Source organism: Thamnophis elegans, chromosome 10, assembly GCF_009769535.1.
Source record: "Thamnophis elegans isolate rThaEle1 chromosome 10, rThaEle1.pri, whole genome shotgun sequence".
Classification (NCBI taxonomy): domain Eukaryota; kingdom Metazoa; phylum Chordata; class Lepidosauria; order Squamata; family Colubridae; genus Thamnophis; species Thamnophis elegans.
In genome coordinates, this window is record NC_045550.1 from 52205706 (window position 1) to 52340117 (window position 134412).

Below are 134412 nucleotides of genomic sequence, written 5' to 3' on the forward strand. Positions count from 1 at the left end.
TAATCCATCTCTAACCTCCTTTATTATTTAGACTCTTGGTTTGCTTCTGATATGAAATTGTCATTTTCAATCTGCCTCGTTCGACATTGTTTAATAAATATAGAACATGCTTTGTGTTTAGGGGTTGATCTCTAACAGTCAACTTTAATTTAGACAATATTTTGGGTTCTATTTTTGACTCGGCTTTCTTCAATTTCCTTTTATTCCTTTTTTATTCTCTTAGCAACAAATATCCTTATGATATTTACAAGAGAAGTAATATTTGAATAGTTCTCTTGCTTGGTATTTCTCCTGAAAATATCACAAGAGTCAGATTCCCATGCTATTTCTATTGACATTACTAACACAGCAGAGAGAAGACTTTAGGGACAATAGCAACCAAGGTCTTGTGAAATTCCCATTTTGAAATTCCAATTTTACTGGTTGATTGAGAAAGCCTGAAAAGAAAATGAAGGGAATATAAAAAAGCAAACTGCTATTTTTCTCAGAGTAAGACATTAGGACTATTTCATATATTTTTTTATTACTAGAAAATATATATTACTATATATTTCAATTTGGTCCTTAAAGTCAGAATCTGTAGCAATCTTCATTTCATTCTGCCTTCAAAATCTTCCAAGGATATCTGACTTTGATACAAAGTTTGAAAGTTCAGCCTATTGGAATTTGCAGTGCAATGAATTAGCTAGGATCTTTTTTTAAAAACGATCTTTGTTTGTTTGCATAGCAGAAAAGGCAAAAAGAGGATGTATCAAACAATTTTTTAGGAGTCAGGGGAAGGGAGGGACGGAGGGAGGGAGGGAGGGAGAGCAAAATTCCCATTCTCCTCATTCCTTTCTCTCCCTCCTTTCACACCTTAATATACACTATTCCAATTTGTTCCAACTTTGCCCATTCTTCAGTCACATTGCTTTTTTAATCACTCCTCCTTTCCAATGTATGTATTCATTCCTTAAACAATGCAATACAATAGCAGAGTTGGAAGGGACCTTGGAGGTCTTCTAGTCCAACCCCCTGCCTAGGCAGGAAACTCTATACCGTTTCAGACAAATGGCTATCCAACATCTTCTTAAAGACTTCCAGTATTTTGGGCATTCACAACTTCTGGAGGCAAGCTGTTCCACTGATTAATTATTCTAACTGTCAGGAAATTTCTCCTCAGTTCTAAGTTGCTTCACTCCTTGATTAGTTTCCACTCATTGCTTCTTGTTCTACACTCAGGTGCCTTGGAGAATAGTTTGACTCCCTCTTTTTTGTGGCAACCCTTGAGATATTGGAACACTGCTATCATGTCTCCCCTAGTCCTTCTTTCTATTAAACTAGACATACCCAATTCCTGCAACCGTTCTTCATATGTTTTAGCCTCCAGTCCCCTAAGCATTCATTAAATTGAATCAGTTTGTTATACATTGCACTAATGTAATTTAACATAACAATATATTGATCTTGTGTTTTCTTTTCCCCATATAAGTAATCTCTCTCTCCTTTTTCCCATTCTATTTTAGCTCTAAGCAGCTTGCAGCAGTAGGGAAAATGTGTGTTTTATTCAATATGGGGCTGAGTCAAGTTGTACTAATATAAGATTACTGAGACTTTATGTTGCAGCAATGGTATAAGCCCATGATGGTGAACCTATGGCACGCGTGCCTGAAGTGGCACGTGAAGCCATGCCACCTGGCACGAGTGGCATCACCTGTTCCTCTTCTGGGTTTCTGGCATGCATGCGCACGTGATGATTAGCTGCCGGAAACAGGAAGAGATGGTCTTACGTTTTCCGGTGTGAGCATCTGAGCCGGGCACATATGCAGCAGTAACCAGAAGACTTGGTGGCCAGAAATCGGAACAGGGGTGGGTTTCAACGGGTTCGCGGCGGTCCCTGCGAACCGGTTGGTCGCCGAACCCGGAAGTAAGTAACTTCCGGGAATGGCGAAGGGCGCGCCCGCCCGCCCGCAGTCCTTACCCAGTTTTGACGAGTTCTGCACTTCCACGCATGCGCAGGACGCATACAGCGCCTGCGCGATCGTCCAGGAGCAGCTGGAGCGTCGCGCAGATGCTAGTACGCATGCGAACCGGTTGAAATGGGGCGAGAAACCCACCCCTGAATCGGAAGTACATTTTCTGGCACGTGCATGCCCCCTGGGCAGCTCCTCTTCCTAGTTGAGGCCCAGATGAGCAAGCGCATGCCAGTGTGCAAACTCTGCTCTCTTTCTGCACTCTTAATTTCAAAGGATTACACACAGAGACACTTCTTTCCTTTAATTTTTACATCCTTAGCTCAGAAAAAAAAAATATGGGAGCAACGGCTGTTAAATATTGTGTGGAATCATTATAAGCCTCTGGCAGCTAAGAAAGCCATATTATTAAACCCGTTTGATATGCAGAACTGTATATCCTGTCGTTCATGCTCGTGTTCCAAACTTTAATTCTATAATAACATTCTCAATCACTTAATAATGAATTTTCACCGTGTCTCCTGAAATTTCAAGTGAGGGTTTTAGGTATTATAGATTAGATTCTAAAGATTTTCCTCCTTTGCCAAACTCTTAGCCCAGATGCTGCATAAATAAAAGAAATACACTGCATAACAGTATTAATTTAAGACTTTTGCTGTGATTAATAGTGTGGAATATTTCCATGCATACCGAAGGTTCCTATGCCCTCTCAGCCCCCACTTCATACAATTAAAGCTCTCATGTTCCACAATTCTGCATGATAGATAATTTACATAAGCTACTTTTCTGTTCTGTCGGCCTTTATTAATTCTCTGCTAAAGGTTATTAGTATCTTTGTTTTCGCATAACTTGCGTTTGGATCTTTCTCTAAAGGAATATTCATTATCATGACATGCTTGTTTAATAGACTCCACTATCAGTTTCCCCATTCTCACTCCATATAAAAGAAAGACTAAAATATTAAGTTCTACAGGAAATCTTTCTTAATTATAAATGTAGAAGCATGCATAATTATTTTATTGTCCACAGTTTATGTTGGTTTTTTTAGACACTAGTATCTGTTGTGGGAGCTCTTTTTTTTTTTTAAGAATTGCACAGATATATTTGCAAACTCTATACTTAGTTTGCCAATCAGTGGGTCTTGTTCATTTGCTCAAAATCGTTGTCCAATTGTTTTTTTTACCCATGTGAAATATTTCATCATTTGTCTATTTTTCATGGACTTTTAAGGGGGGAAAATAGCAAAAATCAAGACATTCTCTTAAACGTGTGTTGATGGTATTCCAGTAAACCTATATACGAACACTTCTAATAATTATTGTGTAAATTCCCTGCCCATAGGTAGCCATTCAATATATTAAGAGATATTTTTATTTTGATTTGTCAATCATTTACAAGACAATAGTTATAAGACTAAACATGAGTATGAATGAAATGGGTACGAATAAATGGGGACAGTAGGACAGGGACAGTAGGCATGGTTGTGCACTTATGCATGCCCCTTACAGACCTCTTAGGAATGGGGTGAGGTCAATAGTAGACAGTCTAAGGTTAAAGTTTTGGGGGTTTGGGGAAGAAACCACAGAGTCAGGTAGTGCATTCCAGGCATTGACAACTCTGTTGCTGAAGCCGTATTTTCTGCAATCATGTTTGGCATAGTTTACATTGAATTTGTATCTGTTGTGTGCTCTTGTATTATTGTGGTTGAAGCTGAAGTAGTCATTGACCGGTAAGACATTGTAGTGGATAATTTTGTGTACTATGTTTAAGTCCAACTGTAGGCAGCATAGTTCTAGGTTGTCCAAGGCCAAAATTTAAAGCCTGGTGGTGTAGGGTATTCTGTTGCAAGCCAAGGAGTGTGGCAAGAGCACCTATTCATTCTTGGATTGTAAAGTTGGAAAATGATCAATGTAGCATTTTTGATAGGAGATAAACGACATTATTTTTAGGAAAATTTGTTTCCCGTCTATTACTTTTTCATTAACATATTTTAGACATAGTGTATATTTAGAAGCAGACACGATTACTGATATTGTGGTTATTATGGCTATTAATTTTTGGCCCCATTCTTCATCTTCTTTATTATTTCAAATGTTGTAGTAATTTGTATAATTTGATGTCATCCCAATTCTAAAGTGGTTTTTTTACCCTTTTTGTAAAGAAATTTATCCCCTCTAGTGTCTAATTTAAATTATAAGGCCTCTTATATGTCTCTTTCTTAATTCTCTCGTTGGTTTTTCACAATAATCTACATTTACATACAAAGAAAAAATAAGTTTAATATAAGGGAGAAGGGAAGGATGGAATAAACTGTTCTGGGGTTTAACATGTTAGACTCATTCAATTAGCCTTTCTATCAACCAATGAAAATTTTACAAATATTATACACTTTCTGCCTGTGAAGCTTTTCTGAATTCTAGGAAGCAAAACAGGGTAACTGCCACAATACAGTCTGTTCATGAAGGTAAGGAAATATTTATTGAGCTGATGGCAATATGTTCTTAGGAATATAATGTTTTTTGGTTTAAATTTCATAAGCTGAGTGCAAAAATCAATAACATATTTATTCTATACGAATCCTCCAGATTATGTTTAAAAAAAACAAAACACTTTGTTTCTAGCTATGAAAGACTATCTAGATGATTCCTATTATAATTTCAGTCCATGCCTATAAATCAATGGTGGGTTCCGGACTACGTTGCAACTGGTACGCTGCAACAGGGCCGAGAGTCCACCACATGCATGCACACAGCACGCACATGTGTACCCAGGCCTGCGATGCTCCAGCTGCTTGGCGGAGCATCACGCAGGCAGTGTATGCTCCATGCACGTGTGCAAATGGCCCACTTGGGTCAAATACAGGTAAGGAGAGCAGGCGGGTGGGTGGGCCCTCTGGAGCACCGTACCGGAACAGTATCTGGTGCTCCCAGCAGGCACCGATACGCCCACCCGTCCTGGGGCATACCAGTCGTAATCCACCATTGCTATAAATGCTTTATTGGTTCAGGAGTATGAATTGCTTCTTTCTAAAAATGCATATCTCCAAAATTAATTCCCGATTTACAAAAAGAAGCATCAATGAGAGTGCGTTTAGATACAACTACTTGAGATTCCATTGAGCTTCTTTCCTAAGCGTGACTAACTAAAGTTTCAATCACTCTAATGCTTCCCCCCCCCAAAGATATGTTAATATATAATTTCAAGATGAGTTGATTGAGAAACAAGCAAACAAATAAATAAACGTTTAAAACATTTCTGCATTCTGCACAGAGAGCAGAAATATCTGAATCAGGTCCAATTAATCTGAGAAATGTTTGCACCTAGGAACATTATCTTTTATCAAGTTACTACTGTTCTTTATCAGGTCAATTTATCTTCTAGTCCAGGGGCCAACCTGTGGCTCTGGAGCCACATGTGGCTCTTTCATCCCTCTGCTGCAGCTCCCTGTCACTCAAAATACACTATATTGCCAAAAGTATTCACTCACCTGCCTTTACTCGCATATGAACTTACTGTAAATAACACCCCATTCCAATCCATAGGATTCAATATGACATTGCTCCACCCTTTGCAGCTATAACAGCTTCAACTCTTCTTGCAAAGGCTGTCCATAAGGTTCAGGAGTGTGTTTATGGGAATTTTTGACCATTCTTCCAGAAGCGTAATTGTGAGGTCACACACTGATGTTGGACAAGTTTACATGGCCTACCACTTTGTGGCTGAGTTGCTGTCGTTCCCAAACACTTCCACGTTCTTATAATACAGCTGACAGTTGACTGTGGCATATTTAGGAGCGAGGAAATTTCGCGACTGGATTTGTTTCACAAGTGGCATCCTATCACAGTTCCATGCTGGAATTCACTGAGCTCCTGAGAGAGGCCCATTCTTTCGCAAATGTTTGTAAAAACAGTCTGCATGCCTAGGTACTTGATTTTATACACCTGTGGCCATGGAAGTGATTTGAACACCTGGTTCTGATTATTTGGATGGGTGAGCAAATACTTTTGGCAATATAGTGCATGTATCACAACCGTCAATGTGTGACACCCACCCACATGCAATTTATTGAGCTTTTCGGCCTCCGGTAGGCCAACCATGAATAAATCCAAGAAAAGAAAAGTTTCAGAAGAAAACATAACATTTAATTCAACTACATATGCTAGTTTTGTGGCCGCTCAGGAAATAGTCAGGCACGAGAAGGATTTTGTGGCTCCCAATGTTTTCTTTTCTGTGGGAAATGGATCCAAATGGCTGTTTGAGTGTTTAAGGTTACTGACTCCTGTTCTAGTTCTTCCTGCCTTTGATGTTCTTCATCCAGCTGCCACTCTTTTTGAAGACTAAAGATGTTCCTGGCTTGGGTCAAAGTGTTCTGGATCTAGGACAGGAACAGTGAAGCCACTTCCACATTCTGAATTCCATTGGGGTCTAGCCTCAAAAGGATCTGTTACTTCACATGCCTCCTCCTGTTCTTTTTTTTTAGAGGGGAGAGAGAGAGACTCTTGGAGATCAGGTCATGAACTCACAAAGAAAGATGCCCAAATGCAAAAAGGCTCCAACAAAGAAGTTGGATATTGCCATTGACTCCCACTGACTCCCATCAGTGATTAATGATGGTGATGAATAAATTGGAGATTGCTGATCCCCAATTGTCAGAGCTCCAAGTAACAAGCCCAAAGCAATCAAAACTCTGAGGCCTGGAGTTTCCTCAAAACATAATTTCATTAGGAATGTCATATTGGCACAGCTGATGAAAACCTAACTCTGAAGGAGCCAAGGTTTTCCTACCCATGGAAAAACCCAAAATTCTTGCCCCCAGTTCACACATCCATCACATTGTCCAATCAGGTTGCAGTCCCAATTTTGACTGGCTTTTGTCCATGGCCTTCCAATGCCTGGTAGAGCGTCCTTGGCTCCCATGGGAAAGAATGCTATTTTGGCTACACATCCACCAACAACCTCTCCCCCCCCCCCACATACACACATACCCACAGCTCCACCTGGTTTTGCTGTGGCAACCCTGAAGATGCTACCAAAATGACTTCAGGGCTGACAACTATATTGGCATATCTAGCCTTGCTTCTGAGCAAATTTCATTCAAGTAAGTCAACTTTTCATTGAAATGGAACAATATATGTATTCTAAATTATTTGAGCCAAAGACACAATTCTGTTCTGCTATGGCCCGTAATTGGCATCAAACAATCATACTGTCAATCTGAAATATGAAACTATGCACCAAGTCTGGCTTTTGATGAGATGGATGGTTGTGAGCTAAGTCATAAACTTCCCTTCACTGGATAGCTTACATCTCTCCCATATTTATGACTGAGTTCAGGCATTCCATATATAATCCTGTCTGCTATTCCAATACTTTCAAGTTTAAGTTCTTCGAAGTTTGCAGTGTGCTGAGCAGAGAGATCAATAATATTGCCATATCATAGTGAATGAAACCAAATTTCTGAATGATATAGCTGTTTGGAAAAATAAATAAATAAATGGAACAGGCTAAAGCATGTTGAAATAACAAGGCCATTCCTGCAATGTGGAACATCTTCTGGCCTTATTCCTCATATCCAAACATTGGTTTGAGATATTTAGCAGTAGCTATAGCACTTAGGCTTATATACCATCAACCTCAGAATGATAGAAGGCTGAGTCAGCCTTGAGCCTAGCAGGATTGAAATCCAGGCTGTGGGCAGAGTTACCTTGCAATACTGCATTCTAACCACTGCACCACCACGGTTCCATATTTTCCATATTTGGTATCGTAAAGTATCTATTGAAATGAATGTACCAGAATTTCCCTGTATTCTGAAAAATGTTCCCTCTGGGTGATAGAAAGTAAAGGAGTCTCAATAGGTAACTATGTAAAGTGTTCCTTGCCCCATATTCCAGGACTAGATTGGGGCAAGATTTTATGAGAGCCCCAAAAGCCCTTCCTTCCTTCCTTCCTTCCTTCCTTCCTTCCTTCCTTCCTTCCTTCCTTCCTTCCTTCCTTCCTTCCTTCCATCCATCCATTCATCCATCCATCCATCCATCCTTCCTCCCTCCTCCCTCCCACCTCTCTCTCTTTCCTTCCTTCTTTCATTGTCAGCCTCACCAGGGTAAACCAGATAGTAATAACAACCGGATGAGCTTATTATAACAATAGCAACTTAGACTTACATAGTACTCCATAGTGCTTAAAGCTACAATGATAGGATCTTGCAAGTCTGAAAGTACAATTCTCCACCCACTCCAAGAAACAAGGGAGGCTTACTTCTGAACCTTTTGCCCCACACATTATTCAACTGTGGGCTATGCTGTCTCATGACTGTTTCCTTTGGAATGTCTCTTTATCTTTATTCCCCAAGGACTTTTTTTCATATCATTGCATTCATTCAGTCAAGTACCCTTGTATGTACCTTAACAGCTGTTTAACATCTTACACATCAAAATGAAGGTTAGTTCTACAAAGTATATTATTATTTCCTCCTTAAATATTGAGAATGTATTTCAGTTCAAATTAACAATACTCAGTGTTCATCTATATAACATTCCTGTCCAGGGAGATGGAGCCCTTGCAACATGAACTCCTATTTTCACCACAGGGATGCTATAGGTCATGAAATTGAACTTGCTGCTTGCATATGTCATCTAATGCTTTGACATTCCTATTTTAGGCAAGTTAAAGACTGCTGTCTCAGATGCCAATACAGAGGTCCATGGAATGGCAGATTAATTTAGTTTCTTGCAGTTCCCAAGAAATCAAAGATATTTAAGATGTGACTCACTTGTCCAATAAATTTCCATGGTTTTAAATGCAGTTGGGTGCAATTTTAGGTTTCCAAGACTCAATAGTGAGATGGGCAGCTTTGCTGTTTTTAGTTAGTTGCAAAGTTGTGCCTGACCCATTGCGACCCCATGGACGATATTCCTCCAGGCCTTCCTATTCTCTACTATCCCCTGGAGTCCATTTAAGCTTATGCCTACTGCTTTAGTGACTCCATCCTGCCACCTCATTCTCTGTTGTCCCCTTCTTCTTTTGCCCTCAATCTTTCCCAGCATCGGGCTCTTCTCCAGTGAGTCCTTCCTTCTCATTAGGTGACCAAAGTATTTGAGTTTCATCTCAGGATCTGGCCTTCTAAAGAGCGGTCAGGCTTGATCTCCTCTAGGACTGACTGGTTTGATCATCTTGCAGTCCTAGGGACTCGCTGGAGTCTTCTCCAGCACCATAGTTCAAGGGCCTCAATTCTTTGGCATTCAGCCTTTCTTATGGTCCAACTTTCACAGCCATATATTGCAACTGAGAAAACCATAGCCTTGACTATACACACTTTTGTTGGTCAGATGATGTCTCTGCATTTTAGTTTGCTGTCTAGATTTGCCATAGCTTGGGCAGCCTAAACATCTCAATTATAAACAAACAAACAAATATACACATAGGATGTTCAAAATGGATGTATTGATGCAAGTAATCTTGTCTGAATTCAAAATAATGTATTTAAAATACAAAGGAACAATCAAAATCTTTTGTAAAATGACTTCATTTGATCTGGCAGTGAAACATCAAGCCCATGCAGGACACGCAAGGAACACAGGAGAATATGGAGTACTGAGACATTCACATTGTTTCTCTGATATTTATATGTGATGCCAAGTGCAATAATTCTGAATCCAGAAAAAGTTGTCAAAACAGGCAGATATTAGACCATCTAGATTTTCTACTCTTGTCATTGTGAGACATAATTCCATCAATAAAATGGTGTAGGGGATGCAGATGTTGACATGCCTCTTCTGAGTTCCTAAATTAGCTTTTCTTGGGCTAATAATGTCTAGACTTGTGAAGACTTCAATTTCTAGACACCAAATTATATGGTGATTTCAATTCTGGAGTTCTTTGGCGCTCAACCTTTCTTATGGTCCAACTTTCACAACCATACATTGCAACTGAGAAAACCATAGCCTTGACTATACGCACTTTGATGGAGTTGCATACACTTGAAGGGCATTGGTTTGGGGTTGTTTAGTTTAGATATTTCTGTTTTAGATATTTCATTTGTCTCCAATCTATTTAAAGGACTTTGAATATGTTTTAGATAAAGCAGAAAAAAATAGTAAGCCATGTTCAAATTGGAGATCAAGGCTGAAATTCACACCCACCAGGGAATTCTATCGGAGACTTGGAGTTAGTCATTATAAGTCCCAGAATTGCATTGAAGATAAAATGCATATCTTTACCCTATTTGCCAAAGTAAGATGGCCATGACATACTAAATATAAACATTTGCACAATTACCTGTTACAACAATACAATCATTATTTTTTCCAGTTCTGATTGAGTTCTCCAACACATATAAAACTACCTTAAACACAGATATATCAACAAAGACATAACACTCTTGCAGAACCAGAAGAAAAAAAAGGAAGAGGAACATCCTTAATCTAGAACAGGCCTTGAAGACAAAACTGATATACTGTAGATAACAGTGGTGGAATTCAAAATTTTTATTACTGGCTCAGTGGGCATGGCTTGGTAGGTGTGACTTGGTGGGTGTGGCAGAGGAAGGATCCTGTAAAATCTCCATTCCCTCCCCACTCTAGGGGAAGGTTACTGCAAAATTTCCATGTTCTCCCAATGAACTGGGACTCGGGAGGCAGAGAATAGATGGGGGCAGGGCCAGTCAGAGGTGGTGTTTACCGGTCCTCCGAACTACTTAAAATTTCCACTACCAGTTCTCCAGAACTGGCAAGAACCTGCTGAATACCACCTCTGGTAGATACCATATCTCAGCATGTACTATCTGTCAAGTGTGCCTAGGTTACAGCAAATTACTGTAAATGCTTAACTGAGCTGACCAACACTGCTGCAACATATTTAATGTACCTTCTCAGAATGTGTGAATTAATAACCACCTGTATAGTGTCATTTCCTCATCACTGAGCAATTGCACACTGGAACATACCAAGGAACAGAACAAAAATCACCAGAACATATTAATAATTTGCCCTCCATTCTGCATAATTTGATGAACATTCATGAAAGAGACCTAAAACAAGATGGATCTATGACATTCATCGGCATTTCTGACACAATTGGAAGGAATGTATTGGTTGGAAACATGTAGAAGAGGCCTTCATACTTTAGTGGATAGGCAATAGTTAGAATGATGATGGTGAATATTAGCTGCACAATCTTGACAATATAAATCCAAACAATTATAGTGCACTGAACAAAGATGAAAATGTGTTTTATATTAATATGTTTGATGTAAATGATAATTGAAGGAAAACTTTTGATGCACACTCCTTCATACGGTCTTGACAAATGAGATGCCTAGATTAGAGAAATGCTTTATAGTGTGAAATTTTAAATTGTTTTCTTTGTAAACATATTGTATACGGAGGCTTTGCAAATAATTCAAAAAATATTTCGCACCGTCATTCTGCTATTATTGAGGACAGGCATTTTTTTTTCAGGCATTTGAAATGGATATAAAATTATAAAATGCTGCTTTAATGAATCAAATCACTAAACTATCTTTAATACAACCCTGAAAGGCATCACTTCAATTCAGGTTCACAAATGCCTGAAAAATAGTTTTCATGAATGAAATGAATATTGGAGAAGTGCTTTATTTGCTTTGGTAATACCCAAAGTGCTTATTCCAAATCATTTTCAAAGAATGCCCAGGCACCATATATCTCTTCACCTCCTGAATCTAAAATAAATACAGTAATCAAACAACAGCAAATAGCAAATGTTCTGTATGTACCTTAAAAAAATGGAAAATTTGTCAACATTAAATTTTCTTTCATGTTAGTGTTCAAATAAGATGAGTGATCATGAATGAAGCCTCTAATTGTTTTAATTTTTTTGCTACATTAAAAACATATACGTGAACATATAGAAAATGATAGCATAAATTAGAGATCCAGAGAGACTGGAGCTGTGTTATCTTTCTTTGGAACCTGTATTCCATTTTTCCCCTTGAATATGCTTTCATGTATAATTTTGATTACATTTAGAAATAAAACCTTTAACACCACGGGTGTTTGGACATTGTGGTGTCCGATAATGGGGTCCAACTAACAGCTACCCCTTTCCAGATGTTCTTGGCTGGGCATGGCATATGTCACACCCTGGTGGCACCTTGCCATCCCACAAGTAATGGTATGGCGAAGCGAATGGTATGATCCGTTAAGGAATCCCTAGTGAGATTAGGCCCAGATGATTGACAAGCCCGGATGAATAAATACCTTTTAGTACAGCACACTGTACCCTGCCCATTGACTAACCATAGCCCCACAGAGTTGTTAACGGGTTGCCACCTCCGAACCAACCTTGATTGGCTTCATCCAAGTTACTGCGTGGAAAAATCACTGGACATCGCCAACTGCGCCCAGTCATTTCAAGTGGGCGACCTAATATTCACATGCAACTACTGGGGTGAGCCGAATTGGATACCGGGACATATTTTGAACTAACTGGCCCCTGCTGTTACAGGGTCGGTTTGAGCGACAGGCGCATTTGGCGCCGCCACATTGATCATCTGCGAGGGCAGCAGGCCTCGATACAGATGCAAGCTGATCCATCACCAGTTGACCCCATTGAATCTCTGGGTATTCCAGTTGGCCCCGCAACCAAGTCATGTCCTCCTTCCAGTCGTCCTGCTGTTCCGGTGCCATGTTTACCTGTCAGAGCAGGTTCTGCATCGGGGTTGTCAAATGAGGGATCGGCGCAGTCTCCAGTAGTTCCTTGGGAGAATCAGCCTCCAGCAGCTGCTACGGAAGTAAGAAGATCTTGCCGGGTTGCAGGATTATGCATGCGCCTGGCTGGCGGAAAGGAGTGTTATGTACGTGCCACAAGGACATGGCCACGCACACTCCAGCCAAGTAGGAGTGGTGCTGGCCAGGGTGGGACATTAGGTGGCCATTGATTGGCTGCCCCGCTTGACAACATGCATATAAATAGCTGTCAAGCGGGGAACTGTCATTTTGCCTTGGTTCTGAAGTTGTTGTCAGTGGAAATAAACGTTTGTTTTAAGGTGCCTCGCCTCAGTCAATACCGCTCTAAGGATTTAATAAGCCCAATAGCAAGTTGGTGAATGAAGAAGAAGAGTATCTCAAGATAAGGAAGACACATGGACACATGGAGCAGAAAGATGACTTTTTAAAAAAAAACTGGAAAGAGGACTGGGGGGAATGAAAGAATAAAAAACTGCTTTCAGACTAGATACAGAGATTAGGAAATATTATCCTTCAGGCAGTGGTGGGTTCTGGATCCCGTTGCAACTGGTATGGTGCAACGGGGCCAGGCATTCACCACATGACTGTGTGCAGCATGCACGCACACGCGCACTGTACGTGCATTTGTACTTACCACCTGTGATGCTCCGCAACATCTCCATAGCGCCTCCACAACACCTCTGCAATGCTCCAGGTGCTCAGTGGAGCATCACGCAGACGCCATATGCTCCATGCACATGTGCGAAAGCCCCGAACACCTCAAATACCAGTAAGGAGCGCAGGCGGGCGCATGGGTCCTCCGGAGCACCGTACCGGCAGGCACCGGTACATCTGTACCAGGTTGTACCGGTCATAACCCACCACTGCCTTCAGGTCAAACAAACAGCATAACAGCACTCTTAACTTGACCTATTTGTCATTATAATTTGTCAATATAAATTGAGTAGTTTTCAAATTGCTGTAAATTTGTTACTTGAGAATCATGGCTGATATTTGACAATTACAGTATCATTTAGGTACAAGTACAATAATTAACTTTTCTTTAAAAGTTCTTGGCATTCTAAGAGTGGCATCCTTGACATATTGGTTAAGGAAGGCTACTTAAAGCATGGAAAAGGAATAGAGAAATATATTAAATATGATTATATTTTAGTTCCCCCCTCCTTCATATAAACAATGCTGGTTGTTATTTCCACCAATATTCTACAATGGAATACTTAATAACTTACAACATTTTTGTTGCAAAATTATATTGAAAAATTTTCAGAACTTCTTCCCTTTTTTTTTTCCTCCTCCTGTTCTATTGGGATCCAAGACAATGAATCAGAACCTGGCATTCATAACCCAAAGACGCTGTTTTAAACCAGAAGGAAAAAAGTAAAAGCTATCTCAAAGCTCATCTTGTTTTCTTTTGATTCATTTAATGAAACAGGTGGTACATGTACCAGCTTCTATGCACTTTAAATGCATGATGCATCCTGTTTAGATTCAGTATTACTCTTCTCTGTGGGGCTACAATTAAACCTGCAGTAAAGTGAGTATCTGGTATTCTCTAATCAAATGTAGTTTATTCATGAATTCCTCTGACTACACTAATTCACATTTTGCAGAGCTTGTGAAGTTTGTCAAATCTGCTTAACACTTTACTTCATTTATGGTACGTTGGTAATTTTTGTTCTTTGTGCTTTGCTAAGATACATCCATATTTGAAAATCCCCAAGGAACTACATTCTACAACATTTTATTGATAGCTTGTTGCTTTTATGAACTCCTCATATAATTAGGAGTTGATCTATAGCAGTAAGGTTTAAAAATACTCCGTGTTTATCTTCATGAAATGGAGAGTGCAGATGTGTGAATATTTCCCAAGAGGTAGCATTGGCCTCACTGAATTTTGTTTGAGTTTCCTTGAAATTTCTCAGTTTTTTTTTTATCTTTTGAGGGAAAGTTAACTCTTACTTGCCCAATATATTTTAGTTAAAATTTGCAGATCTAGTAAAAAAATATTTCAAAGTTTTTTTAGAGTGAGGGAAGGAAAGAGAGAGAGAAAGAGAGAGACCTGAACTTACAACAGTTCACTTAGTGACCATTCAAAGTTACAAAGGCACAGAAAAAAGTGACTTATGACCATTATCACAATTGCAATATCCTCATAACGATGTGATAAAAATTCAGATGCTTGGCAACTGGTTTATATTTATGATAGTTGCAGTGTCCTGGGGTCATGGGATCACCTTTTGCAACCACAACCAAAATCAATGGACAAAACAGATTCACTTAACAACCAGGTTACTAACTAATCAACTGCAGTGATTCATTGAGCAACTATGTTTTACGACAAGAAAGGTCGTAAAATGGGATAAAACTCACAGAGGAAATGTCTCACTTAACAACATAAATGTTTGGCTCAATTGTGGTCGTATGTTGAGGACTACCTATATACACACTTCAATTTTTCAGATATTATACCAAAAAAATTTTTAAACCAGAAACAAATCCTTCATAATATGTCATTCAATTTCATCAGATTAACAAACGCACCCAGAATTGAGAAATAGTTAAAGTTACAATTTAGTATTTGGTATGTTGGCTTGACAGTCTCAGATAGAAAGATGTTACAGAGGGTGGTGAGCACAGCGCAAAACATTGTGGGGTTTTCCCTGATACCATTAGACGACATCACGAGGGCTCACTGACTTAGAAGAGCGAGGAAAATCCTCAGGGACGACTCACACCCTGCTCAAACTTTCTTTACTCACCTACTGTCAGACTTTGCTTTGCTGCTTGCTTTCGGCTGCCATTGAAACGGGGAGGGGGGGCATGGTATTTGGGTGGGAAGTATTCAGTACAGGAGGGATTGTAAAAAGGGAGTTGTTCTCACCATCTACTGCGTATGCTGCAGATAGAGGATTTGCCGCCAAGGCCAACTGTCCAGCATACCAACCTGATGATGCTTTTTGAAGATGTCTCCCACATGACACCCGAGGGATGTGCAGATTGGACCATGGTATGGGGTTACCAGGGGGAGGGGGTTGGGTCACATATTGATATCTATGATTATGCACGCTTTTGCCTTAGATCTTGCTTTGCTTAGCTGCTATCTACCCTAACCAGTAATAGTACTCTTAATTCTGCAAAATGGAGTTGAGTGGTTTCTTTCTTGGTTACTGAGGGAGGCCGCCTTGACACCAACCATCTGGAAGGCGATAAAGAAGCATAAGGTACCAGGGTTCCATCTACCTGCTCAAACCGAATGGGATGGGCTAGAGGTCTTGTGCGTATGCCTAGTTGCTTTACAATCGACATGCTGATTAAGCATCGGGTGCAGCTGGTGTCCACGACTGCTTCAACTTCCCCTTACACCCCCGTTTTGGGTACTTCGAGCTTGGCTTGGATGGTGAAAAGAATAGCCGGGTGCACTCACCATCGGGTCGTCTATACTATTCTCTTCCTCTGAGGTTTCCCCATTGGTTGGACTTTTCATCACCTTAGGTTGGGGATCAGCTTTCTGAGGTTGTTGACCCAAATGATTCTTGGTTCCAGGGCCTTCTCTTTACCACCCTGGGTTCCAGGGCCTTCTCTTTACCACGCTGGTGGTTGGTGCACACATTTGTGAGATTCGGGTTACTGTCAGGGTTCCATCTACCTGCTCAAACCAAATGGGATGGGCTAGAGGTTTTCTGCATATGCCTAGTTGCTTTACAATCGACAATTAATCATTGGGTGCAGCCAGTGTCCACAACTGCTTCAATTTCCCCTTAAAGCCCCGTTTTGGGTACTTGGAGCTTGGCTTGAATGGTGAAGGGACAGACAGGTGTACTCACCACTGGGTCGTCTATTCACTTCCTCTGAGGTTTCCCAATTGGTTGGACTTTTCATCACCTTAGGTTGGGGATCAGCTTTCTGGGGTTTTTCCCAGATTTTCCCCACGTGACTTTCTTAATAAATTGGAACTTTGAGCAATACTTTGCCTTGGACTCGGATTTAATTTTGTATGTTATTTGGAACCCTGACATAGGCAGCCACACAAACAGGCTGCAACATAGTACGACTGACTTGCGAGGCCTGTGCGATGTGCAATAAGTTCACATGATGCAATACGACTGGGTGTTTATTAGTAGGATTCACTGGGCTAGGGATTTTTTGCTCTCTCACTGTGAGTTGTATTATGTTTGGGGGGGGAGGGTGCATCAAGGGAGGCTCAGCCAATCTCATTGTACACATGTTGTATGACAATAAAGGTTTGAATTGAATTGAAGATCAGACATTCCCTGTTCCAGTATTTTAAAAAAGAAAAAAAAAGGAAGCTGTTTTTATTTTGGTAGTTGCTCCTGAAAGGAAGAAGTTAGCTGCTTTATTTTGGTGGAACCTCATAGTTCTTTTTATTAGAATAAATTCAGCAGTTACTCAATTACAAGATAACACATCAGGCAAAAGAATTATAGATAAAGTCAAGCTTCTGCTTTATCTTCTCCCTGTTTACAAATTTTCACGCCTGGGTTTTTCTGAAGGAAAAGTTAGATTCTGTTTCATTAGTGTGAAGTGTGGGAATGCTAGCAGACAAGGAAAATCTCTTATATAATGCAGGGAGATTTCAGCTGAGCTCTTGAAATGGTGATGTGTCTTCCTGGAATACTTTGAAATGTCTAGAATGGCTACTTGCCAGTATTTTTTGAGAGGCGAATCAAGCCATGTATGAATTAATGAGAAGACCACAAAGAGGGAAATCAATTTTCTTGAAAGTAGGACATAGAAAGAAGTCTGGGCAGGCACAAAGGGAATGTGCTTAGCCTTCCCTATTATGACATAATAACATTTCTATATGAATACTTAGATATCTGTATCTATGGCTTATGCCCAGGGATGGGATTCTACCGATTCAGACCGGTTCAGCTGACCCAGTAGTTCCGGAAAGCATCAGAGAGCGAACTGGTTCAGTGCCACCCTCCCACCTCTGCTCCACACCTGTTTTTATTGAGAAACAGCAAACTGTGCATGGGTATTCAACCTGCACATGTTTGCGCAACCCACACATGTGTGATTGCTGCCGCTGCTGCTGTGTAATCAGCTGTTCATTGGAGCAATGGGTAACTGCACATGCGCACACAGCGAGCGTCAGGCCTGTGAAGCGAACCGGTTGTTACACCCCTGCTTATGCCAATTTAATTCAAACCAATAACTTATATATTCTCTCCTCCATTGGAGGGGTGCATAAATTGACAGGCAAGAAATACATGGACGACACAGAAAGATACCAACTCACAAGTGGTGTGCTACAAATAATCAAAGAATTTCCTGGCTTTTATTTCTGCTCAACAAAGTGCTGATTATACCCACAGATGCTGATTATTTAAAACAAGTCAGTTGAAATATGCCTTGCTATAGCAATTGCCTATTAGTCATACTTTGATGCTTCAGTAAATATTCAAATTGTGTATTTTCATGTGATTGAGAGATGGTGTTCATTTCCCCATTATCTTTAATATCTCATCCTTTGAGAAATTGCATGGTGTTTTTTCCCCCCCAACTTTTACTTTCTAAGATGTTTTCATTCAATCTGAACAGTTTAATGTTTGCTGGTATTCTGATATTATTCTGGTAATGTTGGCTGGTATTATTTTGTTAGGTATGTTTGATGCCATTATTTTATTTATTATTTATGACTTAAAATGTTTAAAAGCACATCCACTCTCCTAAAGATTTTCTTGTTTACTAAGCTACCATTGGAATTTCATGATAAGATATTATGGAATAACATAGTTATCTTTAGTTTTCAATATGTATTACTATATTTTTCAGAGTATAAGACCCACCAAGATTTTTTAAAAAAGTTTTTGCATTCTGAAGGCCTCCCAAACCCTCTTCATGCCTCATTTTTTGTGAAAAACGGCATGCAGAGAGTTTGAGAGGCCTGCAAAGTGCTCCTGGGGGGCTGGAGGGGTCAAAAACAAGCAAAAAATGGCCCCATTTTTTGCCAAAACAGGACATGTATAGCCTTTAGAAGGCTCATAGAGTGGTCCTGGGGATGGGGGGGGGGCGAATGAGCAAAAAAAGGCCCATTTTTCTCTCATTTTTGTACTCCCCAGCCCACAGGAGCACTTTGCAGACCTCCCAAAACCTCTGCATGTCCATTTTTGTGAAAGGGGCGGGGTTTCGGAATGCTGTATTCAGATGCACCCGGATTTTCTCCCTCCTTTTTGGGTAAGTACTTTTTAATTTACTGAATTACTATCTCTGAACTAAAACTCCTTCAATGTATGAAGTAAGGAGTCTGAATCAAATACATAAAGGATTTATACATACTTTTGGTAGGTGGGCTGCTGCCGGTTCAGACCAGTTCAGATGTAGTTCCAACCATAGTTTGGGCCCATCCATCTGCCCCGGTGCCAGACTGTCCTATTTATCTCATTCTCTGGCTTTGTTCCCCACCCATGAATCCCAACTGATTGCCAAGCCTTACCTTGTCTACTCACCGCGGCTGCTTGAGAAGATTTGCTATGTGTTTGAAGCCCTGCGAAAGTGAGGTAGGTGCGTCAGTGAGCGAAGCGAGGGTGCATGCACGCACTCTCACATTTCTGGCGAACCAGTTGTTAAGCTATCTGCAGCCCACCTCTGGATTTATAGATAAATAGATGGAAATATCAAGCATATGTTTAAAATCCTAAAACACTCCCCAGATTATCTTCCCCTGGGAGAATTAAGAAAATAAAAATAGGTCTCATTTAGTGCCCCAATTATGACCAGCAATTTGATCATTAAAAAGGGGACTCACTAAATGAAATGCACTTTAGCTTTCCTGTGCCACAAGACCAGCAAAGATCATAAGTACAAGGACCAGTCACAAAATTACTTTTTCATCAATATTGTAATTGCAAATAGTCATTAAATAAAGCAGTTAATAAACAAATACTAACTGAAGTAGTCACTAAGCAGTTAAAAATCCCAAGTGTTAGTTTATAAACCTGTGGATTATTTGAAGGAGTCTTTCCAATAGGTCAGTGCAGTGGGTGCAGGTCAAATGCCTTGTTTTCTACCAACCCTCCCACACATAGAATAGAATAGAATAGAATAGAATAGAATAGAATAGAATAGAATAGAATAGAATAGAATAGAATAGAATAGAATAGAATAGAATAGAATAGAATAGAATAGAATAGAATAACAGAGTTGGAATGGACCTTGAAGGTTTTCCAGTCCAACCCCCTACTTAGGCAGGAAACCCTATGCCATTTCAGATAAATGATTGTCTAATCTCTTCTTAAAAACTTCCAGTGTTGGAACATTCACAACTTCTGGAGGCAATTTGTTCCACTGAATAATTGTTCTAACTCTCAGGTAGTTTCTCCTTAGTTCTAAGTTGCTTCTCTCCAGTGACGTGCAGTCAGGGGAGGCAGGGGTGGCAGGGCCTCACCACTGTCATGATGAAAAGAAAAACAAAATTAAAAGGAAAAAGGCAGAGGTAGTTGCTGCCAGAGTCACAGTGGATGACTCTGCTTAGTGATTAACTGCAGGGGGAGGCGAGAGAATCCCGGGCCTCCTTTACTCTAGCTTTATGATTACTTGAGCAGAGTTAAGCAAGGGTTAAAAGGTGAAAAATCCCTTATGCAAAGGAGGCACATGATTCTCTCACCTCCTCCTGCAGAGGGCACTTTGTTTAGAGGCTTTTTTTAAACAGTTAAGTAGAGATCCACGTGGTGACTCTAGCAGCAACTATCCCAGCCTGGCTAGCCTAGAGTAGCTCTTGCCTTTTTCTTTTTACATTTTCATCGTGGTGGACAAGAGGAGAGTTGAAATCCTCTAAAACAGCTGGAAAAGGTATGAGTCGGAGGGAGGAGGCAGGGGGGAGGAATTCAAAATTATTTGTAAGTAATTGTAATTTGTTTTATTATAAGTAATTTGTGTTTGTGTGTGTGTGTTGTGTTGTGTTTTTACCTGCCTCTGCTGGCGCGCGAGCTGGCACTTCTTTATTTTTTATTTTTTAAAGCCATGCCGCCGCGTAGAGCGGTACACGCCAGCTTCCAGCCATTCAGCAGGTCCTGCTGAATGGCCAGAAGGCACGCCGGCACTTTAAAGTGCATGCTGCCTCACCCCGCCATAGAGCAAAACATGTCCTGCTTTATGGCCGGGAGGCACGCTGGCATGCCGCCGCCCTGGGTCCAGCCATACTCATGAGCGCGGCTCAGAACGGCGAGCTCTCTGGTGGTGGTGGTGCCGGCGGTGGCAGCAGCAGCGATGGCAAGAGCCCCTCCGCCCAGCCGGATTCACCAAAAGCGGTGCCAGCAGCAACGGGACATGCTCAGGGGAGGGAGAGCCAGAGCCGGCTGCTCGGATTTGCACTCCAACCGCCGCCGCTGCTTCTGCTGCTGCTGCAGCCACCAGAGACTCCTTCCCCTCCGCCACCCGCATGGGATGGGGAGTGAGCACGCAAAAGGAGGAAAAGGAAAGGGCGACGGCTCCAGGACCCAGCGACTCACGGGAGCGCTGGAGGAACCGGCCGGAGGTTGGGGTGGAAAGGATTTCTTCGCCTCCGTCCCACCCTCCGGCAGCTTAAAGGGGCAGGACCTGGTTACTAGGCAGCCGGCACTGCGGTGAATTGTTTTTAGCCTACTTACCTCCCCAATATGCAAAAGATCACTTGGAGTTAAGTAAGACCTTTAAATGATATTTGCTTCAAAACGCTTAAGAAACTTGGTTTCCCTACCTTTCAAGGAAGGCTTGGCGTTTAACTAGTTCTAATCCATCTCAGTAACAGATGATATTTCTTCAGGCAACCGGCAAACTATGATTTAGGTTTAAGGATTGGATTCTGAAACGTTTTGCTAAGATGGCATATCTGCCAAATCAAGGAACAAAATCATGCCCCTTCCCCCAAACAATTTTGTCCTGTTTAGTTTTGTTCTGTTCTTGGTTATTTTCTGTGAGTTTGTATTTTATCCCTTGAATTAAAAAAATGGAAAAAATATGTGAAGTTACTTAGCCTAATATACTAGTGTAACACATCTTGTTTACACATCATGATCAGTTCTAAACTATGGATTTATAGATCACAATTGCTGTGTTCATACAATAGGTTAAGCCAAAAACAAATAATAGATTAGTTGATTGAGCCAAACCAATATGTCCCTTGATTTATACTTTATAACAAAATGAAGCCCCTTTGCCTTAGTACATGTTCATACATCTTATTCAGCCCTAGGCAAATGAAAGATTATTTCACTACTTGATATATGGAAAAGAGGAAGTTGCCATGATGTTTTAAGACACATTAACTTGCTGTCAGGAATCTTTCCAATATCCCACAAAGAAGACATGATTTTTTTGTTAATTTGTTTAAGCAAACAGTTGAAGTTCCTTCAAGTGTTTTGGAATAGAGTCTTCTATATATAGCTCACATTTCTTATTTAGCTGATGATACTTATGTTAACATTAACCCATTGTAAAAATAACAGCAATTGAATGTTTTACCACAATCAACGCATTACATGACTGGAGTAAAGTTAGCGACAGGGCGGCTTTTGCCTCTTCAAAGCAGGCAAAAGCCACCCTGCCACCCTGGCGCTATGTCTGACATAGAGGCAGGATGCCTCTATGTCGGACATGGCATCCCGCCTCTATGTCGGACATAGTGCCGGGGCGGCAGGGTGGCTTTTGCCCGCTTGCCTCACCAGCCATAAACCTCACCGCACGTCACTGTTTCTCTCCTTGATTAGAAACTTGATTAGTTTCTACCCATTGCTTCTTGTCTTGCCCTCAAGTGCTTTGGAGAATAGCTTTACTCCCTCTTCTTTGTGGCAGCCCCTGAGATATTGGAACACAGCTAACATGTCACCCCTAGATCAAAGATCATCATTATCAATCAAGGATGAGTCTGAAAAGAACATCCCACAAGGGAGAAGTTCCATGAGGTCTTCAATGTCCAGCCAAATATACGGAAAACAAACCTTGAGATACTAAGGTTTTTTTTAAAGGTAAAGAACAGTACTTTTAACTTTGGTCAAAGATGGTGTGGAAACATAATAGAATTGTGTAAGCAATACACACAAAGAGACACAGACACAAAAACACAGACACAGACACATTTGTTGTTCCTTCAAGTCCATGTTGACTCCTGGAGACAGCTTGGACAAGCAAACCCCTGCAGTTTCCTTGGCAGGTTTTTAAAAAGTGTCTATGGAGAACCTCAATCATTCAAGGCATGATTGTCCCAAAGGTGCTTTTTCCAAAAGGCAACTCAACTTTTTTTTTTCTTTGAAAACATTTAGCTTCTCATCTCAGAAGCTTCTTCAGTTCTTTTTAAGAAGTTGTTTGCCATTTTGTTTTTGATGTGAGTTATAGCTACACTCATAGCTGACTCACTTTCTGTCAAGTAAACAAAACCAGTCTTTCAAATATCTCCAGAGGAGAGAATGGAAAATTGCCCCAATGTGCTCTTATTGGCACCTCATTTACAGTATATTGTAAAACAGCAGTTTCCTGTTATGTTGAAAGATAGGAACTAAGGAAAATGACATATTTCCTCTCAAAAGTGGTAAAGGACACTAAGCCAGCGGAACTCAGTTTTTAATCAAATTTGGAAATGTTCAATTGAATTTAATGCCCATAAAGTGGTTCAATATTAAAAACCTTCAAATTGGTGAGTTTGACACTTGGTGAGTTTTACCTTTGGATTTAAGAAGTTCTAGACAGAAACAAATATTTAGTCTCTTACCTCATCTAAGTCAATGTCCCCATTCTTGGGGCTCAAACCAATATTACATCTTTTATTTCAATATATAAATATCTTTTTAATGCCAGGCCAAAAGCTGCTTTCTCATCTCTTAAGAGTTTTTTGTTGCTATGAAAATGGTTTCCATTTCTTTCCCTGTACTCAAGTTACTTAAGAAGTTCTGTAATTATACTTGGTGACTTTTTTTTTGTCCTCTGTTATTGTGATGGTGGATGTTATTATTGTGTGTTAGTAGGGTTTTCTTCTATTTTTATCATTTTGAAGGATCCTGGCTGTTTACTTTTCCCATATTCAAAAAGCCCAATGGGCTTTTTATGTATTCACATGGGATCCATCAGAAGCAAAGTATGCCAGGGATGTGACAAACCATGAAAAGATATAGTATTTTAATAATATATGTAAGAATATTCTACATTCTTTTTGTGAAAATTTCGGTCATGTTTACTTTTAAAGCAAATACTTAAACCAAACGCTTTCATCAAACTGAACACAATTTATAGAAAAAATTGTTGTATATAATTTTTATTCATTTTCTTTTTAAAAATGAAGCTTGTATAATTAGTCTGTTCATTATTTTATGAAAGCTGAAGTACCATCATTGTCCTACAAAGCGAATATTCTACCTTCATTTTTAATATGGAAAACCTAATTCCCCCAGCTCTTTGTAAAGCTAACCAGGGTATTCACAAAATAATTAGCTGGCTTACTTGTTTTGCCATCAAGTATGTATGTATGTATGTATGCATGCATGCATGTACAGTATGTACGTACGTACATATGTATATATACATATACAATATATATTGTATACATATTAACAGAAGCACAAACCTGATTGCTTTTTGTTCTTGTACATTTTAGAAAAATTGCTTTACTTTAGTAAATTACTTTGACACAAGGCCAGAAAAGAGCTATTTTTAACCAGTTTCTTCTTTTAAATCTTCAGTTGATGTGCCACTGAAATTTTCAACTTTAGAATATCCCTGAAGAATCTATAAAAGGAAGGATCAAATGAATTCTAATAATGGGCAAACTCTAGACAGTTTATTAAGGAAAAAAGCTACATTTGCCTTCACTTTTTGGGGAGAATGTTTTAAAAACAACCTTGAGATTATTGAAAAAACATAAATTTTTGCCCTCAAAAATTTCAAAAACAAATACTTCCTGGGGTGAAAAGAGTAGCAAGGGAAATAGCAGATGTAAACAGAAACAAAAGAACAAGCTAAAGAATGGAGAAACTCTTATCGGTATTACTTGTACACATATATCCTTACTTTCATGGAACTCCTCTTTTCCCCTATTTTATAACTTTAAAAGGTTGGCCTATAAGCAGCTGATTTTCATCAGTCTTACAAGGTAGAAGTTTAGCAAGGCAGAGGCTTACTCCAGTGGTGGGATTCAAATTTTTTTACTACTGGTTCTGTGGGTGTGGCTTGGTGGGTGTGGCATGGCTTAGTGGGCGTGGCAGGGAAAGGCTACTGCAAAATCCCAATTTCCTCCTGATCAGCTGGGACTCGGAAAGCAGAGAATAGATGGGGGTGGGGGCCAGTCAGAGGTGCTATTTAATAGTTCTCTGAACCACTCAAAATTTCTGCTACGGGTTCTCTAGAACTGCTCCGAACCTGCTGAATACTACCTCTGGCTTCCTCGTCCTTAGGCAATTCTTCTTTAGGTCCTGACTTTTAATACTTTTATCTATAGTGTCCATCATGTAGCACCACCACAGACATTTCATTATCTAATCTAATCCTTCAGAAATCACAGATTAACGTTACATTAAGAATGTATTTATGCCTCCAGCATTTCTTGTCTCATCTAACCCAAACCTCCTTCAGAAATCTTAGATTAACATTATATTAAGACTGTATATAGTCTTCTCTTCCAAGAAATGTTACAAATATACAAAAAGTAAAATTTCATTTCAGAAATTTCACAGACACTTTCCATCAAAGTATTTGGCTTGGCAGCCTATTGGGAAGATGCTTGTGGCTAAGACGCTGAGCATGTCAATCAAAAAGGTCAGCAGTTCAGTGGTTCGAATCCCTAGCACCGCATAACAGAGAGAGCTCCCATTACTTGTCCCAGCTTCTGCCAACCTAGCTGTTCGAAAGCATGTAAAAATGCAAGTAGAAAAACAGGAACCACCTTTGGTGGGAAGGTAACAGTGTTCTGTGCACCTTTGGTGTTTAGTCATGCCGGCCACATGACCACAGAGACGTCTTCAGACAGTGCTGGCTCTTTGAAACGGAGATGAGCATCACCCCCTAGAATCAGGAACAACTAGCACATATGTGCAAGGGGAACCTTTACCTTTACCTTTATTAAATCGATAGTCCAATTTATTTATTTTCTAAAGAAGAGTGTAATGTGGCATTGCAAAGATAAAAGTTAAAAGTTAAGAATGCCCTTTTCAGAAATGAAAGTAAAATAATTTTTCATCCAATCTTTTAAATTGGGACAGAATTGGGCAATGTAGCTAGGGTGTCTTCTCTTTGAAAAGGATTCCCCAGCAGCCCAAAGGATTAATAGACTTATATTATCTTATGATAACAGCCCCTATTAACATAAGCCAGAATAAGTCCCTATGTTTAAAAAAAGAGTACTTGCATGTCCACAGTTTACAAATGGAAATAAAAATGAATCCAGTGTATGCTATCGGGATGATAGAATGAAATGCATAAGCTTGCTTGCATGCTTTCAGAAACCCATTACAATTAATGTTACTTAAATTACTCATTTACATCTCACTGATTTCAACAAATGAATTCTAAGCATGATATAATTAAGACCCATCCCTCTGTATATTATATCATTTATGATGATGAGCACAGAATCTATTTCTGTTCGCATCTTAAACTCCAGGTAGGTAGTTATCTTCTATTTTGGTCGTTTCCACCCTTATGACTTTTAGTGTCTTCATAACATCACCCATCCACTGCTGAAGTAATTTAAAGCCTGCCTGCATTATAGTTATGATGGCACAATGATGTTTGGATGACTCGAGAAGATGCTATAAATCACTTGTTCAGAAATAACCTTTGTCAAGCATGAGCATCTGCATACAATATACTTCTGTGTCATTGGCTGTATAGGAAAATAGAGAAATTTTACCTAGGCACCAATTTCTTTTTTTTAAAAATTGTCACTTGGTACAGCTCTACATCATTTGAATGCCTTTAATATAATGATCTTCTATTAAAGTTTCTGTGATGTATTGCTCAAACATGCCATATAATGTTATGTAAATTTTTGGAATTGAGATGGTTCAGAGAATTGGAGAACATTTGAGTGGGAAGAAAGGAAGAGAAAGTCACATTGTATAAAGCTTAATGTTTGTCAAGGTGATGATGATGTATGTTTTTTAAATAAATAGCATTGGGAAAAGATAGTAACTTTCATCTAAATATGTATGTAATTCAGGAGTGAAATTCAGCAGGTTCTCACAGGTTCTGGAGAACTAGTAGAGGGAAATTTTGAGTAGTTAAGATAACCAGCAAATACCACCTCTAGCTGGTTCCAGAGTGGGGTGGGAATGGAGATTTTGCAATATCCTTCCCTTGGAGTGAGAAGGGAATGGGGATTTTGCAGTATCCTTCCCCTGGAATGGGATGGGAATGGGGATTTTGCAGTATCCTTCCCCTGTCATGCCCAGCAAGCCATACCCACAGAACCGGTAGTAAAAAAAATGAATTTCACCACTGATGTAATGTCTTTATTTTGTCTTTTGTCCAAGCATCCCAATGACCCATAGACACCACCCTAAATTTTTTCAATGATTAGTTAAAATTCATATTGTGAGAAAAATCTTGTTACCTTGCAGCTAAGCTTTCTCCTCCAAAGGTCAATGAAATATTTAAAAACAAATGTAATTATGTATATATTGATTTCTATTCAGCTTAAAATAAGAACTAAGGAGTTAATTTGAAATTTCTCCAAGAACTTTTACTATTAATTATATTATATGAAAAATATCCATATCAAGCTTCAAGTATCTCTGATGATCTGGTAGACACCAAGGTGACTAATATGTTAAGCCACATATTCCTGAGATAAATGGACACGTTTTCGTGGTATAAAGCAATTGTTGAAGTTACTAAGAATTTGTGGCAAAATATTTTTGCAATGTTCTGAAGATGCACTGCAGACAGAGATGATATTCAGCTGGTTCGGACTGGTTTGGCCGAATTGGTAGTGGCAACCTGCCCCGCTCCGGTTCTATGACATCCTATTTAGCCACGTTTTCAAAGCCGTGCACATGCGTGCAAGCCAGAAAAGTAGTAGGAGACTTCTGTGAAACCCACCTCTGACATACTTAGGGTTGCAAAAGCCACATTGTGAGTTTTTGAAGATTTTAGAACATAGAATAATAGAGCTGGAAGGGATCTTGGAGATCTTCTAGTCCAACCCCATACTCAAGCAGGAGACCTTATACTGTTTCAGACAAATTTTCAGATATTACATTTTCAGCAGTGGTGGGTTTCACAATTTTTTAGAATCTCTTCTGTAAGTGTGGCCTGCTTTGTGGGAGTGGCTTGTCGGCCATGTGACTGGGTGGGAGTGGCTTGTTAGCCATGTGACTGGGTGGGTGTGGCCAACTTGTAAAATGTGGTGAAACTCACTTAACAATGCTCTTGCTTAGCAACCAAAATGTTGGCTCAGAAACTCTGGCATTTGAAGCACGCAAGTCTTAAAGCTGTCAAGTTACAAGACCCTTGCACCCCTAACCCTTTAGAAAAAAAAACCAGGGGTGTTCAAACTTGACAGCTTTAAGACTTGTAGACTTCAACTCCCAGAATTCCTCCTCTCGCTCTTCATCTTGATGATGTGCAGACGGGCAGGGGGAGGAAGCTGGAACCGGTTCTAAACGGCACTGTAGATTTGTGGAACCTCTCTATAGAAGAGACTAGAACTGGAAGGAACCCACCCCTGATTTTCAGATATCTATTTTCAGATTGCTCAGAATGATAGAACCAAAATTTAGAAGCTGATAAGTTCATGTCAAGCATTTTTTCTTCTTCATAGTAACATTTAAAGGTTTAACATTGAATGTAGGAGTCAAAAGAAAGCATACAGGCATATAAGTATACTTCAGAGGTGGGCTCCTACCAGTTTGTACCTATTCGGTAGAACCGGTTCATCATATCTACCAAACCGGTTAGAAGAGGTTCCACCAGTGGTCCCAGAAACCAGGCCACACCTACAGAAGAGGTTCCAAAAAATTTTGAACCCACCACTGGCAAGGATCTTGTAACTTGACAGCTTTAAGACTTGCATACTTCAATGCCAGAGTTTCTGAATAGCTACTTGGACTGACCTAAGTACTAATTCATAATTTCATATCCGGTCACCTGGGTGGCAAGCAACTCCCATTCAGTCACATGGGTGGCAAGCCACTCCCACAAAGGAGGCCACACCCACAGAGTAGGTTCCAACAATTTTTGAAACCCACCACTGGTATACTTCTAATCTCTATTTTCTCTTTTACACAAAGCAGAAAAGGGGCTCTGTTTGCCCTTGAACTAAGTGAAGGGGATGAAAGAGATAAGGTACAGTATTCCTGTCCCACAGAGCTATCTGTTCCCCTGTTTCTACTGCCAGGCTGCAGGTCATAAGACACCCAGTCTTCTTTGCTCTGTTCATTGCTTCTCCTTATGCACAGGTAAGCAAAATGGGGAAGGACAAAAGAAAGGCAGGTAGTCTTCTCCTAATTCTTCAAACCCACAGAAGACAGAAAAGTTCTTTAGCACCACTCTGGAGGTGGGGAGACACATGTCTATTTGGTGTTGGAAAAATAGGCGCAAAAATATATTCTGCCCTTCCTTTTCACTCCACTTCACTAACTATCCATGGAGTGGAGAGAGGAAACAGAAGGAATTGGTTGTCCTTGGATTACAAAGATCCACAGGAAGACAGTTTTAACACATGCCGATTATGGGAAGGGAGGGAAACATATGGGGTGGAGCAGCTTAGGAAGAAATGGCACCAAAACCCATCTTATCTTAATACTCCTGAATGCTTGTTCTCCAACATCCCAGAGTGAGAATTCTGCTGCATGAAAGGATTGACAGCAAACGGTCAGCTTTCCTTTCTTCCTACAACTAATTCTTGTACCAATGGATTAGGCATTAATCTTCCAGATTTAAGCCTGGTGGACACTTGTTAAAAATGCTTAAGCTACAGAACATTGATGATTTGATGCTGCTGTGCTGTTCTGCCAATTTTATACTAGGGAGCATGGATAAAGAGCTTTTTCAAGAGCTAGTTCACTTAACATATACTGTACAGCCATCCCTTTAAGACCTGTGGCAGCCTAAGGAACTGCTGCCAAATCTACCGTGTTTCCCAAAAAATAAGACAGGGTCTTATTTTCCTTTGACCCCCCAATAAACGTTTGGCCTTATTTTCAGGGTGGTCTTATTATTTTTGAGGTGCAGAAGGTGGCCTCATGGCTGCTGTTGTATTGCAATATTTTCAGGGAGGGCTTATTTTTCAGGGAGGGCTTATTTTGAGGAAAACAGGGTAGTAGGGGTGGAGTAGGGGTAGTAGAGAAGAGAGAAAGACCAGGATTGTTTCTCTGCCAAACAACTTTGGGCCCTGAAAACTGTGTCTATTTTATTCTCAGGTGGCAAAGAGCAACACGGCAAGCTCCCATCCCTAATCTTACCTGGATTTAAGATGTCAAAGAAATTTTCATGTTTTGGAGAAGCTTAAAAAAAGCCCCTTTAAATGTGAGCAGGAACAGACACATTCAGGCCACCTTGATGATGGATAGGAATAAAAAATACATAATGATACAGTTTGCGGTCTTCTAGTTCAATCGCCTGACCAAGCAGGATATCCTATATCAGGACTCAAGGACCTTGGGCCACATCTGGCCTGCGGGGTACTTAGATCTGGCCCATGGAATATTCCAGGATATCCAGCCTGTAAACAGTAAAAGACTGGCCCATGGTGCCTCTGCCAGGAAAAATGGAGCTTGAGGGGGACAAGCTTGAGGGTGGCCCCTGTGCAATCCATTTTCAGTTGCAATGGCCTCCTGCAGCCCACTGCCAGCAAAAACACAGTGCAGGGGGGGGGCATGCACGGTCCACACACACACTGTTTTTCCTGCCAGAGGGCTAGCAAACCAAACTAAAAGCAAAACAAAAGGAGAACTGTTTCCTCTTTTGTATTTGGGCATGCAGGAAGGGATGTGAAAGAAGAAAGGGAAAGAAGAAAGAAAAAGAAAAAGAAAGAAGGATGGGAAGAGAGCAAGGAAGAAAAATAAGGAAAGAGGGGAAGGAAGAAGAAAGGAGAAGGAAGAGGGGAGGAAAAAGAAGGGAAGGAAGGAAGGAAGGAAGGAAGGAAGGAAGGAAGGAAGGAAGGAAGGAAGGAAGGAAGGAAGATTATAATGAGAATGAAGGGGGGTCTCAAGGAAGTCCTGCCTTAGCACTTGGACACCACAGGTGCCCCTGACATGAGCAACTTCAAGCTGGCCACACCCATCATGGCTATGCCCCTGGCTCCTCCCTCCAGCCCTCTGGTCTTCTGAAGTCAAACACAATCCTGATATGGCCTTCAATGAAATCAAGTTTGACACCCCTGCCCTACATCATTCCAGACATATGGCTATCCAATCTCTTGTAAAAAAAGCTAGAACACCCACAAATTTTGAAAGCAATCTGAAATGACATTGTCCACTCATAACCTCTAAATATATTCACTGAAGTATCATTGTGGGTCATGCAATGGAGCAGCTCTTGAAGATTATTGCAAGGTTCTCAAAAGCATACATATAATTCACTTTTTTCACATGTACTTAGTCAATGAAATATCTATAAGCTGTACAAGACAGGGAATGTATGAAATGCATAGAGTGAGCATTTCAAGTACCATCAAATATAAGTATCTTCAGCTACTATGTCAGGTCTAAAACAGATTTACATTTATTAAAGAGAGGACTCTTTTTTAAGTCAAACTTCTTAAGAATTGAAATATCAGGAAGTTGATGACTGAGCTATTTGTGACTAAGAAATATGTGCTATTTCACAGTAGAACTTTATTTTTCTCTTTCTAAAGCTTTTAAGAAAATAAAAATGGGGCTATATTTGATTTTTTTTAATGATCATTTGCATGTGTTCTAGTTTCATCTTGAGCAAGAAAATTGTAAAATTTCTATGACAGGCCATTTTAATGAGTTAAAGAAAAGTGTTTTCTTATAAATTATTCATCCTTTAGCCCATCTATTTTCAAGTTTCTTCCTTTTGCTATTTGTCATGAGTGCAATATTTTTTAAAGACAGAGGCAGATAGAGATGGAAATGGAGAAATTGAGATGGAGGTAGAGGTCAAGGCAAAAATATATGGATCTAAAGTAGAAAAGATAGGGACGCAGTGACTCAGTGGCTAAGTCGCTGAGCTTTTCGATCAGAAAGGTTGGCAATTTGTTGGTTTGAATCCCTAGTGCTGCATAACGGAGTGAGCTCCTGTTATTTGTCCAACCTAGCAGTTCGAAAGCATGTAAAAATACAAGTAGAAAAATAGGGACCACCTTTGATAGGAATGTAATAGCATTCCGTGCACCTTTGGTGTTTAGTCATGGCAGCCACATGACCACGGAGGCATCTTCGGACAGCGCTGGCTCTTTGGCTTTGGAACGGAGATGAGTCGGGAACGACTAGCACATATGTGCGAGGGGAACTTTCCCCTTTAGTTTTAAAGTAGAAAGGATAAATTCTGGTTGAACTTAAGAGAAACTTTTTAGAAAAGATCCAGACAAACAACTTAACCTCCCAAAGCTAGGCTCAAGCTAGGCTCAGTAGTAGAGTGAACCTACTTATGTAGAGGAAATTATTGGAAAGCCAACCAGATGTGTTGCTATCAGGCCTCCTTAGTGAGAATAACAATGGAATATCTGTGCATGATGAAGTTATCCATTCAGTCGTGTTTAACTTTTGACAATTCTATGGGCCAGGCTTCTCAACATCTTCCAACATCTGCACTGAGTTTTTCTATGCTCTGGCTGATGTCAGCTTTGATGGTGTCCACCCATCAAATATTTTGATGGTCTGGTTTCCTTTTACCACTAACTCTTCCCAACATAATTGCTTTCTCCAGTGAATTCCCCTGCGTGACATGGCCAAAATAAGTGAGGCAAAAGTTTGTGAAATTTTCCTCCTTTTAGTGACATATCTGGTGTTATATATGTGTTCTGACCCCCCTCTTCCTACATAAAAGCACACTGAAACAAAGATACTTTAAGTATTTACTAACACACAGACTAGACCTTGGCAGCAATCCAGCACAGATTAGATGTTGGCAGCAATCCAGGACAGACTAACCTTGGCAGCAATCCAGTCTGCCAAGCTAGCCACGATAGCTTCTCCAGCTCTAGTAAACACGTTGACTCCTGCAATGAACGTGTAGAAAGTCATTCCTTTTATAGTCTTGAGAGGAGCCTAATTACCACCAGCTGAGTTCAATTATCTCCTGTAACTGCGTAACTGTTCTTTACGCCTATTAGCCCTTCGTTGCTGGGCATCCAGGACCAACTCCCTTGTCTCCTCCCCACTGCTCCAATGCATGATGTCAGGATCACACTCCCTTGTCTCCTCCCCACTGCTCCAAGGCTCAGGCGCCTCCTGGTGGCCAACCAGCCTCTCTGCACCCTGCTCGGAGTCAGAACCCTGTCCAGGATCCTCCACATCTTCCAGAGCTGACTCATAGGGCCCCTCGCTGTCGGAGTCTGGTGGCAGCTCCAACGGCTCCTGCTGGGCCACAACAGTATGTGTTCTAGGATTTGCTTGTTGGTCAAAACACACACCAGGCCCTAGTACTTCCCTAAAAAGAGTGTTCCAAACTGAAGCATTGTGTGAGATGTCCATACATTTTGCTTGATTGCAGCAAATAGGCCGAAACTGCAACTTCCGATCTACAAATATTCACTTGGACACATCACATGTGATTCTTGGATTCTTCTTTCAGAAGTACTAACTAGAGCAATGGAAGGGCATCCTTTGTTAGAGATCTTGAGTTAGAGGTTGGGCTGTTATCAGCTAAGGACCTGTCTTCATAAAGACCTGAGAGCAATAATGTTCTGCAAGGCCCTTTCCAATTCAACGTTTTTCTTTTCTATATTTGAAAAGCAAGGAATTGGATATGTATTCATGAGATTTATCTAGAATATTTAATACACGCATTTGAATGCCAAGTTTTACCAAATGTTGGACACCCACTGTCACATTCACATTTAACAGTTTACTGGAGGAGTCACATTTTAGCATTAAGATACATCTTCGATACTACGCACAATAAGGACTTGTCATAAAAAATGTATATCACAAAATGTCCTAGACCTGATTCAGCAAGCATATTTTATTTGCTGCAACCTGTCTTTTAATCCATTTCATTATCTAGTTTCTGATAATGAATTTTAAAAATTGGCTAAATAGCCTTGAACTAGTGAAGTGGAATACTAATATCCAGGCTCAGAAAAGTCTCATGAAGTTTTACAGAAAGGGGTTACAGCTTCTTCCATATCATAGATATAAGTCATGGATAATTTAGATCAGAGGTCTCCAAACTCAGTAACTTTAAGTCTTGTGGACTTTAACGGCTAGAATTCTGGGAGTTGAAGTCCACAAGAACTTAAAATTGCTGAGTTTGAAGTCTCTTGATTTAGGCAAACGACTAATGAGACAAAACCAGAGATGGTTTTAGCCAGTTCTGACAGGTTCTGAAGAACCAGTAGTGGAAATTTTGAGTAGTTTGGAGAACCAGCAAATAGGCTGCCCCTCCCCTGCTGCCTCCCAGCCTCCCAGCTGATCTTCTTTTGTTGCCCTGAACAGGAGAACAAAATTGGAAAGCAGGTTAGTGGGGTGGAGAAGGAATGGGGATTTTGCAGTAACCTTCCCCTGCCACATCCACAAAGCCATGTCCACAAAGCCAGGTCCACAAAGACACACCACACCCACAAAGCCACACCCACAGAACTGGTAGTAAAAAAATTGAATCCCAGCACTGGACAAAACCCAGAAAAAGTCAGAACACTGATTAACTTGACTTATGCTAATTTCTGAAATTGGATTGAAACGAGAAAAAGGATCATCTTGGGGTACACAAGACATTAGTAAGAGCACTTACATGTGTATAAATTAATATTTGTACTCCTTTAGGAAGCCAAACAGTGTCAGCTGGCAGGCCCTCGGAGGAGAGCCTTCTCTGTGGCGGCTCCAACTCTCTGGAACCAGCTCCCCCCAGAAATCCGGACCATACCCGCTCTCATGGCCTTCAGGAAAGCTGTAAAAACTTGGCTGTTCCGGCAGGCCTGGGGCTGTTGACCTCACTGTTGAGGTCCAGCCCCAACTAGAATGAATGTATGAGGGTGTTTGTTGTTTTTAAATTGTTTTCTTTTATCGCTATGTGTTTTTTCTTATATTTTTTGTAAGCCGCCCGGAGTCCTTCGGGAGTGGGCAGCATATAAATATATTAAATAAATAAATAAATAAATAAATAAATAAATAAATAAATAAATAAATAAATAAATAAATAAATAAATTCTTCACAAAAGCACGTCAGAATTCTATACAGCCTGCCTCTTAGAAAAGAAAGGAACAGTCCCATTGAATTTTCATCTAAACTACACTATCTGAGTTTTCTCTTATCTTGGACAAATGTCTACACACTCCAACATAATAGGATTGTCTCTTAAGTTTAGTATTAAACTTAAACTGAAGAGCAAATAATGTCTTTCATCTTTTTCTGTTACTGACAATTAATAAAAAGTTACCTAGAGTGACAATTCAAACTTATTAAGATTTTTTTTTCTGTACCTAACTTATTGAAAGTTTATGGAAAGGCAAGGAACAATTCAAAATGGAGCTAAGCTTATTAACAAAGCTAAAATTCAGAACAATTTGGGTTCAAAACATACTATTATCATCATTTATAATCAGTTAAAATTCATTAATGGGGCTCTCCTAAAGTAGTTACACTTTAATTTGATGCAGAGAAGATGCTAGAGGTGGGAAGAGGAGGAAGAAGGCACAAGGCAATGTTATTTCAGACGTACTTTGATTGGTGTAGTAGTGTAGTGTAATATAGTGTAGTGTAGTTTAGTATAGCATAATACAGTACAGTATAGGGGTTATTGTTGCTCTCTGAGCTTAGTTGTTTTCTTGCAGGCATTTCATTACTTAAACTAGGTAACACCATCAGTGCTATACAGTGTAGTACATTACAGTCAGTGGTGGGTTCCTACTGGTTCGGACCAGTTGAGCTGAACTGGCAGTGGTTTGGCAGCCTGGGTTGCTGGAACTGGCAGAGACACAGGCCTGCCACTAGTTCTCATCTTGGTTTTTGCTTCTGTGCATGTGTAGAACAATTTTACTGCACTGTGCATGTACGCGGAGCACACATCAAATGTATCCACGAGCAAACGCCAGTAGTGCCTGCCGGAATCCACCCCTGAGTACAGTATAGTACAGTAGAGCACGACACAGTATAGTACAGCATAATATGGTACAGCCTGAGGTATAGGAAATGATACCAAAAATGTCACAGACAAGATTGGCCATATTTTAATTTATTTGTAATGTCTGCATGGAAGAATTTTAAGGATAACACATTAAAATGCTGTTTATTCAGCCAATGACCAGCAAAATATGCAGCACAAAACTAACATCAAATGGATGATATAAAATACTAGCATAACAAAAATTTTCTATTATAAAAATACAGTACTACAATGGCGTATTTATTGAGGACCCGGATTGTTGTTGGGGGCAATATGCTGACTCTGTAAACCACTTAGAGAGGGCTGAAATCCCTATGAAGCGGTATATAAGTCTAACTGCTATTGCTATTGCTATTGCTATTGCTACCTGCTACCTGTAAATCTAAAATATTGCAATTATAAAGTAAAAATACGTATCATCTAAAACAAGATAGCTAACACATAAGGGACTGATGAATAAAACACAATTGATTAATTTGGTGGCTAGTTATGCTTAATTGCCCAAATGAGTTATCAGGCACTGAAAGAATTACTCAAGTGCCAATAATGCATTAAATTGTGCCAATTGATTCACTCATTCATTCATTCATCCACTCACTCATTCACTCATTCATTCATTTTTCCTCTTTTTCCAGATCAATCAAGGAATAGTCTAATCGAAACTACCTTGGAACACTCTGTTAGACCCTCCCTCTCAATTATCTCCTTTAACGATGGATCTTGTGTACATTACCTTTCAGCAAAATTGACCTTACCTACATACAACTTTTTAAACATAATGTCCACTGGCTTTAATGGAACTTTAAAAAACAAAAGTAAAAGTTACCTATGGAGGAAGAAATGGATTTTATTAAACACAGGGGAGTCAATTAGTTTTCTCCACATGCATTGCAATGCTAATCCAAATACTTTCCTTAGACTATGATAAAGTTATTTGGGGTAGGAGAGATATTTACATCCAACTGTTTTAAAATGTAGGCTGGTCTGGCTCTGATAAGCCATTCCTAACAGCCATCCTCAGTTTTCTAAAAAAAAAAAAAAAAGAAGGTAAGTAAAACAGAGTGGCTAATTAATATTTAAAATTCTGGTACAGCGTTCCAGAGATGATGGAATCATTTTTTTATATTAAAAAAGTATTTCAGAGCAATCCAACTACTTTTGCAAGCAAGACAGAATGCTACATTAATTAACCAAAGGTTTTAATCATTTGGACAAATTGATTATTTTAGCTGGAAAGAGTTTAACTCATGAAATTTAGTTCTATCAGTAATGGTGAATAGAATCAAGCTCAAGCAACCAGATCCACTCATGATTCAAGTCCAACTCCTTTATTGCATTTTACTATATTACAAGAATCTCCCCAGTCTGCTTGACTTCCCTTGAGAACAAATAGATAATCTCCCATGGAACTTAGTGGATGTCAGATTTATGCCGCTTGCAAATGCACAAAAACACAAAGCTACTTCCCTACTTGATTCCTCCTCCTTGCCTGGCTGGAAACTTTCCAACCATTATTAGCTAGCATATTACATAGATCAGAGGTATCAAACTTGTGTCATTACAGCAGCATCACATGATGTATTGTGACTTTTTCCCCCTTCTCTAAAGTCAGCATGGGCGTGGGCAATGCGTGATGCATCCAGCCCACGGGCCACGTGTTTGACAGCCCTAACATAGACTCTAGCTCTACCAATTTGAAGTGCTTTAATCTTTAATTAAATCTAGCTGTACACTTTTGAATGTTTAGGTATTAACGAATGAGAGCAAGCCATTTCATACTATCTTTCTGCATTTTGATTGGCAGGCTGAAGGCAGAATACTAGCCAGGCATTATAGATGGGCTAAGATTAACATAAGTTGCTGCCTTATGTTCCAAAGAAATATGACACACTTCCTGCTTACAATATGATGTGACAAGACTGTTATGGAGAATATATTCCACAGGTCACTTCCACGTGACCTGCCTCCGTAGAATCCTGAGGATCCAGTGGCAGGACAAGGTGCCAAACACAGAAGTCCTCTCCATAGCAGGCCTGCCATCAGTTCACACCCTGCTGATGAAAGCCCAGACACACTGGGCAGGCCATGTTGCAAGGATGCCAGACCATCGCATCCCCAAACAGCCCCTCTATGGTGACATGTCTCAAAGAAAACAATCGCACAGGGGACAAAGGAAGTGATATAAAGACACATTGAAAGTCTCCTTCAAGTCCCTGGATAATGACACCACCTCCTGGGAAACGCTGGTACAAGATCAATCGACATGGCACATGCTGATCCACCAAGGCTGCCAGACATCTGAGGACAGAAGAACAGCCAGAGCACAGGAGAAGCAAGCACTCCACAAAGCCCGAGCTGCAAATGCAGCAACAATGGTGCCCACACATGTCTGCCAGACATGTGGCAGAAGGTTTCGTGCCTGTATAGGCCTTACCAGCCACCTGCTGACATATCGTGGACAGCCCACAACCTGCTAGATGTCAAGATCCCCTTCGAACACGATGGACGAACATCATCATAGTGAATATATAAAGTGAGTCAATCTAAGAGGAAGTCAATCCACACTAAGATCAAATGCCTGCTTTAGAATAACATAAAGTGCAACCCAGCTGACAATCTCATTGCTGAAATCAGGCTAAACAATAGAATAGTGCACAAGCTTCTTTTTCCTTTGATAACAATGACCTGAAATGCAAAATCCTTCAGTTTTGTAGAGTAGGCTGAACTTGATTCTGAAGAATCAGAATCAAGAAAATCAGATAATCAACAATTTGATTACAATGATAATGAAATGTAGTGTGTGTGTGTGTGTGTGTGTGTATATGTATACATACATACATACTGTCAGTGTTCCAAATATCATCCAGAATTAAATCAGAATCCAAGACATAGCTTTCATCAAAGTTCCAATTTAATAAGAGAGACACGTTGGCACATCTGTGGAAAACCCGAATCTGAATGCTTCCTGGCTTTTCCACCCAGTTGAAAGTTCATGATCTTGCCCTACACCCACAAATCCATCACATAGTCCAATCTTCCTCTGCCACGCTGGCATTTCCACCCATCTAGTTCTGGTCAGGTGCAGAGGTGCGGAGACAAAAGTGACCTTGAGCTTCTAGAAAGGAATGTTTTATTTTGACAACAACACATTCTACAATTTTACTCCTTACTATTCCCCCTGCCAAGGCTTTTGGAAGGCTTTATGTTTTATCAATTTCTAATTTGTCTAGCTGATCATTTGAATCCAGATGGAAAAATAGATAAAATTATATATTCAAGAGCAGGCTAGTAAGATTGGTTTTTTGGAATGAGGAGAAAATGCATCATCTAAATCCAGAAGTGTACTTCCCATATGGGCAGAGACATTGGGAAATAATATGAAGGGTAACCACGTTTGTGTGTAGCCACCTTCGACATAAAATACACACACACCATCTACAACAAACGGAATTCATTGGATGGAGTCAGACATCCAGCTTTTCACAGGACAGGCTGCAACCTGACTTGATGTTAGCCTTTATTTGAGGGATAGACAATGTAGTAACCACTATTACCACTATGACGATAAATATTTTTATTTGCCTGGTCAGTTACAAAATTGCTTCTTAGAAGACAGGCTAAGAAGTTTCTTTCCTGAAACTACAGAATGTTCTTCATCATCCAGTTACTTTTGTCTTTTTTTCTGGAGTGATGGGCATACTTCCAAACAATGCGTTGGGTAGCAGCCAATGACTTTTTTTTTTAAAAAAAAAAACAATCTAAGAATATCCATGGGACCTTGAGCTCCACATACAGTAGCTGTAGAAATAATATGACACTGATGCTTTGCCCTGCAATAAAATTGCTTTCACTTTTTTTCTTTTCAATAAAAACTTATTTTAGATGAAACAGGTATCCTGAGATGTAGCCTCAGTTGGTGGGAATCAAGAAAGAGATTCGTTGGATCTTCTACAGTTTGCAAAGATGACACATGCTAGCCCAGATGAACTAAACATAACTAAATATTGGTCTCATCTGCAGGTCTTTTTGAGGTGATAATCCAATGATCCAATTTCACCAGTGGCCATGAAACTGCCACCACTTCAAGGATGCAAATGAGATCATTGTGGAAACTCAGTCAACAGTTTCAGATTTAAGATAGGAATAATTTCAAAATGGGCTTTGATACATTTAGCATCCCCTGTTCAGAAAATCCTGTTCCAGCCTTGAATGGGAAATAGATTAAATTTAGTCATGGTGACATTTGCATATATAATCCACTCAATGCAGTACTGAAGGTTTATCCTGTCAAATAAACATACAGTAATAATTTATGTGCTCTGTCTCTCCCTCGCTCTCTCTCAGCAATCAAGTTAACACTTTAGGAATATGTAAATCGTTGGGATATAAAATGGCAACACTTTGGAGTAAGTAGCAAATCTTAATTAATTCCATTGCCGTCAATTACACTAGCAAAACTAATTTTGAATCATTAGTATTAACATATAAATAGCAGTAGAAACTGCTTTTAATTACTCCTTTAACCATATGGAGAAAAGAATATTGATTTTCCTGCAATGTCCATTTTTACAAACGATATGTAAATAAACCTTTAAAATAATTCCTTCCATCAGTTGCTGGGGAAACCTTATTGTTGATATGACAACCGTGGTCAACTAAATCAGTTTGCTGCTTGCTTTTGACTCACATAAGTTGCACATTTTCATTCAGGGAACTATTTTCTATCAGCTGTACAAGAGTGACATCTAGAGAAAAGGAAGCTAGTAAGAAGAAAAAGCTATAGCGAGAAAATCACATAAGAGCCACTGTTTTGCCAACATAACTGATACACCAAGCCTGTGTCGTGTTTTAGTGACAGTATAGGTAGACTTTATTCAGGATGAATAACTGAGCCCTTCATATGTTCCAACATGGTGCACATCACTCATGTAACAGGTATATCCCCCCCCCCCCACCATCTGATGATCAGCCTCTTTTCTATCTAGACCTAATTGGATATGTCTAGTTTAATAAAAAGGGTGGCTAGGGGTGACATGACATCAGTGTTCCAGTATTTGAGAGGCTGCCACAAAGAAGATGGGGGTCAACCTATTCTCCAAAGCACCTGAAAGCAGGACAAGAAGCAATGGATTGAAACTAATCAAGGACAAAACCAACTTAGGAAGAATTTCCTGACTGGTAAAACAATTAAACGACTTGCCTCCAGAAGTTGTGGATGCTCCAATATTGAACATTTTTAATGATATAAGGTTTTCTGCTTGAGCAGGGGATTGGGCTAGAAGACACCCAAGTTCCCTTCCAACTCTGTTAGTCTGCCATACCACCATTAGTGACTTTCAAGAAAGCTAGATATTTCCTTAATTTAAACCCTATTTGAGCCTGGTCATCTGGGCCTTAAGCAAAAATTTTGGATTTATTTTGTTCTATGGACTTTTTGTTTTCTTGGCTGTATTTTGGTAGTCTCAAGAGTCTTGTTCCATACCAAAATTCAAAAACATCAAAAAGTGCGTACTTTTCATCCTGATTTTTTTTCCAAGAAGAATGTTTGTTTCCATAGAGTGTCATAAGGAAAACAATCACCTGCACATCTCTGATCTTTTTACTATAATTGCATCATAGCATCTATGTCAGTGTTCCAAATAGAATCCTCAAATAAATAACATTCTGAGGCTAGAGATTCCTCAAAGTTCCAATTTATTAGAACAACCATGTTGACACATCTGGGAAAACCCGAATCTGAAAGCTTCCAGGTTTCCCCACCCAGCTGAAAGTTCAAGACCCTGCCCCAGCACCCACATATCCATCACATAGCCCAATCAGTCACCGTCCAGTGGTGGGTTTCAAATTTTTTTAGAACCTCTTCTGTAGATGTGGCCTGCTTTGTGGTAGTGGCTTGCCGGCCATGTGACCAGGTGGGAGTGGCTTGGCAGTCATGTGACTGGGTGGGCGTGGCCAACATAAAATGTGGTGAAACTCACTTAACAACACTCTTGCTTAGCAACCAAAATGTTGGCTCAGAAACTCTGGCATTTGAAGCACGCAAGTCTTGAAGCTGTCAAGTTACAAGACCCTCGTACCCCTAACCCTTTAGGAAAAAAAGCCCCAGGGGTGTTCAAACTTGACAGCTTTAAGACTTGTGGACTTCAACTCCCAGAATTCCTCTTCTCGCTCTTCATATTGATGATGTGCGGACGGGCAGGGGGGGGGAGCTGGAACTGGTTCTAAACGGCACTGTAGATTTGTGGAACCTCTTCTATAGAAGAGGTTAGAACTGGCAAGAACCCAGCCCTGTCACCGTCCCAAAAGAAGTTTCCTCCTAGTGACATCCCTCCAGGTGCTGGGGGAAAGATGACATTGAGTCATCTGAGAAGGAATGTTATTTTGACTACAAAGCTCCCATACTCCATACACTCCCCCCCTCCCGGTTTCCCACAGCAGAATATGTGGCAGGCTTGAAGCCCACTGTAAAAGAGGTATTCCAAGCCTGAGAATCTATTTCTTTCAAAGGCCTTCTTTGCTATCTACCAAATGCTAATTAACAGTACATTTTGACTGCTTTATATACTTCATTATAGTATCATTTTTAACTGTGCTCCTTGACTTTCATTCCTAGAGTCTGTGCTTAATGCACTTTCAGCTATCACAGAGTATGTCCCCAGCCAAGTGCAGGTTTTTGACATTTATTCCTCCAGTTTTAAAACTGTGCTCACCTCCCTCAATAAATATTCAGAGTATATGAACCTCCATCTTTGAGGACAGTCTCTCCTTGTGAACCAACATTTTTCACTAGCCTTATGAATTGAGTAGCTAAGTGGTAAATATGTTTTAAATATGTTAATGGACATTATAGTTAATGAACATAGAAAAATATTTTTGGAATAAACAGCAAAAATGGGGTTGGAAAGTTAAAAATGGACTAAAAGTCCAGATGGATTTGGAATAAAATTTTGAAATTATAATGGGAAATTGTTGTTGCTTGGATTCTTTGGGGGAAAATACATGATAAGATGGGCCTTTGCTTGGATACCAGAGGGGATTTGAAGAAAATAAAGATTACAATTAAATGAGACTACTTAAATACTACTTGTTGGAACAAAATACTTTGCAGTAGATGTTTGGAAGGCTATTTTTTAAACAATGGACATAGAAATTATTTTTTAGTAAGTCTGATTCCATACATTGATGATGTGTTAATAATGTCACAGAATAAAAAAAAAACTTCTAATTAGATAAGATTGAAAATGATAGCACTATAGATTTAAATATGACAAGTTATAAAAACAACATAAGAACAGGATAATAGGCAAACAAATGTCTTAATACTTGATGTTGATGTCTTGATTCTTAAAAAGGACATATAAGTATCAAACTAGAATAATGATTTGGATAACCTTTTCCTGTTTTGTTAGATGCACAAAATGGATCTGTTAAAGTCTTGAAAAAATTCTCTGAGGAGGGACAAAAAAAGGGGGGGGGGGTATTTTTCCAGACACATTAAAGCAGGGATGTGGAACTGGTGGCTCGCGGGCTGGATGCATCACATGCAGGCCACACCTATCCCGGCTCATGTCATGATACATCATGATACATCATGCGACGTCATGTGCCACGATTGAGTTTGACACTCGTGCATTAAAGAATGTATCTGATTGATTCATGCAATCGCAAGGGCACTTTCAGTAACTCTACTTGCCAATCAAGCAAAAAAAAATATTTAACAAATGCAGGAAACATTTGAATAACCCATTTTCTTCTAGGATCTGATTTACAATCTATATTTGTTCTTCTTTTGCTTCATCTAATAATCCTGCTAATAGCACATTACCAGGCAATGTTATTTACTCTAATTGTTGAATCCACCTTATTAAGAGTTCTTCAGAGGCAGTAAATGCTACAAATTTCAGATCAGCGCTTTGGTTCCAATGTTACAATCAAAACTACAAAAGAGGCAATCATCCATAAACTTTATATTCGTTGTGATTATGCTTGTGCTTATGTGCTATAAAAGGAAAGGAAGGGAAGAAACATCCAACATCATCATAAAGTTTGCAGACGACACAACAGTGCTGGGTCTCATAACTGGAGGGGACGAATCAGCATACAGGGAAGAAGTCCAGAAGGTATCTGCATGGTGCTCAAGAAACAACTTACAACTAAATATAGTAAGACAAAGGAGATGGTGCTAGATTTCTGGAAGCACAGAGAGGAACCTGCTCCACTGTATATCAAAGGGGGCTGTGTGGAGAGGGTTTCCTCTTTTAATTTCTTGGGAGTGCTTATTAGTCAAGATCTCACCTGGAAAAACAATGCGTCTCTGGTGATTGGAAAGGCCCAACAGAGACTTCATTTCCTTAGAGTCCTGCAAAAAAATCAGTGGAACAATGGCTGATGACCTCTTTCTATTGGTCCACCATAGAAAGTGTCCTCACATATTACAGTATGGTATGCTGGTTTAACAGCTGCAGACAGGAAGACATTACAGAGAGTGATCAATTAGGCACAAGAAACCATTGGTTGCCCTCTGACACCACTGGATGACATTGCCAGATCTCGCTGCTTTAGCAGAAAATACTCAGAGATGATTCACACCCTGGTCAGTGTCTCTTTGCACTTCTACCATCAGGCAGAAGACATCAAAGTATAGCCAGCTGAACAAACAGGTTTAAATATAGTTTCTATCCTTGGGCTGTGAGACTTTTAAATACAACTACAATCACTCCATGCACAAGCTAGTTTTTTTTCTTTTTCTTTTTTTTTCGTTTCTGTTATAATTTTGCACCAGTGAGGTTAAAACCAATGTCGTTGTATTTAAGTACAATGACAATAAAGATTATACTTATTATACTAATACTTATAAAAAACCACATAAAGAGCATTCAGCTTTAGTCTTCTTTCATAGGCAGAAATTGTTATTAATTCTGCCACCTTTCTTCACAGAATCTAAGTTTCCACTTAAATCCAAATTCATTAGATAACGTCCATTATTGAATAGATTAGAAACAATCAAGCATTATTTTGAACAGTATCATTTCAAAAGTGAGATTATATATGCATTGCGTGTATAAAGTACTTTTGATATGTTACCTGCAATAGCCCAGTGCAAAGGAAAGATTTCTATATCAGCAGTCTGCATGCAGTCCGTAGTAACCTGGGAATTGGCTATAAAGTTATATGTTTTTTGCATCTGCAAAGTCCCACAAAAGAATTTGTTTTCGAAAATTTGGCATCTCTAGAACTGGTTTTAATATCCAAGATTCAAAGACCAATCACCAAGGTCCTGATCCAGTAAGGACCCATTCAAGGGATTTTAGTTAGATGCCTGAAACACCAAGGCTCATTCAAACCATGGAATTAGTCTACAGAAGATCCCAAATTCAATCCTTGTGTTACTGGAGCAGTCAAATAGGGCCAGACCAACAATCAGCTTGAAACCTTAAACAGGAATCACGGTCAGTCAGACCACATTCAACTAAACTGAACTATATGGATCAATGGGCCAACTGATAGATCACTGTTTCTGTTATTTCTGAAGATTATCAGACATGGTACAAAATACTTTCCTAGAATAACAACATTAAGCATTCCTCAGTTACATATGATTAGGACTAGGTTGCAAAATTACTAAAGGTTATTTAGAAAGGATATTGACCTTTCCTTCGGCATTAGATGGCTAGCAACAATGACAGATCACATAGAAAAGGGGTGTCAAACTCACGTCATCACAGCGGTGTCACATGGCATATCAAGACTTTTTCCCCTTTTGCTAAACTGAGCAAGGATGTGGCCAGTATGTGACACATCCAGCCCATGGGTCAGGAGTTTGACAGCCCAGCTAGCAAGAACGGTCCTTCTTCAGAGATGAAGAATGTCACTTTCAGTAGTTAGTGTAAAAGAGGAGTTTGTGGCTGAAGGCTACAGAGCGGAAATTATAGGGTGTCTTGACAGAAGCATTTAGTCTTATGACAAATGGAAATTGCAGATGTCAAAGCCTCTTTTCAGAAGTTCCATTTTCCATCCTATTCCATTCACAACCTTTCCCATCCCTGCTGGGATGTATTTACGTACTCATATGTTAAAGGGCAGATTAAATAGCATGATATCAAAGACTCCACATCTGTGGGAAAGAATCTGTCTTCCAAAGATTTGAACTAGAGCAAAACAACAACAACAACCATCTTGTATCTTCAGCTAAATGAACACAAGACACATTTTGTCCAGAGTGGCATATTGATAAAGATTGATAAATAGGAAAATTAGTAGAAATGATAGAAGGGTAGAAAGAGATTGGAAGCCAAACATAGCAGGTAAATCTAGAAATTCCGTTTTCACACAAGTGTAAGGAATTAGGAATGCTGAACAATTTAGACTTTCCCTTGTCAAAAGGATCTCTTTGTATTTACATCAAAAGAAATGCTAGTTTACCACATAATAGTAAAAGATGATGCTAGCTAAGGATTATGGAACTTTGCCTCATTTAAAAAGTTGGGGTCCCTCAAACTGTTAGATAATACACATAATTTGGCCTAACCTTGACTCATTATATATTTTATAACATCCTGTGTTGATCTCTGACTTTGCAGACATATTTTTTTTTTGGGGGGGGGGGGGGGGGAGGTTATACCTGTTCTTTTCTGATGTTGATATGGATATTGTATTTTTTTCTATTCTGTTCTCTATCAGTTTTTCACTTGCATTTTTTAAATTTCTATTTCTGTTTCTTTCTGCTATGCCACTTATCTTTTCCCCATTTCCCCCTGTTTTTTCTATTTCCACCATTATGTAAGAAACCTAGAGTTGTATTTTACAAGATAGGTAGCTATATATATATCAAACAAACAAATTTAGCTTTTCTGGTTGGCCAATATGGGTAGGAGGAGTCAGGGGTGTGCTGCTCCAGGTTTGCCTGGGTTCCAGCGATCCTCTAGCAAAGATTCTGTGCAATTCAGCGAACCCCCAAATCCCATTCTTGGCTGGCCCTGCCCACCACTCCCCACCACTCCCAGGAGTTTCCACATGTCCCATTTTGGATGCCAAGTAAGCGCAGGGCCACCGAAGACGTTCAGGGAAGGCAAAAAATGGGCCTCCCGGAGGCTCTGGAAGGCAAGTAATGAGCCTGTTTCTGGCCTCCAGGGAACCTCTGGAGCCTGGGGGAGGCCATTTTTGCCCTCCTGGAGGCTTGAGGAAAGCTTCTGGAGCCCAGGGAGCGCAAAATATGAGCCTCCCAAAAGTTCCAGAAGGCCGGAAATGGGAACGTTTCTGGCCTACAGAGAGCCTCCAGAGCCCGGGGGTGAAAATGCCCCCCCACCATGGTGCAGGCAGCCAACTAGGCCACACCCACCATGGCCACACCCACCCAGCAACTGGGCAGAAAACCCCTTGCTAAAAATTTTGAAGCCCATCCATGGGAGGAGTGTAGTAGCTTTTGAGTTGAAAATTCATTCTGGCTTTTATGTGAAAAAAAATATGCCAAGAGTAAATAAACATTGTTTACTGAGACCATGGAACCAGAGATAGTTGGATAAGATTGCTTTGGACTTTGGGCTTTGAAGTCTGTCATAGAGCCATGACCTTTCATAGGTTAAACAAGTCAAAATTTTCCAAAATACAAAATTTATTCAAATTGGAAGATATCATTTTACATCATATACGTATTATATACATTGTTCTTTGGATTCTTTGTTTTCTTGGCTGTTTATGGTGCTCTCAAGAGTCTTCTTCCGTACCAAAATTCAAAAACATCAAAAGTATGTACTTTTCATCCTGCTTTTTCCAAGAAGAATGTTTGTTTCCATAGAGTGTCATAAGGAAAACAATCACCTGCACATGTCTAATCTTTTTGGTATAATCGCTTCATAGCATCTATGTCAGGGTTCCAAATAGCATTCTCAAATAAATAACAGTCCAAGGCTAGAGATTCCTCAAATTCCAATTTATTAGAAGAACCATGTTGGCACATCTGGGAAAACCCAAATCTGAAAGCTTCCAGGTTACTTGGAAGCTTCCTGTTGGTCTAACACTGGAAAATCCTGGGTCCAAATCTATTCTTGACCAGGAAAGATCACTTGGTAACTGTGAATTAGTCACTCTCTAAACCCAATTGGGTTTAGAGGGACGCAGTGGCTCAGTGGCTAAGATGTTGAGCTTGTTGATCAGAAAGGTCAGCAGTTTGGTGGTTCGAATCCCTAAAACTGCGTAATGAAGTGAGCTCCCATTACTTGTCCCAGCTTCTACCAACTTAGCCATTCGAAAGCACGTAAAAATGCAAGTAGAAAAATCGGGACCACCTTGGTGGGAAGGTAACAGCATTCCATGCACCTTCGGCATTTAGTCATGGTGGCCACATGTCCACAGATATGTCTTCAGACAGTGCTGGCTCTTCCGCTTTGAAACGGAGATGAGCACCGTCCCCTAGAGTCAAGAACAACTAGCACATAGGTGTGAAGGAAACCTTTACCTTTACCTTAAACCCATCTGAGAAAATTATTGTTATGAGAATAGAAATAAGAGAGAGGTTGATCTAAGCTGTCCAAGGTTCCTAGAAGAAAAATCAGGCTATAAATCTAACATCTAAACAATACTGTAAATATATTTCGTAATAACCTTGTTAGTTTTTAACATGCTATGAAGCTCTATTGCTTTTTGTTGTCAGAGATTACTGATTCGTTTTGCCTGAACCTGAATTTCAAGGGTTCTGCAGGGACCCGAAGTGCAAAATATATCACAGCGTGAGGATATTATGGGTTCAATGGGACACATGGCTTCTCATGTGGTGTTTTAATTCTCAAATACCTCCATAGTTTGAAGCTTATTTACAAGGTCTTTTTTCACTATGCATACATGCTCTCTTGGCAGCCTTCCGTTCGTCTAATCTTTTCTTTTGAAACTACAGCAAAATCCCAGTGGAACCACCAGTGTGAGATTATACATTTTTTTACTTGTAAAGCTTGCTCTGAAAACCCTATGCCTAGCTAGGAGAGGTTTTCATCTGAAGCATTAAAATAATAAGGTATTAATCCAACAAATGACCAGTAGATAGAGTGAATTAAAAGAAATCTCATGAAACTACAATTTACAGATCCATTTGTGAGCCAAAATACTATACAAATACTGTTTGACTATATGAGTTTATTTGTGTGTGTATGTGTGTGTACATAATACATACATACATACATACATACATACATACATACATACATAGCATTCTGGGGTTATGTAATCATTTGTGATCTTCCCAACCAGTTTCCAATAAGCAAAGGTGGAAATCTGATTCACTTAATGACTTAATGTGATTCATTTAATAACTGCAGTGATTTGCTTAACAACTGTGGCAAAAGGTCATAAAATCAGGTGAGATTCACTTAACAGCCACCTTACTTAGCAACAGAAATTCTGTTCCTTATTGTGGTTGTAAGTCTAGGACTACCTATATCTATGTACATACTATATATGTGTGTGGATGTATATATAGTATGTCTATGGATTGGGTTGCATTGCGTTGTACTGTGTTGTATTATGTTATATTATGTTACATTTCATACCAAATCCTGCTACTGAAACCTGTTTTACTACCATTTATACCAGAGCTGTCAAATTCCTGGCCCGCAAGCTGGATGCGTTATGCGCTGACCATGCCAATGCCCAGTTTAACAAAGGAGGGAAAGCCCAGTGACGAAGTGAGTTTGACACCCCTGACTTATACTAAGACATAACAACGATCCCCTCTGAGCCACTTAAAATATGTTGGAGATTTTCATAAAAGCGAGGAGGGTAAGATAAAAGTGAAGGCTCCATTCTGGAATCTCCCTCCATGCGATTATTTAAGCAAAAGTATACTACTTCAGTGAATAGTACCCTATTAGGTGAACCCAGATACTAGTTTTCTCATCACTGATGTATTAAATAGAAGGCCAAAAACAATATTGTTAATTATGGAGACATTTACATGGGGATAATTCCAGATGGTCACCATAGATAAGGTAAATATACTAACACTGTCAACGTTTCCACCAAGACATCTGGAGGATTTCTAATTTTTTTAAAACCATAGAGATGAAGAGATATTAATGAAGTCATTCTGATGTAATGAAACATGTGTCTGTTTCAAAGCTATGTTGTATAGAAGTTTTATTAAACCTTAACAATTTTAAAATGCATTTATTGACTGGGGAACTCTGGGAGCAGAAGTTCACATATCTTAAAATTGTTAAGGTGAGAAACTTTGGTTGCTGTTGTTGTTAGTTGTGAAGTTGTGTCCTATCCATCGCGACTGCATGGACAACATTCCTCCAGGACTTCCTGTCCTCTACTATCCCCCAGAGTCCATTTAAGCTCACGTTGACTGCTTCAGTGACTCCACACAGCCACCTCATTCTCTGTCGTCCCCTTCTTCTTTTGCCCTCAATTTTTCCCAGCATTAGGCTCTTCTCCAGTGAGTCCTTCCTGCTCATTAGGTGGCCAAAGTATTTGAGTTTCATCTTCAGGATCTGGCCTTCTAAAGAGCAGACAGGGTTGATCTCCTTTAGCACTGACCAGTTTGATCACCTTGCAGTCCAAGGGGCTCACAGGAGTCTTCTCCAGCACCATAGTTCAAAGGCCACAATTCTTTGGTGCTCAGCCTTTCATGTACTCCAACTTTCACAGCCATACATTGCAACTGAGAAAACCATAGCCTTCACTATACACACTTTTGTTGGAGTGGTAATGTGTCTGCTTTTTAATATGCTGTCTAGATTTGCCATTGGTCTCCTCCCCAAGAGCAAGCATCTTTTAATTTCTTGGCTGCAATCCCCATCTGCAGTGATCTTGGAGCCCAGGAAAATAAAATCTGTCACTACCTCCATTTCTTCCCCATCTATTGGCCAGGAATTGATGGGACCAGATGCCATGATCTTAGTTTTCTTAATGTTGAGTTTCAAGCCAACTTTTCAACTTGCCTCCTTCACCCGCATCAAGAGGCTCTTTAACTCCTCTTCACTTTCTGCCATTAGAGACATTGGTGTATAGTATAAAATCAGCATAAGCTATCAAAAATAGTATTCCAAACATACTCAACAGGAACAAATTTTAGCATACAAAATATGCTATGGGAAAGTTATTTTGACTAGCAAAGCAGACTCCATCTCTTCCAGCACATGAAATGTAAGTTTGTGATGCTTTATCTTAAGACAGTTAAAAGAATTTTAATTTGTACTGCAGAATGAATTGCATAAAGTTGGCTTTTGAAATCTCTGAACTGCTAAATTGTCAAAGGTATTGCACATCAATACAAAAATAATATGTAATCATGACTTGTATATTTTGCTTTAATGAAGTGAATAAATTTTTATTGTATTTTTTCTTTTGACAATGACCTTGTATTTTTTTTTTAAAAAGGAATTGTCCTATTACCCTATCTTAGTATTTAGATATGAAAGGAGGTTTTTTTTTTTTAAAAAAAAGTACTAGCCTGAACAAAACCATCTTATCACTATGTTATTCTAAAGACTTTCTAAAGTTGGACAGCATTAAGCATTCCTGTCCTAAGACTTTCATTCTGGTATTTGTGGCCAAAAGGAGAGAAAAAAATTCTGACTTTTTCATTCTATTCATCTCCTATCTCTTGTAACAGATAGAAGTCACCATTCATCCTACACCATTGGCTTCTAGCATGATCCAAGGGAAAAAAAAGATGTATTACTTTACTATGTAAGACACAATTGTTACAGGATGAATTGTGGCAATTCCCAGAGCACTGGGCAGGGTGATCCTAAACAGAAGCTTTTCTTTTGCTATGGTTGACCTGATTTATCCCTTCCAGTTAGCTTTCATTTGCAAATGAAAAAGATGAGACAAGGGTCATTTCAACATTTCTTGAGAAAAGGAAAGTGTGCAAAGCCAATCAAATCAATCAGCAGCTTACTGGGGATGGCAATAGTCTTTTTTTGAATTTGGATCGCTCTCTACAAAGCCCCTATCTGTTGGCTCTAGACTTATTCTCAGGTGAGATAATTTATTCCATAGCTTCCTTCTTATTTTGGAAGCCTGATGTCATGTTTTCTCCTTATAGAATAGAATTCTTTATTGGCCAAGCATGATTGGACATACAAGGAATTTGTCTTTGGTGCATAAGCTCTCAGTGTACATAAAAGATATAAGTGAACAATCATGATCATAGTCATCAAATACATTAATCATAAATCATAAGATACAACACTTAATGATAGTCATAGGATACTAAACAAGCAATCAAAATCGTACTAGGAAACTAAATAAAACAACATAAATCATAAGATAGAAACAACACGGTTATAGTCATAAGTAAAAATGGAGATAGATAATAGGAAGGATGAGAAGAATAATAGTAATACAGTCTTGGTAAAGAGTTTGAGAGTGTTGTGGGAATTAGTTTTTTAGCAGAGTGATGGCATCCAGGAAAAAAACTATATTTGTGTTGTTCTGGGGTTCATTGCTCTATAACCGTGATAGTGAACCTATGGCACACATGCCCAAAGTGGCATGTGAAGCCACGTCACATGGCACGCACAGCCTTGCCTGTTTGTCTTCTAGGTTTCTGGCGCACATGCGCATGAAATGATCAGCTGTCTTTTGCACGCACTGCAGTGCTGAAAACCAGTGTGCACATGCATGCCAGCCAGCTGATTGTCAGGAGCACATCCGCGCAGAACCAGGAAGGTTGGCTTTTCTGGAGTGCGGCCCTGACAAGCGCACTCACACATGCACGACGTTTCCGCATGACCTTTTCGGTAGTCAGTGCTGAAAAGCTTCACCATCACTGCTCTATAACATCGTTACAACAACATTCAGTTTTGGTCACCACGATGTAGAAAAGATGTGGAGACTCTAGAAAGAGTGCTGAGAAAAGCAACAAAGATGATTAGGGGACTGGAGACTAAAACATATGAGGAACAGTTGCAGGAACTGGGTATGTTTAGTTTAATAGAAAGAAGGACTAGGGGTGACATGATAGCAGTGTTCCAATACCTCAGGGGTTGCCACAAAGAAGAGGGAGTCAAACTATTCTCCAAGGCACCTGAGGGTAGAACAAGAAGCAATGGATGGAAACTAATGAAGGAGAGAAGCAACTTAGAACTGAAGAGAAATTTCCTGACAGTTAGAACAATTAATCAGTGGAACAGCTTGCCTCCAGAAGTTGTGAATGCCCCAACACTGGAAGTCTTTAAGATGATGTTGGATAGCCATTTGTCTGAAACGATATAGGGTTTCCTGCCTAGGCAGGGGGTTGGACTAGAAGATCTCCAAGGTCCCTTCCAACTCTGCTATTGTATTGTATTGTATTATTGTATTGTTTTGAGGGTAGAAGTTGAAAGAATTTATGTCCAGGATGTGAGGGGTCTGTAGATATTTTAACCACCTGCTAACTTTTCCTTCTCTTCTCCGCACTCTTTCCAATCAGTCAGCATCCTTTTTCTAGTATAGCGACCAAAGCCAGGCACAAAATTCCAAGTACGATCTGACCTAGGCAGCCGACAGTGGAATGATCACTTCTTATGATCTCAGCACTGTTCCTTTGTTGATCGCCCTTTCTTTTGGCAGCTGCAACATGGTGCTGGCTGATATGCAATCTGTGGGCTTCTCAGACACCCACTTAATCTGCTAATGTAGCCACTGTCAAAAACAGCAGTGAGATCTGTGTGGCGTGACCTATTTCAAACAAACTTGTAGGGCTGATGATAGAACAAGTGTGCATCCCTATCAAAATGGCCGGCAACATTGAAGTCATCAAATCCTATCTTTTTAACATGCATGGTACACTTTGCACACACGCAAAAGGAGCAGGATTTCATTGAGCCATTTACACCTGCCATTTTGATGCCTTTTGTTTTGGTCTCCTGCAGATGCCCCTGATTATAAAGGCTACTGAGATACAGATCAGAGGGCAGGGACTATATGCCATGCTTTTTTCAAGGACTGTTCTAATGGTGAATATCTCCCCTGAAATGGCTTTAAATAACCAAGGATAGCCAGGGCTGTATTACATTGCACTCAGTTGCAGCTGAAAATTAATATCCCTGACGTATGGAGTCAGACTTTGCAAACTTTCAGTTTTGCCCTACAAGTGACTTTTTTTTAAAACTTTGTTCACTTTTAGTTATCCATGCTGCCTCAGGGATTTAAAATTCTCTACATCAGGAACTGGGAGTAGTAAAGCTGCTTTTTGGTTTCGGACTCACTTCTGTCTATGGAGATTCCAAAAGTGCTTTTTCAAGAGACAACTGGATTTGTTGTTGTTGTTGTTGAAGACGTTTTACTTCTCATCTAAGAAGCTTCTTCAGTTCTGAACTGAACTCATTGATTTCTAATTGCTCATTTTCCAAGGAAGACAATGTAGCCAACTGGGCACTATCTTCATCAATCAATATAACACACAAACTTCTTTATTCCTTTCATTTTTGCAGCGAACTGCAAAATGAAATAATTAATTGATTGAACGAATGGGCAGAATTCATTCATTTTTATCTTCGTCATTTTAAATATTAGAAGTTTCCACGTTAATTTGTGTTTCTGTATATTGTAGACTTATTTTATTTTATTGGAATTGATTACATTGCTACCTATCCTGGGATTTGCTTCTCCTAGTGCATTTCCTTCTGAAAAAGTTCAAGAATTATAGCTAACTTATATAACATGATAACACGCCAGATTATTATCTGATGTGCATTTTGCAAACCATTTCACACCAATCTTGCCATAGTTGATTTGGTTCTAGTTTGCTTCAAAGCTCAATTCAGAACTTGCTTATTTTCAAACACTGGAAGAGCTTGAAGATTTGTCTCAAGAATTGTTTCTTTCCTCCTGAGAATGTTGCATTCCTTAGCAAATGTTATATGTAGTAGTCCACCTATGTGCCAAATTGCAGCTAGCAGTGGAGCCTGATTATAGAATTTTTTGACCTGTTTTTTAAAATACTTTTTAAGGCAATCTTATTTCACGGAGCTTCTGGTACTTAAAGCTGTGCTCAGTTTAATTGTAAGATCCAATCTGGGATGGGCACTGACCAGAGGTTTAGTTTTCCGAGCTTTCGGACTCATGCTGGAGTCCATTTTCAGGGAACCTGTTGTTAGCAGAGTCCTAGAGGGAAGTTCCCGGAGGATGGATTCCAGCACAAGTCTAAAAGCTAAAAAGACTAAACATCTGGTCCCAGTGCCTGACCCAGATTGGATCCTGCAAATATTATTCTGAAACACATATACCGTATTTGTCTTCATTTGAATTGGATTGTAATTGAAGCTTTAATCTCTGCATTGTGTTACATTTCCTTTTAATTTTGCTGCACATCCCTGCAAGCATAGAGTGGAATTTATAAAATGTCAAGTAAACAAATAAAGTACCTTAAATAATAAATGAAAATAAATATGTGATGAAACACAAAAAAATTCCTGGAAAACATTCCACATTTTACAGATTTCTTCTATTATCAGCTTGGTTAGAAACCTTTACGTTATTAAGGAGTTAAGGGCCGATGGAACATTAATTTAAGGAGCAAATATTCCTATACGCTGCTAATGTCATTATTAAATTATTTGCATCCCTACAGATTATTACCGGTGATCATATTGTGTTTATTTTAACAAGCAAATGCCTCATTATATGAAAGCCATTTTATTTCTATGGAAAGCCTTTTCTCACATGCCTCAGTGAATATAACTGAATTTTTTTCTGGAAGGCAAGGCAAGAAACACTTTACTAATTAACATACTTAATCTTCACACATAGTTAATAGTTTTCTGCCATGTCTAATCAGAACAGAAAGTGGGTTTTATGATTACAGAGAAGGAAATGTCATTCTGTGTGTTTTCAAACACTAAACAAAAACAAATTGTAACAATCCAGGCATTATCTAGAATTGTCTCCTTTCTGTTCTTGTAATAACATTAATGCATGCTACTTCCAAAATTTGCTGTTTCAAGTAAATTTCAAAATGTTTTAAATCCTCTCCTCTCCTATCTTCAGGAGAGGGGAAGTTGGTTAATGGTTAACAAGAAAATCCGTAATATATATACCCACTTCATTTATTATGTCAGATGTTGATATAGTGAAGCAAAGAACTAAACTGATAGTGGGGGAGGGGATAAATGAGTTACTAATGCAGTGCTTTTCAACCTTGGCAATTTTAAGGCATCTGGACTTCAATCCCCAGAATTCCTCTGCCAGCATGCTGGCTGGGGTTTCTGGGAGTTGCGGTCTACACACTTGTAAGTTGTCAAGGTTGAGAAATATGACACTAATGTCATCTTCAAATATGTTTGTTTCAACTTCCCAGTTTACAGCTCTTCAGCCACCCGTTGTCTTCCTACTCAAGCACCCATTAGATCCAGCCAAGTACTCAGCTTTTTCAATAATAACCAGTCAACTTGACGAATAGGAAAATGCCCAATTCAAGTCTCCTCGCTCATGCAGTCACCAAGTGGGCTTAAGGGTATCCCTGGAGAGATTCCTCCTGCATTTTTTTTTAAATGATTGAACACTTAAGCTTTAACACATCTAAGGCTGCAATCCTATGCCTGCTTTATTAAACTCAGTTTCTTATTTATGAACTGGGACACATGGAATTGTACTGTGATCAGAACAACTGCTAACCACGTTAATTTTGTTTTATAGCAAATTCTTATAAACTAGATGGGCCATGGTGGTTTAATGGTTAGAATGCAGTATTGCAGGCTGACTCTGTCCTCTTCCAGTTTGATCCTGACAAATTGCACGTTGACTAAGCCTTCCTTTCTTTCAAGGTTGATAATATGAGGACCTAAACTGTTGGGAGGCAATATGCTGGCTCTGTAAACTGCTTAGAGAGTTCTGTAAAGTCCTATCAAGCAGTATATATGTCTATTGCTATTAAGGTTGCTGTTTTCACTGCTCTCTTCAAATGCAGTGTTGAAATCAAGGAAACATTTGGAATTAGGTAATTATGTTCCAGATATGTTGGACTATAAATTCAAGAATTAACTACAAATTCAACATAAGAGGGAGGCTTGGAGAAAGACAGTCTAAACTAGGGGTCGGCAACTTTAAACACTCAAAGAGCCATTTGGACCCATTTCCCACAGAAAAGAAAACACCAGGAGCCACAAAACCCTTCCCTTGCCTATTTGCTGAGCGGCTACAAAACTAGCATATGTAGTTGAATTAAACATTGTTTTCTTCTGAAACTCTTCTTTTCTTGGATTTATCCATGGTTGGCCTAACAGGGATTGAAAAGCTCAATAAATTGCATGCTGGCGAGTGTTGCACATTGGCGGTTGTGACACATATTTTGAGTGACAGGGAGCCACAGCAGAGGGATGAAAGAACCACATGCAGCTCCAGAGCTGCGGGTTGCTGACCCCTGCTCTAAACATACAGTCTTCACCTTTACATCTTGTGTGATATGATAGTTCACATCAGGATCTAATACTCTGCTTATTCCTGATATTGTCCAAATGTTAATAATGTGTATAACTGTGTGTAGGAAACTAACAATGTATGCCTGCTTATATAACAAAAGATCACTGCTAAGCAAGCCTAGGAAATATGGTATAAAATAAGGCTGAAGTAACTGGAGAAACACTAGGTAACCTTTCAAAGCAAACAATTTAATAGGCACTGAGGAACTGATTGCAACAAGCATTAATATCAACAATAAAAAGTGTATCTTAAAATATATTTGAAACTGAAGCCAACCAAGGATCCTAGAAACATGCTGGATAACTCAAGGAAAGTAACAGCTCAGTGTGTTATAGCTGTAAAAAAAAAAACTGAATTTCATGCAAGGAGTTATTAGATAAGGAATAAACACAAACTGCCAATATATTAATGGAGTTATATAAATATGTGGTACAAAATCAGATGGGAAATTATTTCACAAAGGCTATTGTAAAATTGAAAAATATACTGCAATAGAAGTAAACATAATTAGGGGATTGCAATAACTACTAAAGAACATAGTTATTTGGAAAGTTTGGAAGGTTTAATATTTGGAACTTCTTGATTCGGAGTAAAGAAAAGAAGGGAAAGAAACCTTTTTATTGTAAAAAAAAAACAAAACCTTATTCTCCTTTCTTATATTAGAATGTGAGGTTATTAAAGTAAAATATGGGAAAAATATGGGGCCAATATTTTTTCTCAGTAAAACACATAGATACTTTATTAATTCACTGCCATCATGTATGATGATGGCCATGAATTTAAATAGCCATCTAGCAGACGAACCTATGGAATTAGACAGATTTAAGGAAAATTTGACTATTAGTGTTTACTAAGTGGATATTTTGATGGCTGCATCTAACTACTAGAATCAATGGCAGTATGACTTAATACTCATTCTTACAGTGTACATGGCTGAGTGGATTATTACCTTTACATCCCACTTTAAACTTCTAGTTTGCATCTGGTTGACTCAACTAAATGCTACACTACATAGGTCTTTGGCCTGATCCACAAGGAAATTTCATGTTGGCTAAATTTCATTCCCAAAGTGTGCATAGGTCTGAGGGATGTTTGTATAAGGAGCAATATTGAATTTCCAATGAAAGTGGAAAAATACAGTAAAGCCAAGGAAAGTAATCTGAGAAAGGTTAATACTATAAAAAAGGAGAACAGTTATTTCCTGTATCCATTTTACAAAGTAGTTGAGAGTGTTATTTGTTCTCATTTAGGTTCTGTAAACATTCTAATTGTGATAATAAAAGTTGCTTTTTTATTGCAAGAGATAAACACTTGTCAATAGAGACTGCATGTCAGACTGTGTGTGACACCAATGATTAATTTCTTTAATGATCCATCTAAATGAAGTCAGGCTCTAATGAAAGGAATACAAGAAACCTGACAACAGTAAGAGAATTGAAGTTAGTAGCAATCTAAATAGTACAGCAAAACCACAAAAGTAAGAATTGCGTTGGTTAAAAACATTAAGCCATTCCTAATTCTGTAGTAGGTATATAAAATCAAACCAGCAATTAATTTTTCACCTTTTCATCCTAATGGCTTCATCAACAAAACCTATTTAAACAAATAATATGCAATTTAAGACACAGTGGAAGTCTTATTTAACTTATTGAATGAAGGTCTTGAGATAACATGCATTAAAAATTAGAGGTGAAAGAGCAATACACTTTTTAAAAAAAGATTTGGAAGTTAAAATGTAGGGGAGGTTCTTGGAGTGGATAAAGGCGGCTTCTTAATAGGCCACATTTTTGTAGGGATTTTAATCCATGAATTTTTAAAAATGTAGAACATGCAGCTTTTAAATACATATGTGTATGTAGAACTGTGGAGGTTTATTATTCTCCCATTTCACTAGTGGGAATGCTCAGCAAACTCTAGTTTCAGTAACTATAAAGATGCAGCAATTGAAACCCACACAATGGTTCACCAATTAGCTGTTTGCATACCAGTAGCCTACACGTAGTACGTAAAAACGAACCCTTTCTGAAAATAAAAATCCACTTGCATGCAGTTTACTATCTCTTGGTAGTTTATGACTTAAAACCCTATTGTTTTGCTTCCCAAATAGTAAAATGTAGCTGTCACAAACAAATGCTTAATGAGCAATAATAAAAATGTCAGGCTATGTGAGAAGGCATATAGTTTCTACCGGTAGTCCTCAACTTACAACTACAACCGAGTCCAAAATTTCTATTGCTATGTGAGGCTTCCACAATACATCAAAACTGGTAATAAATTGATTCGGTAACTTGATTCTTACATCAGTGATGGTGAAGCTTTTGGGCTTGGCGTGTCAAAAATTTGGAAAATGCGTAACTTGACTTTGCTAGCATGTCACACACTTCTCCATACAACAAGAAATTCTTTACATATTCATTTATTTTTTAAAGAAACAGGTCAATCACATTTGTGATCCCCAGGAGTACCGCATGCCACTTACCTTCAGACAATCTTCTCTTTCTGCTGACAGGCCCCTCCAGACTATCCAAGAAAGCCTCAAGTTATACAAGGCCTTCGTTCCTGCAGCAGAAAGCTTCTTTCTTATGTAATTTTTGAATGCTCCAGAGGCCATGTGAGAGCATACCCCATTTTTGCCTGGCTTTTGCAGTCTCCAAAAATCATTTCAGAATGGCCTGTGATTTAGAGAATTGCTTCTGGGTGTTGGTGGACACTGGCATGTTACCCAAAATGTCTTGATGTGACACCTATGACTCATGTGTCTGAGGTTCACTATCACTGTCCAAGATTCTGCCAATGTCTCCAGAATAGGCAGAACGTTGGCAAATCCTGAACCTAAGAGAAGTATTCATAATGTCCTTTCCTTTGTGGATATCCAGGTAAGCTACAATCATTAGTCAAGATGTGCACTAGTCAACAGTTCTGTTTGGAGGATTTGGTCACTCACCCTTAAATTGAGTTTTGAAGACCTAGAATGTTTTATAAACATTTCTGAATGAAGCTATCTCCTGGCTTCACTGGTACACATAAGGCAAATGTAAATTAAATTCTCTTACAGAAAAAGACAGGAAGAAAACCCCAACTATATTGCTCTTCGTTTATCTTTTAGTATCAATGTGACTTTAATTTATTTATTTACTTCCTTATGGGTTTAGTTCATCCACCATACTTGGGACAAGCATTTTGGATTGGTTAGAAGGCTGAAATAGATGATCATATGAGGTTGGATTCTTTTTTTCATTGCAATTCTATCACCTGCTGTCTGTCCATCTTTTCTTCCTCATCATCTGAATAATGTTCATCATAGAGGCTAAAAAATAAAGAAGAAATTATAATTTTTCTAAATAGGTGAATATCTAATCAGAACTGCAGAAAAAACAATTACTGCCAACCTGCCTTCCATTGAGGACCTGTACACTGCATGAGTCAAAAAGAGGGCCGTGAAGATATTTACAGACTCCTCACATCCTGGACATAAATTGTTTCAACTCCTACCCTCAAAACGACGCTATAGAACACTGCAGACCAAGACAACTGCACACAAGAACATTTTTTTCCGAATGCCATCACTCTGCTAAACAATAAGTTACAGCGCTGCAGTCATTAGTGGGGGGAGATGTGTGATAGGGTGTGCCCAGTACAGTTTTCTTTGCATTTACATCATCTAAAGTATGCAAAATAAAATCTTGTGAAGCTTTCAATATTTTTTTGAACATAGTTCTCTGGATTTATGAAATGACAACTGAGCGGTTCAGCCACAACCACACAAGATATAGGAAAAAGAGATTACAGCATTTGAAGAAAAAAATAATATTGTTTGTCATTCAGTATAGGTTAGCTCTGTTGTAATGGTAGTGGCAATGTCATTGACAGGTAGGAGTTGCAGCAGAGCTGCAACAGCATTTGAAGAGCAGATTAGACAACAGTTCAATTAGAGGCAGCTTAGGCCACAGCAGCAATAGAGGTCTAACAAACATCTCAGAAGGGACCCTCCTTAAGTTTCTTGGGACATTAAAGGTGAAGAGGGACAGATGTACAATAAATATAGTATTAGTACTCATGGTTGGTTCTTCTTGCCTGGACTACTTCTAAAGGTTCAGAGTTATAATTTGGGTTTGTGTAGTAGCCAGTGGGACAGGAAATATTCCCAAAGACTACCACTCACTCTTAAAATAGTCCCAGGCCTTATTTTATTCAGTATAAAATGTAATACGCCAACCTTGCTGTATAGGAAAGCTTCTCCAATTCTCTTGATTTAGGTTCTGAACTTTTGTTCATAGATCTTGCTCCAATGGCCTGACTATATATCATCACTGACCTCTCTACTATTTTCCATTAAAAAAAAATCAACTAAATTGAACTTTAAATGACATTTATAAAACCTGTAACAGTTTTTGGTAGGAATATTAAACAATATCATTCAGCCACTGGAAAAATCAAATCTGAAGAAATAGAATTTTTAAGGGGCTTTCTAATTTTGAGGCAATGAACAAAGAACTAATAAGTTTAAGAGAGCTGTTGGATTTTCTGAAAGTTATGGGGTGTTATTACTATGCAAATAGGCAGTAAAAGCAGCTTCGGGCTTTCATGCAGATGTAAGACTGGCCTTAAAACCATAAGAAGCTCTGATGAGATCCTGGTGGAATGGTTAAACTAGATAACATAGTTAGGGAGTAAGAGAAAAAAATGAAAAAAAATCCTTGCACACTCCTTACTTGAGGAAAGATTCTATTATTACTAGAAACAGAGAAAGTCTAATGCTTTCAACCCACATATAATTAAACATTTTTCAAATAAGCTAATAATTGGCAAGCAAATCATATTAGCAAATAATTAGGAAAAACACATTAAGCTACATGAAGGCACCATTCTTCTAACAATCACAAAGATCTGCATTGTTTACAGAAAATTATTCAAAGAACTGTAAGAAATATTTTATGTAAGAAAACTGCCTTTACTCACAAAGCAAGGGATACTGAGATGTACAGAGAAGTGCTTAATAAAAGTCAGGATTAACTAACCTTACAGCATCACCTTGACTACAGTCTTTTAATTCATGGTTGTTATGCAAATCCCGATATGTGATTTTTGAATGTCTATTGAAGTCTCCACAGTTTAAACTATTTAGATTTTCCCAGGAATCTGAAATGTTCGATATATAAATATATATTTAAATTATAGGCAATTGAAATTCTTAGGTGTATGAAATATTTACATCTCTGACAAAGTTTATCTTATGTACAAAATATATTACACATTTTGAAAAAAAGAAGAAAATACTTGTTCAAAATATTGCTCAAAACTCTTCAGTGTAACATGGATATGTACTTATTTAATTGACTCTGCTATCACCTTATGCAATTATCACAGCGTGCCAGGTCAGGACTACAATGCTCTACAGGAAGCAATAGCACTAATAAGTAAAAGAAAACATATCATATCACACATGGTTTCTACTAAAGGATTCAATACATCTTACATTATCGCAATCTGCTACATTAATTAACAGAGAAGTTAGCAATAGCAATAGCAGTAGACTTATATACCGCTTCATAGGGCTTTCAGCCCTCTCTAAGCGGTTTACAGAGAGTCAGCATATTGCCCCCAACAATCCGGGTCCTCATTTTACCCACCTCGGAAGGATGGAAGGCTGAGTCAACCCTGAGCCAGTGAGATTTGAACCGCTGAACTGCTGATCTAGCAGTAGCCTGCAGTGCTGCATTTAACCACTGCGCCACCTCGGCTCAGTAAGTTAATAAAGTTTGAAAAGTTGCTGTGCTATTGGTAAGGATTGCATATTCTGAAGGCTGTTAGAGATGCATCCCCAACTCCCCAAATTCCCAAGATGTCTTTTGATTTAGACCAGGGGTTGGCAACCTTCAACACTCAAAGAGCCACAAAGGTGGCTCCAGAGCCATAGTTTGCTGACCCCTGATTTAGACATTGACAATGTTCAGTTCTAGAGCCAACCAGAAGTCCCACCACCACAGAGTCTCCTCCTAGTGCAGCATCCTTTTCCCTCTACCTGCCCCTTATTGAAAGTCCTATCATTTTTGGAGCCGACTGGTGACAGGAAGCCGCAAAAGAGGGATAAAGGAGCCACATGTGGCTCCAGAGCAGTAGTTTGCTGACCCCTGATTTAGACATTGACAATGTTGTGGACAAATGAATTGCTCAAAACATCTTTTTTTTAGAGTTTTTCAACTGTACTGAAAAATTATAATCTAAATTATGTGCTTGTAACATCTACTGTTACAGGGCCTGGTCACCTAGCAGTTAAGATGCTGGGTTTGTCGACCAGAACATTGGCAGCTTGAGACCCAACTACCACATGATGGGGTGAGCTCACATTTTCTTCCCAGCTCCTAACAACCTAGAAATTCAAAAGCATGCCAATGCAAATCGATAAAAGGTGCCAATTTGGTGGGAAGGTAATAGCATTTCATGAACCTCAACAGATAGTCATGCCAGCAACATGACCACGGAAGCATCTTCAGACAATACCTGCTTCCTCTGCTAGAAAACAGAGATCAGCACCATTCTCTAGAGTCAGACATGACCGGACAGTGGAAACTTTCCCTTTTACTTTTTTAACATCTACTATAGTTTGACTTCTTAATAAATAAACAGAATTTCTGTTTGCTGAAAGCAATTCATACAGCAGAGAGGAACCAAAAGCTAGTTTACTAATCAATGAATTATTTATTTATGCCTATTATGTAAATTTATCTCTTTGCTTGCTAATCCATCCCTCCTCACTTCTTTCTAATTCAATTCATTTCATTAAACTCAAACTTTGCTTTCTGCTCCCTGCTCCTCTAAACCTTTGACAACCAGCCTTCCCATAGATTATTTCTTTTGCTCTTCAATATACTTATTCCATTCAGATAGCTTGGGTTCTATATCCTAGTCCTCCTGTGTGATAGGAAATGAGATTCACCATAGGACCGTCTGACCCATTAAAAATATCTACTATGTTAACCAATCCTTCTATACCCAAACGTCCATCAATGGCTTTCCAACCCAACATTTTTCCTTTAAAGTCACTTTCTTCTTTTTAAAACAACAACAACAACAACAAAAGAAAATGATCCCTAGGATAAATTCATTCAAACTGAACTATAATTTGATCAATAAGGCTTTGGATTTACATCCAAAGGAATGTTCCAAGTATTAGAAACAGATACTGCAGAAGAATGATATACTTTGACTACTTATTTACATCTTCCATTCTTTAGCCAATAATAGGGCAAAATAAATAAAACTGCAAATGTTTCCGTTCCTGGCCATTTCATTGTGAGTAATCCAAAAATTTAGAAGAAGTAACATACAAATATGTGCAAAAAATACACACCTTACAAGGATACTTAAGCTATCAAAATTACATTGTTTTGCCAAGCAATTTTGATGAACTGGCACAATTACCTGAAATACTCTTTAATTCGTGGTCTAAATCTGTTAGAGTTTGTTGACTGGTATAATACTCTAAAGAAGGATCATCATTCTCAGTGACATCAATGCCTGAGATTTCTGAAATTTCAAAAGCAGCTTGAGATAAAGGTTTTGCATTTAAATGTTTGGATCCTGCCTCAATGACTGAAGATGGGCGAGGAGGGTGCTTAACAATTTTGCAAAGGGGAATATTTGCAGAAAAAGGTCTTGAGGAAGCATTACCTGAAACAAAAAAAAGAGAAATATATCTGTTTTGTGCACTGCATTGAGAGAACTAGTATGTATCATATTGTGGATCATGATTGTTTAAGACAGTGTTTCACAATCTTGGCAGCTTGAAGAAGTTAGAGTCCACACACATCTTCAAGGAGACAAGTACTGGTTTAAAGTAACAATAAACATAGTGGAAAATTATGATTTCTTATTGTATGATATTTTTCCTTCCAGGATAATATTTCAACTATAATTGATATTAGAAAATGTATATGGGACATGACTGTTGTAACGTGGATTGTATGCTTCCCCCCGCCCCCGGGATAGGATAGTTTATTCCTTTTTTTATTTTCCAGTCTCTCCTCCATAGTAGTCAATCTGAATTATGCAGTTATTAATCTATTTTTTGAGCAATTTTGGTTATATTGTATTTCTGCAAACCTGTATGAGTCTGCTAATATTATCCGTCATCTTTCTAAATAGGAGGTTCTGTCTGCATGAAGATCAAAACCTTGAGAATGGGTTTGCTATTAGTATACATTCTTTTATCATTTCATAAGTCCTGAATAACAAAGAATGAAAAATATTGCTTCTTCTCCCCTGATGCACAAATGAACTACTTGCTTATATAGTAAGCCAGACAAATAAAGCATTCATTAAACCGTAGCTCTATACATGCTACATCAAGCAGAAGGCCAGAAAGGGGAATGAGTATGCAGAAATGCAATTATGGAGATTATTATTAGAGGATTTTTTTTAAAAAAGAAAAGAATGCAGCAGCAGTTCTATTACCAACAAAATAGTTTTTTTGAAAATGATATATATGACTGTCCATCATAGACACAGTACATTAAAAACCTCAACTGCTGACTTTAATTCTTCACACTATATCTAACATCAGTCAATGAGTAAAACACGTAATAATGTTCAATGAATTGAAATACTGCGACTGATTTTCATTTGCTGGTTACAGTGTTGGAAAGGAATTATGGAGGGAGGTTAAATGTCTGCTGTCAGTGCCCAATTAGTTTTGGAAAGCACTCACCAATGGATAAGTTTGGCTGAGAAAGTCGAGTACGTGGAGTTTGCCTTCCCAGTCTACTTAATGGTCTACCAAGCTCACTGTTCATTATTTCTTGTACCACACATTCATCAGCACATTCCCCTAGACTCAAGTGCCTTGTCCACTGATCAGGTCCTGAAGATGAAAAAATAAGTCCAATTAAGACACTCAGACATTTTACATTAAAAAAAAATACTGGTCAACAGTCATTGTTTTAAATGCATGCACCATTAAGTAACTACTTAAATCTTTCTAAAGCCCTTTCTCAGAGCTTGGACAACATACTAAAAGAATTCTGTCTCTCTTTCTTCATCTAGTATTTTCATTAGCAACCTGACTTGGAGAAAATAAGCAGGTGGAGATTTTTCAGTTTCTTATTTCCTACCCAACTGCTGGTAAAAGCATGCAAGCAGTAAATCTGTAGTCTATTCTGTGAGAAAGCAAAGATGGGAAACTTATGTACCAAACAATGGGGGGGTGGGATGGTTAGAAGATCAAGCTTGCATTAATTAAATCATTCATCTAGATCTCCAAGTTGATTAATTGGTAGCAGCCAGTTTGAATTGGCAAGGGCCGATTTTAATGAAACAAACTATTAAAGGCAACGTCTTGATTCAGGCTCATTTTCTTTCTGTAATAAACACTGGAAAAAGGAAAAGTGAAAGGCGTCATAGGCTTATTAAATTAAATACAGACTTACATCCATCAATTTGTCTAAAAAGCTATAATGAGCTGTTGCTAATATGGAGATCTCATTAAAAATAATCAATGTATAGCTATATTACATAGTAAAAATAGGCAGATAAAATAAAAGTTCTCATCAGCTCATAGCTGATAAAGTGAATGCAAATATTTACATCATTACTTTCTATTTAGCATAGTTAGTAAGAGAAAAATCCAAGCAGACTTATTCAGAATTCAAACCCATGATTTGAATTTCTCTCTGCAGATTTGTTTTATTTTCTTTTGCAACCATTGGACATTTCATTTTGAAGTTAGGCAGCTTTCAATAGGGCATTAGTACATGGAATTACAACAAGAAGCAAGGACAGACAGAGTTAAGGAAAAGCCTTTATGGATTCATATGCTACTCTATTTACTTTGGCCTGAAGTGGGGAACTATTAGGGCAATAAGTAACATAGATAGATAAGCTTCCCATATGACAGGTAAACTTGCTTCTGTTCAGACTTTCACATGTGCTGTTAAAATGTCCATTGTACACCCAATCATGTTTAATCATGTTTAATTCAATTGTTAATAATTGTAATTGCCATTGCAACCAGGGGGCTGTCTTCTCTTTGGTGGTAACTATTTTTCAGAAACCTCTAAAAATTCTTATAGATAGCTATAGATATATTTAGGATATGTCCTAAATATGACAATAAAATGGAGTTGCTAAGTGGTTGAATATGATAATGGAAAGATAGCTAAATAAAGGTTAAAATATATGGAATACGGATAAATATGAAACTGATATGGGGAGGTTGTAAAGCAGAGGTTTGTGATTCACTTTTATACATGATAATTAAACTGAGTTGTGGATTGATTGACTATGACAATAGAAGAACAACTAAGCATGGGTTAAACTTTTAAGATAATGAATAAAGTGAGATGTTTACCGCTTGTTATACTATATAACAGATTAAGGGAATTGTAATGAACATTGAACAGCGAGGATTGCCATTTATAGACAATTAAGGGTAATCTAATCCAAGATATGAAAAATGGAGAGGGAACATGAAATATACCTACAATGGGAAACTATTGAGATTTAAACACAGAATCACAAATTGGGGGCATAAAGGATGTATAATTATATAAAGATAATGATGAGAATAGCTCATCAGGTCTATATCTCAGCCAAAATTAGGTTGGAGGGGTGGTTTCAAAAGCACAATGACTATATATGTATACTTCTTTGTTCTATTTTTCTTAAAAAAGGAGGAGAATACATGTTAAAATTAAATATGTACATTGAAAAGGAATTATAAATACCAACAACATAAAACAGAGCTTGCTCAGAAGCTGAAATACACCAAGTAAATGAGATGAAGAGTGGGAAGTAGAGGAGAGAGGTAAGGGAAGAAGAGAGGAATAGGAGAGAGGGCAAGGGGGGAAAGAGGAGGAGACAAATGAGGAGTGGAAAGGGGAGAGGAGAAGGAAAGAGGAAGGGGAAGTAGAGAAGGGAAGGGAAGAAAGGAGGTAGGGAGGGGAGGGGAGAGGGAGAAGAAAGTGATGGATAAGGTACAAATATGGTGTATGGAGAGCAGAAGAGCCAATAATTGTTTTGGGGAGTTGATGGTAAGATGAATTGATGTAAATATTTAATAATACAATATGATGTTGGCTATGTAATAGTATACATCTGATTATATGTTATGAAAATGAAAAAAAATTAAAAATCTTTATTAAAAAAAGATAGCTATAGACATTAGAAAATACCTGGATCCTCCATCTTATTATTAAATGTTAGCTGCTAATTGCTTTATGATTTTCTTGATTATTTTACACTTATTTTATTATGTGCCTGTCTTTTATTGTGTTTCATCTTAGGTTGAAAATGAATCTTAGTGAAAGCTCCTGAGACTTGAGCTGACACTGTCTTGCTGTCATACTGTGTCACCAACTGGAACCTTTGAAAGACATTTAATTCATAGCCTTTTCTCTGGACAGATTTGGTGGAAAGTAAGCTTGACCCCAGCTGCAACCCCAAGATGATAAACATTCCAAGGTTAAAACCTGAATGTTCTGGGAAGATGAACTCAAAACATTTACTTTACCAGCCAACAAAAGTAAAATGGAAAAGTATTTTAAGACAATATGTAGCTTTTTCATTAATGACTAGGTTGTTTATTAAGCAAGTTATCTCTACATGATTAATTAAAGGTTTCCTAAAGAGCTCTCTTGATAAAGAGGCAATCAAGTTCCCTCAACCGTAGTTTGAAGAAATAAAAAAAATACTTACATAATATTTTCCACAATAAGTGTAATCTGACATTGCATAGTAGTTACATATAGCATAAGAAAATGCAGTTTTTAAAAATGGTGCAATATGTCTGTATGTTTTTTAGGTGTAACATTTATACCAATTGAAGCCAAAATTTGCTTGTGCATAATGCTACGGTTCTGACACATACAGACAAAATTGTTCAATTTCAAAATGAAAGAGAAACCACCATGCATTGAAAATGTTCTCAATAAGCAGAAACACCAATAGAGAAATGATTTTATGCATGACTACCTGAAAATGAAATGATGCTCTTTGGAGAATCTCGGGCCTTGTATGATGAAGGAATGGATTCCATCTTAAGCTGCAGACAATTTGTACCCATTGTAAAAAATTCTTCAAGTCCTTGATATGGGTTACAAACAGGTTTCTCTCTTAGGGCCACCTGTGACAACTAAAATAACAATAAAAGAAAATGACAAGAAAAATAACACTAAGTGTTGCCTTTTCATTCTTCCACATGAGCTCATGTATGGAATAATCCATTTAAAACATCTAAAATCCAAAATAACTTGACATAAGCAGAATAATTAGGACTATCATTTCTTGCCTCTCTTTAAGATTCCAGGTAAGGAATGAAATTATAGATTGAGTTTTGCTGATATTAGTGGGGGGCATTGGGGGGGAAGCTACATCCCTTATCAGTGATGGCAAACCTTTTCAGCACTGAGTGCCCAAACTGGAACATGTGTGCACCGGAAATCACCGAAGATCAGCTGTCTGGCATGCACATGCCTGGTTTTTGGCTGGGTTTTGCCATTTTTCAGGGCATTTTCAGGGCATTTTTGAGCAGTTTTCAGGGCGGTTTTTTTGGCCCTGAAAAATGCCCCTGAAAAACAGCCTGAAAATGGCCTGGAAAATTACCCCAAAATGGCCTGGAAAAGACCCCAAAAACAGCATGCTTTTTGGCTGTTTTTCAGGCTGTTTTCTGGCGCTCCAGTGCCCACGAAGACCAGCTGGCCGGCATGCATGTGCCCACAGAGAGGGCTCTACGTGCCACCTCTGACACAGGTGCCATAGGTTTGCCATCATGGTCCTATACCCAGAGATTTCCCCCAAAGTACGAGGACCTTGCTGAGAAAAGAAAGTAGAATATTAGGAAACTAAGTAAGTATAATGTATTCAGTATGAATATAGTAGTGATATTGCTGTCCTGTCTTGCCTACTCAGAATTAGTTTTCTTACATGGAGTGGAACTTGTTTCTAGATTGCCAAATATTAATCAAATCTTTTTGCAGTCAATTCTTTTTTTATTACACTTTCATTAAGCCTCCATCTCTATATAGAACCAACGTGGTATGCAGGCATGACTATATTTATAGAATTTATTTAATACTATAAACTGAATTAAAATGCTGAAGTTATCCATGTGCATTATTTTAGATTTCTTCATACAGCATGGGAAATGTAAGTGGATTTGCATATACTGAAATTTGCTCGGTTCTACAGGAATAAAATGATGCATAAAATGAAATACCCATTTTTAAAGGCATGCAGAAATGGGATGTCATAGCTACAGTACAGCCGGAAACAACAAATGTAGATGCTGCTGTCCAGCAAACCAAATGGCCTCGTTTGTCAGTGGAAATGCTGGAAGCAAATTTTACATATCCGCACAGGATCAGCAGACAGCTCTACTAATATGGTTTCATTTTTTAAAAAAAATTACTTTTAAAGGACGAACATTAAGTAGATGCTTAAGGCTGGTGTTATATTAAATATTTGAAACAGTCAAGCAATACAAATCTTCTTTGAGGCTATTATAAAACAATTAAGGGATACAGCATAAGAAAATTAAGTTTGTTAATATTAAAAACAGCCAGGTGATATCTAATATTTTCTCACAATACCATGAGTTTCAAAAGGGAATGATCAATGCATAAATATATTTAAATGAATGTAACTATTTAGAGCCAAGAATCGTTGATCTATTCTCTAAGCCCATATCCTCCTCAGTACACTCTTATCATTTAAGCTTCCACTGATATTAAAATATTATTAAAGAAAAAAAAGCAGAAATTGTTATGGAAAAGTGGTAGCCCAATGAAGGATGGCAGGGTTCAAAAGACAAGAAAAAATAAAGTAAGACATTGATCTAAATAAATTGTATATAAGAGAAAGTATGTATATGTCACATACTTGAGAAACAGTTGTGTGACTAATGTATGAGAAAAATAACTTTATGTGGTAAGGGTGTTCAATTTTTCCTGATCCAAATAAGTCCATTTTACTTTCTAAATAGGTAGTTCTGAATATTCTGAAGGGAAGGGATAATAAAACGGACTCAGGGTGAGTTTTTTAGAAGTGGGGAAAAAAGTCATTTCAAGGTCAGAAAAGTCATTTCAAGGTCAGATGTCCCTTAAGTCAGACATCTAAAGAGTGGCTATGGGAAAGTGTGTTGGTGGCTCTGGATTAGTCTGTGTGACTTTAAGGAAGATTTTTTACAAGAACACAACAATTGTCAACCCAGTAAAGATTCACACATCTGCATCAGCTGCATCTTAACGTTCAAAGAATCATCCTAGACACGACTATGTATTTGCTGAATAAATCACAGAAAGAAAATCATCTGCAGGAGCACCAAAGATCTTTTCAAACTGCCACTGTGCAAACAAGTGGGACACAGGGAGAAAATACATTGGTCTCCCTTTCGCCTCAGCACCAACCAATAACAACATGGAATCTTTTCTTCTCAAAGGGGAAATTGGAAGCATGAATGGCAGCTCCATTCCCATTCCTGACTGCTGAAGAATTCCTACTGTAAAATCTTCACAGAACAACCCTGGAATGTGGTTTCTGTGCATGCCAGGTAAACTGATTTATTTATTTATTGTAGATGCTTTGGGGCCTCTAAGAAAGTTAGTGTGTGGTTGGAAACTATTTCTGTTAGATCAGGTGAAGGAAGATACACAAAGGCTCCAATAACAACAGCTCTTTATTGCAAGTCAAGTAAAAATCCGGCTGAAGAATGCTTGGGCAGCATCCCCTTTTAAAGGGATCTGTCAGACCTCTTGACCAATGGGGTTAAACCTCTGTTCCCACCGGAACAGAGGACCTTGTTGAAAACCTCTGTCGGGGGGGGGGGATATCTAACAATTTCCCCTGAAAGAAGCTAAAGGGATAAAGGGCAGGAAATGCTATCAATAATCATGAAGATAGAGACAACATGTATCATAGTAGGCTTGTTTCCCCTCACATGTAAGAGTTCTTCCGAAATTTGGGATAGTTTTGTTCTCTGTATCCTCTCCTTCCTCCCTCAACTTCATAGATCTTATAGATTCAAGAATTCCACCAACACATAAGGGATTTCAATTTGAGTGACAGCCTGAAAGTACAGTGTACCATACTACCTGAAATTATTCTGACTGGCACTCTAAAATATAGTTCAATAAATAATGAGACAAATCCCTCCCAAGCTAAAACAGCAATAGTAGTAATAATATGTAGTAGTAGTAGCAGTACCAAAGAATATTCTGGAATGACTGGTGAAGAATCATGCATGCCTTGAGACACATTGTTTTCTTTAACTAACTCCATTGCTGGGAAAGATTTGCTGGCATCTAGTTGAGGAGGACTTGGTGTCTGCTCATTTGACATGCAAAAGCTTTTCTTTTTGATTTTACCACTCTCGTCTTTTGTTATTGCTCTTTCAGATAAGGAGTTGGGAGTCATTTCTTCTCTACAGGAACAACTACCAGCAACATCAGCTCTTTCAAACTGTGAAGATGTTCTTGCTAAAGAATTGAGAGGGGAAAAAAGATCTTGTCAGTTTAAATCGGTGCACGTAGCTTTCTCGAATAATTAGCCCTCGAGTTTTATCAGCTCACATGAAACACCAAGGAGCTTTATTCAGAACTGCTTCTCAGACTGATAGACCAAAGGCAGGCTGAAACTGTTGTATTGCTAGCTTCCTGCTGATATTATTTTAGTACTTAAAATTCAAAAGCTTATTAATTAAGGTTAATCAGGGGAGGAAAGCCAAGGGTATTCCCTGTATAATTTTCCATGTTTCATTTATCCCTTGCCACATTTCACCTTGTCCTCTAGCTATTCTGAATACTAAATTATTATTTTTGAATAGTTTTTATTGAAAGTTTTAACCTTTAAAAACAGAAAGAAAAACACAACAAGAAAAAACAAAACACAAAACATACATAACAATATAAAGTAATTATACAGCCTTCTGTATCGGCTTTTATAGTTCTCCATTCTGCATTGCTTTCCTGTTACTTTTATCTTGTCCTATAATATAACAACAGTAGTACTTATAATAATATTAATTATTTATATCACCATATATTTACATTCTCTATTTTCTGTTTTGGCTTCTGTTTTCTATCCACTTATAAATTCTATTCCATATTTTATAGAAATCCAATTCTTCTCTTTCTTTTAGTTCTATTGTCATTTGTCCATCTCTGGACTTTCAAGTACTTTTCTAATTATTGTTTCATCTGAGGGTGTATTGATTTTTTCCCAGTTTTGTGCGAAAGCAATCCTAGCTGCAGTGCGTATGTCTATTATTATGTATTGTTTATCCATTTTTGATCTAATAATCCTAATAAGAATGCTTCTGGTTTCAGTTCTATTTTTTGCTCCATAATTTTTTCCAACCATTTCCGAATTTTGCACCAATATTACCTTGTGATGGGGCCCGTCCACCACATATGGTAAAATGTTCCAGACTTGTGGCTACATCTCCAACATTTGGGAGATAAATTTGAATATATTTTGGTTAATCTTGCTGGAGGCAAATGCCATCTATAAAACATTTTATAGAGGTTTTCTTTGTAAGCTACTGCTGTCGTAAATTTATAATTTTTTTCCCATAATTTATCCCATTTTTCTAACTCTATATTATGGCCAAAATTTCTTCCCCAGCTAATCATTGTCTCATTTACCGTCTCTTCCTCCATTTGGTATCATTAAAAGAAAATTATATAATTTGGTAATCATTTTTCCTCCCGTTCCTAATAATATTTTATCTAATTCCATTTGTTTCTCGTGTATTCCATATTGTTCCCGATCTTTTTTAAATCTTGTTTTAATTTGTAAATAGGGCCACCATTCCATATTTATTCCTTGTGTTTTCAGACCTTGTACTGATTTTAGTTCTTCTTTTTCATCTGAGAGTTCTGCATAGCTTACCATTTTGCTGAAATCTATAGTATTTGGATATATCATTGCCTCCATCGTTGATAACCAGATTGGGATTGTAATGGGTTTTTTTTAAATTTTTCCCCAGACCTTAAACTTACTATGTGTCTCTGGAAGTATGAATGAGATTTATTCTTTCCCTCCCAGAGGAAGCCATGCCAGCCTAGTTAGAGATCATGGCCTTCTAGCATAAAAATCCTTTTATTTTTAAGTTGAATCCAGTTCTTGAGCCATATCAAGGCTGCCGCCTGATAGCAAAGCTCCCAGTCTGGGAGGCCAAAGCCACCTTTGTTTCTACTATCATGTAGAAGTTTGTATTTAATACACGTTATTTCCCCCCTGACCAGATAAATTTGGATACCATTTTATTTAGTTGTTTGAAAAAAAAATTCTTTAATTTAATCAGTATTGTTTGAAACAGTAGTTTGGTTAGTACATTCATTTTAATTGTTGAAATTCTGCCAATTACTGATATCTGTAGTTTAGTCCATATATCCAAATATTTTTGTATTTGTCGTACCAATTTATTGTAGTTATCTTATTATAATACATTTTGTCGACAACCAAATATTCCCAAATATTTAATTTTCTTGGCCCTCAAAATCCCCCGTTTCTCCTCCAGTTCTTCATTTTGTCTTTTGGTTAAATTCTTACTTAATATTTTAGTTTTCTCTTTATTTATTTTAAGCCCTTTACCGAATTGGCTTATGTTTTGTAATAATATTAGTCCAGTTTCTAGAGTTCCTCTATGATAAACGCTAGATCGTCTGCAAAGGCTCGAACTTTGTATTCCTGTCTTCTAATTTTCAATCCCTTTATGTCCTGGTTCTGTCTAATTTGTAGCATCAATGTCTCTATTGAGAGGATAAATAACGGGGGATAGAGGGCATCCCTGTCTTACTCCTTTGGTTATGGTGAAACCTTCTGTTGCTTCCCTGTTTAGTATTATTTTTGTCCCATGACTAGAAAATATTGCTCTGATCATCCCAATAAATTTATCTCCAAAGTTCATTACTGCTAATTGATTTATAAGAAAATGCCAATTTAGGTTATCAAATGAGTTTTGTGCATCAATAAATATCAATGCTGCTTGTTTTCCTGAGTGTATCTCGTAGTATTCTAATACGTCCATTATCATTCGTATATATTTTTTTATATGTCTGTTAGGTAGAAATCCATTTTGGTCTGGGTGTATGATTCCGCTTAGTATATTTTTAATTCTTTCCACCATTATTGTCATAAATATTTTATAATCAGCATTTAGCAGTGAGATTGGCCTATAATTTTGGATCTTTTGTTTTTCAGTGTTGTCTTTGGGAATTATTAGCCAGGATTTTGGTGTCTAGCTCGTTCTACTACTTCATTATACATTTCTAATAATATGTTCTCTAATGACTTTCGCAATTCTTTATAGAATTCTGCTGGAATTCCATCCAGACCCAGGGTTTTGTTATATTTTTTGTTTTTGGATTGCCTTTTTAAATTCTAGCCTTGTTATTTTCTCATTTAGTGTTTCCTTTGTTGTTTCCGGTAAAGTTAGAAGATTCCTCTTCTGTGGGTATTTTTTAATATCCCCCTCTTCTATTTTCTCTTGGCTATACAGGGTTTGAAAGTATCTTACTGCTATCCTTTTTTCCCCCTTCCTTTTGGTGATGTATCACCTCTTCTTCATCCTCTAATTGCTGTATTAATTTCTTTTCTTTTTCTTTTTTTAGTTTATAGAGTAGCCATCTCCCCGTTTTGTTAGCAGTTTTGAAATAATTTTGTCTACTTGATCTAATTTTCTGGGCACTTCTTCTTGTGTAATTAAATTTAATCTGTGTTTAATTATTTCCTTTCCTTCTTTAACTTCCTGGTTTTGAGGTTCTTTTTGAATTTCATATTCTAATTTCCCCAGTTTCTCCCGGAGCTCTCTATGTAGTTTATTTTTATCTTTGTTTCTTCTTATTGTATACGCTATCATAATGCCACGCACATAGGCTTTGGTTATATCCCAAAGGTTTTGAATGGTTGTCTGTCTCCGCAGTGGTTAAATGCAGCACTGCAGGCTACTGCTAGATCAGCAGTTCAGCGGTTCAAATCTCACCGGCTCAGGGTTGACTCAGCCTTCCATCCTTCCGAGGTGGGTAAAATGAAGACCCGGATTGTTGGGGGCAATATGCTGACTCTCTGTAAACTGCTTAGAGAGGGCTGAAAGCCCTATGAAGCGGTATATAAGTCTACTGCTATTGCTATTGCTATTGTCTGTTTGAGTTTTCTTTTAGGAAAAATGCTAAAGGAACACAGTTCTTTTCTTTCACAACCCCTCTGATTCATGGTCCATCTCTTTTTCCTTTTTGCCTCTCCTTTCCATTTAATTGTTAATGGGTTGTGGTCCACCCACATGTTCGGTGTTATTTCTACTTCCTCTACATCCTTCTCCATTTCCGGGTCCATCCATGCCATGTCAATCCTGGACCATGAATTGTGGGGGTTTGAAAAGAATGTGTATTGACTCTTCTGTGGCTTGATTTCTCTCCAGACATCTTTTAGATTTAATTCACAGGCCATTTCAAAGAATACATTTGGTAGTGTTCTCCTTTCATAATTTTTTTATTATCTGTTTTACAGTCTTTCTTTGGGTCTACCACGCATCCCCTAATAAACATACGTTGTCCAGTTCCAGATCTGCAATCCGCTTATGTAATTTACTGTAGTATTCTTTCTGGTTCATGTTTGGTGCGTATATGACTGCAATTAGTACTCTTTTTTGTTTTATTGATACTTCAATTGATAATGTTCTTCCCTCTTCATCTGTGTATATCTGTTTAGGTTTTAGCCAGTCCTTTATATATACTGCAATTCCCCTTTTCTTTGTTTCGGCCTGTGATTGGAAATGTAGAAGGCATAAAGAATGGCCTTGAAGGATAATGGAATGATCTGCCTCCATGGCAACAATCAGACAAGCCTATTGAGTGAGTCCATTCCAACAAACTAATTTGAGCAAACATTTCAGGTCCCTCCTGTAGGAGAGCGTGTGGCAGAACCTGGAGGGGGTGGGAAGTGAAAAATGGGATCAGCCTAGAATCCCTAGGTAGCCACAAGTGAAATAAGTCCAACCCTATATTAGAATATTCATGACTGCGAGAGGCATGGTAACAAGGTCAGCCAATGAATAGGCATAGCAACTAAGTCAGCCAATGAGAGCTTGAACAGATGAGTCTGTGCTGAGAATTGAAACTGAAACAAGACTGATCTCTGTCTGCTCTGAACTCTGAAATGAAACCAACTGTTCTCTCCTGTTCGTGTTCTGCTTGTAACATCTAGCAGTTGAAAGAATCTACTATTGGTATTGTAGATTTATTAATCTATTAATATGTATATAAAGAAGTTAATGAATCCAAATGAATCAGTTATCTATGTGTGCTTTCCAGATTTGATTTTTTCTGCAACAAACTCTGATACCCTCCTTGTGTACCATTGTTCCTTATTTAATTCTAACCAGGTACTGACCATTAACTGAGAAGATTCATGTGCATAGGCTGTTAAGCAACAAACCAGCTTAACTGAACCTTCACATGTGGAGTGGTCTTTCATATGTGTCATATCCCTTATTCATACAAAGATGATATGAAGAAGGAGGGAAGCACATACAGATTTAAAAGATTCTGCTACTTCAGCTGTTCTAATGAAAATAGTTTTAGAGCTATATGGCATTTTTTTTAAAATATGGTCTACCCTATTTAAGCTAAGCAAGAAGTAAAACATACTTATATTTAAAATGTATCAGCATTCCAGTGGTGTAGTGAGCATATTAGCAGTTTATCTGAGGATATACCCTTGAGAAAAATACAGAAGCTGTTAGCAAGGCTGTCTCTGAAGTCTGTGAATGAGGCTAGAACAATGTTGACACAAGTCTACTTTAACAGGAGAGGAAAATGTTGTAAGCTTACTTTTTGGAGTTTCTTCATGTCTGTTACAAAGAAAAGTTAAGCCCTTTTCTCTGTCAACTACAGAAGAAAGAGGTGACCTTGTAGTCATATTGATGGAGGGAGGCAGGAAAACATCTGGTTCAGTCTTCTGAGTTTTTGACATAGTACCACTTGAAATAAAAGGGGAAAAACAGAATTTAAAATGATCAAACAATCATGTCAGGGCTTCTAATACAGGTTTCTAAGAGTTAAACGTACATTTTTTTTAACAAATGCTGAAACTGTGACCTATAAATTGCAATTTCTTGATTTCATACTGAAAGTATTTGAAAATTGCTTGCTTGCAATTATCTGAATTGGAATAAACAACTATTTTGTCTTTCTAATAAGCTGTTTTATTTTTATTTTTAAAGTAGCATAGAAATACAAAGATAAATTATGTTTTTTAGAAAACAAAATAATTAATTATATTATGTATTCTGAAATCATGGGATTTTTTCTTTTTCTTTTTTATTAAATAAGATTGTTTAATGTGAATGAGCTAAAACAACTTGTTCATGTTCCAGTTTAGAACCTGGAATTGAGAGAATGGGTGTTCCTTTCCTAAATAGATCCTAAATAGAAAACAGATCCATGCATAGGATCGATAGTAGGGCGATGCAGGCTTTTGTTACACTTACACCCATATAATTCAGCATATAAACCTCAGAATGAAAGTCTATGCATAGAAGATTACCTAGACGAGTATTAGCTAGCCCATTTGATTTGTGAAATCTGCAAATCTGGTTGTAGTCTTTCCAACCTTTATTCAACCCATTAATGAAAAAGTATAAGGCTATTGGACCAATGCCTGTAATACAATTAAAAAATATACTTGTTCTCTTTACAATAGCTGTGAATCCATTTAATAAATATGCCATTCATTTCTATTGCCTTTTTAGCACAATGTTGTCAATACTCTGTCAAATGTTTTTTTAAGTCGGGAAATACTTCTGTATGTTCATAGCGTGCCTAAAATCTATTATCTTTTTTTTAATGAGTTGTTATTCAGACCACATTTGTTTTTTGACTAACCCATGTTCTAGTAATCACTGCACTGTTTTCAAGATGCTTACAGACTGATCGCTTTATGAGCTACTCTGGGATCTTCCAAGGTATCGTTGTCATGCTGATAGATCCCTAGTTCCTCTTTCCTTCCTTTTTCAAAAACTGATACATTTGCCTTTCTCCAATATTCTTTCAGTGAGTCATCTATTCTTCATGATTTCTCAAAGACTTTTGGCTACAACTTCAGCAGCTTCTTCAATATAATAGTATGTAACCCATCTTGTTCTGGAGACTCATTCAAGATCTGACGATATTCTCTGAATATTAATCAAACTTAAGGTGCATTCCTGCTCTTTCACAAATGCAAAGTTCATAATTATGTTGAAATAATTACCCATAATATATCAGCTCATCAGACCCAGCTTCCATTACTATAAAATTAGTGGACTCTTCTTCTGCCTCTTCTTTACAAGCCTTATAAAAAATGAATACATAGATTTTATATTATATTTTATCTTACAAATTACGTTATAAAATAATTGGATTTTGTATTTGTTGGAAAATTGTGATAGGTAAATTATTAGTTTGCACTAAGCATGGGTTCTATTCAGTAATTTTTTAAAAAATAGTTTGATGTTTATTTATCAAACATTATTAAACATTAAAACAGCTGGCAAAAATGAGAAAAAAAGCAGACAAAAGCAAAGCAAAAAAAAAAAAAAAACAACCCTGAAAAATACATAAAGCTTCAAAGACTATGGAGAGTTTAATAAAACGTTCTATATTATCTATCTTTATACATGAAAAAACACAAAGCATTCCAGATCCCCTGGAAACAGTACTGTGGGTAATTAGTATAGACAGCCCCAACAGGAATGCCCTTGAATTGTTCCAGCTTTAACCCTTTAATGTGTGGACTAGAAGTGGAAAATAGAACACAAGGTGATTCTGTCTTCTATTGTAGGCCATGGAAATGATAATTTGGTGTAACATTTGATGATGTATCCAAATGACATTTTTAATTATGTTACATATTTTCATCCTTAAATCAATCCTCAAAGTTCCAGCTATCACAGCACCCCAGTGGTCACATGATTGTGATCCAGGTCCTGCGCAACCAGTCTGAATTTCCAACAATCTCAGCTTTCCTTGACTACAGTTTGCAATTTCCTTGTGGGAACCTTGGCTTCCCACACACAAAGTCAACAGGGAAGCTGACAGAAAGTCAAAAGTTGATGGTCACATGAGGTTGTTGCTTAATGACTCAAAATGATTCACCTGATGATGTGGGAACTGAGTGAAATGGCCATCACTAAGAGGTACGGTGATGTAATGTGCTTTACAGCCACACTGCTTAGCAATGGAAATTCAGGTCTTAATCACTATCACTAAGCAAGAACGACTGGTTGTACAATTAACTTTATTAAACTATGTTCTGCTTAACTTTAGCTACTGCTAGATTAATTTGGCTCGGCATGGTAGCAATAGCCCTTAGACTTATATACCGCTTCACAGTGCTTTTACAGCCTTATCTAAGTTGTTTACAGAGTCAGCATTTTGCCCCCAACAATCTGGGATGATCTTTTTCCTTCACTAAACAAAAAAAAATAAAAAAAACTTTGTAAGATTGAGGCAAAAGGAGAAGGGGAGAGCAAAGGATGGTTAGATAAAGTCATGGATGCAATGAACATGAATTTGGAAAAATTCCAGGAGACCGTGGAAGACAGGAGGGCCTGACGTGCTAGGGTTCATGGCATCCTGAAAAGTTGCACACATAAGTTACCAAGTGAACAACAACAAAACAAAAAGTTACTGTGCATGTCACATTCAATATTGCTATCCCCAGAGCAACAGATGTGACTAAGGTAAATAGTTTTTAAATAATCAACATAAGAAGATATTACACACTTTCATAATATACTATCTGATAACCCAGAGTTGCCCGGGTATTAATAGATGGCGAAGTGTTTGTCTGAGAGGGAGCCATTGAGATGGGCCTTTCTTCCCCCTACTGCTATGCCCATTCTCCTCTCCCCCCCCCCAGTATCATATATATATATATAGGATATATCCTATCCTATCCTATCCTATCCTATCTCATTATATATATATATATATATATATATATATATATATATATATATATATATATATATATATATATATATATAATGAGATAGGATAGGATAGGATAGGATAGGATAGAAGATATTGATATAGAAGAAGATAGATAGATGAAAGAAGATAAGTGACCCAACTAATATATAAGTGACCAAATTAAAAGAAAGCTGACCAGGCATTATATACGCACATCATCAAGGATCTTGATTTTCAAAGAAGGCTCAGAGCTTGTAAGAACCGTCCCAGACTCTTCTTGTTCCAAAACATCTGCCCAATAATTTTTCATTTCTGTAGCTGAAAATAAAACATTAAATTTTGCAATCAACCTGTTTTTAAGATTGGTAATAAATATTTCTGCATGACTAGAGTAACAACACCTCCTTTTGAAAGAATATGATTTTCTTGCCTTATATTCTAGGAATGAATGTTTTAAATATTGAACACAATACACTTAAAATTACAAGATATATCTTTATTGAAGATGATAGTTTGCACTATATCATTGGTTCCCAAAGTGGGTGGTACCGTCCCCTGGGGGGCGGTAGGATGACTTAGGGAGGCGCTAAGAGGCAAGGGGGGCGGCAGGGGGCGCTAAGAGGCAAGCGGGGGCAGCAGGGGGGCACTAAGAGGCAAGGGGGGGCAGCAGGGGGGCACTAAGAGGCAAGGGGGGGCAGCAGGGGGCGCTAAGAGGCAAGGGAGATAGGAGAGGAGTGCTGGAGGTGTTCTGCTGTACTGTACTCCCGACTCGCCTAGCTTAGCTTGGAGGCACGGAAGGGAATGCAATGGGACCGACAGCAAGAGTCCTTCTCCACGTGGCATCTGATATTCCCAAAAATATGATAAGTAACATGATAATGATTTTATGTTTTTTCCATGTTTAGAATATATTCTTCTGATTTTAATGAAAATAACCTTATTAACAATTGTAAATGTATATAAAATTATGTAAATATTCTGTTTAGCTGAATAAGAACTACGATCATTCTTGCTTATTTTTAATGAAGGCTGATCCATTTATAGTAAAAATGGATGCGAATCACAAGGAAGGTAGGTTGGGTATGTTCCCCACCTTGAATTATTTGTAAAAAATAATAAAGATGGGATATAAACAAATAAGTAAAATTAAATAAATAATATGGATTAAATGTGCATCTTGCTATGAAAAAACAGCTGTGTTACTTAGCCACTGATTAGGAGACAAATAGATATTCCAATGCATGGAGATTTTGAGTTCTTGTATAGAAAAAAGGCAGGACATAATTGTAATGAATAAAATATTCTCTAGGTAAAATACCAACTGGTAATATTAGATTAATAACAAGGGAGTTATTTTTTGGTCAAAATAGTAGGAATTGCATTAAATTGTGCCAGTATGTGAAGAATAATGTTTTGCTAGACATCCAAAATTCTGTCGCTCTGGTTTCCAAAGAAATTCCATGCTTTTTTCCTCTGATGAGACAGATTCTCAGAAGACTCTGACAGACCTTTGATTATGCTAAAGGGGGAGAAATATTTTCTATCCTTACCAAAGCATATAACTATAAACTTGACTAGCTCTCCATTCAGCAGATGACAGTAAAGTGCAATACTGTGGCTTTCTCTTAATTGAAAGGATTTGGGATGAAAAAAGACATCAGATCGTTTTTCTGCCGGGTTTTTTTTTTTCTTTATCTAGGCTTTCAAATTAAGGAAGATTCTGCTTTTGTCCCTACAAAGACCTTCCCTCATATAATAAGCCCAACCAAAACTTAGGAATCCCAATTATAGTTTCCTTGTAATTGTACCATTTGGGATTCACTCACATCAGATTTTTAAGTAACGGGAAGGGGTTCAATGATTGTAGTTTCCTTTTTCTCAATAAAATCTTTCTATTTTCTACCCTATTGCAAATCTCTGTTTTGGTTTTGGTGCAGCAATATTTTGTTGTATTTAAACATTCCCCTGACACGTGCTGGAGTCAGCTAATACCTGATTTCACTTCCCCCAGAGCTAATTTATTAACTGAATTCTTGAAATCGTTTTGTCTTAGATGTACACAGGGATGTATGAAAAGCCAACTAACCTATTTCACGAGCATTTATTATGTCATCCTCTTCCTCCTCTTCCCCCTCCTTCTCCTTCTCCTCCTCTTCTTCCTTTTCTCTATTCCAAGTATCAGGAATTTCATTTGACAATGATTCCTTGAATTTTAGTTCATCCATTATAATGTTATATGACAATTTATCGATTGGAGTTCTACAAATGAAAATAAGGAAGGTAGTGCTTTAAATGTTCCATCGATTACTCTTAATAGGATTGTATTCTGCAAAAAATATATATTAAAAAATCAAGTGCATAATCCTTTGGTGGATTCAATGATTCATGATTCCTTTGAAGTATTCAATGCTGGAATACTGGTAGATGTGGTCAAGAGACTATAACTAATTTCAGCACCTGATCTAGGAGTGTACATGGAGTTGTCCATTAATATGACCTAGAAGTCTCAGATTACACATAATGCAGTTGCTTACCTGCTGACCAGAGTCGGCAGAATCACAACTAATCAGACAGTACACCTAATCCGAGAACCGCTGTGGCGCAGTGGTTAGAATGCAGTACTGCAACTAATTCTGCTGACTGCTGGCTCCGAGCAGTTTGGCAGTTCAAGTCTCACCAGGCTCAAGGTTGACAACCTTCCATCCTTCTGAGGTGGGTAAAATGAGGACCCAGATTGTTTGGGGCCATATGCTGACTCTAAATGCTTAGAAACAGCTGTAAAGCACTGTGAAGTGATATATGTCTAAGTGCTATTGCTATTCTACTGATTGCCAATAAGCTTCCAAGCCCAATTTAAGATGCTATTTGATGCTTATAAAAGCATTTTATTTCAGCCTTTGCTCTATTTGGGATTGCCTTATCCAGGTTGAATCTGCCCAACTGACATGACACGGCCAGGAGAGGATGCTATGTTACTCATTTTAGTGAGATCAAGGATATAGGGATGTGGAAAATGGCATTCATCGCAGTAGTTCCCTTGTTTTGGAACATCTTTTCCTGTGGAGCTTGTTAGTCTCCATCCTTTTATCCTTTAGGAAGGAGATCCAATGCAGTTCTAGAATGCATCAATACAGGGATAGCATCAAGAATACAAAAAAATAATAATACCCATCTAGTCTGCACACCTGGCATACTGAATCCAGTTCTGGTTACTATGATGCCAAAAAAGATTCCGAGGCCCAAAGAAGAGTGGAGAGAACAGCAACAAAGATAATAAGGGGTCTGGAGGCTAAATCGTACAAGGAATGGTTAAGGGAACAAGGTATATTTAGCCTAATGAAGAAAAGGGTTAGGGTGACATGATGGCCATCTTCAAATAACAAAGAACTGGCACAGAGAAGAGGGACTGATTTATTATCCAAACATCTGACAGCAGGGCAAGAAGCAATGGATGAAAACTAGTCTGAGAGATATCCAGCCTGTAACTAAGAAGAAACTTCATGACAGTGAGAACAATTAGTCAATGGAGCAGCTTGCCTCCAAGGGTTGTGGGACTTCCATGGTCCTTTCCAGACCTATGATTCTTTTCCATTAGTTTCTTGGGAAAGTGTACACTTCAATATAGTGTTGTAAGCCCCTAGAAAATTTTCAGGATACAAATAACTGTATTAAATAACTGTATTAAATAACTGTAATAATAAACTGTAATAAAACAACATTTGGTTCTAACCATCTACAGCTGACCTACACTGAAGAATAGCCCACTGTTTTTCAGTTCTCATCAAGCAACTGAGCAATTCAAGTTCTATAGCAAACAATAACTGTTTACAATGCTAACATTCATTCCAATTATTTTCTTCTATTGACGAAGAATCTGAAATCTATTGAAATTGCTTGCTAACTACATAACTGGTAATAAAAACAGACCTTGCTATTTGTTACTACAATTGATTCCTAATAAGTTACCCTACTGCAAAGCAATGCTTTAAAGTATTATTATATAGTTTGATTTATTTGAAAATGCAGTTTCTCCCACATATTGCAGCAATCCAGCCAATACCTTCTATGCTTCTTAATTAATAATCTTTCCATATAGTTCAAGTTATCATCTTTGAATTCAATTTCAGTAGACTTCTTCATAATTGGAGGGCTCGTCTGTACCTGACACATTCCCGGATTTTCTATAACAATAAGAGAAAATTGTTAGCTATTATTTTTGCATATGAAGGTACCAATTTTGCCTGATTGTAATTTTATAAAAAAATGTATATTAAAAGTTTTAAAGAGAAGATAAAAACTAACAAAAACTAGTATAAAGAAAGTAAAAAAAGGGAAGAAGAAAGAAGAAGACAAAGGTCTCGGGGTAAAGGACAAAAAGAAATAGAAGTAGCTTCCAATTTACTCTGAAGCAAATATGAGTACAAGGTTATTTCGTACTCTATGGTGACAAAAAGAAAAGCTCACTTTTTCCTATTATCTAGGTTTTTTTTCCTAATCATCAAAATCATCAAGTGCATTTTTACCTGGTACATGCAAAAAATATGTAAGGGGTTTCCAATCAGTCATAAATATAGTTAATGTCTTTTCTCTAATCAAGGAAGACAATTGATACCTGCAATTTCTATCACCTTTTCAGTTTTGAGTTTATAATGAATTTGCTGTAGTTGACCCGTGTGTGTGTGTGTGTGTGTCTGTGTGTATTCTTCAACTTACAACAGTTCATTTAGTGTTTAGTTACAACGGCACTGAAAAATGTCACTTATGACCACTTCTCAAACTTATGACCGTTGTAGCATCCCCATGGTCATGTGATCAAAATTCAGACACTTGGCAACTGACTCATATTTATGACAGTGTCCAGGGGTCATGCGATCACCTTTTGTAACCTTCTGACGAGCAAAGTCAATGCAGAAGCCAAATTCTCTTAAGAGCCATATTCCTAACTGAACAACTGCAGTGGTTCACTTAACAACTGCTATGCAAATGGGGCAAAACTCACTTAATAGCTGCCTCACTTAGCAACATATACATTTTTCCCGCTAGTTTTTCTGTCCGTGAGATCCAATAGAAAAGGCTCTGGTTTCAATTATACTTTAGTCTGAATTAGTGTATGCATGGTTTTATCACACACCTAGCAAACATGATAGAATGTTCATTCTTGTTAATCTGATTGTCAATGTTCACTGTAGAATAATAACAGACTCTGTGGAATATTTAAACAAAATCCTTAAAAATAATGCAGAATATTAATATTCACTAGAATAACGTGCAACTCATAAAATCAATACTTCCACAATCATAAGCTCTTTGCATTGAAATTCCATTAAGGCTTGGTACACAAGCTTTCTCAGCCCCAGGAAGAACATCAGTGCAGAAGTACTGATATTATTTTAAAAGGTGCAACAATAGAATGGCTGATTAAATAGGTGAATGGTAATTTTGCATTGCATACAAAAAGAGAGAGACAGAAAGACAAGCATGGTACTTGAAGAAAATGGGGCAACTTGTTACTGTATTCATGTCCAGGAAAAGATGCAACCGTCTCTTCCTTTTAGACTGAAAATAATGTTGAACTTTTATGCTGGTTTTTCAAAACGTTTTACTGTACAAAATAAATGCAGCCAATACCTGACCCAACCTGGCAGGAACGTTCTTCTTTACTTTTCTGGGAACAATTTCCACTTCTCCATTGATTCAGAGCTTCTTGAAAAGACTCGGCTGATTCTTTTTCATCAAAGGTGCCATGCAGAAAAAATCCGCCATTTTGAATCTCAGCCCAGTCCTCAGTAGAAGATACTGTAGAATGTTTCTGAATTAAAATTGCAAAATTAACTTGAATTAAAATGAATTTAATTGTTTTTGAGTACATCGCCCAAGTATAAAACAGGTTTGCCGCAGCATTTAAAAGCATGCTTCGCAGAGCACACTGGCACAAGTAAAATTCCTATGTTCAAAATGTTTAAGGCCACACAATCCTTTGTGGCTTGGCATGGCTGTTTCAAGGAGTTTTCCAAATTATCTCTAACAACATACATGAACACAGCTGCTTTGCAAGGAAAATGATTATTTTTGAATGGGTCATTTTCATCTTTCAAAGGGCACAGCTACTGTGTTCAAAGAGGGATGCATCACTAGTGCCAAGGTACCATATTTTTCCATCTATAAGACGCCCCCATGTTTCATGTAGTTTCCTGTAGAAAGCACACTACAAGCCATCACTGTGAAGAAGCCATCTTGTTAGAGAGAGTGATACTAGAAGAACAAGAAAATGCATCACAGGAACACTAGAGATGAAATCTATAGTGGCAATGTGATACAGGAAACAACTATAATAGAGAGGAATGATGGAGCTGCATATAAGATAAAGGCGCATACGGCATGTGCCGCCTTCTCCTCTCGCCGTTCTGTGTATAAGTTGCCCCTCCATTTTCAAGTAAATATTTTAAAGAAAAAGTAGTATCTTATACATGGAAAAATATGGAATTTCATTCATGCTTGGAATAGCCATAATATTGGACCTGAGCATGGGTCGTGCTCAGTTTCATAATCTTTTTTTGCCACAGTCATTAAACAAATCACTACAGTTAAGTGACCCACATTGTCGTTAAGCTGTTCTAACCGAGGCTTCCCAAGAGCATGAAGCAAATTCCTTATCCCGACAAAAAACTCTTTTATTAATTTACTGTGAATTCTGCTCATTCACATCCAGCAAAGTCTTTCAAGGGGGGATTTACAATCATAGACCTTATCTGGTTGGAGAGCTGCCAGCCAATATCTGCAAAACTTGGCAAGGAGTCTCGGAGAGTCAGGAGCCAATTAAGTGAACTAATTGTCTCCTGCAAACTCCACTCCCCTTTTGTTCCTATTTTATTTCCTCTGGGATGGGCCATTCATTGTCCACCTGTGGCCTTACTGCCTAGTCAACTCCTGTTCTTTAGCTGTTCCCTTTGTCTGGCAACTCTGCACATGCGCACACTGGGAACAGGCTCCAGCTGTTCGTCTGCCTCACTGATGTCTGACTCTGAAGGCAGTTGATAACTAAGCATATCATTCTGTCCACCTTTCTGCCTCCGACACAGAACCCTCATCAGAGCCTTCCCCAGAATCCAGGACTGGCCCATGTTCCTCCCCAACCTCCTCACTGTCCAAATTTGCTGCCAGCTCCACAGGCCGCTGGCGGGCCACAACATAAGCAAATCTGGTTTCCCCCACTCACTTTGCTTGTAAGAGATTTGCTGGGGAGGTCATCAATGGCAATCTATGAACCTGTGATACTGCAACTGTTATACATACATTCCATTTGCCAAGCACCCACAATTGTTGATATGACCATGGGGATACTGAGACAGACATAAGTGTGAGGACTAGTTGTAAGTCACTTTTTTCCATGCTGTCCTAACTTCAAATGGTCACTATGCAAATGATTGTAAGTTGAGGACTACCTTTATTCACATCTTATAATGCAATAACAAAATTAACGGAGGAAAGGAATCAAACATGTGAAATATTATATGCAATTTCCCAAATTTAACAGATAACCTTGGGGGGGGGGATTTAATCTTTTTCTCAGGATAACCTGAAGCATGGATTAAAAATAAAATTAAGAAAATATTAGATATTAACTCAAATATTTAATATTATTCAACTGTCCAAAAACAAATAGAAAAGCAAGTTATTTTCTTCCAAATTTTTTTCCCTAAGTTGCTTTGATTAGACTACATCCTGAATAGGTAAATTTTGGTTATGATTATGTCAGAGAAGTCTCCCTATTTTTAAGATCACAACTTTCTGGCTTTAAACATCATAGACTACCTCAGTATTATCTGTTGGTGTTCTTGGTGAAGGTGGAGGAACGGCAACTATATCTTCTACTGCATTGGTCACTTTTTTCCTCTGTCCATTATTTATGAAGTCATTAGTCTCCGGTGGATGGACAGTTTTCAGGAACTGCTGTGCAGCTTCCAATTTTCCAACTGAGATACGTGCTTTTCCCTATGGACAAAAAGTCATATATTAAACTGCAAACCAATACAAAATAACTTTGTGTTCCTGTATAATGAACAGATAACTATAGGCATCCTATTCTGATGATATCAGGTAAAGAAGCAAACAGTTTACAGATTAATATTTGGCTGTCCTTATTTCATTTCCCTGCACTCTTATCTACATGGTCATTTCTTTCTATCTCTGGATTCTTTCTAGATAACTGGCTTTGTTATTCACAGTTACTGTCCAGGGTTTCAGCCATTTCCAAAGATTTCCATTTTTTCCCTTCCTTAACACATTAAGATGGCCACCTAATGCTCATTGACACAATTAACTATGGTATATATAAGTTATCTGTTAGCTTTTGCTTCACCTTCAAGAAGCTATGATTATTTCTCTCTCTGGGTACTGCTGCAAACTCTGCATAGGCACCAGGAAGGGCATCTGGCCAGTAAATGTTTAGCTCTATTCAGTCGCCCTGATTCCACCCCAATGCTAAGCGGTGTGGTGGCCTAGAGGTGGAGCTCTCGCCTCAAATTCAGGAGGCAGTGAGTTTGATCTTAGGTAGGAGCAGATATTTCTCTCTCTGGGCGCAAAGAGAAAATATCTGCTGCAAACTTTGCATAGATGTCAGGAAGGGCAACTGATCAGTAAACGCTCAGCTCCGTTCACTTGCCCCAACTCCACCCCAATCCCAGGAATTATAGGGTTGTTAAAAGAAAAAAAATGTAAGATTTAGCCTTGCCTGCCTAAATTCACAACATATAGATAGCAAATTCTTAACTAAGATTAAGCAAAGAAAAATACAAATCTATCAATAAAAATAAAAAAATTTAAATATTAAGAATTAAAAGGTACTATTCATTTTAATATTACACAGATTATTTTTTGTAATAGAAATAGATAGTATAATTAAAATTATTGTTCAAAACAAACAGAAAGATTCAAGTTAGTATTTACCCCCAAATACATCATTATAAATAAATATTCCTGTATTAAAGGACTACATATCTTGTGTACCAGCTCTGGCAATCTGTGTTTTTGGGCTTTTTATTCAAAGAAAATAATACAATTTGCTCTGCTTAACCAAGAAGTAACTAATTGAATCTAATATGCAAGGGAAACTGGGAGCATAAATGGCCTATACTCTATAAAACCGAAGGTCAGAAACATGAATACACAGAAAGCAGCCAGTGACACAAGCACAATTATCTTAAAGCATTAAACATTTTAGGGGGGAAATCTAATTATAAAAATTGCTAATGTTTTATCCTAAAATTGGAGAATACTTAAGGCAATTCTAATGATACTACATTTTTACAAACAAGTTTTTACAGCATACCCCTTGCAAATTGTATGTCTGAACCACTAGAATTTTTTCTTCCATGTTTTGAATAAATTCTTCAGATTACTAACGATTAGAACCAAGCAACTAAATAACACGATATATAAATTCACTAAGACATCTTTAAGGGTTAATGAAAGGTTTTAATATTATAAACAACCAGTTTAATTGCATTGCTTCTTATATTCAACATTGGACTTTCTCAACTGGGTGGTATTTGGATTCTGTCTGTATATACAATTTGCTCTCATTTTTTGATAGATGCAAGGAAGCACCTTTAACTGCTCTTTGAGTATTTGGTTTTGGCAATAAAGAGCAGGTGACTGCATGTCAATCCTAAGTCACGCAAGTGTGGCTCCTATATAAGCTTGTTCAAGTCACTTTTATTAGAGTAAAAAGAAAAATATCAGGAACATCAGTTTTCATCCATGAATGGCCAACTTTATTGTGAACGGAGTCAAAGAGAAAGGATCAGTTACAAAAATATATTTCATTTGGGAACAAAGCAATGTTTAAAGCTGCCAGTTGGCAGATAGCAAAAGAAAGAAGTCTATGAAAAAAGGATTCGAGTTCCTAACTTCAGCACCCTATGGGCAAAAAGGAAAGAAATAAATTATTATAACAAAAACAACAATTCAAGTGTACTGGTTCCAAAAATATTACTTTTATTCTGAAGTATACTTTTTTTTCATTATGAAAGACACAGCTAGTTTTGAGATATAACATTAAGCCATAATGAGGCTTGCTTTTAAGTTAGTGCCTTTTATAAATCTAACATGGCTTTGTATGATGGATAAATCAAGCCAGTAGGTTCTGTTCGTGTTTTTTTGAAAACTTCTGCTTTAAGAATATGTATGAATGAAGCCACATTAATTGCTTTCTCTAAGCTCACAATTATAGCCTCACCTGTTTCATTCTTTCCTTGTTTATATATAGATGTTATTTTTTTTCTTACAAGAAACTAACCCACAATTCATACTGTTCTAGCTTCCAAAACATCTTCATTAGAAGTAGGAAAATTAAATCTGTTTAAATTTTATTAAATTTTGTAATATTTGTCCTATTCTAACTGCAAAATAACCCTCCATATTTGACCAGTTATAGGTAAATTAAGATAGGTTTCTTATTTCAAATGTCTTCTCTAATAATCCAATTTTACAAAATCAGGCTAACAATATAAAATACATGTCAACCGTGAGTTATGGAAAAGGGTATCTTTTTTCTATTTATCCAGAAACTATCACCAGCCATTTTGATTATGTTATCATGTGGCATAAATTGTGTCAACTTTCAGTGACTTTCAGATCTTCCAATAGTACAACCACTGAGTCCATCAACCTTGCTGCTGGTTATCCTCATCTTCTCTTCCTTTCAATCTTATTTCTTGTCTTTTCACATTCTTCTCAACCAATTTCTTTTAAGATGATTCCACAATTCTTCTTGTTCAAGACTTCAAAGTAATTTCTGATGTTCTCCTTGAAAATGATGGGTATGCTCAAGGTAATGCTCTGGATGCTGCTCGGCTTTCTTCTTCTTTAGCTTAATTCAGAACTTGCACATGAAAAGTTCATGATCTATTCCAGCTAGCACTTAGCCATGTCTTTGATGCTATAATTGAGATCTTTCATCTTCTTTTAGCAAGAATATAGTCAATTTGATTTCTATATATTCCATCTGACAACATGCATATGGTATCATTTTGGTTGTTTGAAGACAGTATTAGCTATGAAGAAGCCGTTGGTGTGGGAGAACTGGCAAGTTGATCTCCTGCTTCATTTTGGTTTCCACTACATTTTCCTCTTTAATGTTTCCAACTTTGGCATTTTAATCGTGAATCACAAACAGAACATCTTGCTTGCTTTTTCTGTCAATCCCAAATTGAAGATAATCATAAAATTCATCAACCTCCTCTTCTTCCGCACTAGTGGATGCAGTATAAACTTGAATGAGTGTTATATTAAAAAGTTGTCCGTGAAGTCTGATATTATTGAGTCATTGGTTGCTTTGTATCCAAGAATTGTTGTAGTTACATCGATTCTAGCTATAAAAGCAATACTATTGCTTGTTTTTTCATGTCCTGAGTAATAAGTGAAGCGATTTTCGGCCTAAGCATTCAATCCCAGTTCTTCTCAATTCGGTGACGCCTAAGATGTCGATTTGTGGCCATTTCATTTCATCTTTCATTGTGCTAAGCTTTCTCTGCTTATGCTTCTTACATTCCATGTCCCTTTGCAACTTAGACATTCCAAAAGCTTTAATCTTGCCACATCCTAAACACCATTATCCTCAGCTCTTCCTCAGAAGCATGCTAAGTGCTAAACAACCCGAAGACATCGTTATTGGAAGCCCTTTTATGTTTTCTATGTGTGTGTGATTTTCTTTGTAAAAACAAAGGAATGATTTGTCATTGTCTTCTATGAAGTATGAATTGATACCTTTATCACTAAAGTGATCATCTGCTTCTGGCATCTTCCTATATAGCTGCTGCCCAATATATCCTTGCTTTAGCTGGGCAATTGGAAAATCTTTGTATCCTGGGTGACTTTGCTGGGAAACTACATTTTGGCATTCTCTCCCAATGTTTTTTGCTCCCTGTCCACCGCAGTCATGATAGGTCAGCACAGCAGGACTTAGAAGGGGCCACTTTCAAGAGACTAGTTTCGATTAATACATTTAATGTATCCTGACTCACTTTATATTACATATATTAAATCAACCATACTGAAGACTACTTAGACATGAATATTTGGAACCATATGCAAATGGCTAACATGTATGTGCTTCCAAGCAAATAATAATTCCAATAAGATGAATGGTGGAGATAATTAAGTGATAAAGACCAATTGACTGACTTTGTTTCCATAGCTCTATGTTCCAAATGGAACTACACATTTTGGGGAAAGCAATTTTCCCATGCCATTATGGCAGAAGGAAATAGGAGCATAAGATATCCTGGCTTTCCGACACTACCTATCTTCAGTGGCTGTTTAAGGATGAACAGCCCATAACTACAGTCCAGGTGGCCAGATTCTGTGCAGCAGCACTGGGGATTCATCGCAAACATGTGTCTTCTCCTCCATTATGTTCTATAATAAATGTGGCAAACCCTTTGCACTGCTTAGTCCTTTCCATTTTAGCATTGAACCTACAACAGGCCGCACAGCTTATGGATTATAATTGTAGTATAGTTAGACCCTGTATAATTGACAGACTGGATTTTATTATAGACTAGTGCTGATAACCTGGCATAGCCCGGGTATTTATTTATAGGGGGAAAATGTCCGAACCAAATGTAATTTCTAATGTTGGATTTTCCCCCTTACCAGAGGGAGCCCCCTTGTGGAGTACTATGAAGCCGTTACCATGGCAACTCCACTGCACTGTACAGTAGGAGCCATTTTATGGCAGTACAGAAGAAACCATGTTAAGGCAAAACAGATTGTATTGTAACATTATATGCGTGTGTGTGTGTATGTACGTATATGTATTGTGTCACAACCCCTGGTATGCCTAAATATGGGAGGAAGCATAGTGCTTCCCTTTTCTGTCTATCGGCTCGCTCTGGGAGCCATCCAGGCAGAAAGCCATTTTTTTATGTTGCCTTGTTACATTTGTGTTGCAATTGTGCTGATAATTGCAAAACACACACACACATACACACACACACACACACACACACACACACATATGGTATCTGGTCTAAGACTGTAATAAATTGATTGATTGATTGATTGATTGATAGAAAGGGGCATAAGATATGGTGAAAGAAAACTCTGTAGTGATCCAAGATAGCGCAAGGGTGTTTTCTCTGAAAGGCGAGGCCAGATGAAAGCAACTAAACCGTGACCCGTCAAAACCGCGCTCGACTAAGCCGCGCCCGATTAAACCGCATCGCTGACGTCATCAACAGGGCGACAACAGCCAGCGCGGAGAAAGAAGGGTGCTTTAAATAGCGTTTTGAAAGCAAGCCAATTCAACTTAAGGTAAGGGTTAGTTTTAGGGTTAGGTTTAGGGTTAGGTTAAGGGTTAGGGTTAGGTTTAGGGTTAGGTTAAGGGTTAGGGTTCGGGTTAGGGTTAGGTTAAGGGTTAGGATTAGGTTTAGGGTTAGGTTAAGGATTAGGTTTAGGGTTAGGTTTAGGGTTAGGTTAAGGATTAAGTTAAGGGTTAGGTTTAGGGTTAGGTTTATGATTAGGTTTAGGGGGGTTAGGTTTAGGTTTAGGGGTTAATTTTAGGTTTAGGGTTTACAGCGTGCTTCTGTCTCCGTACTGTTGTCGCCCTGTTGATGACGTCAGCGACGCGGTTTAGTCGAGCACGGTTTAGTTGAGCGTGGTTTTGTGGTGGAACCCAACTAAACAGCAAGAGATGTTCAGTTACACAAAATGAATGGTTTTGTTAAACAAGAAAAGATACAAAAATGGGGGCGATCTCTACCTCTTTTATACATAAAGTGATATATTCCTAATGAGAGTATGATCTATTGCTTTCAATCACGAAAGCTGTTTGCTGTGCCAAAGTGCTCATGTGACCAGATTACTGCATAAATGCACTCATCCTGTAAAAATGTCATAGCCATTACAAGCTATCAGCAGATAATGATAATTATTTGCATTATCCGAACAGAGTTATGGTCTTCAAGCACGATTCTCTACACAGAGTTTTCTGGGTTTCTTACTCATTTAGGGGTGCTTCTACATAACAACGTTGGTAAGAGTAAATGGAGAATAAGAACATCAACCTGCCAAAAGGATTTCTACATATGACGGATAAAAGTACTCCTAAATTTCTCTTGGTGGTTGTTTGTGCATGTATTTAATCGTAATATGCCTTCTAAGAAGAGTTTGCAGTGATTGCACAAGGCTTTGCAAAGAAATATACCTGCAAATAAGTTGTTCTGTGGAGTTTCAGTGCTCCCTTCTGGTGTATTCTGGCAAAGCAACTAGGACAATAATCTTCTCCACATTCTAAACATACCTTGTGGAGAGAGAAAAAAAGGAAATTAAGATTAGGAAATTAATATCTTCAATACATACCTTTGTGACCCTGAAATACTTTTCAGTTTACCTGATTGCACTTATAGCTCCCTTCACTAAATATGAAAACAGCTCCAAAGAAATATCAGTAAAAAGCCAGGTGGTAGGGTACTTTTGAAGCCACTGAGCTATTTGAAGTGAGGAAGGGTTACATTGTGAGGGCACTAATCTTTCTCTTTTTGTACAAGAGAACTACCATATTTTTCAGAGTATAAGATGCACCTCCTCCCCCCCAAAAGAGGGTGAAAATTTGGCTTCGTATTATACATTGAATATAGCCCCACCCATCCACCGGCCCCAACTCTTTGGCCTCTGCCTCCCAGCAATTTACCTCCTTGCAGCAAACGGGAAAAATAGGGCTTGCGGAAGCTGCAATAGGCTATGGGAATCCCTGCAGCCTGAAAGAACTGATGATTGGGAGGCCCATACCGAAATTGAAAGTGAAACTTGCTGTTTGCTGCATGAGGCAAATTGCTGGGAGGCAGAGGCAGATTTTTTTCTTGTGCTAATCAGGCTGTTTGCTGTTTGCTGCAAGGAGGCAAGTCAATAACTATAAATGCCTATAGAATGTTCAAATTATTAGACTTATTTTTTAAAGACCGTTTTATTATTGTTCTAGACAGCTTAACAAAATGAAGAAGCTTTTTAAAATAAATGCGTGATCTGAAGACGCCCAGTGCTATTGTATCTTCTTTTAAATAGCAGAAAATAACTAAACTTCCAGAAAACCACATCAATTTTAACAGCATATCTACAAGTATAGTCTGAAATGTAACACCACAAACAGTGTATATTATCTGTACTGTTTGATGTTTGTTGCAAGGAGGCAAATTGCTGGGAGGCAGATTTTTTCCCCCTCGTTTTCCTCCCCAAAAGCTAAGCGTGTATTATACTGTACTTCGGAGTGTCTTATACTTCGAAAAATATGGTATGTCCTTTTTCAATCACCAGAATCATCTTTTAGCTTTAAAAACTGAATAAAAAATAAACAAAATTTGCACCCTTCAAGACAATGAAGCCTTCCAGTGGCTTATGAAATTCATGCACCATACAGATGCTAACAAAGTTTTTATTTAAGTAACTCAAGGCAATGAAAATACCTAGTACTCCTTCAACCTATTTTACTCACAACCACAACCCTGTAAGGTGAGCAGGGCTGAGAGCAGGTGGATGGCCCAAAATCACCCAGCCGAGCCTAGATGCCTAAGGTGGATCTGATTTGATTGAATTGCCTGAGAAGAGAATTATAAAGATATTATTTATCTAAGATTCTTTTAAAAAATCATTGCATTTTAGTTATTGTGTACAATAACTAAAATTATAAACTTCTCCAAATGGAGCAACTATTCCATGTCACTAATGTCAGAAATTTTAAGAAATACTTCACATTTGTTTGGGGAAAAAAATCACAACAGTCTTGTATTCTGAAAAAAAATGCTTCCAAATACAGAATGAATCAGGTTTGATTTTAAAAAATAAATTTCACAGGCCATTTTCACAAACAAGAAGATGTAATGCACAATAATTTTAGCAGCAGTTTAATTCATAATATTTTGGCCCAATGTATCAGGTTCTTATAAAATTGGTTACTCAATTTTAGGCATTCTAAAGTCATGCAAACTGGCTATGATGGGACATTGACATTTAGCTAAAGAATAGGCTACAGGAGCCTCTCTCAAAGTAATTTAGGAAAATTTAGTATACTAGATCAGACCATTTAATATATTTTTTTTAAAAAAAGGTCACATGTTTTTCAGGATGGCAAAACTTATATTAATTTCAAGAACATCTTAGTAAAGAGATTTTTTAGCTTGTAAGTTTATTTTGTTAACGTATGCCATTATAAGGCAATAATAAGACCAGGATTTTATTAAATACAAAATAAACTTGACACGGTTTACATACATATACATACATACACACACACACACACACATATATATTGCTCCTGGAAGCACGAAGCCTGAAGATGACGAATGAGACTTCATCGAAACGTTGCCAAGACACCTAAAATTTTATGCGGGAGAAAACCCGAATAACCAAAGACCTACACACACACACACACACACACACACACACACACACACACATAATTATAATTATAATTATATATATAACATGTATATGTATATGTTGTGGCCCAGCAGGATCCGGTTGAGCTGATGATTGACTCGGATAGCGAGGAACCATATGAGTCTGCCATGGAAGATGTGGAGGACCCTGGGCAGGGTTCAGACTCAGAGCAGGGACCAGGGAGGCTGGTTGGCCACCAGGAGGCGCCTGAGACATGGAACAGTGAGGAGGATCAAAGGTAGTTTGTCCCTGATGCTAGATTGAGAAGGGCTGAGAAACGGAAGCAGAAACTCTGTAGGCAGACTCACAGAAGATAATTAAACACAGGTGGCTGTTGATTGGCCCCTCCCAAGAGAGATTATAGGTGAGGCGTTGGGAGGGGACATTTGCAGGAAACAACCGTTCGAATTAGTAGTTAATAAAATCTATCCGTGTATTCTAGCCGTGTCTGTTCCTTTGGATTAACTGTGTTGCTTCGTTTGAATTATCTGGGTTGCTGCAAAACTACTGTATTGAATGTGAGTTGCCTGGGCCCTCAGCCAAAGTATTCGTTATCTCAGTAATTGAACAGTGGCAAACAGCCAAGTCTGTGTTCTGGTGTATTCACAGGCCAGGGGGTCAGAACATGTATGTATGTGTGTATGTGTGTATGTATGTATGTATGTATGTATGTATATCAGGGGTGGGTTTCTGCCAATATTACTACCATTCGGTGCCCAAAAAAGGCTCTGCGTGCATGCACATTTGCACTTAAAAAGGGAAAGTGCATATGCAACCATTAAAAAGGGAGGAAAATTACATTTTTTCAATGAAGATTGTTCTGCGCATGTGCAGAATAGAAAATAAAGATGGCAGCGCTTAAGGACAGAACTGGTATGATCACGTGTCCAGCAGACTCACTACCTATTCAGCCGAACCGGTCCGAACCAACAGTGTTCCCAATTACTTACTAGCAATGCTATCTTTGTCTCACATTGACCACATGCCTTGCCCTTCATTTTAGGTCTTTCAGTGGCTGCATCATGTGCTGTTTTATGCACAAATGGCTGCTTAGCTGAGTCTGGAGCTGCAAAATGTAGATGCGTTTTTAAAGCAAGCAAGCAAGAAGCATAGATAAATGAACGACACTGATAAGTAACTTAGCAGTAAAAGACGACTAACTTATCTCCCCCTGGTGGTGCTGTAGTTCTTTTCACTGTCCTGAATTTGTTCTTCGTGCTTTTGTTTTTCGTATAAGCTGCTCAATGTTATTTAGAATTAAGTAGCGTACATGTCACAGTAATAAATAAACAAATTATTACATCAAAGTAATTTAAGCTCTAACCTTGGAAACCTTATATTATAATAAATATTTTCAAGCTATTTTTCAAGACATATGTTACTTGTTTGATCAATGGATTCCAAGTTCTCCTTTATGTAGATCTTTACACTGTCCCCTGAACATCTGTGAATCACAATATAAATCAAACTTGGCAATATGCTAGAACTATGGCACAGGGTGGCTCCCCCATAATAGCAGAACTCCAACATTAGATAAAAGTGGCCGGTGAGTTATACCCAGTTGTTTCATGAATGTTCACAGATGGTCTCAGATGGGGTATTTAATGGCCCATAAATTACTGCTGGCCATTATAAACATGTTGCACCATCACCCCTGCCATATGCTAGCATTTCAGATGCATGATAATCTGTTTGCATTTACGACCAGTTGCCAAGTGTCCTGCAATCATCTGATTGCTGTTTACAATCTTTTCTGTCAGCTTCCCCAGAATGTCAGTGGGGAAGCTGGCAGACATGTTGGATTTGAGGTCCATTCCCCCATCATGCTGAAGGACTTTCCCTCCTCCTGCTCCCGTTCCTTCTCCACAGTGGAGGAACAAGCTTAAAATGTAGCGCAAAACCTAGTGAATGCCACCATTTCCAACTTTTCAGAATACTGCTATTTGCTAGAGTTTAGCCAATGCCATTGTTTCCGTCCTTCCATGAGGGAAATACTAGTGAACACCATCGTTCAAAGCCTTTCCTTTAGAACAGAAAACATTAGTAAATATTAGCATTCTAAGGTTTCCAGAATGATAGTGTTTGCTAGTATTTTTGCTAGATTTGAGGTCTGTTCCTCCAGCACACCAAAGGATTTCTGCTCCCTTGGTGGGGAACTAAATGGAACAAACCTTACATCTGCCAAAAACTCTAGCAAGCCAAATTTTTTGCAGTCATTTTCCCTGGCCAACCTTACAAGGGAAGGATGGGCCTTCTCCCCAGCTCTCTGATTAACAACTCACAAGATTGCTTAAAGACTACACCTGGGAGAGTTGGGGTTGCAATAATGGAGTGAAGCGATCACATGGCATCTTGCTTAATGACCACTGGGCTCAATGCCCAAAATTCGAGGTTCAATTGTGTTCCTAAGTGGAGAACCATCTGTAATGTTATGCCTCCTCAAAATTTATTGTGTAATTACATTGATAGAACCTTGTTAAGTTATCAATTCTCACAAGTTGTTACTGTTACCACCTGAAATCTCATGAGTTTTTGAGTAAGGACATCAAAACATTTTTTAAATAAATCTGTTTTACTATAACTGGTCATGTGCTCAGACAGATGTTTAGTCTGGAATTTTTATCCACCTACAACATCCTTCCCAAGGAATTGAGATAGGGAGATGTTATTTGATGGTATTAAAGATATTGTCACAGGATGTAAGTTATTCAAAGTAAAGCTGCCTTTTGCAATTGATTGATGGAGATTTTATCAATGCCAACAGTGTTTAGGTGGTATTCCAGTTGTTTTGGGATTGGACCCAAGCCATCTATTACTATTGGTACTATATTTGCTTTCTTTTGCCATAGTCATTGTACTTCTATTTGCAGGGCTACAATCTCCACTATTCTCATAGATTATCAGTGATTCGTGGAATATGGTTTGGAAACCTTTGTGGTGGATTGATTCAGTTGGGTGATTTATTTTTCTCATTTTAAAAATCAATCTGGTACGGCAATGTCACCAGTTAATTCTCTTAACCTACTTAAAGCAGTTTATGTAAGATTTCCCAAAAGACTGAAGAAATAACAATATTTACAACCACATTTGAATTACTGCATTATTTTCAAATTCTCAACACTGCTAATACCTTGTTACCTGGAATATGTTCTTTAAGTAGTCGCAATTTTACTTTGCCTGAAGGAACCTGATAAAAAAAGGAAGGGAGGGAGGGAGGGAGGGAGGGAGGGAGGGAGGGAGGGAGGGAGGAAGGAAGGAAGGAAGGAAGGAAGGAAGGATCAATTAAACTGTGATTTCTCCACTTAGTCTCCAAATTTCCCCTTTGCTTCCTAACACTATCCTTCATAGGACTGTGCAATACTTCTAATTTGTACCTGCTTTCAAGAAAAAATGGTTTAAGGAATTGCAGACAAGAGTATTAAATTAATAAAATGAACTGATTAAACTTGATTTATTTCATAGTTATCTTATTTTTCTTCTTTTTAAAATGACAGTTATAACGGTTTCTCAATTTAAAAAAAAATTGATACTCTGTAGTCTTTAAAACTAAGAACATGAGAATTACCATAGATGAGAAAAAGCTATAAGACATCAAGAATAATAAGAAACACTGTCAAGGAACCTTTAGGAAATGATCAGTGATGCTAAAATGATCAAATTCACACACAGACATGGAAGATTCTCAGAGACTGTGAAACCTATCATTATTAATATTTAAAGCAACATTTCAAAAATCTATAAATGTGTCAATTTTGGGGGCGGGGAAGCATGAATTGTTAAAGGAAAAATTAACATTAAAATAAAATTATTTTCTCTATCAGTTTGCCTAGTTAAAACCACATATCAAGGTTGCTTCAGCCTTCCATCCTTCCAAGGTCGGTAAAATGAGGACCCAGATTGTTGGGGGCAATATGCTGACTCTATAAACCGCTTAGAGGGGGCTGTAAAAGCACTATGAAGCGGTATATAAGTCTAAATGCTATTACTATATCTTATTGATGCCAGAATGTGTGTTTTCAGAAAGACTGGCAAACTCAATGGATATCTAGGACTTTTTCTGCCGTCCATGTTCTTTATTTCTAAATGAAAATAAACACATATAATGGAATCAATATTATCTATCTTGGTGCAATTTCTAAAAAACTAAAAAGAAAATCTCCTGTGACTTAGTTTTTGTGATAATTTCCCCCTACATAGCTGGAGGACCAGTTGGCATGCCACATTCATCCAAAACAAGCCTTTTTATATAGACCCCCACACACACACACACACACAAATCTGCCATTCAGGCCCACTTTGTAACAGTAGTATAAAAAAGCAGAGAAAAGTTTCAATTAATCACTTTCAAAAATTTGACCAGAGCGCTATCCTACAAAAAGACTTCTTTACTGCATGTTTAAATGTTTAAAATGTATTTAAACATTCTAGCTGCCTTACCTTTATAGCATTTTCTTTGTCTTGCAAGATTTGTGGTTGTGTGTGTAGACTACTAGCGTGACCTGATTTCCATCGATACCCATTTGTTCGCCTAAAGGGAGATCAAAAAATCTGTTTATGAGCATTTATAAATATGAAGAATATGGCAGCCTCTGTTCTCCATTTTCCACTTAATGAAAGGTTACACAGACATGCAAATTTATTTATTAAAATTATATCCCATCCAACTTGCAGATAGAATAATTCAAATGTTTTCATTTGGGTAAAATCCCACATACAGAACTCTTATAAGCACATGAAAATGTGGTAATTTTGACACATTTATTAAGACTGTACAGCATTTTTAATTCCCCCACTAAAAGGAGAGTTAGAGTATACAAGACCATGGATATAATTCCTGTTTGCAACACATTAAATACTATGTCTTTCCCCAGAATTATGAGGCAGCCGCCAGGAATATCTCTGCAAAACCAGACATATATCAGAATAACAGTTGGAAGGGATCTTGGAGGTCTCCTAATCCAACCCTCTACTCAAGCAATAAACTTTATACCATTTCAGAGAAATGGCTGTCTAATCTCTTCTTAAATATCTCTAGTAATGGAGAACCCAGAACTTCTGAAGTCAAGATGTTCCACTGATTAATGGTTCTAACTGTTAGGAAATTTCTCATTTTTTTCTATAGGTTCTCTCCTTGATTAGTTTCCATTTATTGCTTTTTGTTCTGCTTTCAGGTGCTTCGGAGAATAGGCTGACCCTCCTCTTCTTTGTGGCAGCCCCTTCGATATTGGAACACTGCTATCATATCAGCCCTAGTCCTTCATTTTATTAAACTGTTCATGTTTTAGCCTCCCCAAATCCCTCCCACAAAAAGCCATGGCTCTTTTAAGGTGCTGCAAACAAGTGCCCAGCACTGTATTCCGAAACATCATTTAGAACATCTGGAAACTCTGAGCATTTACAGTACCCATGGACACAAACTCTAGAAAGTGTGCAAAGTAGAGCAACAAAGATGATAAACGGTCTGGAAGCTAAATCATATGATGGACAGTTGAGGGAGATAGGTATGTCTAGCCCATTGAAGAGAAGGATTAGGAAGGACATAATAACTTCTAGTATTAAGAGGCTTTTACAGAGAAGAGGGGATTATTTTCCAAAGCACCAGATTATTTTCAGAATAATGGGTGGAAGTTTGTTAAAGACGGATCCAACCTAAAAATAAGGATAAATTTTCCGACAGTGAGAACAATTAATCAATGGAATAGTTTGCCTCCAGGAGCTGTGGGTGTTCCATCACTGGAACTTTTCAAAAATAGACTGGACAGCCTTTTCATTGATATATTGTAAATACTTCTGCCTTGAGCAGGTGGTTGGACTAAAGGACCTTTGAGGTTCCTTCCAGGCCTATGATTTTGCATTCTATGTTCTAGAACAAGAATATATTTAACTGCCTATTTTGTTACTTTTCCTCTTCTCGTTGTTTGGGAATCAGAAGGAATAATAGGATCTGCCCTCTGCTTCCATCATGTTTAATATATGTAAAAATAATTGTCAATAGGCCACTTAGCTCTTGCTTGTTTTGTAACACAGGATTAAAGAAGAACAGCTACAGCACTTTGAACCTAATGTAAAGGCTTAGTCTAGGCTTCTTTTCTGGAACAAATATTTATTATTTCTTACTTGCAGTTTATTAAAAAAAAAACAGACTAAATAATACCAACCAAATGTTACAGGTTAGGTAGGCCAAACCTACATCATCATGCACCAGGGACTTTCAGACAAGTAGTGCAGTGGTGGGTTCCGGATTCCGGTGCAACCGGTACAGTGCAACGAGGCCCAGAGTCCACCACATGAACACGCGCAGCACACGCATGCGTCCTTAACTCCTGCGACCCTCCCTGACGCCTCTGCGACTCTCCAGTTGTTCAGCGGAGCGTCACACAGCCGCTGTACGCTCCATGCATGTGCGCAGAAGCGCCGAAGAGCTCAAATACAGGTAAGGAGGGCGGGTGGGCCCTCCGGAGCACCGTACCGGAACAGTACCTGGTGCTCCCGGCATACCGCCTGCAACCCACCACTGAAGTAGTGGCAAAATGACCAAAAGAAATAATAACTTCTTCCAGTTCTAGTATTAACTTCACTCTTTCACAGCAAAACAAATAATTACAAACCAACAAATTGAAGAGCCATCATTTACTGTAAAAGAAAGGGAGGGAGGGATCACAAACTTGTTTGAAAGTAGAATGTGGTATTAAAGACTGTGGGGAAAAGATACAAAAATTAATGACTAGGGTCCAAGATCATTAGTAACACTTAAACTTAAACAGAACTATATATCTTGTTAAGTACACTGGAACACTAATGACCAAGTACATATCCTTAAAAAGCTGATCCTGGGAAAGAAAGTTAACATTATTACTCACATCGCTGAGAAAGGGAAACAAATACAAAGAGGTTAATAAAGTAGTTTTCAAATTTATACCAAAAAAAAGTTACAGATAAAAGGGTTGTGCTTTGCCTGCAGAATATTTCGACATCTGAAATGGATTCTCTCAAATAAAGAATGATTACAAATGGTGTTTTTTTTATAATGCAGCCATATGCACCTAAAGCTCATAAGGACTGAATTTCTAGTATAATATAAGAAGAACTTTATAAATAATAAATCCCTCTTAAAGAATGGAAAGTGAAGTTGAGGACCTAGAGTACTTGAAATAACAAAAGACCAATGGAAAAAAAACAAACAAAACAAACAAACAATGGGACAGAGAAAGTTTTGGCCTAGTGTCAAACTCGATTTCTTTTTTTTTTCTTTTTTTTTAATAATATATTTTATTCATTTTCACATTCCATTTTACAATCACTTATATACAGGGTATTTGCTATAAGAAAAAAAAATAAAAATAAATAAAAAATAAATAAAAATAAATAAAAAAGAAAACACAACTCATCATTCACAACCCCACCTGACACTTCCATCCTCCATACACCCCATCTACCCCCTCCAACTTTCCTTTCCTCCCTCTAACGCTCCCCTCCTACTTCCCTTTCCCCTCAAACCTTCCTTCTCCCCTTACTCCCAACACGCCCTCCTTACATTCCCCTTACTCCTTCCTTACTCCTCCCTCCTCTTTCCCTCTACCTCCCTCCTTGGTGTATTCCTTTATTCAAGTGTTGTTTATTATAATCTAATAAAAAGTAAAATAAACCAAGGAAAAAAAAAATTTAAAGAAAGAAAAGAGAAAAAAAAAAAGGAAAAAAAAAGAACAACCGTATATAAGTGCATTCTTGTTCTTATTGAGACTATGTTAACACCCACCCACCCACCCCCCATAAATCCCCATCCCTACTCCTCCCGACTTCCCAGGGCCCACACCTGGCACTGCCTTCTATCTAAAGTATCTTATATTCATATGGATTAAAAATAAAAGCAATATATTAAAGGAAAAAAAAAACAAAACAAAAAAAAAAAGAAACTCTTTGTGTTAAGCTCAGCCCCCCATCTTTATATATGCTTAAATAGTGTAAGTCATTCTATCTATATTTTATTCTCGTCTCTTGCTTCTTTGTTATTTACCCCGACCTCCTGTAGACTCCCCATTCCTCTTCCTTAACCTTGTATTCAGATAAACATTTATCCAAATTTGTATAGACATCAATATACAATCTAACTCAAAAATAATCCCTTCTAGTAAAATTTAAGCAGCGTGGATCATTCCACATATTCAAATATTACTTTACAGAAGAATAATCAAACTTTCCCTTTCTTAACCTTAATTTCAAACAATAATTCAAAATAATCTGACCAAACTTTCCCTTCTTAGTAAAGTTTAAGCAGCGTGGATCAAGTATTACTTTACACAAAAATCAGCTTGCATTCTATCTTGAAATGATCCCGACCAGCTTTCCCTTCTAATAGGATTTAAACAACGTAAATCATTCCGCATGCATTTTGCCCTCATCCCTTGCTTCTCTGATATTTACCACTATCAAATTTATGCAGACATTAGTTTAAAATTTAGCTCAAAATAATTTCACCAAGCTTTCCCTTCTAATAAAAATTAAATAGCATAGATCATTCCACATATTCAAATAATACTTTCAACAAGAATCAGTTTACCTTCCGCTTTAAAATTATGTCATCCAGCTTTCCCTTCTAACAGAATTTAAACAACATAAATCATTCTGCATTCATTTTACATATATACATTCAGTATCACCCCACCAATATACGTAAATCATTCCGCATGCATTTTACCCTCATCCCTTGCTTCTCTAATATTTGCCACTATCAAATTTATACAAACATTAGTTTAAAATCTAGCTCAAAATAATTTCACCAAGCTTTCCCTTCTAATAAAAATTAAATAGCATAGATCATTCCACATATTCAAATAATAGTTTCAACAAGAATCAGTTTACCTTCTATTTTAAAATAATCTCTTCAAACTTTCCCTTCTAACAAGATTTAAACAACGTAAATCATTCTGCATGCATTTTACATATATACATTCAGTATCACCCCACCAATACATTCCGCTTTTTCTGCCGGAGAGAGGTCGCAAACCCCCATTCAATCCACAACTTTGGTGAATATTTTAGAATGTCTAAATCCTCAAACTCCGCTTTTCTGCTTCTCCGAGGGAGGGGGAGCTACCCCCTCCATCTTGCAGCCATGTGGTCTGTTGCTTGCCTTCTCCTTCGGCTTGTCTCTCCTCTTTTCCAAGTGAATCAGGAAGTCCCGCCTTCAAAGTCTTGTAATAGAAATCTCGAGCCTCCGAAACAGAATTGAGACGAAGTCTTTGATTCTCAAATGTGACCGTAATGCCGGCTGGGGCCTCCCATTTATATTGAATCTGATGATTTCTAAGCTCTTTAGTTAAAAAGGTATAGTCCCTTCTTGCCTTTAACATCTGGAAAGGTATTTCTTTGAAGACAATCAAGTCCTGGCCATCAACTCTCAATCTATTATTGTAAAATTTTTGCATGATCGCGTTTCTGGATTCTTTTGTGGAGAAATATATGATTATGTCCCTCGGGAGCTGTCGCTGTTCCGCTACCAACGAATTCTGGCGATAGATTTTCCGAATCTGCCAATCAAAGTTAAGTCCCGGGCTTCCCACCGCATGGCTGAGGGCTTCAACAAAGGTCTGTTTCAGATTCTCTCGCTCCTTTTCGCGGAATCCTCTGACTCTTATCGCGAATGCCTTCTTATTAAAGTTTATCATAACGAGCTGTTCTTGGCTGTCTCTAATTTTTTGTTGTAATATTTGAATATTAGTAGTCAAATTAGAATTAGCCTCCTCCAAACTTTCCAATTTATTCTCTATTTCAGCGGTATAATCTGACAGGGCAGACACGGCTGCAAACGTATTCGCCTTCATTTGGTCAATTTTAGACTTTAAATCACCATATAGCTCCAATACAAATTCCTTAATTTCTTGTTTAAAATCATTAAACATTTGAAAAAAAAATTCCTGTGTTAAGAATTCTCCAGTAGAGGGCGTAGGAGACAAGGGCTGCGATTCCAGTGTAAATTCTTTAAGCTCATTCACAGATTCTTTAGGCACATTTGTAGAGAGACGCTTCGATTTTGACCTGGGTGCCATTATAAATAAACAAAAAACAGCGCTTTCGCTCCCCTCTGTTTCCAAAAAAAACAAAAAAAGTTATTTTGTTAAGGAGCGGTCTGCAGGAAGGTAAAACCGGCTACGTACATCCCCTATCAGTCACCAACGGAGAGAAATCACCATTTTGAAGTCCGTTTAAACAAAGAAGCCTCTAAGACAAATGGTGCTGGTATTTAAGATAGTAATAAAAGCATAAATCTCACAGGAGTGGGACCCGCCCGTATTAATCCTAGCTTCAAACAACTTTGCTTTGTCCTGGGGGGGGGGATCGCCTGTCTAGGGCTGCAAAAAAAGGCAGCTGAGAAGAACTGGCTGGAGATAAAAGCTCCGCTCACGCTGGATCTAATCTCTGTCCACAGCCAAAAAAAAAGAGAAAGGCTGTGAATTACGAATAGACCCTAGCACACAGAGCTACTCCCTGCCCCTTTATAGCCAAAAAGGGGTGATATCTATGATCTTATTTAGATATACAGACCAGATCTCTGAGAGAGCTCGGTTGAGCCCTCCTCGGCGACAGGCTCCGCCCCCCCGGAAGTCTGTCAAACTCGATTTCATTGAGGGCCGCATTAGAGTTGCGTTTGACCTTGGAGGACTGGAGTAGGCGTGGCCAGCTCAATGTCACTCATGCAGGGGGTGCCTGTGGTGGACTGAACACTCTGCCAGAGAAAACAGGCTCCCGAGCTCCATTCTCAGCTGCAATGGCCTCCTGCAACCCTCTGCCAGTGAAAAAGGATGCGCCCTCCCAAGTTCCTTTTTCGCTGGCAGAGGCACTGTGGGCCAGTCCTTCGCTGTTTCCAGGATAGCCCCACAGGCCAGAACCAAGCACCCTGTGGGCCTCCACCCCTGGGCCTTGAGTTTGACACCCCTGGCCTAAAGTGTATGTGTAAATGTAAATGAAGATTCAATCATCCAGGCCAAAAGCATCTAAAAAGTTTAAATCATGGCCACTAGACCAAAGTTTATTAAACTGAGATATGTCTTAAACTTTGAGCCAGTTGCCATTATTTAACCATTTTTAGATGCTTTTGGCCTGGATGATTGGGCTTTTACATTTTCAATACATTTTAGGAAGAAATCCCTCCAGTTGGTATGGCAAGAGTTGGTACATTCCAACAATTCTCTGCCTAACTTAACATTTTTCATTTTGACTGAAGAAGTTACTTGGAGGAGTAATGAAACATCTCAGTTTGTTCCAGTTCCCCATGATTTAACCTTTTTAGATATTTTGGCCTAGTGCAAAGATACAGTATATATTAAGCCAGAAATGTATTGAAGCTTCTACTGAAGTTGCTGGGATAAAAATCTAAATTTTTCTAGCTTGGATTGAGAGGCATGGCACTTACAGTTTCTATCAAGACAGCAATTGGTAGAAACCTGCTGAATTGAGGTGGGGTGGTAAAGTGGGATAAGGGAGGGGAGAGACAGGTGGCTTATACATTGCACCTTTCCACTAATTGGGGATGGAAAAACAATACAGAATTGACCTAGAATGAAAATATACAATATTAGAGCCATTATCCAACTGTGGTTAGATAGAGCTATTGCTATGAACTTAATTATGGAATGTGAAGATTACTCTGAAAGCGGGTGTTCACAAATACGAACTTGTATTATTCTCACTGGAGGAAAATGTCACTTTCTTACAACTAGTCATTTTAAACAGTTTCATTATTATTTTGTACTATTTTATGGTTAATTAAAAAAAAACTGGCAGGTACTTCAGAAATCATTACACTCAATTTTATTATAATGTGAAATTTGCTACAATACAGCAAAATTTCATTTTAACAGACTAATGGTAAGGAAGTTATCTGTTATTTGCAAATATTCAATAAATTCACAAGTACAAAGCTGCAGCAATTCACATCATTTGTATTAATTGACATCACTGGTAAAAACATCATTAAGCAAATGACACAAAAGACATTATGCAAATGAAAATTATATAACTCTGCATCAATTTCTGTCATTATTTGCAAAACAACATCAACATGAAAGTGATACAAATTGTGTGTCGTTCCTGTCACTTGACATGAAACAGCACAATTTGTCTCAGTTGTTTAATGGTATTATTACAAATTATATAAATCATTGAAGAAATGTGATCCTTTGCATTCAAAGTCCATTATATCAAGTCCTATGAGATTTCCTTACGCTGCCAGCCTTAAAATATTCAAACCCTTCTTGCTTTAAAGGCAAAAGTGTCTTCTCAGAATTTTCTATCCATTTATATTCCTGTCCATGTATATCATTTATTAATTCCCTGTATCTTTACTCCCACTTCAGACAATTTGTCACAAATAATAGAAAAGGTTGATATTCCCTTCGTGTAGTGGCAATTTATCATACATGACTTCTGCACCTCTGCCTAACAGATAAGAACTCTTACAGTGGATGATAGAAGCCATGATATGGTTCCTTTCAGGTCTCTAGTCCCAAAGATAGAACAGAACATCAGAAATTATAATCCTATGATTACAATTCACTGAAACAGCATAATCACAGGCCAGCTGCTAAATACCCAGATTACAATCACATGATCACAGGGATATTGTAATGGGTAAAACTCCAAGCACCATCCTAAATCCCCGTATGTACCACCATATCTTTCATTTATTTTTTTGAAAAATCATGCAAGTTTCAGTATGACAGTGATGGTATTTTTCTATCCATATTTACTGCATTTTTGTCTTAGCTATTATGGCTGCAGATGAAGGAGGGAAAATAAATGTGCATCATTTTAAGTATGTTGTCTATATATGTATATTGAGAAAGTATGCTAGAGATTATGAGAAAAGATGCTTGAATATGGAGAAAGCATGCCAGAGGTATGATGATGTTTTTATGCGTTAATAAGTTCTGTGTGTATGTTTATGAATATACATAAAACTATATATAAAGCTATGTAAACAAATAGTACACTGAGCATTGAAATAATACTACTTTTCTATGGTTGGGTAACCTCCAAATGTGTGCTCTTTTACTCTCCAAATAATAATGAGAGCCATTAAAGTTCTACCTACCCTCTGTCTTGTTTCTCTCTGCTCATATTTGATTGTAGTTGCTTCAGTTTCTTCTCCATTTCATTATTTTCAAGTTCCAGCTGAACCTTTTCCAAATGCAGCTCCCGTACACTTCTAGAGGGATTAAATTCAGCTCTAAAACTGGCACCAAACTGTACTTTATTTTTCTATTTAAAGCATATGCAATGCAGCAGAAAATGGCAGATTGGTATTTTGATGGAGTTTTTTTAAAACCTGACTGTACATTTACATCTTGGCTTTTTAATTTTAAAAAAGGACATCCTGTTTCAGCAATTTCAGATAAAGGAATAATTATTTAAGAATAGACCACCAATTCAGGACAAAGAAAAACAAAAGGAAAAAAAAACAGAAAATGGACATCAGAAAACACTTATAAATGTGAACAGCACTCCAATTTTAAACACTTTTACATGGTGGCAGCTCTCATTTGTTTCAATAAAATTAACTTCAAGTAAGTAATTTTAGGATTGCAGCTTTAGTGGTTAGAAATAGTTTGCATTTAATGATGCATATAAAAAGGCAATAGATTATCCAAGCACTTCAAAATCAATTAGAGAAAGAAACTTACTTTTCCTTCAGTTTTACGGAAACTCCAGTTTTTGAACCAGGGAGTATCACAAAATCATTGATGTTCATGATTGCAAATTCAGAAAAGCTTAAAGACGTGTCCAAATCATATAGTTTTGAAACCTGTTTACAAGAGAAAAAAACTTATATTAAAACAGTTTCTTTAACAATTCCATCTGTATTTATAATTGGAAGTGGAGAAAATAAGTACTGAAGAAGGACAGCTAAAGGTACTGTTAAGTTTCACCAATTAATCAATTAGACACTGAATCTAACAATACTGAATAATAACCTTTACACAAGGATATTATTATATGTAAAAGGCTTTGAAATAAAGATTTGGGATTAGCTTCCATATACTTAAATCAGTGAGGTTTAAGTAGATCTTGGTTAACTTCTTTTAATTTCAAGTTGCTTATTTTAAACATGACAAAGTCTAGATGCAAGCAATGAGTTAGAAAAGGGCAGATTGTTGATGTTTACAGAATGATGTAACCATCTATTTGTGTTCAGATGGAATGCATCATGATGGTCACTATAATTATATAGCAACTTGGAAGTGAAAAGCCAGATCCTTAAATTCAATGGAAATGCTACTGTGTTTCCCCAGGGTCTTATTTTCTTTTGACCCCGAAATAAGTACTTGGCCTTATTTTCGGGGAGGTCTTATTAGTTTTGAGGTGCAGGAGGTAGTGAGTGTGGTCACCGCATGGCAGCTGCTGTGTTGCAATATTTTTGGGGAACGGTTTGTTTTAGCACATGCACTCAAAAAGCCCGATTGGGCTTATTATCCAGTGAGGTCTTATTTTCAGGGAAACAGGGTATGCTTATGGGTTAGAATGAATGAGTGTTCTTATGTGTAATAGCAATCTTGGCTTAGATTACATCTGAAATTCAAGTTTGAGATGACTCCTACTGTTAGCATCTCTATTGGCATTTTGGGAAACTTAGGGCTACGGTTATAGTTTTGTGATGCTTATGGTAAAACTTTCCCCTGTGGATTGGATTCAGGAGGAATGTAAAATGTTTGGTAGCAATCATGGGTTCAGATCAACCCATGCAGTGGGTTGATCTGACAGTGCAGTGAATAAATACTGCAGTGCATAAACAACAGTGCAGTGAATAAATAACAACTTGGCCAACCCTCTGATAAATTCATAGTAAGCTTCAGTACTCGATTTTAACCCTAAAAGATAGTCAAAACAATCACTGTACCCATACATTGACCTTGATTTTAATCCACACACTAAATATAACCATCAACATTTGAGGTTTCCTGTAAAAAATTACTCTGAGAACAAGCATTATGGTAATTTTTTATAATTAATAGTTTGTTTTACTTCAGTTTGAAATTGAGTGCAAAGACTAGGCTCAATGTTTGTATTGTCATTATAGTCAAATTAGCACAAGAGGGTCCTCTGAGGTTTCTAATAAAATTAGGATAAGAACATTGCACTGAATTGTATATGTTGCTGTGTTATGTTTACATTGCAGTGGGACTGGATGGAGGTGAAGGTGTGAATTAAATATTCATCTGGGCATTTTGGAAAAGTTAAGAGTTTTGAATTATATTTCATTAAGTTTTGTGTTAAAATTAAGGGGTCAGGTTTTTTTGTTTGTTTGTTTAGTGTTAGTTTTTGTAGGTTTACATTCCTCATTATTTCAAGTTTGGCTTTCTCTCTATAACCGGGATGGCAAACCTATGGCACACATGCCACAAGGTCGCACGCAGAGCCATTTTTCCGCTGGCCAGTGCGCATGCACGTGCTGGCTAGCTGACTTCGGCCTTCTTGCCTGAGGAGGGCGAAAACAGCCTCCCCTGCACCCCTGGAGGCCCTCCAGAGGCTTCAGAAGCTTCCCTGAAGCCTTCGGAGCACAAAAAAAAAACCCGGTCCTACGGGCAAACCAGAAGTTCGGGAATGGACTTCTGATTTGCTCGTAGGGCTGGTTTTAGCCCTCCGGAACCTTCAGGCTTCCATGAAGCTCTGGAGGACAAAAAACGACCCTATGAGCAAACCGGAAGTCTGTTCCTGAACTTCCGGTTTGCCCTTAAGGCTGGTTTTTTTGCGCTCCGGAGGCTTCAGGGAAACTCCTGAAGCCTCCGGAGAGCCTCCGGGGAGGCCAGGAGAGGCTGTTTTCACCCTCCCCAGGCTCCTATAAAGCCTCTGGAGCCTGGGGAGGATGAAAAAAGCATGCCAAAAATGGTCATGCGCTCAAGCGCACTGGGGTTGTACACACTGCATTATGGGTGTGGCATGCCCATGCATGACCCCCCCTGCGCTCCCCCCGCTTTTGGCAGGCAAGCCAAAAAAGGTTCACAATCACTGCTCTATAAAGTTTCCACACACTCCTCCTTTTCCTGCCCTCAGGCATTTTAAAGAATAAATCCAAACTTTCTTCCAGCCATATGATTCCATTCCATTCCACTTCATTCTACTCCACTCTATTCCAATGGTAGGGAGTTCTTAACATAAAGCCAGTGGTCTTCCATCTAGACCCAATACTAATATAATTGTCCCAAACAGTAAGTTTAAGCATGTTAGTACTTGCTAGGTGAAACGAAGCAGGTCTTTTGAAAACATACAGAGGGCAACAGGATAAACACAAACCGATATCTTGACCTAACAGAACATTCATACTTAGTGTATGACTAAGATTATGTAAATATATTATGCTCCAAGCATAGTTGAATGAGTATATTTGTTTTTCCCTAAGGAGAGGTTTACAATATTCAGCCTCAGTGCACCAAGCACTCATTAAAGTAACTAGAAATTACTCAGAGAAATATTGCCTGGAGTCAATTTTTCACACTGGTGTTTTATCACAGAGTCATTCTATAAAGATGAAGCATTATATTTTCTAGATATTACTTTACCCATGAATAGGGGCATAGTTTTAACCATATCAATACAAACTTACTGACATTATTTTGGATTTCTTATTGAACAGGATTTTTTAGTAAAGGGGGAAATGAAAGTGGAGGAATGGGAAGAATTCAGTAGGAAAGTGCATCCTTTGCAATTGGAAGATCAGCAGCTCAGCTCCTAATATTTTCGCCATAAAAGGCTCAGCAAACAGCTTAGAAAAATTCTCTGCTTGGGTGATATTGGGATAGATTCCCATATCTGGTTAACTGACACAATTAACCCTTTTAGCCCAGCTTGTTTAGGGTTAATCTATTATTCAGACAAGAAAATTAGGTTGAGTACATTGTACTTAGTTAAACCGAAGTGTATTGTGTGAACCCTGTTTTGAAAAGCCATTTCTTACCTACTTGCAATTTGCAATATATGACTCTAACAGCACATTTCTAAGCAAGATATTAAAAATACTTTACTCCCAAATCCATCCAACAAATACTAGAACTTAAAAAAATATGACTGTTTCCACCAGTTATATCTAGTTAGCAATGGGAGAGGAAGCCACTCAGATGTTCCAGGACTTTATGCCAAAGTAGGAAAAAAAACTCAACTCTTTAATAAAAGGCAACCCAGTCCAGCCTCAGTCTCCCCAAAACTAGAACTTCCTGCTGTCCTTAGGAATTTAATTCAAAACAAGCAAGGTTTTACCACTAAACCTAGCACTGGGTAGCATCTTGAGGACTTCCTGACAGGCATGCATTCAGCTTTTTAGGTTTTTTTTAAAGCTGCTTTTTATAAAAAAAATGATGCAGAGATACAAAAAAAGTGAGATGGAAAATCTCATTGATCTAAATGCCAGAGCCCACTGTAACAGTATTACCAAAAAGGCATTAAGAGATGTTAACCTAATCTTGCATAACTTCTTCTCTGGTAATATTGTACTGCTAACTAAAGCATATAAAATATTTGCTAGACCAATTCTTGAATACAGCTCATCTGTCTGGAACCTGCACTGCATATTGGACTAATACAATTGAGTGAGTCCAGAGATGCTTCACGAGAAGAGCTCTCCACTCCTCTGCTCACAACAGAATACCTTATGCTACCAGGCTTGAAATTTTGGTCTTAGACAACTTAGAACTATGCCACCTTTGGTCTGACCTAAGCGTAGTACATAAAATTATCCGCTACAACGTCCTACATGTCAACAACTACTTCAGCTTCAGCCACAACAATACATGAGCATACAATAGATACAAACTCAAGGTAAACCACTTGAAACTTGATTGCAGAAAATATGACTTCAGCAACAGAGTGGTGAATGTCTGGAATGCTCTACCTGACACTGTAGTTTCTTCCCCAAACCCCCAATACTTTAACCTTAGACTGTCTACTGTCGACCTCACCCCATCCCTAAGAAGTCTTTAAGGAGTGTGCATAAGCGCCTACTATCCCTGTCCTATTCTTCCATTGTATTTGTAGCCATTTCATGTATTCAAAATCATGTTTATACTTATATATGTTATCTAATACATGCTTGATGAACTAAATAAAATAAATTAAAATAAAATAAATAAAATAATAAAATAAATAAAATAATAAAATAAATAAAATAAATAAGATAAATTAAATAAATTAAATAAATTAAATAATAAATTAAATTAAATAAATTAAATAAATTAAATTAAATAAATTAAATAAATTAAATAAATTAAATAAATTAAATAAATTAAATAAATTAAATAAATTAAATAAATTAAATAAATTAAATAAATTATTTCCCCCCCCCCCAAGATGGCGGCATGCTTAGACACTGTGGCTTTGAGCTCCTGGTGTCACAGTAGAGTTAGGCAAAAACTAGTCTATACCCGCAGAGAGTTACTAAATAGTGGATCTTCTAGTCAACTAGATTTTACCAGCAACTTCCAGCAGTCTCATAATATACCAAGTGACATAGTAAGACTGCCAGTCTCCACATGGATCATTGTTGGGCCTAGGAGACAGCGAAGAGAGCGAAAGCAGAAGTGGGGATGCAGAGCTGGTTTGCTAGTTCGGTTACAGAAGCAGCCTCACAGACCAGCATTACCAAGCATTTTTCTAACCAACTCTAGATCCTTTGTCCACAAAACTGATGAACTAGAGCTATGGATGGCAGCGAATAAGCTCATTCGTGACTGCTGTGTGATGATCAACATAGAGACCTGATTTCATCCACTTGTACCGGATCCGTCACTGGAACTAACTAACCGCACCACACACCGCTTTGACAGAAACAGCAACTCTGGTAAAAGCAAAGGTAGAGGACCTTGTATTTACACACATATTAACTAGTGTACTAATAGTAGAGTTGCTTATACTCACTGTTCTGCAGATGTGGAATTCTTAACTGTCATTTGTCGGCCATTTTATTTACCTAGGGAGATTTCTGTTATAGTTATCACTTCTGTTTATATTCCACCTGATGCAAATGTTAGCGCAGCGCTCTCTAAGTTACATGACGCCATCGAGAGGCAGCAGCAAACTTACCCTGAGGGGCGCTTTTATCGTGGCTGGGAATTTTAATCAAGCCAGTCTAAAGTCTGTTCTCCCTACGTTTGTGCAGTATGTGCAGTGTACCACCAGAGGTAAGACTACTCTAGACCATATGTACTCATACTTAAGACAGGCATATAGAGCAATCCCCCTCTCCCATCTGGGTACGTCTGACCACATCTTTCTGCTACTGTGCCCAAAGTATATCCCCCCTTAGGAAAAGGATACGACCAGTCTTGAAAACTGTCAAAAACTGGCCGGAGGGAGCACTCTGCCAGTTGCAGGACTGCTTCGAGACTACCGAGTGGAGTATATTTGAACATTTGGAGCTACAAGAATTCACTGACACTGTACTCTCATACATTAAAACATGCACAGACAATGTAACAATGAATAATTGCATCAGAGTTTACAGTAATTGTAAACCCTGGATGTCAGCAGAGGTACAATCACTTCTGAGAGCCCGAGTCCACAATGAAGCCAGGGCAAACTTGAGAAGAGGCATTAAGGCAGCTAAACAGAAATACAAACAAAAGGTAGAGAAGCATCTGGAAGATAATAACTCAAGACAGGTGTGGCCAATAACAATAACAACACCTAACCAATTATAAGGGCAATACGAAAAAAATAGCCAATGCTAATGCCCTACTAGAAGAGGAGCTAAACAGCTTCTTTGCCCGCTTTGAGGTCAAAAGATCAGTCCCTGTGGCTCTAGCCCAAAGGCCCTCTAACCTCCAGCCACTCACCCTGGATGAACATCAAGTGAGAGCTGAGCTGAAGGCTGTAAATCCCAACAAAGCTGCAGGTCCAGACAGGGTGTTGGGGAAAGTGGTAAAAACCTGTGCTTACCAATTAACAGGGGTCCTGACAAGGATTTTTAACCTCTCCCTGCAACAGGCTAGAGTCCCATCATGCTTGAAAGCAGCCACAATTATCCCAGTTCTGAAGAAAGCAGCCATAAAAAGCTTGAATGACTATAGACCCATTGCACTGACATCTGTAGTGATGAGGTGCTTTGAAAGACTGGTCCTACAACACCTCAGGTCCTGTCTTCCACTACATTTTGATCAACACCAGTTTGCTTATAGAAGCAACAGGTCGACAGGGGATGCCATCACCAGTGTTCTACATATTGCACTGAGCCACCTTGAGAAATCTGGGAATTATGTCAGAATGCTTTTTATAGACTATAGCTCGGCCTTTAACACCATCTCACCAGGAATTCTCATTGAAAAGTTGACTGACCTGAATTTCCCTCCCCTCACTTGTGAATGGATCAAAGACTTCCTGACGGATTGTCCACAAACAGTAAGGGTTGGGTCCTTTACATCTTCCACGCTGAAGCTCAGCACAGGCTCCCCTCAGGGCTGTGTGCTCATCCCCTATCTGTACTCGCTGTATACATATGACAGCATATCCTCTGATCCATCCAACATCATAATAAAGTTTGCAGACGACACAACAGTGCTGGGTCTCATAACTGGAGGGGACGAATCAGCATACAGGGAAGAAGTCCAGAAGGTATCTGCATGGTGCTCAAGAAACAACTTACATCTAAATACTAGTAAGACAAAGGAGATGGTACTAGATTTCCGGAAGCACAGAAAGGAACCTGCCCCACTGTATATCGAGGGGGGCTGGGTGGAGAGGGTTTCCTCTTTTAAATTCTTGGGAGTGCTGGAAAAACAGCACGTCTCTGGTGATTGGAAAGGCCCAACAGAGACTTCATTTCCTTAGAGTCCTGTGAAAAAATCAGGTGGAACAATGGCTGATGACCCCTTTCTATCGGTCCACCATAGAAAGTGTCCTCACATATTGTATTACAGTATGGTATGCTGGTTTAACAGCTGCAGACAGGAAGGCACTACAGAGAGTGATCAATTTGGCACAAGAAACCATTGGTTGCCCTCTGACACCACTGGATGACATCGCCAGATCTCGCTGCTTTAGCAGAGTAAGGAAGATACTCAGAGATGATTCACACCCTGGTCAGTGTCTCTTTGCACTTCTACCATCAGGCAGAAGACATCAAAGCATAGCCAGCTGAACAAACAAGTTTATAGATAGTTTCTATCCTTGGGCTGTGAGACTTTTAAATACAACCACAATCACTCCATGCACATGTTAGGGTTTTTTTCTTTCTTTTTTCGTTTCTGTTATAATTTTGCACCAGTGAGGTTAAAACCAATTTCGTTGTATTTAAAGTACAATGACAATAAAAATTATACTTATACTTAAAATAAATAAAATAAAATAAAAATAAATAAAAAACCCTGGCTTTGTGCAACATTGGCAGCCACTGCAATACAAAAGCACCGAGGATATTGTGACACCCCTCCGCCCCCGCCCCAAAAAAGTATTATGCCCCCTGTAAGTGCACGGGAAATAACCCAGGACCCGATCCTAGCCTTGCCATCAAACCCCACGTTGAAGTTTTATGACAGATCCAGGATCCAGTGTGCAGGTGAGCGCCTCCAAGTAAACACGGAGCCCTTACTGTTCTAATACCCCAGGGTCCTTTAAATTAACCCCTTCTCCGCCGGTCCCTGAGCTGCTGCTGCTGCTGCTAGTCTTCCTCTTCACCCACCGGCTCAATTATCCCGAGGACTGCGAGAACCTGGCGGCCAGAGAAGGGCGCAACCCACGCTCCAGGCTTCCCTGGCCGGCTTCCTTCTGTCTCCCGAAGCCGCGCTCCCGCCGAAACAAGCTAGCCGTTCCCACGGCAACCGGTCGCTTTGGGCCTCTTCCACCTTCAAAAGCGAAGGGGGTGCGCGGCGCCAGGAGCGTTCCCTCTCGGAACGTTCCATTCTAGGAAGCCGAATTAGGGAGGGGGGGAGCTGGCAGGCAGGCTGGGTCTGACCGCGGGTTTTGGGTTGTTGTTTTTTTCCCCTCTCTCTCTCAGTGCTTGCCTTTATTTAAAATCGAGCATTTGCTCCTTTTTCCACCTCAGTGGGATACGGGAGTTGATTTCCAGCTTCAGGACCTGGTCGCAACAATGTGTGCCATATATCCAGATGGTCACTAGATGGCAGCTAAGATTACAGAATTTCTCAAAGTTGGGAAACTGCCCGGCTGGGGAATTCTGGGAGTTGAAGTCCACAGGTCTTAATGATGCCAAGGTTGGATACCCTTGCTTAGAGTGTACTAAAATGGTTGAGATTGCTGGCTAGCTCAGCTGCAAGGAATCAGATTGAAGAAATAAGAAAAATCTATAGATGTTTCCGCATCTGACTAAATAGCTATGTTTTTCAGGAGCTCCAACATAAAATGTTGAGATTTTGGGGAAAGTTCAGAGAAGAGCAACTAAGATGATCAAAGGAGTGGAGACTAAACCATATGAAAAACAGCTGCAGTCTTTGGGCCTGACTAATATAAAGAAAAGATGAATTAGAGGTGACATGATAGCAATGTTCCAGTATTTGAGGGGCTGCCACAAAGAAGAGGGGGGGGGGGTGTCAAATTATTTTCCAAAGCAGAGGGCAGGACAAGAAACAATAGTTGGAAACTAATGAAAGAGATAAGCAACCTGGAATTTAGGAGAAGCTTCCTAACAGTGAGGACAATTAACCAGTGGAACAGCTTGCCTTCAGAAATCTCCATCAATGGAGATTTTTAAGAAGAAGCTATACAGTCACTTTTCTGAAATGTGTAAGTTCTCCTGCTTGAGCAGGGGGCTCTGTTCTCCAGCTTTATTCTATTCCACCCCTTAAAGTGAAGTAAAGGACAACCATTTAAATATGAGCCAGCAGTGTGCAGCAGTTGCCAAAAAAGCCAACACAGTTCTAGGCTACATAAACAGAGGGATAGAATCAAGATCACATGAAGTGTTTAATACCACTTTATAATGCCTTGGTAAGGCCACACTTGGAATACTGCATTCAGTTTTGATCGCCACGATGTAAAAAAGATGTGGAGACTCTAGAAAGAGTGCAGAGAAGAGTAACAAAGGTGATTAGGGGACTGGAGGCTAAAACATATGAGTAACGGTTGCAGGAACTGGGTATGTCTAGTTTAATGAAAAGAAGGACTAGGGGAGACAAGATAGCAGTGTTCCAATATCTCAGCGGTTGCCACAAAGAAGAGCGAGTCAAGTTATTCTCCAAAGCACCTGAGGGTAGAACAAGAAGCAATGGGTGGAAACTAATCAAGGAGAGAAGCAACTTAGAACTGAGGAGAAATTCCTGACAGTTAGAACAATTAATCAGTGGAACAGCTTGCCTCCAGAAGTTGTGAATGTTCCAACACTGGAGGTTTTTAAGAAGATGTTGGATAACCATTTGTCTGAAGTGGTGTAGGGTTTCCTGCCTAGGCAAAGGTTGGACTAGAAGACCTTCAAGGTCCCTTCCAACTCTGTTATTCTATTCTAAATTACAGCTCAAAAATTGTTTTCTCAGTAGTTTGACAAAGGAATCATTAAAGTGTTATGGAGGATAAAGGTTTTGCTATAATGGAGGATAAAGGTTTTGTTATAAGAATAGCAAATAATTAAAGAGTTCAAAACTCAGTATGCTGGCAGAGTCTACATTTATGTTTCTACTCAGCCTTCAGTTGGGAATAATAGAATTACAGAGTTGAAAGGGACCATGTAGGTCATCTAGTCCAACTGCCTACCCAAGCAGAAGGCCCTACACCATTTCTGACAGATGGCAGTCCAATCTCTTATTGAAAGCTTCCAGTGATGAAGTTCCAGAACTTCTGAAGGCAAGTGTTCCATTGGTTGATTGTTCTCAATGTCAAAAAATTTCTCCTTATTTCTAGGTTGAATCTTTGAAAGTTGAATGAAACTTTGGTTTCATTGCCCTACAACCAGAGGTGGGTTTCAACTGGTTCGCGGCGGTCCCTGCGATCTGGTTGGTTGCCAAACCCGGAAGTAAGTAACTTCCGGGAACGGCGAAGGGCCCCCCCGCGCCCGCGCGCGCCCACGCCCGCTCCTTACCCGGTTTTGCCGAATTCTGCGCTTCCACGCATGCGCAGGACGCATACAGCGCCTGCGCAATCCTCCAGGAGCAGCTGGAGCATCGCACAGACGCTAGTACGCATGCGTGCGACGCGCACGCGAGGACGCCGCCGGCCTCGTTCCAACCGAACCGGTTGGAACGGGGCGAGAAACCCACCCCTGCCTACAACATAGCATAAAGGAATAGAGTTGTCTGTATTACTTTCTTAAAAGAAGAGGGTCAAGTAAGAGAAGTATAATTTTTTAATACAAATAACTTGAAAATACCTGTATATATACCTATGATATAATGCAGTAACTTCCTCCATCCAGATGCCCTCCAAATATGCTGAGGCTATTTAGTTCCCAGATTCCAAGCCAGCAGTTCCCATAAACTGTACTATATGGAAATTCTGAGCAAAGCAATTGTAACACATCAGTAGGGTGCCAGTTTGGGAAAGCTTTGAGTACAGCTACAAACCTGGTATTCCTAATTGCAGTTCTGGTTGCTGAAAGGAATATAGCTAAAGGACTCATCAATTTGTCTATCTGCCTTTCACAAATACCAGCCACAAACTAAGAGCTCTGAACCTGATTTAGTATCTTAGTACTATTGATATGTTGATACAAGCTGTGTGTTTTCCTACAAATTTAAAAGCAGCAAAATTCCTCTAAGTGAGAATTGGTTTGATATAGTGGTTAAAGCAGCAGGCTAAAAACTGGGACTTCTAGTCCCACATTAAACACAAAGATAGCTGGGTTACTTGACCCAGACTCTATCAATCCTAGGAAGAAAGTGGTGGCTAATAATGTCTGAAACTTTACTTGAAAACTGCAGGAATGTTTCCAGATATTCACCAGGAGTCAGTACTCATTTAAAGACACAGTATAGAACACCTCCAGGGGTGAAATTCAGCAGGTTCTAACAGGTTCTGGAGAACGGGTAGTGGAAATTTTGAGTAATTCAGGGATCCAGCAAATGCCACCTCTGGCTGGCCCCAGAGTGGGGTGGGAATGGAGATTTTATAGTATCTTTCCCCTGGAGTGGGGTGGGAATGGAGGTTTTGCAGTATGCAGTATAAGTTTAAGTTTTATTTTATTTATATGCCGCCCTATTCCCTAAAAGGGACTCAGGGCGGCGAACAACTTAAATGGGAAGGGGAGACATACAAGTACAAAATAAACATATTAAAATGACCAACAACCACACCTGTCGAGAGGGGAGGGGAGCTCATCAGCCCCAGGCCTGCCAACACAGCCAGGTTTTAACGGCTTTTCGGAAAGCAGGGAGAGAGGTGAGGGTCCGAATCTCCGCGCCCTCAGAACCGGTAGTAAAAAAAAATGAATTTCACCACTGATCACCTCTAATAATTTCCTACCAAATGCTAGGAAACCCAAGACAGAGAATGAAGTGTGTAATGACTACTTTTTCTTCAATGTAGGCATGGGTATAAAGTAAGGTGACCAGATGTCCCGCTTTTGGTGACAGTCCCGATTTTTAACAATTTGTCCCGCATCCCGCGGCGTTTTTAAAAAGTCCTGATTTTTTAAAAAAAATTAATCAAGAACACACACACACACACACGGTCAATGGTGTCACGCTTTACCAGTGTTAAAATCTGGTCACCTTAGTATAAAGGCAACATGAAGAATGCATATCCACCAACTGTTTTGGCTGTGATAGTCATACTTCAGGGGAGGGAGAAACTCTAAAGTCTTAGAACTCTAAAGCATTCTCAAGAATAATTACTCTTGAGTAATCTAGGGAGATTTTCAAAGGAGTATTAAGGGAGGGACAAGATCTGAAGACAGTCTTTGTGAGAGGATGTGTTTTACAGGAGTGCTGGTTGCAAGGAAGGTGGCTGTGGAATTTGATAGTAGTTGCAAAGATGAAAAAGTAAAGTTAAGGGCTTCTGATCAATATTATTTTATTTTCTGAAGCTGATGACTGCTCTGTTATATCAGTTCTCAATATAAAAGGGAGTTGGTGTGTTCTTCCAGTAGCTGTTTATTGCTCCAGGGCAGGGGTTCTTTGTAAGAGAATAAAGTTTTTAATTGCAAAAGCTGTTTATTGTTCTAGTTGAAGTCATTTCTTCAGTTCTATTCTTTCAGTTTTATTTTTTTATCAATAAATGTGATCGCTGCCCTGTGTTCAAATAAGATTCCAAACAAAAACACAATGCAACTAATTTTTGTTTTCTTACTTTGTGCAGAAGCCAGGGGCTTGTAAAAACCACCCAGAAAAGGAACAACATGTATTTTTCACAGTTTCATTATGATATCAATGTACACTTACACACAAGTGACAATCTTTGCAAAAAATATATGCTGTATAGTTGGGAGACCTAGTTCTTCGGAAAAGACTCTTCAAATAATTCAAAATGCCACTTGAGTACCTATTAATCAATTGTTCTAAGAGGTCTATGCTCTCGAACTGAGCAAATTTGAGATGCAATAACTGAACTCCCAAAATTCCCAACCAGCATAACCGTAGTTATTGCTGAAAATTCTGGAAGTTGGTCCAAATATCTAGATGTTGTTCAGTTGGAAAATTCTGCGTTTATATTTCACAGACAGAAGGGCTGCCAATGCATGGGTAGAAGAATAAAAACCAATAAAAGTTTATGTGTAAACCATGTTCCTATTTCTAATCCTAACACACTCTCAGCTTTCATATTACCCAAAATTTCCTGTAATGAAACAGGAATTACCTTACCAAGGGGGGAAAAGTGGAAGGCAATTCTTCCACCATCCTCAAGTTTGTTATAAAATACATGTGCATTTATTTATTTCATAGTGTTTCAAATCCATCTCTGCATATTCCACTGTAGAAAGCCAGCACCACTCTCCTAGAAGAATGAAATATTTTGAGGCATATTTTTTAAAAAGGCAGCGTATTATATTTCCCCAAAGGGAGAAATAGAGAAACACATTTTTTTGGAGGCAGGAAGTAGACTCAGTCTTTCTTAATAGCCCCACGAGATAAGTGGTGGGTTCTGGATCCCGAAACGGGCCCGGTGTCATCCACATGGATGTGTGCAGCACACACATGCATCTTAGCACCTCCGTGAGCCTCCACAATGCTCCAGCTGCTCAGCAGAGCATCACACAGGCGCTGTACACAGCATGCGTGGAAGCACCGAAGACTTAAAAGACTGGTAAGGAGCTTGGGCGGGTGGGTGGGCCCTCTGGAGCACCACACCGGAACAGTATCCAGTGCTCCAGGCAGGCTCATGTATGCCCGTACTGGGGCATACCACCTGAAACCCACCACTGCATCAGATACTGGGGCAGTTTTTAGAAATGCAGATTTGGTAACTCATTCAAGACAGGATATTTTGAAACAAAGGCAGAAAGGTAGGATTAGAAGCACCCATCACCCAAGATCCAACACAGGAAAAAGCCATTCAGCCACAATAGGAATTGCCCAATGCCTTTTCAGAACACAAGCCCCTTCGTTGCATCACCAGAAACTTCAACCAAACATAGTTCAGACAAACATCTAAGACTTGTACTTTGCCTATAGAGCCAGTTACAGTGGTGTGTTCCTACCAGTTCGGACCAGTTTGGGGGAACCAGTAATGGTTTGGCAGCCTGGGTTGCTGGACCCAGCAGCAACCCAGGCCTGCCATGCCCCCGAACCATTTCTCTGAGCAGCACTGTAGGTGTCGCTATCTTGTTTTTCACTTCTGCGCATACGCAGAACAATTTTTATTGCACTGTTTATGTGCATGCAGTGCGCACACATGCACAGCATGCATCAAATGCGTACGCACACCTATGAGCAAACCCACAGTAGTGTCTGCTGGAACCCACCCTTGGCCAGTTATGACCCCTACATAATTCATACATGGTCCATGGGAGTTGATAAACAACCAATACAATACATGTTCTTGCATAGAAACAGGAAGCTCAAATACAAAACCCAGAGAAGGTATAAAAACCCACTGTTAGGTATATAATCTAACGGTTGGGTTGGCAATATATAAACCATGTAACAACGCTGTACCTGTTTCTTTAAATCATGCTGAAAATGTGATTGGTTGCTGTTTCCTCAATCGGCCATAAGATGGAGCCAGAATCACTTTTAGATGCTGATCTGATCTGATCTGATCTGGAAACTGGCTGTTAGAAGTGCCGCATTGTGATCAGCGTGAGCTATTGTAAGTTTTGCAACTGCTAGCAAACTTTGTGTACCAGACTGTTTGTATGATTCTGGACTATGTTATTTGGATTATCCCTTAACTGAAAGACGTTGATGACTGACTCTCTTGGACTTGACTTGGACTGTTTGATGGGCTCCGACACCTCTATCTCCACAAAAGTAAAAGCCTATTTAAACTCCAGTGTCTCTGTATACTGGTTTGTGTGTTCTCCAACAACACTCTCACAACGCTTCTCTTAACGTACTCGCTCTCCCAACGGGGAGCTTACTTAACACTCAACTCCATTTTGTCAGCTGCCCAGAATCACATGTGGTTCTGCTTTATCTATAAACCATCTTTTCAATCACTATCCATGTTTCCAGTGACTTTTTCCTAGCGTGGAATTGATCCAGGTGGATATTTCTTTCCCACAGCACTAAGATGCAATGTGGTTTATTTTGAACTTAGCAGCATAGGAACCCATCAAATATAGCTGAGCAGTTTGTGTGGATCATCCCTCTATGCCTGTTCAGAAAACCACAGCTTAATAGATGACTGTAGTGTGTGAATGCACCAATATATTCACTTGCCTTTCAGCTGCCTTCTCTTTTTCCCAGAGGAAAAGTTATCATTTCAAACACTTTTATTTGCTTTTTAATATAATTTCAGAATGTCTTTAAGATGTTGGCTATAAGGAAGACTATTTATGAGAAGGATTTTCAATGCAGCACTCATCCTTCTAAGTCAAGGTAAATATCATTCAAGGTACCTTTCATTTCATTTTATTTTAAAATAAGAAATAGACTTCATATCACTGAAAAGTACATTGTTCACTCTTAACGTAAGGCTGTTCGTTTTGTACAATCTTGTTTCCTCTGCTTTCTGCAATATTCCCTATGAAGGAACATCTCTTTATGAAGACGAAAACAGTGCTAGCTGTATCTGTTTGTTTTCATGAACAGATTCTGGTCTGAACAAAGGTCTACTTGACTCATTTATTTTGTGTCTGGTAATTACTTGGCTGGATGCATGGAAGCAGCTGGATACTTTTTCACTCAGCAAGTAATGTGCCCACTATATGCAAAAATAATCAATATAGGCTTAAGCATGAGAATTGCATTCTTGGGTAATCTGGAACAAGCCACAATAGAAGACATCTGGAGAATATTTAGACAGTAGGCCAAAGCAAAGCTTTAGAGTCTACTTCGCATCAAATCTGTTAGCATACAAAATGTACAAATAAATGTATTTTCTTTGGCTGAAATCTATAGTTCACATTTTACATTATAATGAACATTATCCTGGGCGAATGGTTTTTTGTTTGTTTGTTTCAGCTTCCTTCCCATATTCTGTATCACATTTTAGTCTATAAAATTATTTGGGACAACAGGATAGTTCTTGTTGTAATCATAATCTTCTTTATCATCATCATCATCCTTGTGCCACTGTAAATGGGAAAGCTTGACAACTTTCCATGTAGAGTTGTCCCCTTTCACTCCAGCTTCTGAACATGCCCTGCAAAAAATAGCAATGCAATCTGATAGGATGTACGCTGTGTGAAAGAAAAGGTTTTGTTTAAAGCTCTCTGTTTATATCTTTGCTAAACACCTTGAGTTTGAGAATGAAAGGCGTGAATAAAAACCCTATGAATTGTAGCAGCAATAACTACATTCTTTCATACCAAACAATACTAACAGACAGCTTTTCCAGAACATTTCTGCAGTCAAAAGAAACCCGGAGAAATTTATGCTGCAGTTCGCTGCCCAGTTGCTGAGATGCAATCATATTAAATGAGACATATCTTAGTTGACATGGGTAAGAGTTTAGAAATAAATTTCTATGATACCATTCCCCCCACCACAGAAATTCAAAACATCAAATTTTAAACTGCATATCTTTAATATCTCCATCCAATTATAACTGAGGCTCAGGCTAGTTGTTAGATTGTTTTCCACACTCCATATATTCCCCTTCCCCACCTATCTTCTCTGTTCCCTGCACCAGTGGTGGGATTCAATTTTTTTTACCTCTGGTTCTGTGAATGTGGCTTAGTGGGCGTGGTATAGCTTGGTGGGTGTGGCTTGGTTGACATGGAAAGGGAAGGATACTGCAAAATCCCCATTCCCTCCCCACTCCTGTGGGAAGGTTACTGCAAAATCCCCATTCCCTCCCTACCCCACTAACCTGCTTTCCAGCTCTGTTCTCCTGTGCAGGGCAACAAAAGAAGACTCAGCCGATCAGCTGGGATTCGGGAGGCAGCGAATAGATCAGGGGTGGGACCAACGAGAGGTATTTGCTGGTTCTCCGAACTACTCAAAATTTCCGCTACCAGTTCGCCATAAGCAGTCAGAACCGGCTGAATACCACATCTAATCTGCACTTTTCTTACTGTATCAGGAAGCAGACTTCTAGATGTCCCACTATTCCATCCAACAAGAAGATAAAATGACCCAACCAAAGAAAAACAAGACTGCTCATTCAATGGCAAGCACATGTCTTGCCTCATCTTAAAATCTAAGCAGTGTGAGGGGAGTATCCATCTGGATCATCTAGGACGCTAGATTAGATTGTGCAGTTGAAGAAGAATGCCAGGATAATATAATGGCAAGCCACTTTCATATTACAGTATACTCAACGAAATCTCAGCAATGGTGTCTTTCAGGGGGGAAAAGTAATCTTAACATGAGAATAACCATGAAAGGTTAAGGAGAACGTTTTAAACATTTCTTTTTATAGTGATTTCTTTTCATAGCACCTTATTCAAAGGTAAGAGGAAAAAACTGGGTTTAGGCACAAAGAGAAACATCTAAAGATATAAAGATATACATTTCCTGGTAAAGCAATATCCTAATTTCCCTATAATTTTGCTTATATATTTTTTATTCATAATCCAATAGAAAAATTCTTCTGCAGCTTCTTTTGATATGACCTTAAGAAACATTTAAAGTGTTGGTGCAACCCAATGTTGGAATCTCCCAGTGCTTAATGTTATTTTTATTGTTTGCAAACTTCCTAGATGACCTCAACATATTCAAGTAACTTCCTAGTACATTATTCCAATTATTACAATAGCAGAGTTGGAAGGGACCTTGGAGGTCTTCTAGTCCAACCCTTGCCTAGGCAGTAAACCCTTCACCACCTCAGACAAATGGCTATCCAACATCTTCTTAAAGACTTCCAGTGTTGGGGCATTCACAACTTCTGGAGGCAAGTTGTTCTACTGGTTAATTGTCCTCACTGTCAGGAAATTTCTCCTCAGTTCTAAGTTCCTTCCCTCCTTGATTAGTTTCCACTCATTGCTTCTTGGAAATAAAATCTATAGGATTATTTATCACCATACATCAATTATTAAGTCCCAGAGTCAGTTTTGATTGTTGAGGACAAATAGATTCTGATCTATTTTCAGCTTGGATTTTTAAGTCTTTCCATGATATGTTCATTGCTTTTGTATTCAAATTGACCCATTTTGCTTGTGAGTGTTTTCTTTCCTGCCAATTTTCCTAGCATTATAGGAAAAGTAATCTATGAAACTATAAAAACTCTAGGTTCATGCCCAGACATGGAGATTGATTGATTGATTGATTGATTGATTGATTGATTCATTCATTCATTCATTCATTTATTCATTTCCCATTTTCTATTAAGTTTGAATACCAATAACCTAATAAAAATCTCTGAATCCTCTGAAAATGTCTACCTTTGCAGTAGGAAATATGTTTATAAGGTTATTTCAGATCTTTCCTTTTTATTCCTTGGTAACAAACTCTGAGGGATGTGCTGGCTCAGTGGCTAAGTCGCTGAGCTTGTTGATCAGAAGGTTGGCAGTTCAGTGGTTCCAATCCCTAGCACTGGGTAATGAAGTGAGCTCCCGTTACTTGTCCCAGCTTCTGCCAACTTAGCAGTTTGAAAGCATGTAAAAATGCAAGTAGAAAAATAGGGACCATCTTTAGTGGGAAGGTAACAGTGGTCCGTGCACCTTCGGTGTTTAGTCATGCTGGCCACATGACCATGGAGACATCTTCGGATAGCGCTGGTTCTTTGGCTTAGAAACAGAGATGAACACCGCCCCCTAGAGTCGGGAACAAATAGCACACATGTGCCAGGAAACCTTTACCTTTACCTTTAACAATCTCTGATCTGAATTGTGAAGTTAGGTTGTTTTGGAATCTGAATTGACTAAAGTATTCATGGCTCCCTTTTTGGGAATTATAGTAACAAATTTGTTGCAAAAAAGATGAATTTACAGTCAAAACAATTGCTTTGTAACTTTATGAAAGTAACTTTGTAAATTCACAGTTAATTATTCCCCTGATCTGATAAGGATCCTGCAGGATAATGCACCACAAAGTATATATCAATCTAGAATTTGATTATCTGATTGTCTGCTATTCCTCTCCTTCTTCCTGGGTAGTAGGACTCTGGATTTGTGCTTTAAGATCCAGGCCCTACCCCACTCCAGCCACCATTTTTTATATAATTGCAATCATATTTTATTATACTATTTGTATTACTGAAAACTTTGTATGCTGTTTTTTTCCCCCTTTCTAAGTGCATTTAGCAAAAGAAGAAAGACTTGAAATTCAGCTGAAATCCATTCGGTGGAGTTGTGCCATAACTTTTAAGTATTTTAGCCTTTCTAGGTCTTGAAGTTGGCAAAATCCATTTTTTGTTTCTATGTTCAAAATCAAAATAATATGTTCAAAATCCCCGTGCAGTTTCAGAGCCTATTTCTTACTAAGCTTACAACAGAAAAACTATGTTAACCAATCATGTACACAAACACAAAGAAGAGCAACAAAGATGATTAGGGAACTGGAGGCTAAAATATATGAAGAATGGTTGCAGGAATTGGGTACGACTCATTTAATGAAAAGAAGGACTAGGAATGACATAATAGCAGTGTTCCAATATTTAAGGGGCTGCCCCAAAGAAGAGGGGCTCAATCTCTTCTCCAAAACACCTTAATGCATAACTATAAGCAATGGATGAGAACTAATTTTATTCAAAGAGAAAAAAAATCTACATTTTTCACTTGGATATCACTTCTGGATTTTGTCCCTGTGATGGGGAAAAAATGAAATTTTGACTTTGGTTTTGTTGATTAAGTAGATTTATCATTATAGAAATGGATATATACAAATGTGTAAAAGCAAAGTTGAGGCTGAAGTGTTTTTATCTTGTACTGTGCTAAAAAAGAGTCAAAAGTCAGCCCCTTCCCCCCCCCTTGTAACTCACATTTTCTTTTTCCCCTTTCTTTTTCCTTTCCCTAATTTCTTATTTCTATTTTTCTTTGCAGTTTATACATCAAATGAATCAATACAATTTAAAAAGGAACTACTTAAGAAGAGAAGCAACCTAGAACTAAGGAGAAGTTTCCTGACAGATAGAAACATTAATAAGTGGAACAACTTATTTCCAACACAAGTGGTTTTGAAGAAGAGATTAAACAACCACTTCTCTGGAATGATATAGGGTCTCCTGTTTGAGCAGGAAACCTCCAAGGTCCCTTCCAATTCTATTATTCTGTTATCTAGTAGTAGGTGAATCCATGCACATGACCAACCTTATTTGAATTGAGAAGCACATTAACATTCTTAATACTTAATGGAAGACCATCAGAAAACAACCGGGTTCAAGTCAGAAAACACATTGGAAGAAGATAATAGTATCATTATCTATGATTATGATAATAGTATCATTAACCACTTGCCTGCTGTAAGCAAATGCTGTAGGAATCCATGCTGTAGGAATCAGAGGTGGTATTCAGCCAGTTCTGGCAGGTTCTGGAGAACCGGTAGCGGAAGTTTTGAGTAGTTCATAGAACCAGCAAATAGGCCGGTCCCACCCCCGCTGCCTCCTAGCCTCCCATCTGATCTTCTTTTGTTGCTCTGAACAGGAGAACAGAGCTGGAAAGCAAGTTAGTGGAGTGGGGAGGGAATGGGGATTTTGCAGTATCCTTCCCCTGCCACGCCCACACAGCCATGCCACACCCATCAAGCTATGCCCTCACAACCGGTAGTAAAAAAAATTGAATCCTACCACTAATACAGATGTATCTCTGTAGTCATTGAAAACAGGGTTCATCTCACAGATGTTTTTTCTCATTTTATTCTAGTAAGATAAAGGGTTGGCTGTTATATAAAACTAGATAATATTTGTGTAGGCGACCATGAGAAAATACAAAGGTTGCAGACTGGTTTTTTTCTTTTCAATTTTCTCTATCTTCCTGTCAACAGCCTCAACTTTTAAGATTTTTTTTTAAATTAATAAACTTGGGTGTCCTGAAAAAATGCCCCTTGAAGCCTATCAAAGATTTTGATAACTATGATTGTCTTTTAATGATCTCAGAAGGGAGCCAATGCAACATGACAGTAATGTGTTTATAATAGGAGTTGGGTTGGTTTGCATGAGGATTTTCATCCCTCAGGGGAACTGATTAGGGTAGACTGATTACTTTAGTTAGATTGTGCTGTGAGGAGAGGTAATGCTTCTGTTCTTTTTAAGAAAACCCATAATGATGAAAATTAGCAGATGAGATGGGAACAGGACACCATTGAAATGTTGTTAATCCTGCAAATTTCTCATTCTATAGGCTTCATAGGGTTTCTAGATATGCATAAACAATCATTGCGCCATAGGAATGTTATCGGTCTTCATGAAATTCCTTCCAATTTTTTGCATTTGATTGAAAACAGTCTTCTCCAGCATCATAGTTCAAAGCCTCAATTCTTTGGTGCTCAGTCCTTCTTATGGTCCATCTTTCACAGGCATACATTGCAACTGGTAAAACCATAGCCTTCACTGTATGCACTTTTGTGGGTAGGGTGATGTCTCTGCTTTTTAGTATGCTGTCTAGATTTGCCCTAAGAGCAAGCATCTTTTAATTTCTTGGCTGCAGTCCCCAGCTGTGGTGACCTTGTAGCCCAGGAAAATAAAATCTGTCACTACCTCCATTTCTTCCCCATGACTGGCATACAGTGGCTTTTCTAAGCTTCGTCTCTCTTAGCTGACCTGAATTTGATTGAAGCTTCCTACAATGGATATAGCATCCATGGTTTGGACCACAATGCTGCCTTCCCCTATCTCACTCATGAGCACAGTGGTTAGAGTGCAGTACTGAGGATACCTCTGGTGACTGCCAGCTGACTGCAATTTGGCAGTTCAAATCTCACCAGGCTCAAGGTTGACTCAGCCTTCCATCCTTCCAAGGTTGGTAAAATGAGGACCCAGATTGTTGGGGGCAATAGGCTGACTCTGTAAACTTCTTAGAGAGGGCTGTAAAGCACTGTGAAGCAGTATATAAGTCTAAGTGTTATTGCTATTGTTATTTTGGCTCTTCTCACCTCCCACACATACCCAGATGTTGCTGAAATCATTTCATTATACAGACAACTCATTACAAACAGTTGCTTGCCCTCTGACAGATATGGTTAAGTTTCTTCTGGTATCTTCTTAAATTTAACCTTGTTTTTTTGCACCCTTTCCACCCAACGGAAAACCTTGCTTTGTGCTTCTCATACTTAGTTCTATGGGGTTAAGTACTTATTTACATTTTTGCCATTCCTATTCTGGGAAACAGTATCTCTCAACATTTCTTGCACCACCTTCTCAGACAACACTGGAATAAGCATAAACAAGCCACAGCATCAGAGTTTATTCACAACCCAAAGTCAAATTAATGATATCATGGTTTAGCATGAAATAAAAACCTGTCACAGCTGTTTGTAAATCATGGTTGAGGAACCCAGCCTATTATATTTTATTCAATTTGCTGAAATCAATGCATTGAAAAAGAAGGCGGCTTCCCATCATTGTTCTCAAGGATACAGGATAATCACCAGGTCCTTCATTTTCCCAGTTACTTCATTAGGATCCCCCCCCACACACACACACACGGTTACAGGCTTTGCAATGAAATGAATCACATTTTATTGTAGTCAGGAAAGGAAAATGCTCAGCTACTGAAATAATGGAGAGCTATGGACATGAATGCTGGCAGACAGCTATTTGGAAAATTATATGTTCAAGCACTGATGGATGTCAGACTTTGAAAGCTGTTCTGGCAGAGAGTAGTTAAGTCATCAAGCTTGCAAATGGAAGTATCGCTGCACCTCGTACTTACTGACCTGCTTGCAACCAGCAAACAGATGGCTGGCTCATATAACCATTTCACGCTGTCTGAAGGCAACACAAATGATCTCCATAATAGGGATCTGCATCCTATATTGAACCAACATGATGAAAAGCCATTTCGTTGTTGTTGTTTTTCAGTCAGGGGGAAGCCTCCTACAAGGGCATCCTTTCCTAAGTTGTCCTTGAAACTTCCTGCCTGACAGTTTATCTGCTTGTGGGATGTCATGTTTCATATTTGCTTTCTGCTGGCTTATCAATTGGGAACCTTATGGGTGGTGATGGTGGGGAGATTTCTGTTCATTGTAACAGCGGGACTTGGAGCAGTATCCCTTATCATATTCCTTGATATGGAACACAAAGTTCTATATACCAAACAAAGAACTATTTCAGAGATGATATATTAGCATGAAAGATACTTTAGCATTGATTGATTAGGGTTAGGGTTGTGC

General features: G+C 38.5%; 1 protein-coding gene across 1 annotated transcript; it reads right to left on the reverse strand.

Annotated features, from left to right (window-relative positions):
- Nucleotides 1–60008: 60008 nt before the first annotated feature.
- On the reverse strand, nt 60009–119509 carry ZBBX (zinc finger B-box domain containing). The gene is made up of 20 exons (XM_032225867.1): nt 119337–119509; nt 111358–111479; nt 110769–110882; nt 102116–102206; nt 100817–100865; nt 98629–98744; nt 95451–95546; nt 89057–89236; nt 86873–87053; nt 85305–85425; nt 83331–83503; nt 81459–81562; nt 79542–79621; nt 78122–78270; nt 72495–72766; nt 69267–69426; nt 66007–66159; nt 64722–64970; nt 62318–62438; nt 60009–60606 (listed from the first exon to the last, which is right to left on the reverse strand). The coding sequence occupies exons 2-20, from the start codon at nt 111423–111425 to the stop codon at nt 60534–60536; spliced, it is 2550 nt and encodes an 849-aa protein (XP_032081758.1). The 5' UTR covers nt 111426–111479; nt 119337–119509; the 3' UTR covers nt 60009–60533.
- Between the last annotated feature and the right edge of the window lie 14903 nt (nt 119510–134412).

What these genes read in the sequence shown, in the direction of transcription:
- ZBBX (XM_032225867.1), bottom strand. Translation starts at nt 111,425, where the DNA reads ATGAACATCAATGATTTTGTGATACTCCCTGGTTCAAAAACTGGAGTT. An exon ending in TCCGTAAAACTGAAGGAAAA is followed by an intron (nt 110,883 to 111,357) that starts GTAAGTTTCTTT and finishes TAATCCCTCTAG; the next exon opens with AAGTGTACGGGAGCTGCATT. An exon ending in GATGAGCTGATATATTATGG is followed by an intron (nt 78,271 to 79,541) that starts GTAATTATTTCA and finishes TTTTATTTCAAG; the next exon opens with TGGTACTATGTCAAAAACTC.